The 139,981-nt window shown below is 40.9% G+C and overlaps 5 protein-coding genes across 11 annotated transcripts; 4 read left to right on the top strand and 1 right to left on the bottom strand.

Annotated features, from left to right (window-relative positions):
- The first annotated feature begins 19,922 nt into the window (after positions 1 to 19,922).
- kcnn1a (potassium intermediate/small conductance calcium-activated channel, subfamily N, member 1a) lies at positions 19,923 to 86,019 on the top strand. 5 transcript variants are annotated; one of them, XM_026148662.1, is made up of 10 exons: positions 19,923 to 21,463; positions 53,361 to 53,834; positions 57,559 to 57,654; positions 60,504 to 60,922; positions 73,699 to 73,840; positions 74,181 to 74,291; positions 75,801 to 75,928; positions 76,581 to 76,589; positions 78,783 to 78,852; positions 81,314 to 86,019. In XM_026148662.1, the coding sequence occupies exons 1-10, from the start codon at positions 20,159 to 20,161 to the stop codon at positions 81,617 to 81,619; spliced, it is 3,060 nt and encodes a 1,019-aa protein (XP_026004447.1). In that variant the 5' UTR covers positions 19,923 to 20,158; the 3' UTR covers positions 81,620 to 86,019. The 5 variants fall into 5 exon arrangements, with proteins under 5 accessions (XP_026004447.1, XP_026004448.1, XP_026004449.1 ...); XM_026148664.1 differs by lacking the exon at positions 19,923 to 21,463 and adding an exon at positions 29,392 to 29,584; XM_026148666.1 differs by lacking the exon at positions 19,923 to 21,463 and adding an exon at positions 47,490 to 47,863.
- A 3,327-nt stretch (positions 86,020 to 89,346) lies between these two features.
- LOC113010518 (MARVEL domain-containing protein 2-like) lies at positions 89,347 to 94,185 on the top strand. Its single transcript, XM_026149612.1, has 6 exons — positions 89,347 to 89,569; positions 90,210 to 91,370; positions 92,888 to 93,075; positions 93,160 to 93,331; positions 93,404 to 93,454; positions 93,754 to 94,185. The coding sequence occupies exons 2-6, from the start codon at positions 90,279 to 90,281 to the stop codon at positions 93,868 to 93,870; spliced, it is 1,620 nt and encodes a 539-aa protein (XP_026005397.1). The 5' UTR covers positions 89,347 to 89,569; positions 90,210 to 90,278; the 3' UTR covers positions 93,871 to 94,185.
- Positions 94,186 to 95,518: 1,333 nt separating this feature from the next.
- Positions 95,519 to 105,781, top strand: LOC113010529 (occludin-like). The gene is made up of 9 exons (XM_026149626.1): positions 95,519 to 95,795; positions 96,691 to 97,267; positions 97,883 to 98,086; positions 98,240 to 98,401; positions 102,321 to 102,475; positions 102,705 to 102,962; positions 103,623 to 103,794; positions 103,936 to 103,977; positions 105,324 to 105,781. Exons 2-9 carry the CDS (start codon positions 96,719 to 96,721, stop codon positions 105,423 to 105,425), a joined length of 1,644 nt encoding a protein of 547 aa, XP_026005411.1. The 5' UTR covers positions 95,519 to 95,795; positions 96,691 to 96,718; the 3' UTR covers positions 105,426 to 105,781.
- Positions 105,782 to 105,922: 141 nt separating this feature from the next.
- nr2f6a (nuclear receptor subfamily 2, group F, member 6a) lies at positions 105,923 to 114,357 on the bottom strand. 2 transcript variants are annotated; one of them, XM_026149628.1, is made up of 6 exons: positions 113,458 to 114,357; positions 112,358 to 113,141; positions 110,971 to 111,065; positions 109,304 to 109,632; positions 108,885 to 109,131; positions 105,923 to 108,245 (listed from the first exon to the last, which is right to left on the bottom strand). In XM_026149628.1, exons 2-6 carry the CDS (start codon positions 112,624 to 112,626, stop codon positions 107,971 to 107,973), a joined length of 1,215 nt encoding a protein of 404 aa, XP_026005413.1. In that variant the 5' UTR covers positions 112,627 to 113,141; positions 113,458 to 114,357; the 3' UTR covers positions 105,923 to 107,970. The 2 variants fall into 2 exon arrangements, with proteins under 2 accessions (XP_026005413.1, XP_026005412.1); XM_026149627.1 differs by having other exon boundaries at positions 109,304 to 109,635.
- Positions 114,358 to 125,917: 11,560 nt separating this feature from the next.
- plvapa (plasmalemma vesicle associated protein a) lies at positions 125,918 to 131,989 on the top strand. 2 transcript variants are annotated; one of them, XM_026150521.1, is made up of 7 exons: positions 125,918 to 126,082; positions 126,169 to 126,571; positions 127,822 to 127,888; positions 127,996 to 128,705; positions 129,546 to 130,173; positions 130,313 to 130,370; positions 131,670 to 131,989. In XM_026150521.1, exons 2-7 carry the CDS (start codon positions 126,176 to 126,178, stop codon positions 131,701 to 131,703), a joined length of 1,893 nt encoding a protein of 630 aa, XP_026006306.1. In that variant the 5' UTR covers positions 125,918 to 126,082; positions 126,169 to 126,175; the 3' UTR covers positions 131,704 to 131,989. The 2 variants fall into 2 exon arrangements, with proteins under 2 accessions (XP_026006306.1, XP_026006305.1); XM_026150520.1 differs by having other exon boundaries at positions 125,918 to 126,571.
- The last annotated feature ends 7,992 nt before the right edge of the window (positions 131,990 to 139,981 follow it).

The following is a 139,981-nucleotide window of genomic DNA, read 5'->3' on the forward strand; positions in this document are numbered from 1 at the left end:
ATAGTTTTGGTACAGACCAAAAATCAAGCATCAGCTCATCATTCAGGGATGAAACTTTTCCTGGAGTTGAGGTAAGTATTCATGACTATAACATGTATCTAGTAGTGATGAGCATGCAGAGAGGCAGTTCCTGTGTCAGACATTTCCATCACACTAACTTGAGCCAAGCCTTGAATATAATCCAAGGCCATCTGTTGGGTAGATCCTTCGATATGCTAATTAGCTGGTGCCAATCTTTCCTATTTAACTGACGGCATCTTTGAATGGGAGAGTTCTACTGTGTCACAGATGGATTTAAATATCAAGGTAGTTTATATCAGTAAAGATCAGTTTAGGTCTTACCTTTTGCACACGCGTAATGGCAATGAAGGAACGCACATGTAAAATTGCTGTAGTCATCATAATTTTTGGCATCACTTTACAAAAAAGAAAAAAAGAATCCCTAAGAGACTTTTACCACATTGTGATTCAGGCAGTTTGAGAAGGAATTAGACTCCTTCATGTGCTCTAGGATCTGTTTTCAGGGTTGAGGAAAACTAGCCTGTCATTGGGAGACTTTGGCCAATAACAGGTTTTTCCACCAAATCAAGTATGTAGGAAAGAAGTTGAAGAAGTAATAGTTTGACTCCCATGAGAACAAAAAAGTCAGCACTGACTCAGTTTGATCACATATATAGCAATTGTAAACACTAGCTATTTTTCTGATGGAGCGGTTAGAAGCACAAGGAGAGAGCTGCAGGAGAAGGGCAGGCTATTTTTAAGCTCTTGTGTTTTTTGTTATATTTTATTATTATTTTTTTATTGGCTACTAAAATACTGTGAAGTTCATTGACTCTTTTTCAGCTACAGTCGCGGGATGCTGAGCTGTTTACTCTGTACAGAGCAAATACGGTTGTTTGACATTCAGTTAAACAAAGCTGTTTTACACAGCAGATGACAGGGACTAACGTTGCAACTCAATTTTGGCTACAGGAGCCATCAGGTAAACATATACAAACCCAGATCCAAAAATGTGGGGTGCTGTGTAAAAACAGAAGAAAATCATTTGAAAATCTCAGAAACACATATTTTATTTACAATATAACACAGAAAATATATAAAAAGTTTAAACTGAGAAACATTTTACTTTTTCACGAAAATATTAGCTCATTTTTAAATTTTAAAGGCAGCAACACGTCACCAAAAAGTTGTAATGGGGGCAACAAAAGGCTGGAAAATTATGTGGTGCTAAAAAGATGAGATTAATTGGCAACAGGTCAGAAATATGACCGGGTCACCTTATTGATGTTGCAAGTGTAATATTCACAATTTTCATCCCCACGTTTATCTTTCTGCTGCATGGGAAAGGTTGGGCATATATTGTGTTTATCAGTGCATTTTCAATGCAAATAAAGGTGTTGCTGTATGAGAAGCTTTTCTGACCTAGAGTCTTAAACAAAAATGCACCTTTTTTATTTTAGAGAAATGAAAAGAAACTAAGACCATAAAATATGTAGGTGAATAAATGGAGTAAACAGACCAAAACAAAACATCACCACAAGGATTTTCTTGTGCCAGGGTGTCTTGGGGAATAACTTGCTGATGTCACACTCTTGTTTTTTTAATTAGGCAAAAATATCACGAATAGTGCCTAGACTTCTACACGCCATGTTGGGGCTCAATTTTTCCATTTTTAAGCCTTAAACCTACCAGAGTATAATTAGTTATTGAAGAGGCATCAGAATTTAGATTGTTTTTCCAGTTTTCATGAGCCCACTGAGGTGTAAGGACCCCTAACCCCAAAGCTATCCTGATAATCACGATACAACATTATGAAAATTTTTTTTGTCATAGATAAAAATGATATAGACCTCAAAAGATTAAAAGAATCAGCAAGGGGCACACAAAATATCTAAATGAATTAAATGAGGGGAGGACTATAGCACAAACAGGTAGGAACAGAAAAAGAATGCAGACTTAGTCAAATAAAAAGCAAGTCAATAAAGTGATCTTTAAGAAGTGATTTAAAAGACCCTGCAGAGTTGGCGAGCCGAGTTGCTCGGGCAGAGTTCCAAAGCTGAGGGCTGAAAAGGTCCAGTCACCTTGGAAAACAAACCAATGGTTATAACATTTGGAAGCAACCAGAGGTTTTAAGAAACTAACGTGGATTACAAAGAACAAACATCAAAAAAAGAATCTGATTCAGAGACACAAGACTTCTAGCAAAATGGTAAAATCTGTTTTAAAACTCAAGGGGAACCGTGTAAAAATGCAGAGTCATCTGCTGATGTGGTATTGTTTTCATCTTTTAAGTCTTTCTATCTGCCTGTGTGTGTGTGTGTGTGTGTGTGTGTGTGTGTGTGTGTGTGTGTGTGTGTGTGTGTGTGTGTGTGTGTGTGTGTGTGTGTTTCACAACAACACATGATCTTGAGCTGCCTATTGCAGCAAGAAATAACGAAAAGACCCTTACAACATTTTGCAGCTGTTTAAATGTCTGATTTAGTCAAAGCAATATATATTAAAATATAAAACTACATATACTTCTCATTTATTCTCAAGTCTTCTGCAGAATGTCTATTCAGCTGAAATCAGGGCAGGTTTAATTCACAGCTCCAACAGAACAGTTAGAGCACACAAGACACCAATTGTACATGACGATTCATGCATAGATAGAAGCCCAGCCAATACCGTAAACAACAAAGTTCTTGCATTACAACATGTCAAGATTCAGCTACATAACATACGTCCCACTTTGCTGTGTACTAAGCATGCCAGTCATGCGCAGTGAACTGTCCTTTAATGTGTTTGCATCAATTATATGAGTCCAATTCTGTCTGATCCTTGTGGAAATTAAAGCAAAGATGTCAACAAATCAAAATGTAACCTCGCCGTGTTTAATAAATCATACCGTCTCTGTGAATTCTGTTTCAATCCATGTTTTCTCTCAGTTTAACCACTCTGCTTATTCAAATCTCCAGCAAGAGCTTTAGTCAGTGTCTAAAAAAAGGACTGACTTGACGTAATGGGAACATTGTCAAAACAACCCCAATCCTTAACTCATCTCATGAAGTCCCATTCAGTCATTTTTGGACTTTGGATAGAGGATTTTCACAATCATGTGATCATTTCTTTTTCTTTTTTTAAATTGTGTATGCAATAATAATTTAGAATTATTTATTTTTTAAATAAACTGTGTTTCTGTAAAAATAATTGTGGCTAGAACATTTTACCTTTTACTTGTGCTGTGACTGGCTACCATTTGTTTACATTTGCGGCACCAGTAAAGAGGTCCCTGTGATAATCGTTATGTGCTGAGTAATGTCACAAACAGTTATTAATACTTATATGTGGATCTGCATGTGGGGTTGGTAATCCAAAACCATGCATATGTATGCAAAATCTCTGACTCACTGCTTTTCCCCTTCCTTGTCATTCTCACACATACACTAACTTAAAAAACTTAAGCCATGAGGGGCTCCTCTTACAGCTACGGCTTTGGAATATAGTCCGTTGCAGTTTATGATGAAGAGGCCTGCTGCTAAATCCAGTTGGAGGTTTGCAGAGATAGATGGAGATGAATACCTCTTTCCATCATCCCTCTCGCTTTCTCTCTGCTGACACGTGCTCACTCGCACATGGACACACTTCCTCTAGCTCTCCGAGTTACATGAAATCCACCCACAATTATACAGCACGCAACTGCAAGGGAATCTTTCAGCAGCCGGGGTTTGGTCTCAGTGGGCAGCGCTTCACTGCTGAGTGCGCAGCCTCTCTTGCCTTGGTGGGGGGAGGCCTCCTCTGTCGAGGTATTATCTGCTCCCATCTAAAATTCATCAGCTACTGGGAGATTCGTGACGACAAGTCAATTTGATCGGCTAACAATGCACCGTGGTGGTCGGTGTTCTGTGCACAGGCAGGTATGTGAGTCTGCGTTAAAGAAGGCATAAACAACACAACACATGGGTAGGCATGTGCAAGGAGGCAGAGGGGTGCCACCTGCATCAATACAGAGTATCTAGTGGTTATTTCTAATCAAATGATTGATTAATATGATTAATAAACACAATAAACACAAGAAAATAATATTTAAGTACTTAAAGTAATATTTAAGTATTTAAGTATATTTAAGTCTAAATGTAAAATTATTCATTTAAAACATAAATATGAACACATTTGTGTTAATTGCAAGCGTTTTGCACATAAAAGAAATCACAGTGTGTGGGTGTGTGTGGGTTTGGGAGAGCCTGAGATGTGATGATGGGTCATGTAGCAGCAGCACACGTGCACAGTGTGTGTTTCAAGCATGCATATGGGTCTCATGTGTTCTCATATATAGTGCACACATGACAATTCCCACAGAAGGCCTTTACTTTAATCACTTGACTATTTCTAAGTAGCACAAACTCAGTCCCAGCACAGAGGGCGAGGTGATGTGTTGAATGTTCTCTCATAATATTAGATGATAGCAAAAGCATTTTACCACATGCACACTCTACAAGAGACTGGCCTGCCATCGGGTCAAGGGCACTTGGGCTCGATGTCTGCAAGAACACTTAGACGTGTGCTAGAGGCTGGAGATCAAACCAGCAACCATGCAATAGCAAAGATAACAACCCACTCTACCACATGAGCACTGGCTCCCCAATTAGACATAGTAATTCACTAAAGAAGTTACCAATCAGGGCTTTCCCTGAATCAAAATTGAGACAATCCAATCAGATTCAGCAGTTAAATACAGCTACTTGGATACGTCTCTTTGGTTGAATATAAGTTTACCAGAATATTCGGCAAGGCAGCCTAATATTGGTTGGTATCAGCAGGATCACTCAACCTCAGATTTTAGCTTCTGTCATCAGTCAACCATAAACTTAGTGCATGTTATTGGATAAACAAATACTCAACACTCATGAATTTTAGCTGAAACCGGGCTATCAGACTGAAGATTTAACCACAAATACATGCGTCTATCATGTGCTAAAAATGTAAGATTAGCCTTACTATTAATTTATTTGAACCTCTGTGTGAATAGATGACTGCACACCTGCGCTCACTTTTCTTAGTCTATGCAGATTTGTATATATATGTATATAAAGTGTACAGCAGCAAAAGGTATGACAGAGATTCTCAGTGATTCCTTCGGTTTATCTCAGCACATGCACACAACACATTCACACCCCAGCGCCTGATGTCCTCTCTCTCCTCTTCCCCTTTTCCCTCTCTTTCTTTTTGGCATCCATCACTGTCTGTGGCAATGGACTGCGAAACAAATTTCTATCACGATACATTACAGGTTAAGAAAGGGAGCTGGGAATGTGTTATATATGCCGGGTTCGATTTTTATGTAGGGTCTACAGGCTCGTCCATCATTGCTCTGCTAGGCACCCTTGTGCACTGGGCCCCTGACGAGATGTTGTCTTGGCACCGCTATCAATCATCCTACACTTGCCTCGTGCCCGATGCGAAGGAGGGGGCATGTGTTGTAGCTGCAGGACTTCCTCCCTCCTTCTGACAATGCATTCCCTTCCTCCGCCCCTCACAATTGTTCCTCGTTTGAATTGTGCGTTCAAAGCATGTGCTTTGTATATAGGGCTTTCGTCCCTGCGTGACCTCTGTGGGTCTTCCCTTTTTGGCAGAGTCCTATGATTTTAATGACAGGAGATGATTAGCTACTAATTGCGCCAGCCATGGGTGAAACAAGGTTAGCCTGGATCCACCTGGCGCCACTCAATGATACCTGGGTCAGTGCTATTAAAATAATATGAGGTCATGCCTTCATATGAAATGTAGCCTATATAAACCCTAATATAGCTTAGGGAGGAAGCATCATTATCAAGTGATAACAGAAGATTGCATTCCACAGCATTTAAGGTGAAAGTGTCTGGATGCAGTGCTGTGCTATCTGTGGCTTCATAGCCTGGTATAATTTCAGTCCACAAAGACTAGGTTGCATTAAAGTTTAACCTTAGTTGCTCTGATGTCTTAATATATTTTCATTTACCCTTTCTTCATCTTTGTACTTGACATGTGGGTTACACAGACACAGGATACTGAATCAGGCTACTGCTAGACTAATCCTTTTTCTCCCAAAGTCAGGCGGATTACGATTTAAGAAGTACTCCTTCGTCCTTCACACTCCACGGTGAAAGTCACCAAGCTATCAGAGAGCACGGGGGGTAGGCACAGGGAGTAGGGACTGCTGGGTGGGAGTAAAGGTGGAGGAGGAAGGGGGGTAGGAGGGAAATGGGGAGAGGGCTTAATTAGGCCAGATCACCGATGCTCTACGCCATTGCCACCGCCATTCCCACCGCCATTCCCATCCCCGGTCCCTACTCTATTCCCCTAGATCCCATCCACTTAATGTTCTGTGAAATCATATTCCACTCCCAGGAGAAGAAAGAGAAATCAGAACAATAAAGTGACACATTTTAAAGAGAGGCAGCACCACGGGGAAATAGACTGTTAGTGACACATGGAAGATGTGGCCTGATGGATAGCAACCACATCTGTCTGGCCCATTAAGAACAAACAGCATCAGATCCAAAACACAGCAGTCTGGAAGAAGCTCCAGCACCATCCAAAAACAAGGATTCGCTACTGTTTTACGTCCAGTCTAAGTAAGTATTTTGCTGTGTGCAGCACGCCCTCATTAAAGCCAAGGCATTAAATCAAACACCTGCTGACTCTGTCTTACCATTTAACAAATTGCTGTAAAACTAAAATAAATTTTCTTCAGTTACGTGGCATTATTTGTAAAAATCATCTGGATATAATTGATGCTCTGGATGTACACCGTTTTTATCTTTGTGCACAAACTGACAGGAATGTAAACATTTTAATTTAAATCTATATTTGGAAAAGCTGTGACGACTCTTTCAGCTCAAATTTGGTGTTTAGAGTTTGATAGACGTGCATGCGTTATGTAGTTTCCTGTGTTTGTGCACCTGAGAATAGACACCTGTGGTGATTAATCACATCAACACAGCAGCATTCCTGTAACCATCCATCGCAACGAGCAGGGGAATATAGACAAAACTGATACCTTGTCATAATTTTAAGAAAGATGTGAAACTGAATTCTGGGTGCAGGTGTGAGGTTTTGTAGCTCCATGTTACATATTAAAGTAATGAACTGTTTAATGGAAATAACATTAGGAACACTAAGTAGTATCTTTATACATATGGCACACTGAGCCAAAGACGTTTTACAGTAAGAAACTGTTGCTATTAATTACACTAGATAGACTGTAAAATAGCATTTTAATGCAGACTTGGTCTTTTACTGTAATCTGACTTTAAAAGTAAGCAGAGGGCAGAAACTACACGGCAGTGATGTTGACCAGATAGAGGTTAATGGCAGAAAACTAAAACTTATGACATTTCTTTTGCCAGATGTTGTCTGTTTTTTAACAGTCGTCACTTCTATTAAAAGCAGCATCATAACTTACGTAACAGTTATAAATATCTGCTTTACTAGCTGTCACGACTACGTTTTGATGGGTTGTTTTCTCCACGGTGATTTGATTGAGCTACAACGCTTGCAAATTTAGTTTCAAATCACTAACTGAAATCCTCCAAAATGCCCCTTTATCAAAATGGATATTTTTCTTTTTATAAGCAGCAAAAATCAATGAATAAATTTAGTTTCACAAAAGCTAGATGTGGCTGTCTCACCAGTTTAGCAATTGCGTGCAAAAATACTCTGTAGCCTCAAGGAATCGGTGAAAAAATACAGCTGAAGGTCCCTTGAAGGTTAAAAACAATGCTGTTAATGGCTGATATTTCACCATGCATAAAGACCATGAACATGAGGTCAGTTTCAAACTGCACCCTGAACAGCAAATTCAAGGTGCACGGTTAAACTCTCAGATGAATGGACCTTGTCACGTAATAAACCTAAGCTGCTTTAATTCCTTAATTAGGACTGTGTCTGTGTCATTGTTCTGCATTTCCCTCAGCTCCATTTTAAATTAGCCACAGTTACTCAAATATACACATACAGAGCTGTTAAGCTGTAAATTCACAAATTAAAGGTTAGATCGTGACCAACAAAGTAGGCCTAATGTTGTTTTTGGGTGTGGCAGCAGCTTCGTCTTTTTTCCTGAAGCCGAGGGGAGGCAACGAGGCGTTGAAGCAGACAGGCCGCCTGGCATGCAGCAGGCAGTGAGCAGCGAAGACGTCCAGCAAAATGGAGGTATTCAAATAGACAGAGGCACCTAGCGTCAACATGCAGACAGACGTGAGAGGGAGGGAGTCTGTCAGAGAGGAAACGGAGAAAAGCTGGACCACGGAGATACACGTGGAATACAAATAATACACAGAATGGACAAACAGCTGGCCAGACAGTGACAGACAGACGCATGGAGACTGACGGATAAGAAGACATTCAGGCAGGCTGGGTGGCAGAAATCCAGACATCCATGCAGAATAGATGGAGGGCAGACAGTGCAACAGGCAGCAAGCACAGGCCTGCAACCACTCCATGCCTTGGGGACAACTTTGGTAGTGAAGAGATGCTATATCTAAAGTGGCTTTACTCTCTTCCTAGGAAGGGGGGGCAGCTTTTTCCAGCATCCAGATAGCATCAGGATTTTTTCATTACGACACAAGGCAGAATTATCATCCAGAACATCTGAATGTACCCCATCCACTCCTCTCTCTGTATCGCTCCTCTCCAATCATTCCTAATGCACTCTATCTGTCTCGCTCCCCTGTCCCTCCACCGTCCTCCCCCTCAATCAGGCAACCCTGTTTTCATTCCTCACTACCTCCATTGTTCTCTCTCTTTGTCTTTTTGCTTTATATAATTCATTTTATTGTTCACTGCATGCATTCGTCCTCTTTGCTTCCCAGTTTAGGTGGATGCGTTCAACCTTAAATGCACTTTTCTCATAAATGTTTGTCCAGTTTCTCCTTTGTAGAAACTCCATCGATTCCTTTTACACTAAGTTCACCAGCCCACATCTATTCAGGTGGTTCCACAGCACGCAAAAGATGCAAAAAAAATGGCATAAAAATAGGGAAAGAAAACTGAAAATTGTCATTAATGCATCATACTTGAATTCTACCTCACATGCCAAAAAACTTGCCTGCAGCTTATTGTTCTGCCATATAAAAGCAATATTAGTGACTATTTACTGAGTATTGTTTTTGAAGGCCATTTTGGAAATAATAACATTAAATAAAAGAAGAGCTTTACTGTATTTAAAAAGCTGTTTTGCCCAAGAGTCTACTTGATTTACTCTTTCTTCCTTGACGCATTCCTACCCCGGTGAAGGTGCCTGCTTTTGTTTCTGTCAGTATTTGCACGCCTGCGATGAAACTGGCAGGCTGAGCAGGAGTCCTCTCTGTGACGTTTGCATGTTTTTTTTAATCCCCCCTTCATTGCAGTATGGCATGTATGGATCTCCCCACCGTGTGACCTACGGGTGACGGGGAAGCCTGCCAACAACGTGCCCGGAAACACCGCGACGCCAACACAGCGCAGCGCGAGCTAAAAATAGTCCTCTGGTGATAAATAATAAAACCTCTCTCCATATGCCAAGCGTCCCTCTCCTCTCCTCGTGATTTCAGTCTGTGCGGCTAATTGTATGACTTAATTTGCTGGGTTCGTGCTGTATAGAAACGCAAGAGCTGAAGCTATTAATGGTGTGTATTAATGCCCCCCCCCCCTTTTTTTTTGTTACTGAAGGAAAATTGCACATAATTTTCCCGTCAAAGCCAAATACTGAGTTCAGCTGCAATTACAGGAGTGAAATAAATCGAAGAATTAAATAGAAATCTTTAGTGGTGTGACCAAGTTTAAATGTTGGGATAAAACACAATCAGATGCAAAGGTTTGCTCAGTTTAAATTCCCCTTTTTAAAGCAGAACACCTGCCTCTGATACAACATCACACAGCTGAGACTTTAATCTCATCCAGTAATTTTAGATTGAATTAAAATGACAATAATAATAAGTATTAAAGTATTTATTTCTGTATATTTTTTAAATATTGCATTTATTACCGTGCACTGTAGCTGATCATTCTCACATCACTCTCATGTAATGTCATGCACCTCTGCGCGGTTTCTCTTCCTCCATCTTTCTCAAAGACCTAATTTAAGGCTGGTGTTTGAAAAAAAAAAAAAGCAAAACTAAAATATAAATGAAAAATAATTACAATCAAAGAGAAATCTCTCTCTCTCTCTCTGTGTGTGTGTCCGTGTGTGTGTGTTTGGGGGGGGGGGGGGGGGGGGGGGGGACACGGCGCTCCCTTTTCTGTTTTTTCCTGGCTGTCTGGTCACGATTCAGAGCCCTCACAGCGTGGAGCTTTGTGTGTGGATGCTGCTGCAGTTGAAGTCCGCATGGGAACCCCCCCCCCCCCCCCCTCCATGCAAATACCCCCCTCTCACCTCTTTCTCCTCTCTTCTCCTTCTTCCATCTCTCCCTCTTTCTCATCCACCCGCTGCTCCTCTTCCTCTTCCCGCTGCCTCTTCTCTCCCTCTCGCTCTCTCTCCTCCCACGCACGGCTCTCCACGACCGAGAGGCTAAAAATAGCACCAGGAATCCCCGCATCAATTCAGAAGAAGGAGGAGGAGGAGGAGGTGTGGGGCGGGTGGGGGAGTCAGCTCACACAAGGTCACCCCCCCCCCCCCCCCCCCCCACACACACACACACACATCAGTCCCCATCCAGCACATTTCATGATTTGCCCCGGCTCACATCTCTGTTTTTATCCACGAGACCCACACCGTGTCAGATTTTATTTCATCGCCTTGAATTGATAAAAAAAAAAGTCCAAATGGTATCGATCCCTCTCTAAATCCTATTAAAACGTCCCTCCTTATAATTAATTTCGTGACTCGGAGAATGGGAATGAGCTTTCACTGAGCACTCAAGGCAAAAAAAAAAAAAGTAAAATAAATCAGTTTTTTTTTCTTCAAAAAAAAAGAAGAAGAGGGGGACACTTTCCGTAGCAGAAGCCGCGTTTTGTGAGCGCACAAACAGTTGGAAGAGGGGAAAATACCAAGGCGCAAAGAAACGAGAGCAGCCAGCAGCTGTAACAATAAGCTGCTTGCAAAATTTCACAACGTGTTTCCTCCGTTTCCATTCCATGCTACACGCGACAGGAGACGGCAATGACTGGGGGAGCCCCTATTCTTAGCAGGAGACTATTGATTTTCTTTCTGTCATTTATAATCATCGTTGATGTGTCTTCCAAGGAGAGCTCCTGTGCAATCTCTATCAAATAAAAGGTACGTCCTCCCCTTCTTTCCTGGTATTCCTTATTTCTTTGCCTTCCTGCTCATTCTCTTTCCCATCAGCATCAGTTCAAAAGGACGGGGTTTGAAAAGATTGCAGGATGAAATTCCAATTGCAGGGTCTCCCTTTATTTGCATTTTCACACCTTGCAGCAGTAGTGCATGACCCCCCCCCTTTCTTTTTTTTATTTGCAGAGCTGAAGCTTTCTATCTGCCACACACCTATACTGAGTAACTAGGAATGGACAGTTTCTTTCTCACTGGTGTGCAGAGTGGGATTTAACGGTATATCCTCTTGCATTAGATAATGCAATGCTGCACGTGTGCGCTATTATTTACAATTTTCTGTCCTTACATTAGGTGGCATTAAGTGTGTGTTCTAAAGGTAGGTTTCATAAGATGAGCCTTTCACAGAGTAGTGCACAGTCCATCTCCTCCTGCTGTGGATAATATGGAGTGGTGGTGGGGGGGTCAGTTGGTCATCTCCTTTGTGTTTGTTGCGGCTCTGATGATGAGACAGGGACCAAGTCTTTGAACCTTTGCATTAGTGATGAGCTTTCGCCTCTCTATCTCTCATCACCATATTTTACAACTGGACAAAGTGAGCCTCTCTAGTCAGACGCTGGTCCCATCCGCCCACACTGTGGTGCACCAGTGTGCACATCTGTTCACAAGAACACACTGATGCACAAACACACGTCCAGTCGCACATGTTTGGAACGTGTGCGCGCACACACACACAATTAAATATCATGCCTTAACTAGCTTTACACCTATGCAGGAGCACACACACACACACACACACACACACACACACACACACACACACACACACACACACACACACACACACACACACACACACACACACACACACACACACACCGGGCTGCATTATAAATGGACCTTGCCCTGTGTTTTTCTATCTTTCTCTTTGTTCTCTTTCACTTCCCCTCATCGTCAACTGCTCTATTTAGTGCGGTGGCAATGCTGTGCTCTGTGAAAAGAGGGTGATGGCCCAGTGCTCCTGCAAAGGCCAGACCAGAAAATGCGGGGCAGGTGTTTGGTTTTTGTGAGCCGAGAAGACGTCACGCGGACCCGGCGTCAGGCAAAGTCCAGTGACACTTCTGTCATTACTGCATTAACACGGCCACACCTTGATCAGATGTAAAAGTTGTATGACGTACAGCACTTTAAAGCAAATGTGATAACGTCTCAGGCGGAGATAAACAAGCTAAAGGGCAGTAGGTGTCACATTCATGCGAGGATTTTGCTGTGTCTAGTTGTCATCTTACTAAAATAAAAAGGTTTTTTGCTACTCATAATGTCAACATTACACACTATAGCAAATATAATACTACACTAAATCAATAGAAACGGTTATATCAACATGTTACTCACTGAACGTATATGTGTGTGTGTTTTGTTTTGTTTGTTTTTTTGTGGCTCAAGGGGACTAATTGGCTTCTGGGTTATATTCTGGAGGTGGATGAGAACCCTCATTCTTCTGTCTCTCCACCCTGGATGTGGTATTCCTTTATTCAATTCCTTAAATGGGATCCCATCTCATCTCGGATGGTACCTGGCATGTCTGTTCATTCCAGCTGCTGCCTGCATGGGCCACTCCATCATTCCTTGTGCCTTGGCCCTTTCCGTGGCAGTAATAGAAAACACTTCATCACAGTTGTCCGCCTTGCAGGACTCTCCGCTCATTTATGGGACAGTGGGATGCAAACATGTCAGCTGATATTTAACAATGACTCTTCCGGTACCTGCCTCCTCCTGAATGATAGCAAAGCTGCTTAGTCATTTGAGTGGTGGAGCAAATCTGACTAATGATCTTAGTTGTCAGAGATAAATTCCACCATTGGGCACGGGGCCCTTCCACCGCCACTGCCGCGGCTGGCAGCCTGTATCTCCCAGACGCGCTGTGTCGAGCCTGCCCCTTGGTATCATTTCACACTAACTGCACCACGAGCGTGTTAATGCTGCAGCTGAACTGAGTCACGACTCTTTCTTTTTTTTATCTCTGGGATCGCAGGTAGTTCATCATGTGTGGAGCATATCAGCATTAGCACAGGCAAGCTGCACTGGTCCCGCAGAATATGTGTCACATTATTCACTGGTCACTGTATAAAGGCCTACTTTTGCTTCCACTGCACCAAAGTCTGGCTTTGAGGCATTGTCCCAGTAAGTAGTTTTAGAGTGAGATGACAGCCATAGAAATAACATGCAGTGAATATCAAGATGGCTCCCATACACTCAGCCATTATAATGGAAAAAAGTAACAATGTGGAGAAGTTGATGTGGAAAGAAGTGATTTGGAAACCTTTGTTTAACTTAATGACATTGTTTACATATGATATTTACTATAAGCTTTGTCTTTATAACAGCCTTCCGATGTGCTTGTGCAGTGATAAAGTCATTTACGACTGCTATTTGAAATATAAAAGGAAAAAAAGGGTTTTCTCACTAAGCCATACCCTAAAAGCAATGAATTAAAGTGTAACTTTATTTTAGATCTTTGGTGGAGACCTTTACCTTTATATTTCGTGCACTCGTTTTACTTCAAAGTTGGTGTTCTCTTAAATTGCCTAATCTGTGTTGATAGAGAGGTGTGCGTGTGTGTGTTTCCCTAATTGTCACAGTAACATGAAAATTCTGCAGTGCAATTTTTGTTTTTACTGTTGGCGACTTTGATGAGTTTTTGGTCATTTAGGATGCAGAATCACTTTTTATTCTCAAAATTACACCACTGACGAAGCTTGCTGCAATATTATTGATTTGCAATTACTTGAGTGACTAATTTGGATTTCAATTGGTGGTAAGGCCTCTGTGCAGAACAAGAGAGCAATGACAAGAATCAGACTACACTGTTAAATAACAACTAATCCACATTTTTCCCAGATTTATGACAATCTGTCAGAATTTCACGAGTGGCAAAAGGTTGCAAGAAAAATTATTCAATGCATGTAAGGTATAAGAGGAAGATAAATAAAGTCTCATTGTTACAGTATTGCCGTCCACTGTAAGGTGTGCACGCTGAAATGAGATTTTGGCTTTTTTCTCTTTGTTTTTATTTTTAAGTCTTGAACAATCAGGCCTCATCTTATCTTTTAAAGACCTCATAGTATCACTCTGATTGGGTCCTCTACCACAGCGTGTCTCTTGCATGGTCTTCCTCGTCTCACCTCCAACCAGGTGTGGCAGATGGCTGCTCCTCCCTGAGGCTACGTCCACACTAATGCGTTTTCGTTTGAAAACGCATCGTTTTCTCTCCGTTTTGGCCTCTATGAAATGTCCATAACTCTGGACAGTTTAAAATCTCCTCCATTTCAGCCCTGATTTCACAGCGTGCAGAATGTGTAGTCTGTATCATATATTTTTGCTCATTATCTGCTACACGGTTTTGTTTTGGTGCTAAGACACAACAGTGGTGACACCTGATCATTAAGGCACACCGCACTAATTTTAAATAATGTAATTATATTCATGATAACTGATGAAAGTTTAGGTAAGTCTCAAAACATTTTTTTTTATGAAGGTCTAACATTAAAGTTAAATTAGCCTAATAGAAATAAGTTAACATTCATCAGATTAAATCAGCTTTATGAGATGTGAATTGGTCTAACATCCGTTTTCTATTACTGTTTTTAATATTATGGAACACAAAAGTTAAACGGGCCACATACAGCACGTCTGGTGCTGCTGTGAATATTCTGGATGATTTAGTAATGCATGAAAGCTTTTGTGAGAGTGCACACAGGTATCCATTGCCATCAACCTACACCCATTTATCTAAAGTTAAGGAAGCATTGTCATTGTACTGTTTTAATATGCTATCTCATTACCCTAAAATGTACCTCAAAATGCCTCGTTTACCTCTTTGTACACCAGTTGAGAACCACTAGTCCAACACAGGCCTACTTCTTTCTTCTTCTCTGGTTCTCTGAACCACTGGTCCAACATACAGTTAAGCTTAATGCTATTTGATGTTAGTATTGCTAAGCTTTATATAGCAAACCTTAGCCTAAACTGCTCTTAGCTAAACTATTCGTAACCTGTTAGTTGTACCTTTATTTTGAAAGAACTCCATTAACAGCTGACTTCCTTCAGTGTGATTTCTCTCCTTTTTTCTTTGCTTTTTTTTTTCAATAGGGTGCACATCAAGTGTCCTCACTCAGACCATACCTCCACATTTACGCTGGTATAGGAGCGAAGAATTTTTGTTTTTTTCAAGGCTTTTTCCATAAAATCTTTTCAAACAGTTGCTGCATCTCCCTCTGTTTATGACAGTTTATGACAGAGGATGTGATGTCCATTTGTCTTCAGCTTTGTTGTACAAACCATTTTGGTGTGCATAATCAGCCCCTCGTAGATGTACTTTATGCTAAAGCAGTTAAAACCACCTTTAGGTTAGTTCACGTTACAGTAAACGTCACCAGGAGCAGAGTGCTGTTTTGCAGTGATGACACAAGTACACATATACACACACAAACACCAAACACAGACACACAAGCTGAAAACAATACCTGCTATAGTGTCGCAGCTGGTAACAAGGAGCTGGACTCTGGTTTGAAACCCCACATGTGCTCAATTAAAGTGTCTCTGAGCAAGTCGTGCCAAACACTTCAGTCAAAGTCACATCAGTTTACCTAATACTGTAAATGTAAAGCTTGTCACATTAATATTAAATAAATGCTATTGGATATATTACACCAAACATAGTGAGATGCAAAGAACATTAGAAACAGGTCTTTCAGTGTGGATGTTTTCTGTGTTTTGCTAATGGCTAATCTCTGTACCTGTGTATAATCATTTTTTGGTTTATGTCACAGTACAGCGCATTTTTTGTTTTCCTCTTCTTTTCAATTGAACTCTTTTGATCTGTTCTGTGTTGGTGCACCTGCTCTTTTAGATATCTCTCTCTCTCTCTCTCTCTCTCTCTCTGTCCAGTTCCTCTCACAGATGCACACACTATCAGTTTCTTCCTCTCTCTCACGCACACACAAATTCTTACACATCTCTCCGCTTCACCCTGGTTGGTTTTCTCTTTCTCTGTAATTACAGGTTTCTTATCTACTTCCTGTGTTACATGCTGCAGCCACTGGCCTCTTCCATGTTTCCTCCTCTACCATTTTAGTGTCACAGTGTCTCCCTACAGCACCCGACAGAGACGAGGACACACAATATGCTGTTTTGCAGGTCTGGACCAGGAGGAAGGGAGAAAAAAAAGGAAAACTGAGATATAAAGTGTGGGTTTTGGCATGTGTGGCTGGTTGGTGGATGGGTGTTTGTGTGTGTCCAGCAGTTGTAAAGTTTGGTTTAATTATTCACGTGGAAGCAGTAACATTGCTTCCCAAACTAGCAAATGAAACTCCATCTTGCTTAGGAACTCACACAGGTCACAGCGACCAATTACTTAATGAAAATGCTCAGGTTTCTAATGCAGCCTTGGCCAGAGCTCTACTCCAAATTCCTGCAGTACATAGACATAGCTATAAAACAGAGTGTACCACAGCTTTCTTCCAGTTGTTAGGCAAAGTGTGCCACCTCTGCAGTCTTCGGACCCATCAAACCTTCAAATGGCTGAGCCAGCTTTAAGGGAAGGATTATTACTTATTAAGAATGGTTAATGTATGATGTAAAAGTTGGCTGCGTCTTCATCTCCATCCTCTATCCTCTCCTGTCTCTTTGGCTCAGTCTCCGCTTCTCTCTCTTGGCTAAAATGCTGTGTTTGAGTTGTTTGTGCCTACACTTTTACATACTAGCCATCAGACCATGAAACTACAAAAGCATGCAGAAGTCTTTTTCAATACAACAGTCACATGTCCACACAGTGAAAAGGTTCACTCACCCTCTTTGCATACTGACTGTGAAGTGGACAAAGCCCACAGGCCTGATTCAATTCAACAATTCCCTGTGAAGACCATTTTCAATGTACACATACATTCACTGGTCACTTTATTAGGTACACCTTGCTAGTGTACCTAATAAATGCATTAAGACTTGTCTATATTCTCCATGACATAGATTCAATAAGATGCTGGAAGCATCCTCATTTTGCTCCACAGATTGGCATCACACAGTTGCTGCAGATTTGTCAGCTGCACATCCAAGATTAAAATTTCCTGTTCCACCACATCCCAAATGTGCTCTGTTGGATTGAGATCTAGTGACTGTGGAGGCCATTTGAATACAGTGAACTCAATGTCATGTTCAAGAAACCAATTTAAAATTATCTGAGCTTTGTGACATGGAGATTTATCCTGCTGGAAGCAGCCATCAGAGGAGATGTGGTCAGAAGGGATTGATATATTCAGTAACAATACTCAGGTAGGTTGTGGTGTTTAAATGATGTTGACTTGGTACTAAGGAGCCCAATGTTCCAAGAAAATATCCCTCACACCATTTCACCATCACTGCCAGCCTGAACCATTAGGACAGGGCGGATCCAGGCTTTCAATTTGATTAATCCAAATTCCGACCCTGCCATCCAAACTGTACAGGACAAACTGAGGCTGGCAACAGTGTTTTCAGTCTTTTGTTATGCAATTTCAGCAAGCCCTTATGAACTGTAGCCTCAGTTCCTGATTCTAAGCATCTCATTAGATGTGGTCTTCAGGTGTTGTAGCTGATCTGCTTGGAGGTTCAATGTGTTATTCAGAGATACTCTTCTGGATAATTTCGATTGTCTGCTCTCAACAAGTCATTTCACCCAGAGAACTGCCGCTCATTGCAGTCTGTTTTTTTATTTTTTATTTTTTTTAGCATTGGCTGTAAACCCTAGAGATGTTTGTGTGGGGAAATCCCACACAGATCAGCACTTCAGAGTCACTTACATCACTTTTCTCTTCCATTCTGATGCTCGCTTTAAATTTCAGCAGGTCGTCTACATGCCTAAATGTTACTGCTATGTGATTGGCTTGTTAGATATTCATGTTAACAAGCACTTAAATGGGTGTCCACAACAAATTGGCTGGTAAATTTATACAGTACTATACAGTAGAACACCCTTTAACTCTTCAGGGGAGTATTTTTAATAGACAGACTTAAAAAATCTATGAGAACTTTTTTTTTTTTTAGCAAGTTTTCTATTATTGGATGAATAATTCTCAAAGCTGCCAAAAAAGTTGCTGCTGCCTCTACAAAGAAAATAGGGGTCACAGAGGGGCATAACAAGCAAAAGAGAAAAGAAAGAAAGGAAAACATCCCTCCACCCTTGTAGAATCCCAGATTTACAACACAAATCAGTTGAACAGACACAACTCTAAAGCAATCTGTTTACCTGGGACAATAGGAAACAAATTTAATAGACAGATTTCCACACAGCATATAGGATCAAAGTCCTGTAAAAGGCATATCTTACTCCTAGAACAGTTTCAGTCTTTGATCTATTATTTCTTATCACTATTCTGCACCAAGACTTCTAATGTCTGACCATCAAATGTCGAGAAGTTTCACAATCAGGGGTTCAAGACAAACAGTGATTCTGCTTTTAAAAGCACAACACCTGTGCAAGTGGCCTTCATTAAAGCACGTTGGCCCGATGGGTTTGTTTTCTCTGAAATCATTTATTTCTACTGATTAATCCCCAATGCATTCCCATGCTGCAATTTATTGCTACTCTATTTTTATGTGCTCCTCTGAAGGAGAAGCTTTAAACGTGCTGCAGAAGAAAATCCATGTACTTACTTAATAGACCTCAGTTCTATAATAAATTCCAACCAAAGCAACAAAATGTAATGGTCCTACTAAATCAAAGGGGTATTTTCCAACAATTAAATTTTTTTTAAATGAAATCTCTCTTTGTATTACTATCCCTCCTTTACAGCACAGCTGGCCAACAGGGTTTTACAAGTATTGACGTGTAGAATACTTTTTTTTTCTCTACATATGGCTATTTTAAATAGGCAGACTTTAAAAATATACATATATCTGAACTTATGTACTTCAAGTTGTCTATTATTGGATGAGTAATCCTCACAGCTGCATGGCACTAACAGATATTTGACGGACAGTCCTCTGGCCACTTGACACCCCGGCAAGTATAGGCTATTTTAGAAATGCGTGTCCTAACTCCTCCAGCACCAACGCCGTCTGCGCCCAGCCCCTCTCTCTGTCTCCATCTAACCGATCCCCTCACAGCTGTGACAGTGAAGCCTGTACAATGTCTTAGTGAGAGCATGCAACAGCTGCGAGCTGCGCGTCACACACGGCAGCCTGCGAGAGGTGACTGCGGGCTCTGAATGCAGCACCCATTCTTAATATTTCTGCCTGGTAATACAAAAACTATGCACATGAATTATTAAATTCCATACTGCAAGGCTTGTGCTGTATAGCATGAGGTAATCGGCTACACGCCTGTTGATTTTATGTGCTTTCCATGGACCAACAAGTGGAAATGTGATGTGCAAACAGACACAAATTGTTGCCGTCGTGTTTTTCCCTTAAACATGCGGATACTTTACGAACAAGGCAATCATGCAGAGTTGGTCATAAATTTTAGTGACGCTCGGGATGTATGTGGGCATGTTGGATATGGGTGACGTAGCAGTAAAAAAGTGATTTCTGATTATACAAGGCGGTTATGGCAACACTGACAAACTCGATGCATTAGGTCCGCAGTGGCTTAACATGATCGACCCGTCAGTGTGCGGGATTTAAACACCTTTCTTGCATAGTCCCGCTCCTGTAATAGGCCAATCTTTAACACTCGGGAGTGATCGATCTGCTGCAACCTGTGCGCATGGCAGGGAATGGACCGATATTGAGTCGAAGGCGGTGTTTTGGCTGTATAGTGACGTTTTAAGGCAGGTCTTGGTCAAACCTACCAATGATACAAGTCGGTCCTATTCTGCTGGGATTGATCGCAATGAACGGGTGTCGGAGCTCTGCACGGCAAAGGAGCAACCACAGCGAGACGAGGCGATCAAGGGGATGCGGCATCGGTACGCGGGAGCTGTCCATCAGCACCAAATCCCCGACGAAAACCGAGGAAACAGCAAGCAGAGCCGAGACCAAGTCGCGCCTGTTTTCAGCCTGCCGCCCCCGCCCTCTTCTCACCACCGAGATCGCACTTCTACCACCGCCGCTCATCGCCAGAGCCTCCAGGAGCTCCCCTGTCTGAGCCAGCCCTCTCGGAGACCTGTTCACAGCGGCGACCCTCTACCTCTGGCGAGCTACGACACCGCCCAGCGACCTTCACACCGAGTCAGTGAACCTAACACCGGGCAGCCGGCACACCTGCACCAGGATCCCTGGGCCCCGGCCGGCTCTCAGCTGCAGCAGCAGCAGCCTCCGCCGCCGCAGTCAGAGAAGCAGCCCGTTTTTCCGAGCTGCCACTGCAGTTTTTCAGAGCAGGAGGCGAGCTTGTCTCAAAACCAGTCCCATCCTTTCCAGCCTCTCCCACCTCATCCCTCCCCGCCTATTCCGCCGCCTATTCCGCCGCCACCAACGTCGTCCTCTTCCTCTCTGCTCTTTTCCCGGGAATCTAAGAGGGGGGATCGTCTCCGAAGGAGTGCCAGTAATTACCAACAGGCAAGCATCGTGGAACGCTGCAGGGGAGGAGGAGGAGGAGCAGGAGGGCACCGAGACCACAGGCAGTTGTTGCAGCAACAGCAGCAGCAGCAACAGCATCAGCAGCAGCAACAGCAGCAGCAGCAGCACTGTTATTTAAGACTCCAGCAGAAAGACCCCTCCCCTGAAGAAATCCGTGCAAACTCACAGAAAGGGCGCTCTTTAAATGTATGCGAGTCAACCGAGGCTAGGAGAGCATTCGAGTTTCAGACTCAGGACCTGCAGCAGCAGCAGCAGCAGCAGCAACAGATCCCACAATTACGAGCGCAGCAACAGCTACTGGTGGGGAGCAGCTTGCCTATCAACTACTGCGCCAGCGACTCAGGAGAGCTATGTAGGACTCATCGGGCTCCACTGCTGCAACAGCAAGAGCAGCAGCAGCGGCAGCAGCGGCAGCAAGACGCACTGGGGCTCTGTCCCCAGCGTCCGCAGCACTGTGAACAAGACCGCAATAAGTCTGGGAGGATCACCGCGCAGAGCGACCAGCCAAACAACCGCGACTCCCGCGTAACCCCCCCGGTAACACAACAGGCATACGCGGGGAACTCGTCCGCGACTACCGGCAGCAACAGCAGCAAAGACAGCCCCAACTACGGCTCGAGCTATCACCTGTGGCCCGAGAGTCCACATAAAGGAGAGGAAAGGATACGCATAGACCTCCACAAGGTAGATTTTTCTCCCCTACTCCCTTCCCCTCCTCTCCACATTTTATCATGCGGTTTCGGAGACAGCTCCAGATGACAAAATAAACTGCTCCTAAGATTTTCAGTGAATGACCACGCCTGCGATATGATTTTTGATAGAACACATTAACCTACGCGTTCGGTGCGCGCACTCGTGTGCGAATCGTCATTCAGTAATCTATTAGGTGGCTTTAACAGAATGCGCGAAACTACCGCACATATAACCAACTCTGTGTTTCCTTTCTTTACCTGGAAGCTTGTTTATTTCGCGTGGTCACACACAAGCGTCCGCATGCAAGTCCAAAAACACACACACCAAACGCACACTCGCGCGCGCACACACCTGTTCCATGTTGCGGTGTTGTTTTAGGCAGTACATTAGAAATATTCAAATGGCGCTGATTAGAAACAGGGAGGTTTGTGTTTTCCACAGAACATGAGGACATTTTTATATTTTGGCTCTGAGACAGTAGAGTCAGTGCTCAGCTTAATGTTATTAGGCCCTGATACCTGGCTCTGTGAGCACACTCACTTCATACATTACTGCATGTTCCTGCTCGCAGAGATCTCTCTCCCAACAGCCACAGTGCATTCCACACTGTATTAAGACGACTAAATATCGACTGGGTACAAAAAATAAAAAATGGGAATAACTGAGGGTAGGAGTGAGTTATAACAACTCAACAGACATCAGAAGTGAAAGTGGTAACAACAAGTGGAATGTGCGTATGTCTGTCAAAATCCCCAAAAAATTGGGGAAAAAGAAGGAGGGGGTGGGAAATTTAAAGAACTATGAATGCTTCTTGATCCAGTTAGCCATTTGTTCCAAAGTCGCTGATAAAACAGTGACTTGATGTTCTTTAGGCTACTCAAAGTTGGAGGGTAAGGAGTTTTATTGTAGTTTGGACAGAAGGAAAAGATAAGGCAGACAAAGATAAATTGGAAAGTGTTAAACCGGATTGTTGATGATAATGATTGCTGATGATGTTCCCCCGCAGCACACCGAGTACTCTTTTAAAAGTGACACTGAGAAATCTAGTTCTTGAATCATGACTGAGTGTACTGATGGACCTAGGAGGTTTTTGTTTCATTTTAAAATGATTATTAAGTTAGTTGCCACCTTTGTTATTTCCTCCCCCCCTTCAGCATTTCCTCCCACTGCTGTCAAGGTGAAGTTTTTACAGGACAGGGAAAAAAAGGAACAGGAAGGCGTTGATGAGGGCTCAGCAGCATCTAAATCTCACCAAGAGGCTCCTTTTTAAAATGCCACAGCTGTTTTCTGAGGCTGAGCTGGCACCAGTTGCAAAAGGTGTTATATCGAACCACCTTGACACGACTGTTCTGAACTTGGCTCGATTTTGGAGCGTCAGCAAAACGTCCAAAAATGACCAAGTGGCTTCAGGAAAAGTACACTTTTTTCCTTGAAGTTAACAACTTCACAGGCTCTGTGAAGGAAAAATCAAGAGTAGCGTCTCTACCTTTTCTAGTTGCATAATATTACAGTTGTGTCCATACTACAGAGTCTGCTTTGATCTCCAGATCCCTAAAAAATAATGTTATAAGTTATTACCAGAAGTATGACGGTCGGCTCTGGTGCTGCTGCTGGCGTCACTGCATCATAGATGAAGGCACAGGTGATATGTTGTTCACCAGGTATCAGTTGTCTTTGGTTAGTTAGTTAAACATTAATGTGAATCACAAACAAGTGAACAAGAATGGAAAACACAATGTTTGGGAAGAACATAAGAATGCTGCGAAACTATTATCTCTATATAATAGCAAATGAGCCAATATTGCACTAATTATAGTGTAAAAACTCATTATAAAGATTAAATGAACAATAGTCCAAGTGCATGCTCATTACTGTGTAAAGAATCTGGGATTTTTAATAAGCTTAAAATCCTTTGCCAACGTGATATTGAGTGATTTCAAGAGCCACAGAGGCATTGAAAGCTGTGAAATGGTCTGAGGTGTCCGCACATAGTGGGACACCAGTCAGGGCTACAAAAAAGCCTCCGAACGAGAAGCAAGATGAATACGATGAACTTTGTGCACTCTCAAAAATAATCAAAATGCCGTTATGTATTGTAATTATCCCCATTTGTATGCAGCTTTCCAGCATGTAATTGGCACTGTGAACAAGACATTTATTATCACACAACTATTACACAATCCCGTTTCAATCATGAAAATGGAAATGAGGACGAAAGAACGAAGGAAAAAGAAAAACAATCGAGGAACTGCTGCTATGAAACTCTGTTAAGTAACAGCCCTTTTCCACTCGCTCAGGTTGACCATGCCAAGTATTTTGGTACGGCGAGAAATGCTTATTTATCCGCAGACGTTTGTGGGATCGTGGTTACATCTTATTGACTCACCCTTAATGAGACAGCCCATACCCCCTCACCCATCTGAAATCCCTTAAACAAAACACTTGTGACAGAACAAGCCCGATAAAGTGTATACGGTTACAGTATCAGCACACCCTGAAACTCAATAGCTAGCCCACTGAACTGATGGCAGGTAGTACGATATTGTGTCCTGCCTCAGTAACATTGTGCTTTGAAAGCTGCGTTGCTGCTTCTATTGTGCCGGGCTGTGTAAGTACTCTAATGCCTGCCACTTACTGCTATGGTGATATTCCCTGCAGGGACATTGTAGCACATAAACACCAGTGGATTTGCTTTCCTTTAATAAGTTGTTTTTTTTTTGAGTATATACCAACACTGTGTGTAGCAGACACCTGTGATTAATCGGGATACAGTTTGTCTGATTCAATGCCAGGAATTAAAGGAGGTTTGTCTGAAATTTAAAATGTGATAAAATAAATACAAGGCTTTGTATGCAGAGTCATGGAAATCGAGGTGGGTTTCCTTTTTTTGCACTCTTTTTTGTTATATTAACGTGGCTTCTGTCTCTTGTTGGAACACCAAAGATGACATGTGGGAGCACAAGCCGGGGGAATCCATCCTGGCACTTTCATAGAGCATTGTAGGGCAACATCTCAGATTTTTAGATTTTCTACAACATTTTCTACAAGCTTTTCCTTATCATCACTTTTTCAATGCCATAAATGACAAATTATGGCATTAAGCTAATTTATGTAGTTTAAAAAATAATATTAATTATAAAAACACAAGATAAAATCAAACAATTGCATCAGGAGACATCTTCAGAATTTTGTTTTGTTAAAACAACAGGTCAGATCACCCAAATGATCCACTTTCAGCGATACTGATTAGAGAAAAGTAGCAAATCCATGTAAGAGGCTGGAACCAGAAAATATTCTGAAATGACACACCTTTATAGACACACTTTAATATCTCCACCGAGTAGGTTGTCTGATTGTTTTAGTTTGAATATTAGTTTCTTTGAGTGTTTGAAAATTTTACAGGAATTGGAACTTAAAAGAGATGAAACTAATGAGAACTTTTAAATTAGTGAAAGATTTCAGTCTTATTATTTTTTTGATCTGATAAAATCGGACATTCCGATATATCGGCAGATTTTTTTTTTCTTTCGCAAACACAAAACATAAACATGTTTTCTTAACACTTGTTATGTGTAGTTATTTATTTACTCATTTACACTGGTTGCTGTGTTTGTGTCACTCCAAACACGTGTTGCTAACAGGAAGTTGCTGAGTGTGCTTTGGTGGACAAACCACGTGATGTCAACGCTCATACGATGTTAAAGGGTGTTTCTTCTTTACTTTTAAAATTTCCATGTATTGTTTGTTTTAAAGGCCGGTACTGATGAATTAGCAAATAGCTAAACTCACCCAACGATATTGGCCTGCCAGTGTCAGCTTATATTTTCTGAGGAGCTATGTGTTACAGCTGATCAGCAGTCAAAATCCAAGCACAAGAGAAAGGTCTTCACAAATAAAACGATATAGCTTAAAATGTTTTTAAGAAAGATATAAGTTATAATTCTGCTAGAAAAATGGCACCGATGATCAATTATTAAGTAGTTTCTTGTTTATTTTCTGTCACCAAACTAACCTGTCAATGTGCTAATCATTTCACTTCTTCTCAGTTTACCCAATGTGGCATTAGAGGCTGCGCAGCAAATCAGTCAGTTTTACACTGGATAAAACTGCCCTTAAGGGAAAACCAATATAAAAAGTCGATCTAGAAAGAAGAGAAGAAAAAAAGAAAAAGAAGAAAAAAATATATTTATAACCTGGTGTCACCTTTCTCTCTTTGACCTGTCGCATCACACATTTGTTGGATGCAACAGGCCTGCTTTACTGTACTGTAGCGGTATGTATGCGTGTGTGTGTGTGCCGGGCGATTGCCAGCCCACCTTTCAGGAGAACATAAGGTTGTATGTGTCACTGCAGAATGGATGGCTTGAAAGAGGAGGAAAGCTATTACAGTAAAACCTTTTGTGCAGCTCCTGCCAAATGGCGGTCCAACATGGTTATAATCACTCTATATGATCTAGGTCAACACAGTATATATCAAAGTGCCACTTGCAACCAACTTTGTGTCTCGTTGACGCTGTCTGGAGGATTTAGCGTGGTTGTGTTTGCAAGAGGTCTGAACAGTAGCAGGGGAATGATTATTTCCTTAAAAGAGGGCGAGGAAACATTTGATTCGCCAGATGTTGCTCTTCTCCATTTAAAGCTTCTTGTTTAGCATGTAATTTTTTCTCCTTTCCGGGCATTCAATTTTTCTTGTAACCGAGATCGTTTATTTCTAATTGAATCCTACCTGGACGCTTGTGCACTTGAGCTGTCTAAATTAAGGAAATGTTGAGGTAATTCAGCTTCTGGCTCTCTTTAAAAAACTAGTTTATCTTATCATTGTGTGTGTGTGTGTGTGTGTGTGTTTGGGTTGGCTCCGTAATAACGCTGAGGTAACGCTGTCTGCTGGAACTCGAAACAATTGATGTAGACAGATCTGCTTACAGCATTATGATTTACTGGCAGGCTTATGCCAGGAGAAACATTATGTTCATTTAAACTTTCTCTATCGGTCATCTCCCTGCTGTTGTTGTTGTAGGGCCTCTGTTTGTTTTGCTCTCATTAGATGCCCATGTTTCCACTGGCCTATGCATTGGAGGGCTAGCCAACACCTTCAAAGTAAACACACCCGACAGAACAATTAAATGTCAGAGACAGGGCAGCTCACATTCTAGCTCGCATTAGAAGGAGTGGCACCGCTGTATATCTCTGATAAAGCTGAATGAAGTGAGGTAGGTGTTGAGCAGTGGGGGCCTCTTAGTTTTTGGCTGCAGCTGGCAAAATACGCAGGCAGTAAGTATGAACATGAAGCTCATTTAATAATTGATTGCTGTTTTCCCTAGTTTTGTGTGTGTGTGCGTGTGTTACGGTCTGTTTAAGTGCTACACTGCACTCCAGCTCTGAAATAGATTTGTGTTACCATGTGTGTTGCTATGGAGAGATCAGCCTTGTATTGTGTAGCAGATTCTCTCTGGGTTACTGAGTTTGGTCAAGGAATCATGTGCAGAGCAAGACTATCCATTAGATTTACAAGTCATTTCAAGCCTGTCTTTGCCACATGCAAGACACACTTAACAGCACTGTTTGCACTTGACACACACACACACACACACACACACACACACACACACACACACACACACACACACACACACACACACACACACACACACACACACACACACACACACACACACACAAACACTGGCATTGCTGTAAGAGGTGTTCAAATAGTTCTCCACTTATTCTAGTTCATTTGCATTTCATTTGAATGATCCTGCACAAGGAGAGTTGTTGAATTACTTGCGGTCTAGTTGAATACAAAGAGTGGAAAGAAAGCGTGCTGGGGGGGTGTCCTCGGTCACGTCGTGGCTTCCCACGAGTGGAGCCAAGGCCTGTTTTCACTCTGTTAGCCGTCAGTGGAGTTTGTAGCTTGAGTGCTGGACCTTTCATGGTGTTTTCCTTTTCTAATATGTGTTGCTGCTTACAAATTAATTTAAAAAAAACGTTGTTGGGTGCCGACGGAGGCCAATCCATGACTGGTAGTGTTGCATGTGTGTTTTTTCTGTTTAGATATGCTTTTACTGCACTGACAGCATTTTTTTAGAACAACCATGCTGAAAAATGAAGCAGTTGCCAGTGAGACACCTTCTAGATTGTTTTTCATGGTGGACTGAAAAGACAGTACTTTTCGAAGTTCAAAACACCGCTGGCTGAAATTCAGCCCCAAACCATGACAGAGCCTCCACCGTGTTTCACAGATAGCTGTAGACACTTACTGTTCTCTCCTGATCTCCTCCTCAGATATTGACAATGATTTGAAAACAGACAATATTTAAAGGAAATCTGTGAAAGACCTTCAGAAAGACTGAATAACTAATGTTCAAGACCACTGTGACAGAAAATCTTTCTCCATGGAAGAAAATCTAAAGAAATGAGAGGTGGCTCAAGACTTTTGCACAGTGCAGCATGTGAATGTTGCTTTTATTTCTCAGATTTAGTTTTAAGATTTCAACTTCAGTCTGGCTGATGTAAATCTGACCATTATTGCTTTATCATGGATGCAACCTTACATATATACAGTAGTTACATATATTGCTCAAGCCCAGTTCTACATTCAGTGTCATAGATTTATAACATGAGATTGATTAGATGTATTTTATAAAGTGTAGGCTAAAGTGTAGCTATCTAGATTTGTAGGTACAGTGTCTGCATTTAACTATTCAGTATTGTAATCAGATTCTAACTATTTGTACAAAGAGTAAACTGTTGCATCCAACACTGTTTACAATTAGGACTATGCCATACCATGCTGTCCTGGTATAAAGTTTTACGTGATTAAAAAAAAGTGCCATACCTTGATATGAAGGATGTAGCAACATCGTGCATCAACTTCCCTATTGTGTACAGCGATGACACAAGCCCAGACATGTCTGAGAGAAAGAGCCATGTGTCGGTCTCCGATCACCTAAGTAATTTAATACCTAAAAGGGGGGCTACCTTAGCAACCTCCAGCAAAGGAGAGCAAAATATACAAGAATTTCTTTTCTGATAAAGGTAGAAACAACTACTTGAGGCAAAAACACACTTTTGAGTACAACCAGTTTACAGAAAAGAGGCAAAACTAGCAGCTGGTGATGTGTAACCCAAAGTTAAAATGTGACTCAACCGAGCATCACTTGAGCACTCACTACATTCCCTCCATATGACAGGATGAGCAAACAGCGGATGGAAATGACAGATATGGTATTATTGTGCAGCTCGAGGAGAGTTACGAGGTTAAATTATATAGTTGTTGTTAAACTGTTTTCCCTAGTTTTGTGTGTGTGTGTGTCTGTGTGTGTGTGTGTGTGCTACGCTGTGTTCAAATTCTATGCTGCTCGTCTGCTCTGAAATGTTACCATGTGTGCTGATAGAGAGAGATCAGCCTTGTATTGTGTAGCAGATTCTCTTTGGGTTACTGAGTTTGGTTAAGAAATCATGTGCAGAGCAAGACTGTCTATTAGATTTACAAGTCATTTCACTCTTGTCTTTACCAAAAGCAAGACACACTTAACAGCACTGTTTGCACATCACACACACACACACACACACACACACACACACACACACACACACACACACACACACACACACACACACACACACACACACACACACACACTGGCATTTCTGTAAGAGGTGTTCAAATAGTTCTCCACTTGTTCTAGTTCATTTGCATTTCATTTGAATGATCCTGCACAATAAGAGTTGTATTGAATTACTTGCGGTCTAGTTGAATACAAAGAGTGGAAAGAAAGCGTGCTTGGGGGGGTTTCCTCGGTCACGTCGCTCCTTCCCACGAGTAGAGCCAAGGTATGTTTTCACTCTGTTAGCCGTCAGTGGAGTTTGCAGCTTGACTGTTGGACCTTTTGTAACTGGCAGTTGTCTGCCTGTTTATTGCACTAAGGAGTGCTGTCTAGTGCTGCACGCCCTCCCCCTTGTGCAGAAAGATGCCAGCCAGGATTGGGTGGCTCTTTAAATGTCTCAGTCGCATACAGCTGTGCATAACGTTTAGGCTGTCAGATGTGGCAACGCGGCAGAGCTGTGGCTTGGTTCTGTAGAGACCAAGCAGATTCTGTTTATTTGCTACCGGTAAGGGATTCTGCAACTTTACATAGTTGATTATCATGCTCGTGGTTATAGCTGTGTGTGTGGAAATGTGCTGCAAGGCTGGTGGTGAGGATGCTGTGCGCGGGTGATCTGCTTGTTGGTGAGCACTTTCCGTGAGACACATCAGGTAATCATATACGGAATAATTGATGACGAGGAAAAGAAAACAGCAGCTTAATAACAACTAGTATGTTTTTTGGCGGATAAAGAGGAGTCTGGCTGGGGAGGTTTGGACAAACCAGCAAGCAGCCTGTAGGGCCACCCTTTCTAATTAATTTTCTTTTTCTTGTGATTGATTATAGTGACTGTATTTAAGATTTATTAATATTAAAAGAAATATTTTGAAAATTGTTAAATAAATTATAAATAATTTTTGGGGAAAGCTTTGTTTGTCTCAGCTCATTTTCTTTGACCAAGCGTGTTCCTTAGAATTTAGATAATTAAATGTGAGGGCGGGGCCAGATTCTGGCGGTGTCGACAGGTTCACACTGGTCAGTTGATTTGAGACAAAGTGTTAGTTCTTTATTTTTTCATGTTTGAACAAAAACAGCAGTGTGCATTTCAAGGGACCTTTCGACGTTGGCTGTGGAATCTCTGCAGGCCAATTTGTGGTCATACTGAACTAATCTCTTCTGTCTCCCATAATGTGGAATGAGGTTCAAGAGCTGTGGGACTTGGTTCAGCAGCTACAGGTGGAAAAAGAACATTTGCTACAGGAAAAGGCAACTAATCCCCTGCCGGCAGCATTTGGCTCAAGCACTGGCTCTCCGGCTGGTGACTCTCACCCTGCTCTTACTGTACCTATTGAACGTTTACTGTACATTTCTAGAGAAAGATAATGTCCAGTTTTTAGGGCCTCTTCTGGGATTGCAGTGAAGAAAATTAAAGCTACATTGAGAACCAGAAACTTAAAACCTGTTGATCAAGCTTATTTTATATGTGAACATTTGGAAGGGGAAGCTAACAATGAGATCAGGGTTAGTAATATGTGTACGGACCAAGAGCAGAGAGGGAATATCCAGATAAGATTTTCACTTTTCTTGAAGAGTTGTATGGTTGCCCTAAATCCTATTTGCAATAAAGCTTTTTCTCGAGGAAGCAGCGAGAGGAAGAGTCATTACAGGAATTTTCACATGCTCTGTGCTGTCTTATGAAAAAAGGTTGAATGGTGTGTCCCTAGGGGAGCATGTTTTGGTATTTTCAGAGACCAGTTCAATGAGCATGTGTATGACCCAAATTTTAGAACGGTTGGTGCATCAGTCACCAGGTTATACTTTGGATGTGCGAGCTGAAGCTATCCGTTGGGAGTGGGAAGGGCAACCCAATGAGCCTAGGGGCATGGGGACATCTTGTCCCGTCCCTTAGTGCTTTACAGTGCTCTAGAGGTGTCGCACCTACTAACACGGGTTGGACAGAAATTGCTGAGTTAAAAGAATTGTTAAAAAAACAGCAGGAACAGCTTAACCAGCTGACCCAGGGTCTCATGGTATTGCAAACCGCTCCCCACACTATTGCTAGGTTTAAATGCCCTGATAGCGTTTTGCATAGACACTGTCAAAAGCCAGGCCACTATGTTAGGGAATGTTACACACGTGGATTCAGAGGAACAGGCACTTAGGGACCCTGCGCCAGCTGCTGTATGTACTATAGCTCAGGATGTGGGAAACTATTTCCCCTTGATCTGAAGAACAGAGCGTCAGGAGGGTCTAATAAAGGCTTACCTGCATCAGATCCCATTTCTCACATTCCTGCCCCTAGTTTAGTGGCATTGTGCCCTTTCGTGACAGTTAAAGTGGATGGGGTGCCGCTAAAGTGCCTGTTAGACAATTACCAAGAGCTTCTTTAGGGAACATTTCCAGGACGCCCCAAGGTCTCACCAGTCGTTGCAATTGCAGGCTTCCAACGGGTTAGAGATTATGTAGAGCTGGATGTAGAAGTGCTGGAAAAAATGTGCCTCATAAAGGTGAGTGTAAAGTACCACCCTGGTCAAAAGCCCTCTCCTGATGTCCCAAGAGTACTGGGTAAGATGTCCTGCGTTCACACCTAGTGGTGTGGTCAAGTGAGTGGCTGCTATGTGTTTGCAGCAACTCTTTGAGTCAGATGCGGTGTTGTTTAAGCCCCTTGTTGATAATTAGTCCCTCTCAGAGCGTGTGCTTGTCTCTCCAGGAATGGTTACTGTCAGGGAAGGCACAGTATATGTGCCAGTAGTCAACATAGGTGGTACCATGGTTTACTTGCACCCCCATTGTCCACTTGGTGTGTTAAGCCAGGCACAGATTGTAAGCTTGCCCAAGGGGATTTCTACTGTGATTCAGGAGCCCAGTCCTGTCACAGCTAGGCTTTCGTCCCATGATGCTTTGGGTAGTTCAGTAAGAGAACAGATAAGGTCTTTGTACCTCTCTTCTCTCCCTTTGTTAGAGCAAGACAAAGTTGGGGTAATGTTGTTTTCAGATGGTGACCTGGATCACACAAGCTTAGTTACCCATGACCTCCTCTTGCTTGATGATGTCCCAATGAGACAGAGGTATAGGCGTATGCCTCCCTCCAACTATGATGATGTGAGAGCCCGCATTTGCCAATTGCTAGAGAGTACTGTTATAAGAGAGTGGCAGCCTGTATGCCTCTCCCATCGTCCTAGTTCGTAAAAGAAGGACAGTAGCCTACAACTCTGTGTGGACTGCAGACTACGAAATAGTGAAACCAGGAAGGCTCAAAGTAAAACTTGAGAAGTGCCAGTTTTTCCATTGCCAAGTACAGTATCTTGGTTATGTGGTGTCAGCTGCTGCAGTAGCGACTGATCCCAAGAAGGTGGCTGCAGTAGTGGAGTGGCCAACGCCAAGGACAGTATCAGAATTAAGATAATTTCTTGGGTTTTCAAGCTGGTAGTGCGGTTTGTCAAGGTGGCTGCCCCACTCCACCAGCTGGTGGCTGACCTCACTAGGAAGAAAAATTGTTGCGGGAGTGTGGCCCTGTATGATGCCTGGACAGCTCAGAGAGAAGTTTTCAGGACCTCAAACCCCTGATGTCCTCACTTGTCTTGGCGTATGCTGATTTTAGCCTTCCCTTTATTCTGAAGATGGACCCCAACCACAAAGGACTTGAAGCAGTCCTGTCCCAGGAACAAGAGGGTAAAGTGAGACCCATCAACTATGCCAGCTGAAGTCTTCATCCAGCTGAAAAGAACTACAGCTCAATGAAACTGGAGTCCCTGGCAATGAAATTCACCAAAAGAATATCTCCTGGGCCACAGGTATCTGGTGTGGACGGCTCAAACAACCCCCTCAGTCATCTAAAACACAGCCAAGCTTGCAGCTACAAAGCAACGCTGGGTGTCAGAGTTTGCAGTGTATGATTATAAAGTGTGGACAAAGCAACCAGATGCTTATGCACTGTCCAGACAACACCTCTCTCCAACAGCGGTAGGGGTGGAACCTATCTGTTCAGGAACCACTGTGCCACACGTGGTTCAAAAGGCTGATAAAACAAACAAGGCAGTCCAGGTCACTATTTATGCTGTACCAGAATATTCAACAGATGATTTGTTGGCCTTGCAGAAGGCCAATCCTGTTATAAGTGCTGTTCTATCTTTTTGTCTGCAAGAGCGATTTCCTAGCCGTTCTGATAGGCAGAACCTTCCCCCTGATGCATTAGGATTACTGGGTCGGCTGGTGAAAGAGGGAGTGCTGCATCAGAGGTACTAGCGGCCTGATGGGGGTGAGTGTGTGCTCCAATTGGTCTTACCTGACTGTTTACAAGGGGAAGTTTTTCAACAGTTGCATACCTACCATGGTCACCAGGGAGCTGAAAGGACAACAGAGTTAATCCTGCAGCGGTGTTACTGGCCTGCTCTGGGGATGATGATTAAAGACTTGTGTCAGAGATGCAGCAGGTGTAGTGTGGCTAAAAATATCCAGCCGCAGGTTTGGGAAACTAAGGGGCACCTGCTACTGTCAAGGCCGAATGGAATTCTAGCACTGGACTTTTCTCTGCTGGAACCTGCACAAGTTGGCAGGGAGTATGCGCTTGTAATGACTCTCGTTTTCTCTAAGTTCATCCAGGTCATTCCCACTTGGGACCAGCAGGCTTCGACACAGAGGTCTTGGTCAAGGAATGGTTCTATAAGTTTGGAGTCCCACTTCGGTCACACTCTAACCAGGATTGAAGTTTTGAGAAATAGTTTTCCTCTCCTCCCCAACTAACCCAGGAGCTGTGGGAGCTAGTCCAGATAGTGAAGCTGAGAACTGTGGTTGAGTAACGGTTCGCTTGGTAGGGTAACTTGCAGCAACCTCACCTGTACCTGTCAGGGCTACAGGTAATGCTGAGGCAAGCTCAAGTCACACACCACCTCCAGGAGGAATCAGGAAGTCCACCTGAAAGACAGCTGGAAAACCAATTTACATCATCTACCATCAGCAGCGAGTGGTGGGGTACTTTCTTAAATAGCTGGCTCTAGTAAGTTGGTATACTGTTTTAATAAATTGTCAGGATGCCAATTTTCAACACCCAGGCAGAATGTAACTGGCAGTTGCCTGCATGGTTATTGCACTAAGGGGCCACACTTTCATGGTGTTTTTCTTTTTTAATACGTGTTGCAGCTTACAAATTAATTTTTTTAAAACTTTGTTGCGTGCCAACTCCCCACCATGGCTCTTTGCTTAATAAATGACCACAGTTAATTTATATGGTAATTCCTGTGAGATGTTAGCCAAGTGATGCCAGGCATATAATGTATCACTGCAATGCATATGCTTTATGGCTAATTAGGTTATTGATCTGAGGCTGGTCCTGCGTTAGGGCATGATCACAACACACAAGAGTATGAAAGTATGAGTAATGTGGCTTTAAGCAGTCATTTGTCATTCCTTACAATGTCCTAAAGATGCAGATGTACAGTGATGCTCCACAGTGTGTGCGTGCACGGCTGCAGGTGTGTTCGCGCATGCGTCCTTCTACGTATCTTTGAATATTGTCGAGATGTAAGCTCACTGAGTCATTTCAATATTGCCTGCTGGCTGTTTTCAAATGTTTGTTAAACACAGTGTTTGGAAGGAGTGCAGAGTGCAATAATGGGATGTGAAAGATGTGTGATTTCATCATACTTTTGCTCACACAATCCACTAACGCTTTGCTCGCAACCTGCCCTTGAAAATTCAAGTTTGGAAAGCTCGCCATTGTGAGAATCTGTACGATGTTTGCTTTGTGTGTCGGTGTGTGCGCTCTATTGGTGCATGTGAATGCTGCTCCACTGCTCTCACTAAATGTGCTTTTCCCCCCGTTCTTCTCTTCAGGTCTTTATGCCTCCAGGTCAAAGTCTGACTGCTGATCCCTTGAGCTACCGTAGTGCTTAATTTACAGAACATGATACACAAACTATTTCCCTGCACTATTCATTCACAGCCTCCTCTGGCCACTGATAAATATGCAGTGAACGCAAAAAACCTGATCCGCATCTAGTCAGATGCACCCTGCAGTTAGCGGTTTGTAGACAATGTGAATACTATTTGTTACCCTTATACAAACAAGGGTGTTTCTTTGGAAATAATAAAAAAAAGAGTAATGCAAGCACCTAATCAGGAAGACTGTGTATTTGTGTGTATTCTACTGTGTGTGTATGTGTGTAATACATTCAAATTACTGAGGCGTGTGTGCGCACCTGTGTTTTACTATTTCCAGCTATAGTGGCTCTTCTCTAACATATGAGCTTTGCAAATTGAAAGAGAATATGAGTTGAGTGAAGCTGCTTTCCTTTGTTACCTCAAATCACCTAGCTGGAGAATATGAAATAGCTGTCATGGATAACACAAGCTGCAGAGAAACAGCTACTCCACTGGGCATTTCTCCGGTGTGTGTGTGTGTGTGTGTGTGTGTGTGTGCTCGGCTGCATGTTCTGTGTTTGCACTTGGTTTAAGTATTAAGCGGAAGAGAGTGAGCGAGTGAGTGGGAGGATTGCTTTAGTTTATCATTATCATGTGCGTACCACAGTCAGCGCTTTAACTGGAAAAGGTGACATTAATTCTTTTCCAGCTTCTCATGTAGAAGAGCATATTATCCTCCACTGTATCACTGCACTGTATTCTTTGCCAGGAATGCTTCCTTGTTTGAGTCATAGCTTGCTTAATTATGCATCTGCAGTAGTCTTTAGAATGGGGATGTATTAATGGGTTTTGGATTTGGGTTACATTTCTTTTGCGGTTGAATAAATAAAAGCATTAGCAAATACAGTACTGTGCAAAAGTCTTAAGGTGCCTCTCATTTCTTTATTTTTTGATAGGAAAATGGGAAACAGGTGCAGCAATTTATTAAAATGTACGAACAGTAGTCTTCAGGAATAGTTCTCCAGGCTTCTTTTGTTCTGTTCTCTGTCCAGATTATCTCACATTGCTTCAACAATGCTGAGGTCTGGGCTCTCGGGAGAGCAATCCATGACTGATAGTGTTGCATGTGTGCTTTTCTTTTTAGATATGCTTTTACTGCACTGACAGTATTTTTTAAAATCAATCTCATTCTGAAAAATGAAGCCGTTGCCGCACTTCCTAGATTGTATTTCATTGTGGACTGAAAAGACAGTACTTTTCTGAGTTCATAATTCCATCAGTTTTGACAAGCTCTTCAAAACCTGCCTGAAATTCAGCCCCAAACCATGACAGAGCCTCCACCATGTTTCACAGATGGCTGTAGAAACTTACTGTTCTCTCCTGATCTCCTCCTCAGATATCGACAATGATTTAAAAGCGGACAATATTTAAAGGAAATCTGTGAAAGACCTTCAGAAAGACTGAATAACTAATGCTCAAGACCACTTTGACAATGACTGAAAATCTTACTCCATGGAAGAAAATCTAAAGACATGAGAGGTGGCTCAAGACTTTTGCACAGTGCAGCATGTGAATGTTGCTTTTATTTCTCAGATTTAGTTTTGAGATTTCAACTTCAGTCTGGCTGATGTAAATCTGACCATTATTGCTTTATCATGGATGTAACCTTAGTTACATATATTGCTCAAGCCCAGTTCTACATTTAGAGTGTCATAGATTTATAACGTGAGATGGATCACATGTATTGTATGAAGTGTAGGCTAGCTGTATAGTTTCAATCCACAAGTATGACTTGAAATCAAGTCATACTTGTGGTTTGTAGTGTTTTCCTCCCTGATTTCCCGTCGTCTATGATAGTGGTCTTATATAGCTGCTCCAGCCTAAAATAATCAGCTTCCTTCTAACTTTAACTCTTAGTGGTCCAGTGGTCTTTGTCTCCACTTTTTCCTCTTTAACCCTTTCATGAACAAAGCTGCTGTCTCCCGTCTCTTTCTTTGAGAGTTCGTTTTCAATCATTTGTTTCTGCTCCCCAGCCACCTCTTATTCTCTGTCACAAAGGAAAAAAAGTCTTTTAAATAGAATCAATTTACACTAAGGAGCCCAGGGGGTATTAGAAACTGCAGCACTTAATTTCATAACTTCAAAAAAAGAAAAAAAAAAACCACAGAGGGAAGCTGTAGCTTAAGGCCGTTAGCACCATTCCCAGAACTTTTATCTTGCTGTAGTATAGTAGGGTGTGGGGTCTGGTTATGGTTCATCACCTGAAAACAAGATTATGCAGAGAAGAAAGTACAGCAGTGTGTTAAATTTCCTCTGGATGTGTCTCTGGGTGAATTCACATGCATGCTTTTCCAACTGGCCTCTGTTTCACTTCACCAGAGAAAAAGGGGGTAGTTCATTGCCAGATAAGGATATTCAATTAGTTTGAGTCTATGGAAGGCTGCTGCAACAGTCAGAGCACGCTGGAGCCGGGTGACATATGGTAAGGGCTCTCTGTTAGAATAGAATAGAAACTCGATATCTTCTCATTTCATCTTGTCACTGTTTCAGTAATTTTCCCAGTGGAATGTCAGGCATATACTGTCTGCTTGAGTAGATATCATTTTTCCTCCTTTTTTCAACAGGAAGACCACATGGAAGATGGCTAGAAGAGGGGAAATGTAGCTGAAAGATTCATTTGGATTTTTTCTCCATTGGTGTTTATTCTCCATAGAAAAATGTGCATAGTGTTTAGGGACAATTTATTTATTTCATGAACTGGTGTGTTTACAATTGTCAGGAAGATATTTGGCTCTGAGATCCTAAAAAATATGAGAATTTGTCTGAATCCCCATAAGTGTGTCTTTCTCTCCCTCTCTTGTCCTCTAGCTTCTCCTCTTGGCTTGTGTCTTCCTCCCATCATAAATCTCAAGCTGGATGTTTCCAGGCAACTCTCCAGTCAATCTTTACTGAGTTTGTTGCGCTATCGATCTGTCCTGTGCTATAGGTTGTCCTGGCTTCTCTCTCCGCTATTGATGTTTGTGCCTCGGGGAAAGAAAGAAACTGCCTCAGCCTGAATTTACTGGGGGCCAGTTTTCAAATGACTTACAATCACCTCGCAATGAAAATAGAAATTGTCAGGCGGTGCCGTTTATACATTGATGCTGTTGTAAAGTCTCACAGTAGCGAATGAAGCTTTGTAAGAGTCCAAGATTGTTGGATTGTAATGTGGATTATGGGCACTTAAGGGTGATAATGCCACTGTGGAATATAGGGCCACTGTGGTGCTATTGGGATGTCAAATAGCCACCCAGGGAGTAGTCGCCTAATGAGGTTGGTTTAGTCCACTGGGAACACATAAGCCAGCCATATTTCAAGCTTTTGTGGTTTGGTGTGTTTGTGAGTCTTGTGTCCCTGACCACATGCATTACTGAGCACGCTGATTAATGGGACAAAAGGTCAATGGCATGAGAAACTATTTAGGGCATAAATCATACAAAACATAATGCCCCATACGATCCTACATACATTCTTAGACATGTAATTTTAAACTACTGCTACTCCTTGCACTATTGATCATTAGCAACAAGCTATTCAATGAAGTTGAATTCAATTTATTTTATAAGGCCAGATCACATCACATCTCTGAGCACTTTACATTGTAAGGAAAACCTTACAATCTCACAGAGACACCCACTGATTGTCTATAGGCTAGAGTTGGATGTCTCGAGACCGGTCTTGGTCTCGAGACCACTTTTACGTGGTCTTGGTCTTGTCTTGGTCTCGCTGTCTCGGTCTTGCTGTCTCAGATCAACATAGTGGTCAGGAGATTTGGAGTCAACAGTATCCATGACACACAGCGTAACGTTCGATAATGTATCATGCGCAAAAGCTTTAGCTCTAAGAGCCGTGCTTAGAGAGTGCTTTGTAGTGAATCAGAATAGTCGACTCCCATTGAGCGAGAGCCGGCTCCTCCATTAATTTCCTTTCGCTGCTCAGCTGTCACACAGTGACACACAGTGGCTCAGCCATGCTCAAATCCCTCCAAATTGTAGATTATAATCTTCAGTTTGATATTACAATTTTATCTATATATAAAGTATAACTGAAACCAGTTACATATTTCCCATTCTTTAGACAGTTGTTGGAGGTGATCGCTGTTTTGTCAGATGACTTTGGGGCCAGTCAGTACCATCATGTCAGCCCTCAAAAGCACACAAAAGTTAGTCTTTTTTGTCCCGGTCTTGGTCTCGGTCTTGGTCTCGTCTAGACTTGGTCTTGGTCTTGTCTTGGTCTCGATACCCTCTGGTCTTGGTTTTGTCTTGGTCTCTGATTAGGCGGTCTTGACTACAAGTCTACTATAGGCATTGCTCGGCAGATGTATACACGGATCGGTACCTACTATAACTGAGCCCCACTTTTTTTATAGGCTCCAGCTCCAGGAAGTAAAATTCCCATTCATTTGTTTCCATTAGCGTTTCAGAAATGCTTAGATAAAGAGTTCTAAGCTGTGACCCAAGCCAAAACTACAAGCTTGGCTTGGATCACAAGAAAAATGTAAAAAGACAAGGCAAAAGGTCCACGACTGTGTAAATAATTACAAACTCATTCCATAATGCACTGCAAGCCCCAGATTCCACCAACCTTGTTATATTTAAACCTTCTCATTATCCTAGTACTCTGTGACGTAATAGATTGTAATATATTTTGCGGTGTGTGAAGAAAAGCATAGCTTAGTTATCGATACAGTTCAGTGCTGTGTTCTTGACCGCAATCACCGTTCTTGTGGTTTCTGGCGTTTTGTACTCACTGAGCTGACGTTTGCAGGTTGAAACATTTGCATTAACAGTGAATTAACAGTGGTATAACATCAAGATGTCGCTGTTTCTATTTAGGATTGAAAGTTGTTTTTAAAACAAGTGAGCAACTGTGGTTCCGATAGGAGGACATACCATCACGTTGCAGTGTTGTCCCATATGGAAAAGAAATAGTAAAAACTTATATGATTTACTCATGAAAGTGGCCACTTTCTCATTACTTTCATATATTGTTTTAGTAAGTATCCAAAACATACAAGTTTCAATATATAATTTTTCAAGGGATCTTATATCTGTTTTCACTCTTGTATGCTTTTCATACAAGTTTCACACAAGACAGATACAAACTTTATAAGATTTATATATATCTTTTCCATATGGGGTGTCTTATTTCAACATCATGGGTCACCGTCAAATCTCTATGGATTCTAAATTCCATCTAAAATCTATAGTCGCATTCACATACATATATTTACATTCTTGTTTGGCGCTTTCTTTTTCATGCTCTGTTGCATCCACCTTGAAAGTCAGATGTCGCTCCTGAGTTCAGTAGTAAAGTCAGAAAAAGAAGGAAAAGCACGATTTGTTTAGCTCCTTAGCAAGTTACAGCCATTCATGCATTACTAGCAATACAGCGCAGTGCTTGTTTTGTTGCACTTAAAAACACTACAGCACGTTCACAGGTAGACTCTTTTCACAAATACACAACACTTAAGGATTAGATATCTGCAGCGCAGATGTTGAGTTCGACAGATGTGTGCGGCTGCCGTAGTGTAGTAGTTGACACATTTGAAAAATTCCTGGTTTAACACAAATCCCCTTTGGTTTACACCAGAAAGGACGTCTACTGCCAATTCAAACATGCAGCACTACCTGCTGTTGCCGCTGAAGGCAGCTTTTTCTTAGTTTTGCTAATATTTAAGCAGTGGATTGTTAAGCCGGGGTCTTTGGAATTGCTCTAACCTTGTGTCAGTTAAAATTTCCAACTGGGAATTTGGAAATTGGGAATTTCAACATCTAATTTTAAGTCGCACACACCATCAGCACCATTGTACTCACTGCTTGTAGTTTGCTCTACACCTGTAACAAAAGTTAAGAAATAAATGACTGGTTTATGTCATCGTGTCGCAAAAAATGGGGCTAAAAGCCCCACTAAAAACACCAGTAAACTGAAAGCCAGGCCGCGACTGCTGAAAACCTTCCAAAAGTGCCACCCCACCTTGCAGCTGGTGAGAAATGAGCATTGTGTTTCCTTTGGGAGGCAGTTAATGCTGCTGTTTGCCTCTCTAGAATATTAATACCGCCTCCGTTCATTATGGCCAAATATTTGATCATACTTACTATACTAAAAACATTGACTCTTTATTTTGTGGATATATTCACATTTCCTTTCCCTTTGTGTTCACTGTGAGCATGTCCCAGAAACGGATGGCACAGGTCCCCTTTTTGAAAGTTTTTGATGTTGACGTACTGAATTCAGTTTCAGTTCAGTTTCATTTTATCGTGCCAAAGTTTTTATTGAGGTAATTTAATAGAACAAAAGGAAAGGATGACTGTAGTGCTGTGTGAGAGAAGGTATGATTTCTGGCCAGAAATGTCTCTCACAGAGTTCGTCAAACACCTGTTCTGTCCTTCTAAATGGGTTATTGGCACAAATCTGGAATCAATCAAGCAATCAGGCATAATGGGAGTCTCTGAGGGTGAACTGGGCAATACTGTTGATTAGCTGAAAGAAAGAAGATGCTTTCCTGTTTCTACATGCAGTACTTGATTACAGTAGTTCTAATATATTTACTCTCCAACCATGCAACATTTAAGGATCCACACACGGCCAGATTTAATGTACATTTTATTTTACTGTATATTATCAATCTCAGTTCACACGTTATGGTCTGTTCTGCAGATGAGTTTGTAACAGCCCTCTCCTTTAATTTGCTGAAAATTAAAATTGTCCCTAATGAGGCAATGGGTGTCCCACAGGAAAAATACCCCTCCTCCCATTAGTTCTAACGCCAATCTCCCCAGGACCTAGATTATAAAGCACACACTCACACATGAAGTAACCTTGTTGGGTCCTAATTATAACAGCTTTGTGTCTCAGTTGAACACAGTGCATTATTAGTCCTAACAATATCACGTTCCCACAGGCGTGTACCTGTGTCCTTCCTTCCGTGAAGGCTTTGTCTTGTTTTTGGCTACTTTTTCTTTCATCTCTAAATGCAGCAAAAAGAGGGCAAGAGGGAGGGTGAGCTTAACAAGACGCCAATAATTGTCTCTGTTATCAAACAGGCCATCAATCTTAATTACAGGATGCGTAGAGAGTGAATTTCCAGACAGTGATTCTACCACTGAGTTTAAAATCTCATGGACAATAACTAAACTCAGTACAAAGAAATACAAATCAGACCCCATGCTGTTACTGCAGATGGTTTGGACCATTTGATGGGCGTCTGTATTTGAACCAGCTCCAACCTCAGCAATTTGTATGATAGGATCTAATCCTTAAGTGACATTCTGGGCCACACTCCATACCAGTTGGTGGCGGTAATGCACCTAGAAGTTTTTTGCACACTGCCATAAAAACAGAAGAAGGATAAGGAGTGGAACAGGAGACAGGTAACTCAAAATGCAGAGAAAACACAATTAATGTGGCATTTACAAAGCAGTGAGCGAACAATATAAATCTAATGTGTGCACCATTAGACATGTCTTTGTCTATGATTGGCTTATAATTGAAAATTTACTTATACAGTAATAATGTCAGTCTGTTGTAAGTACAGAAACCTAAATAGCATTGTTTTTCTATTTTGTTATAGAACATGAGGTTGTTACAAAATCCAAGCAAAATTTTAATTATTTGTATATGCACATAATTATTTGGGCAACGGCAGCTTCTGACCTATTTATGCTGGCAAGCCCAGCTGGCCAGGATTCGTTTTGCAAAGTGAAGAACAAAAACCTATCACACTGAGAGAAACAGGGCATGCAGTGGGTCTGAAAAACAGAAGCAGCAATGCTTCTAGGGTACCAGGTTCTAAAACACACAAAGAAGACCTTCAATGCTCTAAAATGACAGAGTTACACAAATTAACTGTGATTTTTTCAGCAGCACTTTCATGATGTGAATCTCTCGTTCCACCACATCCCAAAGGTGCTCTCTTATACTGATTTCTGGTCACTCTGGAGACCATACAGTACAGTGTGAATACAGTGAACTCATTGTTATGTTCAAGAAACCGATTTGAGATGATTTAATCTTTGTGACATGGTGTGTTATTTCTCTGGAAGAAACCATTAGACAACCATCATGGACATGGTCAGCGACAATATTTGAGCAACCAAAAGAAAATATCTCCCACACCCTTACAGCTCAACCACCAACCTGAACCATCGATATTTCATATTTTCACATTTTCATAAAATTCTGACACTGTCATCAAAATTCTGCAGAAGAAATTGAGACTCGCCAGACCAGGCAGCATTTTTCCAATTTTGTTGTCCACTTTTGGTGAGTCCATGTAAATTGCAGTTTTCTCAGTTCGTAGCTGATAAGAGTGTCACTCAGTCTCTTGTGCTGCTTTAACTCTTCTGCTTTAAGGTTTGATGCGTTGAGCATTTAGAGACAGACTACTACATAACTTTGAGCTGAAAGTACGGGAAAAGTAACTCAAACACACATTTCAACCAAGCACTCTGGCTATTCTCTGACCTCTGACAAAGCATTTTCACCCAGAGCATTACCATTCACTGGATATTCTCTTTTTTTCCCTTTTGGATGGGTGGGAATTCTTTGTAAACCCTAGAGATGTGTGGTGACGTCAAAAAATCCCACTAGATCAGCAGTTCTCAAAAACTCAGACCAGCCCATCTGGCACCACCAACCACGCCACGTTCAAAGTCACTTATATCACCTCTCTTCCCCATTCTGATGCTCTGTTTTAACATCAGCAGCACATCTTGACCATATCTACATTGTCTTAATAAGCAGTGCAAGAGGTGTACCCATTAACTTGTTACAAACCTGCTCTAGCCTCGCTCCAGGCACACGACCAGCTCACCTCAGCGCACTTCAAGTTGTTCAAACATTACAGATTGTATCAGACATGTGAACTCAGTCCGACTTTACATTTCTGTGTATCCTGTGAGAACTTTGAACGTCTGCTTTCTCCTTACTCCCTAGAACTGCTGTGTCTTCACAAAACACTCAGAATAGCTGTAGCTTATCCCGGAGGTAGACACCCCTACAGAGATATGAGGGCATGAAGTATAAGGTGATAAGGCTGAGCACAAAGAGTCTCACCTTTTCCACTACTGCAAGATAACAGGTTTAAAATCATGGTGTTATTCCTCAGACCTGATGTGTCTAAAGAATATGCTGTTCACCTTTAAACATTTAATGTTCCAGCATGATTCATTAAATATATAATTATTTCAATCAGCTCAGCACACAGATAGCTCTGACAGAGTAATTTCCTTTATGAGTGTGGGGCTGCAGCTACTGGTTATCCCCTGTCTTTGCTAGTGCTGAGTAATGATCCACATGCTGGCTAGGGATGGATGGAGGAGCCCTGTTTCCTGCTGGCCTGTCAGAGAAATGTGACAGCGTCTAGTGTGCAGGGACAAACTGGAGAGTGTAGCCTGCAGCTCTCAATCACTCCAGGGGCTGGCAGAGACACCCATAGGGAGCTGTCTGTCTTCTCTTTCATTTATCTCTTTCTGTTTTCACCCTTTTATGTTTCCTCGATTTCTAGATCCCTACCTTACTTTGTCGCTTTTCCCGCGTCTCCCTCATTTGTGACCTTCCTTTCATATCGGACTTGTCAGCATCTGTCGTCTGCTCGCAGATTTTACACAAACACATGGATCTTCTCAAACAATTTCTCCTCGAGCTCGTTTTCGTTGCTTTACGCTGTCTGCATCAATATCCAACCTAATCCAGAGCGTGGCAGAGACTCAGCATGTACTTCTATCACACATATGCAACCCCCCGACCACCCCCACTCCTCCTGCCACACACACACAATTAAACAGACTGGCACCCACGTGCTCAAACTTACAAACACTCACCCAATTAATATTAATAATACACTATTCCATTTTAGAGTATATAAGCCTTCAAGACTACAACACAGGAGTGAGGATTTTCTATTTGATTTGAGCTGGATGGAGAATGAAGCAGAGAGGGAGAAATGCAAGACGAAGAGTTGCCATCATCTAAACTGTTCTGCACTGAGGCTTTTCAATTTCATTATAAGTCTCAATTTCAAAAAGCCTGAATGCTACGTGCTGTTCAGCCTAAAATTGAGCTGTTGGTTGGCTGGACAGGCAGCCCCCACCCATGGCTCCTCTGTGGGGTCATCAGGGGATGACAATGGTCCGGCTTGCCTTTCTGCTGTTTAGTCTGGGTGAAGGGAAACATATGAAAAGCAAAGGGGCTCGGGTAGCTGGCTAACTGGGTGAGAGTATTTTGGAATTGGTTGGGTGCTCTGAGATTTTGGAAAGCAATGTGAGGACTCTTGGTGTAAAATCTGTGAAGGACTCTTGAGTTATACAAAGAGGAATCCAGAGTTAGATTTTAGTATGTTTAAGTTGTCTGCTATTTTTATTGTGCATATTTTCAGTTTTATTATCACACTCTGGTTTATTTTTTTTAGCACTAAAAAATCCTTCTCTGATACACACCAGCTCATAGTTTACTCTGAAAATGATTTTTTAACCCATATGAACAAAACATGTAGGCCATGTCTTTAAAAAAAAAACAAAATTCTTTTTCTTGCTTCTGTTTTTGAACTTGAGCACTTTTTCCTTAAATGAGTTTACAACAGCAAGTGGATCATACATTGACTTAAAATAGCTAGCCTGTCCCTGGTTGGTCCTTGACCATAATGAGATTTTTAAACAAACAAATCTTCAAAACACTTTTATGGCATGAACAAGTTCCTGCTTCCGTATGGAGGAAGTCTTTCATGGAGTGCCAAGCAAACTCCAACCAGTGACTCTGGAGTTTTTACCCAGTTGATCCCCTCTGATTTAGGCCGAAGTAGTAGTTTGCTTTAGGTCGATGTCTTGGAAGAAACTATGATTCTGGCCATAAGGTTCTCTGATACTAGCTGCAGCAACTTGCTTCAAAATTGTCTGTTCAGAATACAGTCTGTCTGTGATTCCCTTACAGTGACCACAGGACCTGCACCGGGTCTGAAACCATCAGACATGGAGCTTGATTTGGCAACAAAGTGGTTTTTCCATCGGAAATGAGACCGTGCATAGGGTCACAGTGGTTTCTTTAGTGAAGATAGTAGATTAGTGCCATATTTCCCCTGATTCTATCCACTAAAGAGCCTTTTGAAGCTTTGCCTCCTTATTGTGGTTCTCTATCAATGGAAAGAATTGGGGCTTTCTATACTTACAGCCAAGCTTTCTTCAGGCACGACAAATACCACTTGTACAGTCAACTCTTGTTGGTCAATCTATCAGCCAGGACATCACTGTGGAAGTCCAAAAAAACAAAACATTATCAACACAGCAATAAACAGGCTGGTTATGTAATGTGTCATAGAACTGATAATGTATGTGTACCGAATATAGTAATTTACTTTGTTGCTTATTTTTGCAGTTTCCTTAGTTTCAGTGGTCGGCGTTGTCTTTCCATCTTGTGCTGATGTACAGTTTACAGTGACAGTTTAATTCCCAGGCTTGCAAAATGCCTTTAAATCTCTGGCGCCAGTTCTCCTCTTGCCCTCATGAGCTGAATCTGTCGGGAGTTCTTCTTGCTGATGCTCATCATCTCTGCTCCAATGTGTCAACACACAGGTGTTTAGCCTGACTGTGTGTATTTATAGTCTGAGTATGCCAATGGACAATCGCAAACAAATGTTTGTTGCTGGCTAATTGTTCCTACAGGTAGTCTGACCAATGAGCAGTGCTCACACCTAGTGAGAACTGCAAATTAACAGATAACTAGAGAGGGGGAATCTGTACAACTTCTTTTTCTTTTTTGCATTTTTTTCCTGCTAAATCATTGCAAGATTTTAGAAGCCAAGGCCAAAACATCCAGCATCAAAGGTAAGCAGATGCTCAGCCATAACTTGTGAGTTATATAAAGTATTTATATAAAGTATGATGTAGGCTAAAAATGTTGTGGCTTAAATTGTTGACATCACTAAACACTAGTAAGTTCAAGGTCTCATGTCTCATGAAACAGCTACAAAATGATGGTCATTTTGTTCTGTTCAGAACATGAGATGAGCAGGATATACAGTTGGGTGTGCCTAATTTTGTATCTGCCAAGAAGAGCTTTTATAATGTTTTTTTATTTTAATTTTTTTTGCTTTTAATTCAGTTTCAGTTCATTCACTGAGTGCGTTTTTTCTTCTTCTTTCAGTTTAGTTTTGTGTTTGAAAATGTTTAGACTTAGTTTATTTTTTCTCTTATTAATTCCAGCCTCAGTTTTAACCTCTCTAATTATAATTGCATGGAGGTTATATGTCGAAGACAAGATATATGAACACCAGTAAAGATAAAACAAGAAAAGCACAGAAGTTTTTGAAAGCAGCTGACTCGGTCTTGCACACATACAAAGTCTCAAACATGTAAATAAATACATCATCAGACAAGTTTCGATTTTTTCTTTTCTCTTTTGTACCTGATCAACAAACTTAAAAACTAAGTATATTACATAATAACTAACTGAAACTTTACACCGATTTATTTTATTTTTTTCTTACGTTTTTTTTTTTTTTTTGGTATTCTTAGTTTTAAGGTTAGTTTTAATGAACTATAATAACCTTTCTATGAATTTCCTAATGTGGGAGTATGGCATTCCAAAGCGCAGCATTAATTTGTACTGCATGATAGGGCTGATCATTTAATTTGTTTTCACTGGAGGTGAACACTTGCTTCTTAAGAAGTCACACCCGCGTGCAGGTTGGGACAAAACACTGGTGCAAATCAGGTTGGACGATGGGCAACAGAAGCAGGAAGTCGGGGAGTAGATGGGCGTTCACAGCGCTTTTAGACTGGAAAGTGTGCCCGTCACATGCGGTCAGCAGGGTCCATATTAATGCTAATGACCCGTTTTAAGCCAGCAGTTTCGTAGAAGATCTGCAACGAGAGGCTGCGTTCACTGAGCGTCCGACACGTGAATGACAATGGTAAGCGAGAGAGAGCGGCTGGATTGCGCAGCGCTGCTCTGCGCTGCTGCATTTCTTACTTTTTAAACGTACTGTTTAAAAAAATATTTAATTTGACTGAAATGAATGGAAATGTTTGCATGGAGCGGTATGGTTGATTTGCAGTGGAAATTGTGGAAAAGCTCAGAGTGACTAATTTAGATTTTTCAAAACTTGCTCAACAGTGACTGTAGTGACTGTAATTAATCTGTTGGAAATATTTCAAAATTTTCAGCCATGAAACTGAGTGAAAGGGACGTGTTTATGGTGGAAAGTAGATACCACCAGGAGAAAGGAGAGAGGACTACACTGGCCGGGCGGCACTCTATCAGGCTGGTTTATTAGTTTAGTCCAGGGCTCGGCAACCCTAGGCACGCATGCCAACTGATGGCACGACCATAGCTGGACTGGCCATCGGGCATACCGGGCATTTGCTCAGTGGCCCGATGATTTTTTTTTTTTTTTTTTTGTAACGGTATAAACAATGAAAGGTGGTGGATTGGCCAGATGCTGGCGTAAAATAACTCAGTTGTTTGGTGGTGGCTGTGGCGGAGCTTCCACAGATTCAGTAACATTAACAAGTGGTGGAGGCCAGCAGGTGGATAAGGGAGAGGGAAGGCAGGAGGAGGAGAGGCAGCCGCTGGTCCGAGTGTCAGGTGAACTGAACTTCAGGTAAGAAGTTATAACCTGCAGTCTATCTGGGTCGGCAGGTGCAGTTTATTTTCGTTGTGCTGACTTTTTACAGTCAGTTACAATAACTCATACTGCGTACTAGCTAGCATGACAGAGTTTCTATACAGCTGGGTGGGTGCTATGATGTTACTGATAGTGAACTTTATTTTATTCATAAGGTTAGTTAGTAGAGTTGCCAACCATCTTAAAAAGACGGAATCGTCCCGCATTCACAGAAATTATTACCCTTTTGGTGTTGTCTAGGATGGAAAAAGACACAAAGGTGGATTTATTCTGTCGTTAGCCGCACAGCTGCCTCTTCTTCTCCTCTCATTCTCTCCCCTCCCTCTCCTGTTGCTACTTTAATCATGAAACTGATCAATAATCAGCTGATCGGCTTTTCTCTCTTGTTTGTTTATCGCCCACTTTGCGCCAGAACGGGGCAATCACGGAGGTCGCGCTAAACAACAGCACGTTTAAGCTTGATCAGCTGTTGTTAGAATTTATTTAATATTAATTTCTAGTATCAGCTGAGGTTTGCTGGAGCCACAGCTGTAAAAGCTGCTGGTCATGATATCGGTTTGGTTATGTGATGAGAGGGAAACATGAAGATGAAACCAGGAGATGTCCTTACTGAATCATCAGAGCTGAACAGGTGATGGAGAAACAGGTTTACCTTTTAGGTGACATGAATGAGTTGAAGAGAAGTTATGAACTGTTTCTGAGAGACAAATAACACCAGGATCCTTTTTTAAGTAGCTGACAGCTGGTAACTGTGCAGGGGCGGGTCTAGCAAAGTGTTGCCAGGGGGCCAGGTAGAGCATTAACAGCGAAAGGTGGGCACAAAGAAATACTTTCTTATTCTCATTTAAAATGTCTGGCTGTTATTAAATAATTATCTGAATCTTACAACCAAAGTTTTTATCTGATGTAAAATGTATAGAAATCATGCATATACCGACAAGACTGTACATCACTGTCACAGCAGCGTCTGTTTTCATTCAAAGGCTTTATGGCTTTAATACCTGGTGGTCTGGTCTCTAGTCAAAATTTCCCGGGCTGTTTTTTTTTGTCCCAGTCCAGCCCTGGGCACGACACGCAGTGAATTAATCTGAGAGGGTGCATCAAAAAATAAATGGCCCCGCCAGCGGTGCACATCGCAAATTGGGACTTTCAGGTGTATGGACCAATGTTTTATTTTCTGATCAAACCAGAAATCTTTAATGAGCAGCTGGATTTGTCTCGCATTAACTGGCTGAGTTAATGTCAGTTAATGCAACATCGAAGCAGCTGGAATCCATAGCTTGCATTTTCACCTGCTGGACATCACTACCTGACAAGTTTAACTGTCTTCAGAACATTGCAGAGGCCTTATTGACAGTATTTGGCTCTACATATCTGTGTGAGCAGATTTTCTCTCACATGAGTGTCCTCAGGTAGCCGTCTGAATGCTGGACACTCGGAGACCTGTGTCTCTGAGTGGGAGACCAGAGATCATACATGTGTGTCTCTGTATTAACAGACATGCCATATTGGCTTAGTTTATTTTTCTTATCATTGTTGTGAGGAGACCACAAATAGCATTTGCATTTTCTGTTGTACAGTTCATTTGCTGTTATGGATAAAAAGTCTTTTTTTGTTTCAAAACAGCTGATAACTATTCGCTGATAGCTGCCAACATCTGCAAACAAATATAATTCTATAAAGTGGTCCTATATATTGTGTAACTGTTCATATAGAGCGTTATTAAATTTATTGCTAAAGCAATCATATGGCACACTGACTTCTGAGGAAATTTTAAATGGCACTCACCATCAGAAAGGTTGCCTACCCCTGGTTTAGTCTATTGAAGTAAGCATACTAACACACACTGATTTACAGACTCACTCAAAACACAAGGATGACTGTCAGGAAAAAAGCCATCTTATACATGCGAAACGCTTGAGTCAGAATACCTCTGTGTTGGACGACCTTTTTACTGTACATTCTCACAGAAATCCACAAGCGATGCTTGAAGTAGTGGTCTTCAGTAAGTCTCTGTGATATAATTTTTTTGTCAGCTTTTATAGTTTGCCATCCATATTTGCATATCAAGCATCTCAGGAAGTTTGACTGAGACTAAAAATAACACGGGATCAGCAAGAAGTGAAACTTCAGTGTTATTTACCTCCCACACAAAAGTTGGAAATTATCTCTTGAGAATGAGTGACATCATGTTAATAACATTTAAAACCAAAGGAATAAGGATATTTTGCAGTTGCTCACCAGTTACTATGACAATCCCAAGCATTTAAAGGAAAGACAGGCTTTTCTGCTTTGGATCTTAATGCTAGTAAAAGGACTTTATTGATGCATTGGTAATGACTTTTGAAATATTTATTAGAATTTAATAAAATGGCTTTCTAAATACAGACTGCTTATGGTTGAGATCGATCCAGCTGTATTTTGCGGGATGATTCAGCTCTGCTGTTTCTCTTCTGACGCAGTCTGTACATATCTTTGATTCACGACCGGTGATATTTTTTGACATTTGTGTCTCAAGAATTTAGAGTATTGTGGAAAAAGTCCCTTTCTGCTTCTCCATGAAACTTGTCTTTGGATGGAAGCATGACATGCTCTAAAACCTCCTGGTTGAGCGGCTGTGTTGACTTTGGCCTGGATAAAACACAGTGGACCAACTGCCAGCAGACAACATGGCCTTCAACATCATCAGACTGCAGAAACTTTACACTGGGTTTTAAAATACCCTGGATATTTACTTTAATCTTCCACTAAACTCCAGGACCTTGATTTCCAGATAAAGTGCAACATAGCATAGCATTGAATCCACTGGCTGTCTGGCTTGGGATGTTCTGTGTGTACTAATAATAATTTGAGATACTGGATTTCTGATGGGCTATAATGAGTAATCATTTGAAATTTATATTTAAAAAATTACTGTTTTGAGATGCCTTTTGTATTGGGTTATGTTGACTGCTTCAAGGGTTTCCTGAAGCAGAGGAAGCCAGAGGAAGGCATAATTTGTGTGAAATCTTTTCAAACTTTACTTGACACTGAAATAAATCCATATTTGGGGATTCTAATCCTCGATGTCAATAAGATGCAAACTGTTAGAATTAATTTAAATTCATTCACAAGACCCTTTTATCCAAGAAGCTTCTGCGGGAAAAGTTAGATTAGGAAAATTCAGCTCCTCCTGTTCTTATTATATCCTCTTCCATCATCTTTGGTAGGACTGCCATATCAGCATCTAATTCTGCAGTCTTTCCTGTCATTCAAACGTAAAGTTCACTCACTTCAGTCTTCACAAGTGTACAGAGGTCCTAATGGCACAGATTAAAAAGCAATTTAATACAGGAAAGGGGATTAGAAACACTATGGGCTGCACTTATCCTTAACCTTTAGTCCTGTTCTCATGGAGCCACAATATGTGCAAGATGATAGCATCACAGGCCCAGAGTTAGTAAATTTCCATTAGGGCTGCCCTTCTGTATTCCCACCAGCACATTTAAAGGCATTAGGCATGCTTTGTCAGGGCTGATAAAAAAGGGCCAGCAGTGCTATCGCACACCCCTGACTTGTTTCGGAAAAAGCACTGTTCCATGTGAAGTTTTCATAACCCATTATGATAATCGGCCCAAGTCTCTGAAGGGCAAGGGATAGACCGGCAGATAGATGCTTCTGGGGTGACTGCTCTATAGTCTCTGCATGGATTGAACATTTTCTGTCTGCGTTGCCGGGGCAGAAACTCATTCCTATCTACCAAGAACAGCAGAAGTGATATAGGACTCAGTAAAAGAGGAGGCACATCTCATTGGAGGCACATCTCATAGCATCGGGTTAGAAGGTGATTTTAAAACGAAAGAGAAAAAAATGAGTCCCCATCCCCCTTATAATGAAGAATATACTGTTTTCAGTGGTGAAAACTTAATATTTTCACAAGGATGCTTGTGTCATCCTTTGTTCTTCAGCTTTCCTGTAAGCTTGCTGTGCCTTCAACAGACATGAAAAGCAATAAACACTTTATACTGTTTTGTTAAATTAGTGAGAAGCTGGGACACCTGAATCAAGGAGATCCGTGTTATTTTTTTCTTCTTCTTCTTCTTCTTCTCCTCTTTTGGGCAGCTAGCTGCTCATCTCTGCAGGGGAAAAATGTTTGTCTGACAGGAAAAAGGGCCATGCTGTGCATTAATCATTTATATCTAAATTTGTGCTGCGCAAAGATTCAATTTTCTGCACTTTGTAGGGTCCAATATTGGTTATATGGTTTTATTTATACATCAAAACCCCTTTCATCCATTATTAATTTATTTTTGAGCCATGCAGTTTGGATGGCATTTCTTGAAGGGGAGCTCTTTTTGTGGGAAAACCTCCACAAAAACAGGGCACCAAATGTTTAACAGGAAAAATCCTGCTTTTACTACTCACAAAAACAGGCTGTTCTTAATGAAGAGCTGTAACTTGGTTAGAAGCTATCAGTTTGTTACTCAAGGAAAAACCCTCCATATGTGGGGCTTTGAAACCAGAACTATTGCTATTTTGATTCATGCTGTACGCTTGGACACATGTCCTGCTAAGCACTAAATTTGTCTCCTTTTATAACCAATATTGTTTTGCAAGATCCTCTCGTCTCCGTGCCCTCTCCAGAGCTGCAGTGATGTAACTCCCACATCAATGCTCTATTTAAAGTCTAAACCTGTGCGTCTCTTCAACCTGCTGTCGGTTTTTACACCTTTAATTATTATTATTATTATTTTTTATAAAGTTGTGGTAGTATTGTGCTAATTCCTTTGCTTCCTGTTCACAGGCCAATACTGAGCAGAAGAAGCTGAGCCATGCTGGATCCAAGCCCTCCCTCTCTGAGAGCTGTGGCCGACTCCCTCAGATAGCCATGAACACCTGCAAGTACAATGGCGGAGTGGTGAGACCACTAGTGGGCAGCCTGGCGTCCTCGTCGCGCCGCAACCTCGCGGAGCTCGACTCGGAGACGCAACCCTTGCAGACGCTGCACAGCTCTGGCCTGGAGGTGGTGGTGTCCAAGGGCAACGGCGGCGAAGACCCCAGCAAGGCATCCAACGAGAGCTTGGTCAGGGAGGGCAGTGGGCGGGGCAGTGGGCGGGCACCCCAGAAGAAGAACAGGGACATTGGCTACAAGCTCGGCCACCGGAGGGCGTTGTTTGAGAAGCGGAAACGGTTAAGCGATTACGCTCTAATCTTTGGGATGTTTGGGATTGTTGTCATGGTGACAGAGACGGAACTGTCATGGGGGGTTTACACTAAGGTAGGTTGTGCGTGCGTGCGTCTGTGTGTGTGTGTGTGTGATGCATGAGTGGGAGCCCTGTGTGTTGTCACTTCTATTGTTATGTTTGAGTTGTGTGGGGTTGGCAGCTGTCAGTTTCATGAAGAGTGATTATTAGCACAGACACTGACGTACAGTATGCAACAAAGCAACTGGGAGTATTGCTCCAATAGAAGTAAAAAGAAGTGTCATGTGATCTGCACAATGACTAATAGACTATTTATTCTATTAAAAGATATTGTCTTTTTGGAACTTGTTTTGTCTTTTTGGGGGTTTTTTTTGCTGGTAGGTCTATTTTTGTCACTACTTAAAAGTTTTAGTTATTGGCATTATATTGGCACGTACCCAAAGGACTGATTCCATTGCTATTGCTATTATTGGCAGAAGGAAACTGGGATAGTGGAGCAAAGCGGACATCAAGAGCCATAAAGATTCATACAAAGAGAGATAAAGACACATAGAAATGAAGAGGTCGGCAAGTGAGAATAAAAGGTGGGAATGAAGTTCCAGCTTTTTCAAACTGCATCAGTTTGTAGGAGTGGCAATGACGCAGCACACTCTAGAGACAAGAGGGACTCTTGAACGAGGACACTGGCGAGGCAGTGGGTTTTCAGGGTCACTGTTGTGACCAAGCTACCACCCCTTGGCCTGTCATTGTCCATCAGTGTCAAACAGTCAACCCTAGTGTGTCATATATGGGGGAAGAATATCCTTCACTTAGTGCGGCACAAGTCCCACCACATTATTTTTTACTGTGAAGCTGACACTGCAGCGATATGATAGGTCACAGAGCTGTTTTCTTTCTTCTCTGGAGTCAGTAAAAACAAAGTAGAATAGAAGAGCTAGTGTTTGAAAAGTGCACGGTCTGTTGACTGTTCTCAAGCCTTGAGTTTTGAGCTGTCACAAGCGAGGAATTAATCTGACTGAAAACCTGATGAATGGATGCCATAATACTAGTTTCATACTACCATGCACCTAAACACAAAGCACTCTTCCTGACACAACCCCAAGGGGACAAAAAGCCCCCAGGTTTCTCCGACTGGCAGTGAGCTACTGACCTTTAGTATGCCAAGCAAATCTGTACACCACTACAGAGCCATCCCACTTATTTAAACTTCTTTATTTAAAAAAAACACAAAAAAAACCACTTGAACATTACAACAATGACATTTCTGTTAATAAAAGCAACAAAAGTACAGAGCAGAAAATCTTAACATTATGTTGCTGACAGGCACAGACTGAGATGTTAGGATGATTGCTGAGTGGCCTGCTAAAGTTTACTATGAGGTATAACGTTTGTTACATTACATTAGCTTGAACATTCACATAACATTAGCAACTGCAAACGTGTGTCACAACTGATCTCCAGGATAACATAAAGAGAATGACCTTTTGGAGGTTGTTAATATGATCTAATACTTAACTGACTTGAATTCTTTGAAAAAATGTGGATGTGAGTCTTTTAAGAGCTTCACTAAAGTGGAAAAGGCTCGTTTGCATGTTGCTTTTGTAAATCACTTAACCTATCACCTCTCGGTCATTCTCCTCAAATGCAAAGTACTTCCAAACCCGACTCATACTCTCTGTGAGACAAGGACATTGGAAGGCCCCCTGTCAGTTCTATAAGAATTGCAGCTTTGGCATATATGTTGCCTACATTACTAAAACAAAACGAGCACTTTTGCAGTTTGCAGAATGTTGGTATTATCTGGTCACATAATCTGAGGATGCTGCATGCTCATATGATCGCACATCCTGCTTTATTGTCCTTTTTTTTAATCCTCGTGTACAAAATGTTGATTTAAACTCTTAAGAAAGTGCTCAACAAAGTTCTAGTTCAAAAAATATTTTTCTTGTACTTTTTTTTTTAGGTCAATTTGACTTCTTTCTACAAACAGTGGACTTGTCCCTTACTGGCCTTAGAAGTAATTCTGGTTTAAGGGGCTACTGCTTTTTCTTTGTTGATCTTTTACAGTCAGTCATAAATGAGCTTATAGTAAATAAACCACTTTCTGAACAAGACTTTTTTTCACTGTCAGCAGAAAGAGAGGAATGCAGCATGCATTTGTGAAAATTTTAAAGCTGAAAATGCATAATGAATCATTAATTATTCATATGATGTGCTTGTCTTAATGGGTATTTTTACTTTATGTGTGCAGGATTGGAGTGTGCTAACTGTCATGGTAATCATTATGGGCAATTAGAAGTTTTTCAATATTTTGTGAATGACATACTGAAATTATTTAAAAAGCATCAATTTTTCCCTTTAAAAAAGGGATCGATTTTGTTTTTGCCTGTTTGTGTCTGTGTGTGCATTTTAATTGTGTTCTTTCTTTCATATGTGTGTGAGGAAGGGTTTGTGGCTCTAAAATATAGTAAGTTGGTGGGGTAATCTATAGGATGATTTATGGGGTTTTAAGAAAGTCAATAGATTTGTCTGTGACTGTTACTGAGTTTTGTTCAGTCCATTCATCATACTGACCTCAGCTGAAATGGAAATGACCTAATGTCTCTGAGCAGCACCGCAGCCTTCCCACATCAGACAGGTAGCATGTGCTGTGGCTGGTCCATTTTTCCATCTCACGTCCCGTCATGGAGCAGACGCTCGCGGCTCAGCAAAGGTTTTCTGAGCCCTGAAGGAGGGAACATGTAAAGAGGCAGTGAGCACTGGGACTTAAAAATCCTTGAACCTCTGGCACGTGGATTAATTGGTTTACTCTGTATTATTTCATCAGGGACTTTCAAAACAATTTCAGACATTAGAATGTCTTGAGAACATGTCGCCAACCTGAGGGGCAAAGCAATCTAGTTGATGGCTAAAAATAATTCTGTAATATGGACCACCAAAGGACAACATATATTGAGAAGCAAGGACTGTCATCTCACTGGCAATTATGAATGATATTTCCACTTGGTTTTTTTAATCGTTTGTCGTCAGTGTTGTTATTGTAATAACAACACTATGATCATTAGCCTGCTGCAGAGCAGCATTTTTACACCATGGTTGTTAAATTGATTTATCAGTTGGCATTTTACCAACATAGAGGGTTGGGGGAGGATTTGAGTAGCACAGGTTCTCATTTTCTAGATCTACGGCCCCCATGTACAAACGCGTACACACATACAAAGAGCTTTCCTGCGTGAGCATCCAGCCGGCCTATTTATCATCAGCAGTGCTCATTGTGCTGGCCCCCTGCTAATACCATCCTTGCCTTTTCTGCACCTACCATTAAGTGGAAAGTCCCCCTGTTAGTGCTGGGCTTTGATTAATTGGTAGTTTAGATGGTGGGAAATGGTGTCCATAGATAATATCAGGCTACACCTCCACCTGCAGCTGTATTGTTTAGCAACATCCTGACTGCGCTGTTCGTGAAACCCCATTATGTGGGCTCTTGTTGAGCTTCAGCTAATAAGTAGCGTGTGTGTGTATATGTGTTAGTGTGTGTTTGAGGGTGCTATGTATAGATGCAGTTGTGTAGTGTTATCTGTATACATATAGCTATACCATAGAGGTTAAAATGACATGTATATATCTTATTATTAAACCTAGAAAATATGAGTTGTGTAATGGTGAACACTCTTTGACTGTAATGTTGTACTCCTATATATGATACTCTATGATGTTTGCACATATTAAGAGAATGGTTTTAATTTTGGTGGCTATTTCTAATTTTGTCTCTCATGTCCTTTTTGTTTCTCACCCTAGGAATCTTCATACTCATTTGCACTGAAATGCCTTATCAGCCTTTCCACTGTTATATTGCTTGGTCTTATAATAATGTACCATGCCCGGGAAATCCAGGTGAGTGCACTGCAGAAAAAGTAACCTTTGTTTATTCATTTACCTTTTGAGATCAGTGTGGCAGAAGTTAAATATTATAAAACCTGATTTTAAAAAGTCCGTTGGGAATTCAATTTCTACTGGCAAAACTACGCTAAATACAAATCACTTAGTCTTTTTTTCTCTTTAACTGAAATTGAAGCAGACAGCTCAGTGTAACCTTAAAGCACCCACCCAAAGATAAACTTTTGAAGCTTAAAAAAATGTTGAACTGTAAAAAGTGCTTGATTGTAACCACTTTACCCCCCCAACCCGTGTAATTTTGCTTCTAAGGAGCTGGACTTTCTTGTAATTTTTTGTCTTTGTAGCTGACCTGAAGTTTTTTTTTATTTCTTTTGTAAGCCTGTCCCAAAGATACAGTTTGACAGTGTATTTTGGCACCAACTAAGCGATTCCCAGTGAGATGTTAACTTTCAACATGTTGTGCATACATTAAAAGTACCTGAAAACTATGACCTTAAGAAAAAAGAAAAAGCCAAATCTGAACTGGTTAAATTTCCATCATTATGTATGTGGGATATCAGGAGAGAGGTATAATGTGAGTGTCTACAGCTAACTGTAAAACAAGGTGGAGGCTCTGTCATGGTTTGTACAATGTACAGTCAGACTTTGAGTCACCAGTCCATCTGGAAGCATTTGATTGACAACAGCTAATTTTTCAGCATGACAGTGACCTCAAACACTGCCAGTGCTGTAAAAAATAAACCTGAATAGAAAAGCACACAGTTTAACACTATCAGTCATGGATTGGCCTCCCCTGAGCCCGGGCCTTAACATTATTGAAGCAGTGTGGGATCATTTTCACAGGGAACGGAACAAAAGGCAGAAACCTCCAAAGATGGGCTTTGAATGTCTTTCAAGAAGCGTAGAGAACTATTCCTGGAGACTACTTCAAGAAATTAAAAGAAAGCTGCCTGAGAGAGTTTAGGCTGTGATGAAGAATAAAGGTGTTGATACCAAATATTGACTTTAAAGCTTGTTGGAAGTGTACAAACTGTGTGCTGTATTTCCATGTACATTTGCACACATTTTAATAAATCGCTGCACCTATGTTTGTAGCAAAATGTAAAGTAATGAGTACTGTACATGTGGTGTATAACTGATAAGAGACAATACTTATTTCATACTGTTTATGAAATATCTTATATTAGTTAGTGACTGCAAAGAGTCATTGTGATTTTGTGATAAAGTTTTTCATTTAATTTTTATTATTACCTTTCACTGAGCCTCAGTCTCAGGGTGTGAAATATTGCTGTTGTCAGAGCCTCTGATGGCTCAGATTCATACAGGATGTCACGTAGTGTTGGTCCTGTGATACGCATGTAGAAATCGTGAGAGGTCTCACTCCAAAATCATTCACAGAAAATGTAGACAAGTGGAAACAAAACTAAACAGGAGAGAAACAGGACCACAGCAATCTCCAATTTAAGCTTTAAACTACAGCCAGTTAAGTAAGTATTGTAAACATTTGATAAAATGACATTTTTATAGATGTTTATAGGTGGAATAGTCAGTATTAAGTGTTTGCAATTGTCTGTTTTGATTCAAATCAATAAAATTCCATAAATAAAATGATTAGTTTTTGCTCTATTAATGATTGTGATTATAAATTGTTACTAAATAGTTTACACAAACAAAACTGACATCACTAAATATTGACATTTCCTACAAACCCCGCTGTCTGTACAAAGGCAGTGTAGGAAAACTATGTCACTGTAAACTCTGATGCATCATTAATGCTATCCTGAGTGCGACAATTAGTATTTTATATTGCTAAGAGGATGGTGGAGAAAAAAGGGCAACAGGTAACAATGGGAGATGGACTACTTTGTCTTTCTAAAGAAAGAAAATGACCCAAAACAGTAAGGACCTGGCCAGAAGCAAAGAAGAGTAACCTACATGTGCAGCATATTCACAGGAACCTCTGCAGCAGTATTAGGCTGCATGTTTTGTTGCCACTGTAGAGAAAAACCTATCTTAAATTAAAGCCGTTAACCCTTTAAACCTCAAACCACAAAACAATTGACCGATTTCAATTGTTTTTTTTTCTTGAAAATGTTGTGTTTATTAAACTTTCTCACAACTTTTGTAAAAATTATGCTTAAAGGTTTATTGCACAATTTAGGTTTTCCAGTGGGGTGGAAAAAAATCACTCTTAAATGACTCTTAAGTTGTTGTCCAGAAACACTGTATTATTTATTTGCAAACAGTAGTCTTGATGAATCTATACAGTTGTTTTCTGTTTTATTGTATTTGAGTTTCTGTAAAGTTTTCCTGGGATAACTAGAACTACTGCCATACATCTCATGCTCCGTATATTTATTATGTATTTGCCCTTAGCTTATTTGAGTCTTAGAGGTGTGTTGTTTATAAATCAAAACATAAGACACCTATGCTACTCTTGTCTGCTAGCTTGATTTACAAAGATCAGCCAAATTAAAAAAAAGAAGAAAGAAAGAAGAATAACAATGATGATCTTCTGCTTGAGAAATGTTGGATTTCTCATAGACAAGCCCAGAGGAACTCACCATCACCATCTCCCACCATCCCAGTATACTGACATTTTTGATCTACACAAGTTTTGGCAGGTGTTTTTAATGCTATGGCTGATATTTGTAGATCAAGTATTGGCCATCATGAGCAGCATCCATGTCTTATGGATCATCTACAAACACACCAATACTATGAGGCCTCATTCAAAGGTCCATGTGGTTGAAAATGTATTAAAGATGTGTAGAAGGAAAAGAAGTTGAGTGTGGAAGGAAATTCTAACTTTATCCAAACTGACCTCAGTCTGTCTTTTCCTTCAGCTGTTTATGGTCGACAATGGTGCGGATGATTGGAGGATAGCCATGACGTATGAGCGAATCTTCTTCATCGTGCTGGAACTACTGGTGTGTGCCATTCACCCCATCCCGGGCCAGTATGTCTTCACATGGACAGCGCGGCTGGCTTTTACCTACACGCCGTCGGTGGCCGACGCGGATGTGGACATCATCCTCTCCATCCCCATGTTCCTGAGACTCTACCTGATTGGCAGAGTCATGTTACTCCACAGCAAGCTGTTCACGGACGCTTCGTCCCGCAGCATTGGCGCCCTCAACAAGATTAACTTCAACACACGCTTTGTCATGAAGACCCTCATGACCATCTGTCCAGGAACTGTTCTGCTGGTGTTCAGTATATCCTCCTGGATCATTGCTGCATGGACTGTGCGTGTCTGTGAGAGGTAAATACAGGGCTGTGAATAATGGATGTTGTTGCTGGGCACAAACCAAAATGGCTGATGCACAATTGCACTTTGTGGATTATTAGACGTCTTCTCTTCCTTCACTTATCGCTTTTGTTCCCACGCGTTTCCGTGCTCTCTGTCCTTTCCCTGAAATATGTGGAATCATCAGAATAGGTTACATATCGATGTCGTACACGTGTGCAGGAAGGCATACGCTAATACGCCCACATACTACACCACTGCCCGGCCGTTTAAAAACACCCTTGCACACGTTTCATTAGCTCAGCACTTGCTCCACGACTTCCCACTCCTTGTTTTTATTGCTATTTTAGATGGCTTGTCCATAATTCATGAGTGTTTAATTGTTTGTTTGCTGAATGGTTTGTTTTGATAATGCAGAGCAGCCCCCAGGATCCCCTAACCCGTTTTTCTCACCAAAACTGCGCAACGGGCTTCGTCTCAAGGGGGCACCAATGATTCTCGCTGAAAATGAAAGAGGCAGGGAGAAATGAGAGGCTCTCTTTTTCTTTCTCGTTTGTGCATTTGCATAGGGAAATGAGACATTAATGCCAGCTTTGATGTTTTTAAATTCATTTTTGCATAGATGGTGTGGAAGGGGGACTCGAGTTGCATGGCTGGAGAGTGGGAAAATCTATAGCAGCAGTTCTTGTCAAACCCAATATTTTAGTCTACACGTGCTACACCACAAAAGCTAAACATCCCGTCAGAGGAAGGTCTTTCTTTTATTGCTGCAGCTCATCTTGCCTGCTTTTATTAAGTACCTCCCCTCCCCCTCCCGTACCCCTGCCCCCTAACTACCCACATGTTAACCTGTCACTAACCACCCCCCTTTACACGCCCTTACCTTGGGATCTTCATGGCTGGTGGATTTAAAACTCAAAAACTTTCACACCAGCTCCTCTGGAGCACAGAGGGAGGCCAGTGAGGTGTCACAGGCATGAGATAACCTCAACCCAATGATAAATAGACTGGTTCCTACATAGCGCTTTTCTACTCTACCTGAGCACTGAAAGCGCTTCATGCATTGGTTGAAAAAACACAACATTAAATTTGCACATGATGACGTCTCCATAAAGTTAAGTTGCACAAAGTCTCTCTATTATAATTGGCTATATGTCACATTTTTGCCATCATTCAGTCTTTAGCACCTCATAAAAGGAAGGAGTCATTTCATTCAAGTCAAATGCTAGTAGAGGAAAAAAAACAAACTACATGGGTTTAGTTTGGATTTCTGAACTTAAATGAATAAGGAGTTGAGAGGCACAGAATCTCTAGAGTGTGGTTTGGTTTAAAAATGCACAAACACATGAGCAGGGCATGCTATTAATCATTTAGCCTCAGAATAATGTGTCCAGATGGGTAGATTTGTGTCTGTATGTCTACGTCTGTTACTATGGATGGGTGCACTTTAGCATGCACATGAAGGTTGTGTGTGTGTGTGTGTGCGTGTGCATGCGTGTGCGTGTGTTTGTATAATGTTTTGTTGTACTTTCTATTTCCCCACTATGCTGCTCCATAGGGATACCATGTGAGTCCTCGTTCTCTAGCCGTGGAAAACCCAACTTATCATTTTTTTCATCGAGCTGGCGCCACTGCTGCCCTGAGTGGGGTTGGAGGGTGGTGGGGAGCGGGGTGGTGGTAGCGGGGAGAAGGGGCAGCTCCTCTGAAACAAAATTGACCGATGTTCCTTTCCAAACCCAGTAGGTCAAACGGAGAATTAGGAAGGGCCCTCTAGTTGGCATGAAAGTGGCACAATTCCTTTTAGTGGCTGTAGGAGGACAGCAGAGACCTACAGTGTGAGCAGCACTTTGAAGCAAGCGTCTCTTTGCTAACTGTTGTGCATTAGGCCGGTAGGAGCTGGAGGAGGAAGTTTGTATAAAAATGGAGCAACTCCTTCAAGTCACCTTCACCAGTCTGCCAGAGGGCAATTTGTCTTATCTCATTTTTTCTCTCTCTCTCTCCTTATGCAATTGTTATAGATCCATACTGCAAAAAGATGTCTTTTTAGCAGCAACTCCAAAGATTTTCGAAGACCAAAGGCCTTTCTGTTCTTTGTGTTCACACATTACCATCTCATTATGTGTCTCCCCTCACAAAACTAATTGAACAGTGTTATAGTTTTCCACAGACTTTTGTTGCTTCTACCCAAAAGATTGTTCTGCAGAGATGAAGACACTTTGTCCTCTGTTATCAAAATAAGGCCCGAGTGTGCAAGAAGAGAACGAATGTCAAGTCATTTCGTGTATTTAGCTGAGGGCACTTTTGTCTGGGCTGCGTGTTACTTTTAGCACAGCAAGATTCTGAGTGAGAGATACGTGAGTGGCATAACGCAGTTAGAGGGTAAATGAGAGCATTGCTTTCCATTGCTACATGTGTTAACGGAGACATCTTTTAAAAACAAGAGTTTGGTTTCTGCGGCGTCTCTAGTTTTTGTTTGCCCACGTGAGCCGAATGTCATTCCCCTTCCTCCTTTCTTTTAGTAAACATTGAAACAGCATGCGAGTTTTCATGTTTACTTATCAATCCCATCATTTCAAGTGAAACCAAAGTTGAAAAAAAGAAGAGGCGCTTGTTTCCCAAAGTGCTGTATGTGACTTGTATCTGTTAAATGCGCCGTAACACTGTCACATTGACCACGCTGCGAAGTAAATCAAAGGGCAGTACGGTGTGAGATTGGACGAACACGGAGTCTACCTGGAAAATGCCTAGATGGGGGGAATGAAAGACACACAACCAGAGGGACTGAGAGAGGGTGGAGATGGGAGAAATGCTAATGTTACAGTAGATGGATTTAACACTGGCCCCCTTTCCCATCTTTCTTGTTACAGCCCATCCTCAGAGCTAACCTACCTCAACTAAGCTCCTTAACTAAGCTCTTTTGGCTTCTCCCTCACTACCAAAGACACCTCCCTCCCTCTCTCTCTTACTGCTGACTGATCCTTTGCAGATCTCCTACTGTACCCATCTAACGTGGCATGCTTTGCAGTTTCTCCTCATCTCTCCCCACTACTGATTCCTTGTCCCTTTGCCTTTCCTTATCCATAACAAGCAGGCCTAATCCAGCCCGAACTCAGTTACACACTTGCATGCATGCCTTGCCTGTCTCCCTGGTTTCTCACTCCTTTTTCTCTTTAGCTGTTATCTAATTCTCTTCCACTCCTGTTCTAACTTTGTTATCTGAAACAAAACGCTCTATTTCGGGGCAATGCGAGGCTGCTATTTCTCACCTCGCATACTCCATTCAGGGCCTGTAGGCTACGTAAAAGGCAAGAAAGTTTAGCTGACTTTCCCTTACAGCACAGCACCAGATTATCAGGCTCAAGATACAAACAGCGCCAGCCAAGACAGGTTGTCCGAATGTTTAACTGGAGAAATGCATACCAGAGCAACTTGAACTTTCTCACACCAACCACATGTTTACATGAAATATTCAAGCAGGCTTTGTAACTTTACAGTTTCCAGGCTGTGAGCTCAACCAAACTTATACAAAACCGAAATGTTGCCGTTCCTTTGAGTTTCTTACAGTAGGTTTACATTTATAGTCTGATGCTGCAATGTGGGCAATGTAAGGGAGCCTCTTTGATTCGACGTGGCATGTACTACTATATTCACCAGGGACAGTTAGATTCTTCATTGTTTCACTTGATGTGACAGCGTGCTCGCTCTGCAGGCCTAGTATTGATTGTAGCCTATCAGCGCATGTAAGCCCACAAGGTAAATTTGCATAATATGTGATAAGCACTGGGACAGGTAAAAGACTGACATGCAGTAACATAAAATTAAGTTAGTTCTCTGTTTTTCATCAGTTACTGTCTCTCTCTGCAGTCTTGATGCGATCATATGCATTCAGAAATGATTTTCCGAAAGACAAAGCAGCGGTGGATTTGCTTCTACCAGTTTACACATGGAGTTGTTATCCTGTCTAGGAGATCCTCCTGCTTGTTTCAGTCTACTCTTAGAAAGGGAAAAGTCTGATTTGGGGGAACGTCAGCTCCACTGACTCCTCCTATTAATGCCTCACTGGAAGAACAGACTCACTGCTGAGGCTTCTGCTCTGTGGTTCTCACGTGTGGTAAAACAAGTAGTTTAATAAGCAAAACTGAAAGGTTTCTTTACAGCTGCAAAAAAAGGGACAAAAATAAAATAATGACCTGATGATTAGGATTTGAAAACTTGAAAACTTCACAATCATTTGGTAGGTCTGTTTTTTTGTGTGCACCTAAAAGAGTTAAAAGTGTAATGTTAAAGACAGTCTCTGTGTTGTGTGCAGAAGTAAACCACACATTGTGGAAGGCTGAGTGTACTGAGAAGATTTGAAACATGAAAGAAAATGTTTAGATGTACTGAGTTGGCAGTGGAGGTGGAGTGGTAGTGTTTCGGTGTTTCTGCGTGTCCCATGATGGTTTAATACCCAGAGTGTGCATCAGAGGATGAATGAGTTACTTCTTGGAAAAAAATTTTAACATTTACATGGAAATAGAGCTGGGCGATAGAACGATAACGATATGTATCGCGATATAACTTTTACTCGATAGAGAAATTAAGCTATCGCGATAGACCTCGCCGCTCTTGTCCTCTTAAAAAAAAAAAAAAAAAAAAAAAAGGTCAGCCAATCCAAACTAAGTAGCGCGGAGCCGAACCAATCACAGCCGCAGCGTCACGTCGCGTGACTTGTTACGTACAGCACAAGTGCCAAGCCGCACGTGTGTTTGTTTGGGAAGCAGCCAGCTGGTAATGGAGGAAATGAGTGTGCCGACTAGAAAAATCAACCGAGCGTGACCGAAGAGAAAACAGATGATGGTTCCAACGCCGGAGAGATTGTCGAACGGAAGAGCCATAGAAGTTCCGTAGTTTGAAGGTATTTCGGCTATTTCAAGTCTGACAAAAAACAGAGTAGCGTGCACTGTAAATTGTGCCGAAAGCAAGTCTGGAAATACAATAAACTGGTGCATGCGTCACACTGTGCGCCACGTTATTGTTTCGGTGAAATGAATTTCTACAATACTGTTACTGTTAATTCTACTCTCTGCAGTGTTTAAATGCTTACATATACACACAGTTACTGTCCCTCCACTAGAGCTGGGCGATAGAACAATAACGATATGTATCGCGATATAACTTTTACTCGATAGAGAAATTAAGCTATCGCGATAGACCTCGCCGCTCTTGTCCTCAAAAAAAAAAAAAAAAAAAAGTCAGCCAATCCAAATTAAGTAGCGCGGAGCCGAACCAATCACAGCCGCAGCGTCACGTCGCGTGACTTGTTACCGTATAGCACAAGTGCCAAGCCGCACGTGTGTTTGTTTGGGAAGCAGCCAGCGGGTAATGGAGGAAATGAGTGTGCCGACTAGAAAAATCAACCGAGCGTGACCGAAGAGAAAACAGATGATGGTTCCAATGCCGGAGAGATTGTCGAACGGAAGAGCTAAAGAAGTTCCGTAGTGTGAAGGTATTTCGGCTATTTCAAGTCTGACAAAAAATAGAGTAGCGTGCACTGTAAATTGTGCCGAAAGCAAGTCTGGAAATACAATAAACTGGTGCATGCGTCACACTGTGCGCCACGTTATTGTTTCGGTGAAATGAATTTCTACAATACTGTTAATTCTACTCTCTGCAGTGTTTAAATGCTTACATATACACACAGTTACTGTCCGTCCACACATACGACTCGGTTCTGCTTCTGTGCCCCAGCTTTGTTTACTTTTTCCCACCGAGGCTTCTAGACTTCTGATTGGCCAGCATTTCGGCACGGCTAGGAATCTAGCGCCACCTGCTGCTTTGGCATGTTCATAGCAGCGTTTTCCTTCATTTCTGCCTTTATGTGTGGACGGGATTATTTTTTAAAACGAAAACAGAAAATCTCAGTTTTCAAAAATACCCGTGTACGTGTGGACGTAGCCTCAGTCTCTGACTGGAAGCGCTAATTCGTCATTCGGCTTTTGTCAGACTAAAGTAACTGTTAAAACTGTTTGAAAAGCTCAGCTATACAACAAGGAGAGATTGAGAATTTCCTTTTAGTTCTCAGTTTATTTGATATTGACAAAAGTTAGTCAGTTTTGTCTGTTCTTCTGTAAAACAAACTAAGATTTATTTTTAGAATTAATATTTTGTTTCTAAGTGGAATTGACAATTTAGTAGTCTGTTTTGTTTGTTCTATTTTGAAACTTAAACGCTTTAGCGGCTGCCTTTTGTGTAGTTTGCAATATTTGCCTTTATCTATCTGAAAAAGTCTCATGTTCCTTAAGTACATCTACCCTGTTGAACTTATTATGGGGAATAAATATTTAAATAAAAACAAGCTGCTGATTATTTCACATTTTACTTGTGAGCAACGGCACATTTAAATCTTACAAATATAGTTATTTGGCTTATATCGTGATAGATATCGTTATCGCCTGAAATGAAAAAAACATATCGTGATATGAAAAAATCTCATATCGCCCAGCTCTACATGGAAACTGTTTTGAAGAAGTGCTTCTTAGCTTGAGCAAAACAACTATTGTTGGAGTTGAGAATGTAAAGTGTGTTACTGGGCTTGGAAGCTTACTGAGGAGCTTTTCTAGAGGTGTCTCTATCCTAATTCAGTGAAACATCTGTGATGGATTACTGTCAATCTGATAACCTTTGATGTAAGCACACACTCCAGCTCTGAAACATTAAGATTAAGGGTGTCACGAATGGAGTTTCTTGTCTGTAGATTAGGGAGGACAGTCCCAGCATAGCACAGAGAGACCTGACTTCATGAAAGGAAAGACTGACTGTAGTTCTCAGGTTAATTACGAAAGTTTGCAAGGGCGCACACACAACACTGTAAAGGGCTTAGGCCAGCTGACATTATTTACTTCATTATTCATAATTGAGTGACTTGCAGAAAATCTCTGCAGTTACAGCATACTGTTTGAAAGTTTTCTCACTGACCCTGTAAAAATAAATTTAAAAATGCAGATGTGCTAACACACTCTGAGCATTTCTGGAAGCAGAGGCCCAGAGAAAGCCTCGTTGAGGGGGGGATAAAACCTTGAGTCAGCAAATCCAAAGAGCTTTCAGTTAAAAATAAAACATTTTAGTTGGTTGACAGTAGTGCAGTAGATTTAGGTTAATTCTTCTTTAAAGTGTGTGCATTTTTGCACTGGCACTTTAAAATTCATTTTCTTCCCTGCAATATATATATAGAGGAAATCTAACAGGTACTTAATTTAAAGCTAATATCCAGTTTCTGCAACATGGCGAACCTCCATGTGGTTTATATTTCGTGCTAATTGACCGAAGCACAATTACATCAGATCTTGTGAGACCGCCACTCCTCTGTGTTTGATTTCCTGATGACAGGTCGCTGTGACATTGAGCCCCTTGACTGCTCAAGTGTGTTTAAGAATTCATTTGACAGAGTTGGATTTGGGCACAAAGCCAAGAGGTGAAGATTGCTGCAGATTCGTCTGCATAATTTCATTTCATGTTTGAATTGCATGACATATACTTTCATATAAAAGCTTTCTTCATTGTACACATTACACAGAAAGCAGTTAGAGAACTTGGAAATCTATTTTGTTCCTAAGCTGTTTAAACATGGATATTATAAAATACATGTACACAGCCACCCCAGTGTAAGAGGTGATATGCATGAAGGAGCCCTACAAGGGTACAACACTGTTGCCGTCCAGGTAATCACCTGCCTCTCCACAACATGGAAGCTCCTCTCAGATACTGCAGCAGGCAAAATGTATAGTCAATACATGAGCACACTTCATAGTAGCTTTGGAAATAACACCAATGGGTCAAAGCATCACCAGGATTCCAAGACCAGGCAGAGCAACCTGAGAACCACCTGGATGCCCCACATATGGACACAGATTCCAAGCACACCAGATGTCTCTGTTCAGAAGAGTACCGACCTAGTAACAGCTAAGATACTGCATAGGACCCTCAAACTCCCAGACCTGAGGACCCAAGCTTGAGGACCGCAAACATCACCCACCAGGTGGTGAGAGGGAGATGTATATAATGTGTGTATATGACCACAGGCCATAAAAACAAGAAAACACAAATAAAGATTTAGAAACTTTCAAAAAATTGTTTCACATTGAAAAATATTATTATTCATTAGGCAAATAACAAACTTTAATGAATTAATATTTCTATAAATTTGAGCTGTTACACTGAAATTCTTTAAGAAGGAATTAATCAAATCAAATAAAAATTTCTGTTCAGGAATCCAAGTAGATCACTGTAATTTGGCATCTTAACAACTATTTTTTATTTTTATTTTTTTAACCAGTACATTTGAAAATCTAGGTTAACAACAATAACACCAACATTAAAATATTTCAGTTAAAGAGCTTGTGCATACTGGTGGATTAACCATTACTGAAACATAAAAACAATTTTGGTAATTACCAATACAGTTAATTTAGGGCATAAACTTTACAGTGGGTTGAGTCTAAACTGCATAATAATAAAACCTTCAGAATTTTTAAGTTTTACATATTTTTAACTAAAACGTGTTCCATGTTCATCACATTAGATTGATAGCATGCTAACATTTGTTAATTAACCATAATTAATTCTTTCACACATTTAATCCATAACTAAATTTTACCTAATCGTGCCATTAGAGAAAACTGAAAATCTGGTCTTGTAAAGTTTCAAAAATCACAAATCAATCTCACGTTGGTGCCACAGGAAGAATCTGGGATTTTAAAAACTCTGTACTGTATTGCTTTGAACTGTGAAAACTCGCACCATATTTAAAGTGGACTTATTATTCCGATATTATCATACCCAACTCCATATTTTAATTCTTGGACTCTGCTTGAGTAGCTTTGCATAAATCAGTTCAAAATAATCCATATATAGCTTACACTGGGACTCGGTTCAGCCCTCTGTCTGAAAGAAGCAGTTTTAGCTCCTCTCCTTCAGAAGAACATTATCCAAAGGCCATCCTCCCTTCTGGTTGAGTGTTTGAACACCAAGTGGGTGGGAATACTGTGCTCACAGCCAGAGCTGCTCAACTGAGATGACCATACACCTCCTTTCTCTCTCTCTGACTTGTACTTTTAGTTCATAAAGAACTAAGAGCAGAAGAGCTCTTGGTAAACTGAGCCTAAAGGTACAAGAAATCCCAACGATTCAAAAGCCTGAGCTTTTGTCTCGTACATGGCAATTTAAAAAAAAATTCAGCCATGTTAAATTTGTAATGTGATCCATTTTTCTAACACTATAAATATGATAAAGCATGTAAAAATACAATATGTCCCCTTTCAATTTCAGCAATTAGCAAATGTACAGATTTTTTTTAGTTTGCTGTGCTGCTTTGCTTGCTTACTTTTGTGTATTGCTGTGCTGTAAAAACACTGCTAGGTTTGCAGTTTTTCAAAGAAGCTGTCATTACTTTGAGTTTAATCTGCTCATGTTTATTGCAACTAAAACCCCTCCCCCCGCGGAGCATCCCGATGTATTTGTTTAAAAGTCATCACAGCAGTGTTCAGATTAAATTTTTGGCATTCTGACTTTTTTTTTTTTCCATTTATTTTGCCTCGATTGAACATCTGGACAAAAGTGGTGATGTGGTGTTACTATATGAAGGTGATGACTTCAGAATGTAAAGCACGAGCTTTTCAGTGTGAACAAAGTGCTTGGCTCTTTGCTTCGCTGTGCCGGCTGACTAAAGAAGGCAAGAAACAGAGGCAAGGTTGATGTCCTTCCTCTAGCATGTTTGAAATCTAAATATTGTTGTACTATCGGGTTTTGCAAGTGTTTTTTAATTCATTTGTGCATTTTAGGCGCACGAAGCACAGTAGTAACTTTTATGTGTGTGATACCTTAAAAAGCGCCCTTGTTCTGAAGGAAACATCTGTTAAAATATTTCGCGTATGTGAAGGAATCCAGTTCGAAAGGAAAACCTGAGTGTATGTGTGTGTGTGCATGTTGGCAAGGTTAAGTGCGCCTCATTCACATGTGATCCATTCTTGCTACTTTATTTATAGAGAGGCTGTGTTGTCAGCCTCTGTCAAACATCTACAGACAACAGCAGCTGAAAAATGAAGTGATTCCATTCGTGCACATAAACAGAGAGCATAGCCATGTTGGGAGGGAAAAGGCTGATTAGACTACACCGATGGTGATTTGAACAGGCCGATATAGTCATTCACAAGCAATTGTTTATCTCGTTGCTGGTCAGCTTAGTTAAAACACTGCGACTTGAGACGTTGCCTTATCGGTCTTGTGTTGTGGTCATCACACTGTCTCGCAGAACGAAGGCCTCGGTGCTCTTTTGGATGTAAATGGATGTTGTTGCATTTGATGCTGGATAAATAATGTAATCTGTAAAACGTTTGGGTAATTGATCCAAGAATAATGCATTTGCTGTTAGTGTCTGTCAGGGAGAATTTAACCAGGGGGGATTACAACTATCTGCTCTGGACATTATATATGTCCTGTCCTGGAATAAGTTGAAAGTGGTGCCAGCTCTTCTCCATGCTATTCCAAAACTTGACACAGTATATTGAGAGCCTTAAAACGCTATTGATTTGCTCCCATTTCAGCCTCTGTCTCTGCTCCAGTACTGCTGTCTTCTGCTCTTTTTCAGAGAGCTGAAATATGTGCAATGAAATGTCCACCAACAGAAAAACAGGCGATAAAAGAGAAAGCAACAATGCCTCTTTGCATTGTTGCCAAGCATATTTATAGGTCATATTTACAACAGAGGCGACCATATTGTACTGCAATAAACTGTTCACTGTGCTGAAAGGTGCAGCACATTCCTGCCTGCCTTGGAGACGTGACTCATTCTCTGCATGCCTTGATGACAAAATGAATGAAATTAACATACTAGTCACTAACATTGTAGTCACTTGCAATTACAATATTTAGCCAGCTGATCAAGTTTATCCCCATGGCAGTTATCAAAGGGCAGCTGGTGAAGTGTTGGGATGCAGGTAAAAGAGACAGGGGTGTCAAATTCAATGAGCTTCTTCCTTTGTTACTCAACCAGTCCTCACCCCACTGTTTACAAATGAACAGTACCAAGAAGACGTAACGGTCCCCTTTCACATGGTAATACTTCAGGATTTGTCATAGGTGGTGTTAATCTCTAAATGGACCCTAGGTTTTTCTGTTGCTCCCCTGCTCTCAATATACTGGCTTTGAAGCATGCAGATGCAGACATGTTTTTTATTCCTGCATGGTATTGTACAGACTGCTTCTCTGCATGTTATTGAAAAAGCTTGAATCCCATAGACCACACACTTTTTTGACATTCTGTGGGACAAAAACGCTCAGCTATTTTTCCCCCGGACTTTGAGCATGAATAGAAAAACTTGAGAGTGGGAGTTTTAAGAAATGTGGAAGGCATGATTAGTTCATTTATGGTGTTTGGTAACAATGAACTGTCTTGGAGGAGAAAGAGGAAACGGTTTTTCTATGAAACTGTGAATCTTTTTTTTTCCCTCCTGGTGTAGAGAAAAACTTCATAGACTGAACCCCAGCTGTTCTGATATGTACTTGTGCGCTAATTAGAGATGATTGTGCTGGTCATTCTGAGTTCATAGGCTTGGACGCTGCTGGATATTTCAAACTCATCGGAAATTCATGATTGGCCCAGTTAGAACTCCCTTTACAAAATCCTTAACCAAATCCCAAGAAATTAGACTCAGAGTCTAGATTGCCTTGTCATAAGGATGTTAGCGTGATGTTGTCTGAAAGTGCTTAATGAATATTTGATTTTGACTTCAAAATTAAATCTTATCTGATCTCCTCCTAGACAGCCCATTGGGAATAATCAGGCGAGTTGAATGAGGGTGGGTGAATGAGGCAGATTTGCCTCCGTGATTGACTTTTGCTTTGCTGTGGAAGGTATGGCAATGTCATCCTCAATCCAGCTTTGTGTGCGTTGTGTTTTTTGTTACACAAGTGTCTTTACGTATGCACTATGGGCCTTTTGGTCCGACATTTTCAAGCATGGCTGTCAGTTTGAACTGATGATTTGCATTACCAAAACTTCTGTCGGGGCAACTCTGAGAAGGAAGGAAGATTTTTATTAAACGTTGACCAATAATCCGACTATTAGTTTGATTTAAAGAAGAAGCGTATGCATTTTTGGATGCACTGATGTACCTTCTGGTGCAATACTGAAAATAACTTAAAGCCATGGCACTATATCCAGTCACGCTGAGCAACATGGCCTCTCTCTTTGTCATTTAAAACTTGCTTACTATACTTAGTATAATTTCTTTCCATTTTAAATCAAGATGATGTCATTTGGCCTCAGACTCTTTTTTTCTTTTTAAATTTCCCATCATTCATCTCATCAAGTGCCTCATTTTCAAACTGACAGATGGTGAACATCATGGTTTCAGTTTCAAATCAGTTATTTCTATTAGAAAGTGATTTTTTTCCCCTGCCTTCGCATTATTCTGAGCGTCCTTCCCATTAAAAATATGGCTCTGCATTAAAAACTGTCTTAAAGATGAAGGAAAACAGAAAGGAATTCTACTGTTTTTTGCACATGTACTGAGTAGACCTTTTCTTTGTTGTTTCTCACTAAAATCTGCTGCATTTTTTTTTAGAACTGGCTTTATAAAACAGGTGTCTCACCTTCCAACATGATTTCTTCCTACTCCTCGATCCTCACCACCTCCACCACCTCCGCTCACAACCCGTTTGGTTCACACAGCACCATGTCATTCTTCAGCATGCTCACATTCACGAAACTGAGTTCCAGCTTTCCTGACTTCTGCATATCTCCATTGCCTTAGGTATCATGACAAACAGGAAGTGACCAGTAACTTCCTGGGAGCCATGTGGCTCATCTCGATTACCTTCCTCTCCATTGGCTACGGAGACATGGTACCACACACCTACTGTGGGAAAGGCGTGTGTCTGCTTACAGGGATCATGGTAGGTTCATCATGTCTTCAGTTACATAAATGTATAACAGAACACACAAGACAACTATGATCAGATAGAACGAAACCTCAAGCTCAAAGTATTATCATGCAACCTGATCGTCAGATTTCAACTTGATTCCTCAACATATATTTGTTTCTCGCTTCCTCTGTTTGTTTGTTTTTAACCTACCAGAACATGTATTTAATTCTTCTTCTGTAGAGCTCACACACTGGTCATTTATTTGAAAGAACCTGAAATGTACTATGTATATATGGAGATCTATGTAACACCAGCCAAACACAATGTAGTGTCCATATAAGAAAGAACAGTTGCTGTTTTTGTGCAACAGGGAGCTGGTTGCACTGCGTTGGTAGTTGCAGTGGTAGCCAGGAAGCTGGAGCTAACCAAGGCTGAGAAGCATGTCCACAACTTCATGATGGACACACAACTCTGCAAACGAGTGAGTCACAGTAAACTGTAATAGTAAACTCTTATAATATGCATTTTGTGTTTGTAACAGTGATGAGAATGTTTTGGTTTATAACTCTTTCGAGCATTCTCAGCTCAAAAAATGTGTGACAATTTGCTTCTTCCAGTCTGTTAATTTGACTGGGATTGTAGAATAAACAATACACTTACCAGCCACTTTATTGGGTACACCTCTTCAACTGCTTGTTAATGCAAACGTCTAACCAGCCAGTCACATGACAGGAAATCAGTGCATTTAAATATGCAGACATGGGCAAAACAACATGCTGAAGAAACCTATGTGTGTTTTCTGCCGACTATTGGTTTTAATCGTTTGTAACTATTAAACCCTGACTCTCTCTCCCTTCGTCCTCTTTCTGCTCTTTTCTCTTTCCCCTCACCCCCCACAAGTTGTGGCAGATGGCTGCCACTCCCTGAGCCTGATTCTGTCAGAGGTTTTTTCCTGTTAAAAGGGAGTTTTTCCTTCCAACTGTTGACAGGGGGTTGTTTGGGATAGCTTTCTAATATTTTAAGGTCTTTCCCTTACATTATAAGAAACTTTGAGGCAATTTTTGTCGGGAATTGGCTTTATATAAATAAAATTAAACTGAAATGTATGCAGAAGAGCTCCTCTGAATGCACAATATGCCATACCTTGAAGCGGATGGGCTATAGCAGCAGAGAATCCGGCCGGGTGCGACAATGGACTAACCAAAACTTGACAACAGAAGATTGGAAAAACATTGCCTGGTCTGATGAGTCTCAGTTTCTGCTGCAACATTCAGATGGTAGGGTCAGAATATGGCATAAACACCATGAACGCACGGATCCATTCAAGCAGACTGAACACTCTCACGTAGTTTGCAGTGATGCATTTTGGTTCTCTTGGACTTTACTCTGTGTAAACAAACCAAACCACGGGGAAAGCTACAAGCTTACAAATTCATAAACTGATTTGGACCAGAGTAAATGAACTATAGGTGCTTAAACGCACTTAGTACCAGCTGAACGCCCTTTAAACACCACCTGTCCAACCCTTAACACCACAGTGTACCCAGCTTCCAATGGCAGCTTCCAACAGGATAAAGCCCCATGTCGCAAAGCTCAGATCGTTTCTTGAAATGACAAGAAGTTTCAGTCCAACAGGGCAACTTTGTGATGTGGTTGAATGGGAGATTTATGTCATGGATGTGCAGCTGATAAATCTACAGTAACTGTGTGATGTCATGAGGAATTGGCTCTCACAAATCCAAAACCAGTATTAGCTAGGTGCAACTAATGAAATGGCTGGTGAGTGTGTGTATGGAGTCAAATACAATGAGTTTTTGGCACATGTAATTCTAACTTAACCTTTTTTATTGTTTTATTTTTCTGTGTGTAACCACTTTTTGAAATTATTGTTAATCATAATAATACACACAGATGGGTGCTTCAGTCTGTAATCTGTCAGAGCAGTTCAAACTACTCTATGTTATATAAGTTTCTCGCCCTTGTTTCATAGGTAAAGAACACAGCTGCCAATGTACTCAGGGAAACATGGCTCATTTACAAACACACAAAATTGGTCAAGAAGATAGATCACGCCAAGGTGCGGAAACACCAGCGCAAGTTTCTCCAAGCCATTCACCAGTAAGTTCACTGCACCTTGTGTGTTTTGCATAATCTAATCTAAATATGACAGAGACGTTCACCACAAACTACCAAGGAGACTTTCAGCATGGCCTAAAACCAGAACTAATGATGCTCAATCTTTAATGCTACTTGTGGTTAACATATTTAGGCTGTATTATCATTTGAACTGTTAATCTGAGATAATGTAATTCTTACTGATTAGCTGTAAAAGAAAATAGTCCCTTTGGGTTCATTCCTTAATGTTATTTGTTGTTAGGCAGCGTTATCAGCTATAATACCACATAGTTGTGTATATCTGATAGTATCAACAATGCTGTTTTCCCACAATGTCCTCTCCTTGAAGACCATTTCCTTTGATTGTCATACACATATGTAAGCTCTCACAGATGGACACATACAGAGCGTGCGCGCGCACACACGTACACTCACGCACACACACACACACACACACACACACACATACGCACAAACACTCTGCAATCTAGTGTAATGGTCCTTCCTGTTCCCCTCCCTTGCCCCCCTCTCCCCGCGACCCTCTTTTTACCCTGTGCTTACAGTGAGAAGTGTAATGGTTTTCGCTCGTTTCGTGAATGTTGTGGGGTTAAAAATCTGTACTGTGTTCTGTCTTTGTTTTGCTCTATCACCGCAGAGCTCAGAAGTAAGTTGAGTCTTCTATGTATCCTCTTCCTACTGTTTCTTCAACATCCTGCTCCTCCTCTCTCCATGTCTGCGTTCGACATGCATGTAAAAAAAAAAAAAAAGTTTACTTGTTGCTAAAAAAAAAAAGAAGAAGAAGAAGAAAAAAAGGATGGATGCTGAATTGCTGTTTTCGGTTGTGTGTTTTTTTTTTTCTTTACTTCAGTGTTCCATTTACTTCCCTCTCCCTCCCATTTCCCCCCTGACTTGAATGAACGAAAAGCATCCACATTGTCGATAGTGGAGGGCTGTCTGGAGAGAACGTGTGAAAGAAAAAGCATCTTGCGCAGAATGAGCTTGGAGCTTTGTTGGCTTGGCCAGCAGTTCATAATCATTGATGATGTAGTGTATATTGTTGCCCATGATTAATATAGCTGCTCTGGGGCTATATTAACCTGCATCAACAGAACTCATCCTACACTCCTGAAGGTTTTGTGATGACATAAATAAGCACAGTGTTCTATCCTGTAGTTCTAATGTGGATCAAATGCTTGCTGTTGATTTAGTCTTGATTTATGCTGTTTTTTCCCTTTCTAATATGAGATCAAACAACAAGGCCTTGTACATGACATCAATAGGATGGCACAAAAAGCACAACGCAACATGTACATTGGGGTTTTGTAGAACAAAATTGTACTCAAAATGTGTTACGCTAATAAGTAGAGCTTTTACCTCAAATAGTCCCAATTCTTCGACAGCCATAAGGGATGACAAAGCCGGGCAAACAGACACATACGAGCTGGAGCAGTTTCCCACAGAGATAGAGCCGTAAGCGAGCAGTCTCACTCTGCTCTGATATACTGATTTGCACATGAATAAATGCCCTTGAATGTCATCCTGTCTCATAATTTGCCGAACAGGGAAATTCTTCCCCTCGCACATTCAGATGATGGCTGTGTGATGCCACTGCTAACAATGGCATATTATGCACATCAGCGTTAACAGTTCTTACAGAGCCATAATGTATTTGATTAGAGATAAGGAGGCGCTTTGTTGAAGGCATCACAAAACATGTCCAATGTATCATCGTGCAGCATTTCATTTAAAATGTTTGAAATGTCGATGTTGCCGTATGTTCAGCAGTGTCATTAGGCAGTTTATTTCTGGCAAGTTTCATCCTTTATCTGTGGCATCCACACATACACACATCAGCTCATGCACATATGCACTCTCTCTCTCTCACACACACACACACACACACACACACACACACACACACACACACACACACACACACACACACACACACACTCACAATATCCAGCACTGAAAACACCCAACTCGTTTCATTGTGCACAAAGTCAGTCATAGTCACTGCACGCTTACTGAATGACCAGTGTGTATATCTGAAGTCCTACCACTGAGCTGTGTGTAGCACTGACAAAGGGCATGCCATCTTTTTCCTTTTTTCAATGTCTTAGTTTTGGAAAGAGATGGGAATGTTTTGATTTCAAACAGGTTTTGGGATTTTCTTGTATGGAAGCATATTGCATTCTTGCTCACAGGGGCATTTTTAACTCCTAATAATACGTTTCTTTCACGTATTGAGCTCCTTTTCCCACTTTTTCAAAAACTGATTCTTTTTTTGGCTTGTAACAAGATCATCTCTCACTATTAGCATCATTTCTCATTACAACAAAAATACTTGCTGCCACCTGCTGCTTAAAGGACTGTAACGTTGTGAAAAAAAGATCTTGTTATAACAAAAAAGAGCTAGCTTAAACATGACAAACAGTCTATTTTTTTTTAAATGAGTGTAGTATGCTTCTGTAATTTTGCATGTTTTGGTTGGTATTGTATTGACCAAGACCAGGAATGCCTTTAATATATATTTATATGCATACACTTCCATATATGTGTATAAATATAAATACATAAAGAAAATATTTACAATGCATGTCTTACTTTCTTTTCAATGTCATCAGTGAAAGAAGTGTCCTGATAAAACATTTGTTGTTCCTCCTCCTCCTCCTTTCTTTTCTATTGGCCCTCTCTGCCCCTCAAAAACCTGTCTCTCTGTGCTCTACTCCTTCAAACTACCCTCCTTCCCCTTCTTCACTCTGCTCTCCTCTCTTCCTTGCTGTCATCTCTTTCCTTTTGTCCACATTCTCCTTCCCTGTTTTTCATGTTCACACCTCCTTGTGCGCCCACTCAGACTGCGCAGTGTTAAGATGGAGCAAAGGAAACTCAATGATCAGGCTAACACCTTGGTGGACCTGGCAAAGGTAAGTTTTCCAAGTTAAAAATCTAACTTAATCTTTTGAAGGTTTTGATATAATTTGTGCTGTGATGATTTTAACTTGCCGTTGCTATTCTGTCTTTATTTAAACTGACTGAATGTATATTCTTCTATTATATGGAGATATTCTTCTCAGGAAGGGCCTAAGCAGGCTCTTTCCAAGGACATAAACTACAGGGAACCCCAAGGTTTTGTCCTAGGATATTTTCAGTGTTCTCCCCGTGCACTTAAAAATTGTAGCGTCTTTAGCTTACCGCATAAAGCTGATAGGTGAGCCAATCCTGGGACTGCATCAAGTTGTACATTCTTTTTTTTTTCTTTTTTTTGAATAGTCAGCAAAAAAACCCTAGGAAAATAGGGTTGTGCCATATCATATCATCCGCAAATACATAATAAAAAAGTACCATATCATTATTACTATATCCAAGGCCTGTGTTTACATTCCCCAGCACACAGAATAACGAGACAAGCCTGGCATGTCTGAGAGCAAGAGCGTGTATCATCCTCTGATGATGATTTGGTAACAAAAAGGAAGCTACTTCAACAACTAGCAGCAAAGCTCACTACTTTGCAAAATATGCAAGAAAACCTTTCAGACTAAAGGTGGAAACAACTAACTTTTTATATTACTTCAGGCAAAAACACATTGAGTACAACCAGGCTTCAGAGGAGGAGATAATAGCAACTTTTTATATGAGACCCAAATGTAAACAAATAACTTGAGCAAACATTGCTGGACTACTTGCTAATTCTACTGCATATGAAAGGAAGAGCAAATGGTGGATAGAAATTACTGATGTGATTATGTGGTTGAAAAGCAGGGTTTTAGGCAACTGGTTAAAATGCTTGGCCCAAGATGCAACATCCCAGGTAGACAATATGTGCAGCTCTTGAAGCGTTAGAAGGTTAAGATTGCTTTAGTTGTTCAGGCTTCAACATTTGAGAGGAGTGCTCTTTTTAATCTAATACTTAATAGTTTTTGAGGGCTAATACAAATGTCAAACATTACGTCATTCAGTACAGGTCATCAGTTTCATTCTTAAATATAACTTTTAAAACTTTTACTGTTATGTTATCTATAGTTTGCGGGAGAAGATGAAAATACAATCAGTCAGAATCAATTCTAACTTTATTTCATGGACTATTTTCTCTGTTTTTTGGCAAATTAAGCTCCTATAGAAATCATTACAGTGGTAAAGTTATTGTACACAATAAATAATATAATTGATATTTATTTCTTTTATTTATTAGGTCTCCATTGTTAACTCCTTTTCAAATTTCATGTTTGACATTATCATACCATTTTAAATTCTACATCTACGCATCACATCAAATCAAACGGCACCTGCACTGCCTTAAAAAGTGATCTTGGCCAAGCTAACTCTTTGGAGAATGAACCCTAATGCGAGACTACTCAGTTTGAAGAACCTGAACCTGATGACACACTGTAAACAGCATCTGTCCATAAGAGGCTGAATACAGAAATGCTTCAGTAGCTTCTGTCTGGCTGTACAGATGTCAGCTGAGGCACCAGAGCTGAGAGGGGGTTCAAAGGGAGGTGCATGGCTGCATTGACTTCATTTGATGTGGATGGCATTTGCACTCCAGTGTGTATTTTAAAAGGTTCCAAGGCCAATCGCTTTAATGTGTGTTTACTTGCGCCTTACTGTGCTCAATGGTCAGATCAATCTGCATACACCCTACAGTGGCTCAGCTTTATTTTTAAACCCCATAGAGATATAAACCTTTCACATCTGGATTTTAGATTTGATTTCTGAGGGGCACACATGCCTGGAGACCCTACATGAGTATTTTGTAATCTCTGCAGATGACTGTTAAATTGCAAATCTTATAAAATGCTCTGTGATGTTGAAGAATGCAATATGTTGTATATAATGTGTGATTAATTTTGCAATATCGAAAACTGCTTAGTTGAGATGCAATAATTACTTGCAGATGCCTCATGCTGAGCTGGCCAGAACTGCATGAACTGTTAAGCAATAAGTACCTAAATACTAGAGATGCTTTTCATTATATAAATGAGTTGTGTCAAGCAAACACATAAAGGATTAAAGACCTTCAGGAGCTATAAATGGATTGGAGAAGTTGGTTGTAAAATCTATGGGAAGATAAAATCTATGCTGACTTGCTGAAACTTTACAGCTCCCCTTCCTACTGCTTCCTTTAAATTATTTCCTCCTCTGCTGTAATATATTTACTGTAGTTGTCTACTCATGGAATTTATTATTACTGTTACATTAAGGTTTTTTTTTCCTTAATCACTATATGTGTCCTACTGTATATCATCTCTTAATTTTAGTTGTTGCAACAAGTTGTGAAACAGCTTCTTAATGTTTCTATCTTGCCTCTTCCTCCCTTGTCCCTCCTGTCTCTGTCCTCCTGTTCCTTCTTGTCCCAAAACACATTTACTTTCTCTCCTTCATTAGACCCAGAATGTGATGTATGACCTGGTGTCGGAGCTGCAGGAACGCAGTGAGGAGCTGGATAAGCGCATCGGCACATTGGAGGACAAGCTGGACTCAGTGACGGGCAGCCTGCAGGCACTGCCCTGCCTCATCTCGCAAGCCATAACCCAGCAGCAGCAGGACTTCCTGGACGGCTTTGTTCACCGCTTTCGACCCGCTTCGCTAGCCTCTGAGCGTTCCGAACGCTCCGAGCGATCCTGGACTTCCACCGCCCGTAGGCGGCGCTCTCCCTCCACAGCACCACACACCTCCTCTGATAGCGGATAACCTTGACAAATCTTCTGTAATCACCTTTGAGCCCTACCTTTCCCAAACCAACGTGTCGCCTCATTCTGTCCCATCCAATTCTGTCTCATATCTGCTGGCAAGTCCATGTCTGGACTAATAATGAACCCACATCTTGGTCCGTGACCTGATCCTTGTCCTTTCCCTCCCACTCATTCCTTCCTCTCCACCTAATGAAAAAAAAAAAAATCCAGAAAACCAGTTTCTCTGTGACTGAGCCTCTCAGCACAGGCCTGATTAGAGCTACTCGAAAAGAACAAAGAAAAGCAAGCAAAGACTTAAATCAAGAAAAAACAAATGCATCCAAAAAAGAAAAATAGAAAAAAAATTACAAACTGAGATAAAGTAGAGATATGGTTTATGTTTTAGCCATTGTATGGCTGTCCAAGTTAGCTTTTTTTGTAAAAGCCCTTGTATAGTTAAAAAGAAAAAGAAAAAGAAAAAGACTGAGTTCAGGGTTGCTGAGGTGAGAGCTGGCTATCACACCGGAGAGTCCTTAACAACAAGGGGGGAAGTTGGTCTGTGGAGCTGAGGGCCTTGGCTCACCTGCTGGCCCTCTGAGGCCATGGAGGACATCTGTCCACCCATCTGTCCGTCTACCTGTTTGTCCGGTGAGGAGAACAAGACAAACCATTGGACTTCCCTTTCAAATGACTAGTGTCATGGATTCTTTCCCATAGTTTAGGGTGAAAGCTTTAGGAGAGGCTACAAAAGCTCTGACTTCAGGTCAGTGATTGAAAATGCACTTAAAGGGGAGGAGAAACTGTTACACAAATAAATAGCAATGGGGATGCATATGGCGTTACTACTGGGTAGGAAAAATGATCACTATTGCCAACTTCAAGGTATCAGCTTCCTTGTTCTTACCAAGGAAAAAAATGAGAGCGACTATCTTTTTTAGTTACATATTGACATGTGATTTTTCAGTGCCTGAATGTATAAATAGTAGAGGGTTATTTAATTACTAATTTCAGAGCTTTTTTACGATGTTAACAGTCTAAATACAACATTGCATTCCTTTTTCAGATACATTCCTCTCCAAAACTTTAAAGAAAATGTCTAACATGCATAACATTGCCTCCATTACACCGCAACTCTAAATGTTTTGAAAACCGGTTTTTCTATTTCTAACACAGCGACAAATGGAGAAGTACAGCGAGAAACCCGTGGCGAGACAGATTGAGAGCATATTTGTGTGTTTCAGAGAACAAGTTCACTTTAAGCTCAATGCTGCACACTCATACACAACAAATATGAAATATGTAGTAGTCTACCTTTCTCACTACCACTAATTAGAACTTCCTGTGGTCTTCAGAAAATTGCATGGCTTGAGGTCTGCTGGGATACAGGCACAAACACATCACTGGTCAAACTGAGTAACTAACCCAGCTCTTTTGCATGGTTCTGTCCAGAAGTAGTTATGGATCACACCCAGATGGCTCTGGTTATTTATACGCTTGGTTTCATTAGATTACCTTTGGTTTGTTGGTTGCTTTTCTTTTGTATTATATTTTTTAATTTTGTTTTCCCCCAATTTTTTATTTTGCGAGGATACCTGTGTTTTTTTAGAGTTTCAGAACCTAGAGAATTGCAGCAAGTTGATCCTGTTTAAAATATGAAGAGAGATTTAAAAAAAAAAAAATCAGTATTTCCAAAAAAAATCCTCAAAAATACAAAAAATGCTGAAGAAACTTTTCGGGTTACAAAACAGTGAACTGATCTCAAAGTAAATAAACCATAGTTTTACAGTTAAAAAAAAAAGAAAAAACGATTAAACTTATATGCTGTCTTGTAGTCTAGTATGTTATCACTGCCCCTCATGTCTGTACTTTAAATATAAAATTAGCTTTAGATTGGCTTAACTGGTGGGAGACTGCAAGATTAATTTTTGAGTATGTTGTCATATACATGCGGAGGAATTTAAGTAATAAACACAAATTCACATTAACTACTTACATTCCTGAGTCCAGCCAGAATCAAAACAACCCGAGATATAAGCTAGCTCTAGCTCCTCTTAAGCTATCGCTACCATATTGTGTCACTATTTCCATTATGTAGATTATACTGGATGCACTGGGGGCTTTTTTGTGAGGGGGTTTTTTTCTCAGAGAGCTGCAGTGACTCATGGTTTGTAATGCTAGCACTGACTGGGAAAGTTTAGAAAAAGATGCATCAGGAGTTCTCTGTTATATTGAGCACAACACAAACTTTGACTAGTGAAAAACAGACTTAAAATGTACTTATCAAAGAAACTGAACAGCCAGTTTCTTAAAATATCTTTTAGTATGACAAGAGCAAGACAAAATACTCAGATAGACCCTTAATTATAGTTCAAGCTTTATTACAAATAAAGTCTAATTAAGTCAAAATTATTCTGAACAGTTGTTATAAACTGGGAAATTGGCTATAGGTACCAAATCCATTGTAAAGATTTTGCTTCTACTGTAAAATTGGGCATGTCTGTCAGAGCTTCTGAGTTTTGTCACTTTCAGTCTGTGGCTTCAATTGACTCATCAGGAGCATAAGCTAACTGGTTTCTAATACTAGCTTTATATTTACTGTACAGACCTGTAGCCTAAGTGGACAGCTCTCAGTAGTAAAGTATAACATTGAACTGTTCTTTGAGGCCTTTGCTTTGGTTATCTGAGTGGTACAGTGATGGATAAGAAGTGAGGGGGAAACATCTATGAAAGCATGCACTGGCATATTCTAGTGCTGTGATGACTTGCAAAGTTTAATTTGAAGACAAATATTTAGGATTTTCCCAGAGCACATTAGAACAGAACAGGAGGTCATCAGGTTAGCAGGCTAGGATGATTTAAACAGTAGATTGAGTCCCAAAAGAACGCTAGTGCTAAATCTCATATTTGTGGTCCCTTAAGCAAATGGACAGGTGTAGGATCATTATAATTTCCATGGTCTTAATTATTTCCAAGCTGCTTTAGGCTTAACTGAGTCTAGGTCCAACCCTGTGAGAGAACAAACAGGTTCGCTATCTCACAGGCTCTGGATTGACCAGAGAGCACTTCTTTTAAGAATGTATTCAGTTTGCTACAAGTGCAACTTAATCGAGCATGAATATTAGCTTTTTCCCTTTCAACTTGAGTTGATGAAGCATGACTCTTTACTGCCCCCACCTTTAGCCTTTCCTATCTCAGAGTGCTACACTTCTCCCTAATAGTAGCCTATAAAGAGATCTATCATGCTTTTGCAGTCTCTGTTTCAATCAGTATCATCCAATTAGTCAGGATGGCTAAGCCTATCTGCTTGATTACAGCCTTACCTGCCTGTTTCTATCTAAGGTTTCCACCTTGTCATTACATCTGGTACGCCCTCACGTTTTTCATCTGTCATTATTAAGAATATCAGTCCCTCATACAAAAGTAGGCTTGACAGATGGCCTGCAGAAAAGACATTGAAGTGGTTCCAAAAAAAAAGAAAACCCCAAACAAAAAAAACTGCAAGGGAGGAAGAAGCAATGGAAACCCAGGTCATGTCCCATTTTGTACTTGGTGTGTAGTTACAACAGAAAGGATCACAGATGCTGGAGTCTCTTCCCCAGAGAGACATAACAATGCTGGTGTTAAGGACTTCATCGGGTGGCACGAAAAAAAGAAAAGACTTTGCTCATTCACTGACAGGAAGGTTATGAACAGCAAGATTGGGTGTCCTGTTAATATGACCTCATTGTAGATGTCACCATTTAAACAGGACAAAGCTGAAAAGGTAAAGGTAGGTGGCTGCCAGCATGTCATAGGTATGTAGAAAAAAAAATGCCTAGAAATTACACGAGGGGATTGAAATTCTGGCAGTTACAAAAGAAACCCCCAAAAGACCTTTTATTGTTTTACATTTGCAGATAGGAAATTTAATCCAGGATCTGCTGTTCCTTACTCTGTTGTAATTGGTTTTCTTTGTATCCCATCACAAAGACCAGCCTAAACACCATTCTAATATTTACTGAACTGATCCTTTTCTAGAAGATGAAACACATACACAGTATTTCATAGTGAAGTGAGGGACATTCATGATGTTGCTCTGATAATGGTAGATAAGACAAAATGATTAACACATCCCGGACTTTTATTATAAGTAGGCTTTCGTCATAGAGCAGGCATCAGAACACACTTCTGCTGAGTACAGAGTGAACCCCCCACTCCCCAAAAAACTGAAAAAATGTAACCAAATCATTGTTCTGTGTACACTGCCACATGATGCATAATGTACGTAGTAGCACTGGAATAAATCAACTTTTAATGGATGGCAAATGGGTTTAACATGTTCTCTGTATACTGTTCATTGTTCCTTCATTTTGCAGGTGAACCTTTGTCCTAACAAGGAAAGACACCAAGGTCAACATTAAAGACTATCTTCATCTATGACCGTTATTCTTTCTTTTTCTTCCGCTGGGATTTGAAAATTCCGTTTTGAATAATCTTCCTAATGCTTTACTTCCCGTTTCATTTGCGTACTCCAATCTGAAACTTTCCCATGCCAAGAGGGAAGGAAAATGGCAGAAGCCCAAAGTAAAATGTGACACTTGAAAGGTGGGTTGGCAAATGTGTTGACAGACGCAAACATCACACGTTTCGTCCTGTGAAACTGAGGCATGGGCCATCCTAAAACATGATTACAGGAGGAAGTATTGATATAAACAGCACTCCAGAGGACACGCAGCTGCTGGGGCGCTGTTCCAAGGTGAACTGTGAGCTGTGCACAACACACACACTCGTACACAGCCATTAATGTTCAAATAACAAGCTACTATTCATGTCCACATGCACAAACAAGGCTCTGGCTGGTTAATTACAGTAAAATCTGCAGGGACTTGGCAGCAGACCGATATCCCGCAAAAGTGGCAGAGTCAGTCACCCTGTTGTTGTTGCTACACAACCCCAAAGACATGCAACCGTGGAAACACAGGGAACAGCTCCTCAACAATCCAATTAGTACAAAGTAATTAAAATATTGTTTTTATCCTCTAAAGTGATAACAATCATACGTGACATTGAATGCGCTCTCATAGAACTAAATCTCGCTTTACGGTGGAAACCCAAGTAGGAAAGAGAGGCAGAAATTGTGAAAGGTGCACACAAATTATGCCGCATGGCCATCCTTTCCTTCTCTAACAATCTGTCTTAATAAACACATTTAATTCACTCAGCTTATCCTTGTGCTGAAGTGTGAAAAGCAAGAATAGTGGCATTAAATTACCAGCAATCTCCCCTAGAGGGTACTGAAGCTCAGCCAAACAGTGAGGAAATAGGAGATGGAGTCATGTTGCAGAGGACTGAAGATCACCCTTGGAGTTTGGAATTACAGGGGGAAGAAGAATCAGCATATAGGATCCTGAAGAGCACAGTTTGAAAAGATCCTATGGGGAAAACTTGCAGAAGACATGGGGAAGTGTTTTTATTAAGTTATTAAATTTATTACAAGGCTGACTTTTCTCAGGAACGAGCAGCTAGGAGCTGCATTATGCTTAATGCCCTGCATATAGCTTTCAACTAATGTGGTTTGGCATACACTCGGGGAAATCAGAGAGAGTATTGATTTTGGTTTTGGTGTAGTGGTGGAGAGTGGGTGTGAAGGGCCTTTTCATTCCACCAAATGTTTTTTTGAGTGTCACTTATTTCAGCATCCATCATTTCTCTTTCTGTCTTTTTAGCTCTATCTGTATCTCCTCATCTGCTGAGATCCGAACAGAATGAACGGCTGCAAATGAGGCTGCTTGCTGGAAGCTGCCATTGCTTCTCTGCTTCATTTAGCAGTGAAAGAAGGCGGCAGCTCTTTTCAAAACTCTCAAACCATATGCTAGGACTTCAACTGTGAAAGTGTACATGCACTATATATTGCGTATGTGTATGTTCACACTCACACATGCTTGGCTAGCTGGATGTTTTCCACTTGAAAGGATCATTTCAGCCAAGGCTAAAAACTCAGATTGGTACACATACAGTATTGTTCTTGTTTCTGTGTAGGCCTAGTTTCCCTATCAACTTAACACAGAGTCAGCTAACATGATTCATTGATGCCTCATCTGTAAATTTTTGCTCATGTACATAAGTGGCTCTCAAATTGGGGGGCTAGCTCCATCAGTGGGTAAATACAGTTATATATATATATATATATATATATGATGGGGTAATGGCCCACAACCGAGATGGGCACAATAAATGTTGTTTATGAAACCATGATGATCGACACTGTTATTTCCAATCTAAGCTGACACACTGACACTACATCACACCTCACAAGGACTCACTCTTCACTATATTTCCTTTATTTACATCAGTAAATAATCAGCAAAGCCAGTGGTAATGGTGTGGCCGGTAATGACAGGTTATTCATATCAAACAGCTGACTCATTAAACCTTTGCTACCTGCTCTCTTGACAGCAAAGACCAAGCAGGTATTTAGGTTGTCATAGAATTAAGCACTTAGTTTAAAAAAAAATCATAAAGTGGAAGTTGAAAAATATTCAATTTTGTACCATTTGATGATGGTGATGCCATTATGCTTATATTTAGATCAGTAAAATTCTGCCTGAGTGTGAGGCATGTACCTTTTTCAGTTTCCAAACCGAGAGGCACTGTACTAAGCTAGCAGTATTACCTCATATAATAATATATTTAAACATGCTTTTGCATTGTCCTCCATATTATATGCAGTTGAGTAGGTGCCTGTGTTGCAACAGTGGACAACTATGGTAATCCCAAATGAGGTTTAGCCCAACGCCCAGGGCTACCGGAGGTCCACCAACTCCCTATGCACTTGATAGAGTTGTTCAAATTATAAGATCATTGTACTGTATAGGATATGAGTACTGCTTTGTGTGTGCGTGCGTGTTTTCTGTAGGTGGGGAGGGGTGGTGGACTACAGATGTCCTTGCCCCGAGCTTTCTCTACATGAAAATCTGTTTTGGAACAATCGCTGGCACCGAGTGATGCCACGCTATACAGCAGGAATGATTCCTGGAATCAGCTGTGGAGGGTTAAATGATACATAAAAAGACATGTATCACAATGTCATCGCTTATGGGAAGTGTTCCAGTAACACTTTAGAGACGTCATCATCAAAGCCTGCAGTTTCATCTACAACTAAATGTATTTTATGAATTTAGCTCAGAGGACATGACTAATCTTAAAACGCAGATTGTAGCCATTATTCACAGGGCCACGTCTGAATACACTCAGTGCAACACTGAAAAGGTAACTGGGAAAGATAGCCACATTAAATGGGATAAAGAGACAAACCAAACTCAGAGCAGGAGAAGCATGGGAGCCTGCTGCCCTCTAGTGCCAAATACCCAGCTCCCAGTCTAACACAAAGTCACAGCTGAGATGAGAATGAATAATTCATAAATGATGGGATGATAAAGCAGTATTATACCAATGCAAGATACGAGATGTAATTGATAATATGGGTCGCTTATCAAACACTTTCTCAACTCTAAAAAGAAAAGTGAAATCTCATGGACAAACTCCTGTTGCTGATAGTCTTAAGTGATATGCGTAATGCTTTAAGAACTGCTGACGAGATGAACTTTTGTGTGTACCCAGGAGTCCCTGATCCAGTATTAATTACTAGATTGTGTACTTTTTTCCCCACTCTTTTAACCTATTTTTATCAGCAAAGCGCCAACATCATGCACTCCATGAATGTCAACAGTTTCAGCCACTCTCTCTCCCACAGATTAACCTAGCAGTGCCAGTCAGCACCAGCGCAGGGGCGGTTCAGGTTTAATGTTTAAGCTTTTAGTACCACCTCTTTTGTCCACACACATTAGCCAATCTCCCTGTGTGTGCTAAACCAGGAGTGAGTCACCCGAGAGATTGAAGAGAGTGAACTGTGTGGGCCTGCTGGACAGTTGCGGCTCAAAAATCCTATGAGATAGTGCCATCTCTACGTTACCAGAGAGTTGGGGTCAAGGTAAGCTGTTGGATTTGACATTTGAAAAACAAATGTAGAATCAGGTGTCCCGTTTTTTAAAATTCAGCGATAGTATCACGACAGTAGTGAAGTACACGGAGCCGCGGCATTGTGTGAGTCACAACTCACACAAGTCCTCTGTAATTAGCAAAGCCCAAGCAGTACTGGAGTCATGTTGGGGTCTTTTTTGGAGTTGCTGTATTCCAGCAGTTTGTGGTGTATGTGTCATGCTGTTTGACATGGTGTGACTAATGGCTTTCCACTAACACAACTGTCTTTTAGAAATCTTGAATTGAGGTTTTCCTTCATTTTCCATTCAATATAGAGATATTGTGTCACCATATATTTGCAACTGGTTGAGGAGGTCTATGCACAAGATACCTCACTGTATAAGAATCTGACATTTGTGTTTATCGGGAAGGTTTTTATTTTTAACTATATCCTGTAAATTTTAATTCAGTAGTAGAAACCCACAAATGATTATATATCTATCTATAGATAGATATATACATACACATATATGTGTATAGATATATGTGTATGTATACACATATATAGCTTCATTTTTACCCTAATAAACTGATATACAGATGTTTGAATGTTATTTGTAGAATGCTACTATTCTTTCTCTTTCCCACAGCTTCTCTTTGTCTTGCCGTGGTAAAGATTCTGCGATTTTTCCAATGAATTCCCAAAATCAGCCCACAGCATGAAATCATTCAAGAAACAAGACCAGGAGGGTGTGGTCGGGTCCTCCACCATTAAAGATCCACCAGTTGCTGTATGGGTTACTCACACACCGGATAATATCACCGATGATGGTGAGGATGATGCGACCTCCACAGGTCGCACATCCAGTTCTCCACCTTATGCTGAGCAAGAGAAGGAAAAAAAAGGAAGCCTGAAAGACAGATTGAAATCCCTCATCCCTCAGTCATGGGGCAAAAAATGGACAAAAGAAAGCGACTCTGAAGCCAGCACAACTGGTATCCAGATCCTACCCAATGGGACCAGAGTGAGCCCCCCTGTAAGTCCCTTGGTGGAGCGTCGGAACTGGAATGAATCTCTGGGAAGCTCCAGTCACAGCTCACATAAGCCTTTGATAAGAGAGAGTCCCACTGACGGTCTCTTTGGTCACGTCCCAGTAGAGGAGTCACTACTGTCCAGCATCCACCCTGCAGAGTATTACGCTGAGAAGGTGGAGGTCTACAAGCAGAAGTACTCTTATTTGAAATCATGGCCGGGATTGCTCAGGCTTCTAGCTGGACTTCAGCTCCTATTTGGAGGAATGGTTTTTGCGTGTGTCATTGCTTACATTCAGAAAGACAGTGAATGGTCCAACAGCTACGGACTCTATAATGGTGTATACAACAATGGGATGGGCCTGTCTGGGTACAGCTACAGAGGTCCTATGACTCCTTTCATTCTAGCTGTAGCTGGAATCTCATGGATCCTTACTCTGTGTCTCCTGGTGGTGGGAATGACAATGTACTATCGCACTATACTTCTCGACTCCTCGTGGTGGCCCCTGACAGAGGCCTTCATCAACGTGGCTCTTTTCCTGTTCTACATGGCAGCAGGGATAGTTTACTTGAACGACTTGAATCGCGGGGGGCTATGCTACACAACAATAGGTATTAACCCCATCGTCGCAAATCTGTGTCGGGTTGATGGTGGCCAGATGGCAGGAACAGCTTTCATCTTCATCAACATGGCCCTGTATCTAGGAAGCTTCCTGGTATGTCTGAAGATGTGGAGGCATGAAGCTGCACGTAGAGAGAGGCAGTATTTTGAGAACCAGGTACAGATTTTTACTCCTCTGTAAACAAATATGAAATACAAGGTCAGGTCTTCTAAATCTGAAGACTGACTGAAATACATTTCAAAGCTGCATATATGAAGGTATCCTCATGAATACAGTACAGTTAAATTCTCTGTGAAAGGCTAATATAGTGGAAACCCACCTTTAAATTGCTCATCATTACAGTTTTTTCTGTTAAAGTTGGTTAATATTTAGCTCATTTCTTGTGTGGCAGTATTTTAGAATTTTAAAGAACAGAGTTGCACCTGCAAATGTAGCTATCACCTGCATCTTTGGCACAAGGGCAACTACTGTCACAGTCTGGCAGAGGCAGACGGTGTGGACTGACAAAAAGGACCCAAAACTTGAATATTAACAAAAAGCAAGTCGTTTAATATGGCTGATTTAAAAATTAAAAAAAAAGTACAAAAACAAAAGGCAGAGGCACACAGGGAAAAAAAACTAGAACTAAACTGGGAAAATTAACTGCTGAACAAAAAACAAAGACCAAAACCTTGAACATGGAAAAATCCTGGAAACATGATGTGGAACAACAGACGACCTGACAATAAATGAACAGAACACACAAACTAAACAGACACAAGGGTGATTAGGGGAAGTGGAAACACATGGGGAAACAGCTGACACTAATCTGACATAACCAGGAAGCAAAGCTGACTATACTGACATAGACCTTCAAAATAAAACAGGAAACATGAGACGCAGACATGACAATACAAACTTGACAACAAAAGACACGCAGCATGAAACACATGAAGTTAGAGGGAAACTTAAATACAAGGGTACAAAACACAAAGGGAATCTAATAAACAAATGAACTTCGCCAACCTAATGAACTTTAAACATACACTATAAACATTAAAATAAACTAAAACTCAAAACGCTGGGTCAAAAGACCCAGGATCGTGACAGCTACTTTGTTCCAGTAACAATACTGATAATGATAAAATAACATCAGCACTGCTCCCATGACCGTATCATTTCCCCACTGGCAAATAAACAGGTCTAAGAGGGCTGCCTGCTCTGTGACGTTGCAGGTTTGATAGAGCTAAATAGAAATATCAGATACACAGATGATTGGAGGTTTAGCAAAATATATCCCATGAGTAACCCACAGCAAATATTTGAAGCATAAAACAAGAATGAAGCAAATTAGTTTTCAATGTATGGCCTTTCCAGCTGTTGACAACAACATCTGGGCCACTGTAGGCTAACAAAACAACCATATTACTGTGAGTGCAGATCGCCACATAACCTGTGCAGTAAACATGTCTCTATAGTTTTCTGTAATGGTGTGTTGGGATAATATGTATAGTAATGTAAAATAAGAAAGGATGAGAAGCCAGATGTGAACATAATAGTTCCATTAAAGAAATGCAGCTGTATTTTTCAAAATAAAAGCCTTCATGTAATGATGGCACATGCCAGTATAGTGTTGTGAACATCTTGTTCATTTGTTTTGTATTTGCCAAATGATGTTTTTCTTTTACCTTCAGCCTCAGGAGGAGTTTCAACAGTCCATCCCACTCAAACCGGTAACAACAAAACGCATATCATTCAGGGATGATGAAGCTGACAAAGCGCTGAGTAAAGATTATAACAATCGGGATAATCTTCTACATGACGTCCAAAAGAATCCAGTCAATCTGAACCCCAAAGTGCACATCATTGCAGACTACATCATGTAAGTTAACATTTATAAGTTGAATCACACCATTAGTTCGAAACATACAGAGAATCAGTTTTACTGTGTGTCTCCTTTCTGTAGCAAGTATCCAGAGATCAGCTGTGTGGAGGAAAGGGAAAAGTACAAAGCAGTTTTCAATGATCAGTATCAGGAATACAAAGACCTTCACAGAGACATCAGTGCTACTCTGAGTAAGTTCAGAGAGCTGGATCTCATGATGGAGCGACTCCCCCGAGAGACAAGTAGCAAAGAGGTGAGATTCATACCGACCTCCCATCGGTTTTCCTTTTTTATATGGGAATTAATTACTTTGTTATTCATATAGGACCAACGCAGGATTCAAAGTATTGTAAAGAAGTATCACCAGAAAAGGAATGTAAGTGACAATTTTTTTTAACCTTTTTTTCTGTTTTTTTAATGACAGTATAAACCGCGATTTCTACAGCTGCTCACTCTGAAATCAATCGTAGCAATTTTCAAATTTAACCATAGAGGTATTAGAGTTCTGTGTTCTGCCCAGGTAATAGTAGCTTTTATTCGGTAATTGTCTACTGATGCAAATAATTCTGAAAAATCATGTTTAACACAGATCAATTACAGAATGAATCAGTAAGAAAGGTTGGAAATAGAGCTTTCAGGCATTAATCAGCAGACTGTTGTGTGCATGTTTCGCAGGACCCTACTTTCCTAGAGAAAAAGGAACGCTGTGACTACTTGAAAGCCAAATTGAGCCACATTAAAAACAGAATCCGTGATTATGACCAGGAGACCATGGCAGATGGTCAGACATGAAGAAGATCAGAAACAAGTGTCCACAGCAACTGATGAACTGATGAAATAAAAACGCTTTTTAAAATGTCTGCTTCTTTGTGTGACAGACAACATTCTTCCTTCTGGAAAAGTCTGATTGTTGCGCATCATTGTATTTTCATGTACAATTAGATCAATGTTTACACAAATTCTGGTTTGTGACATGATTATATTCCTTGGGCTACAACATTATAAGAGATGCTTCTTCTGTAGAGCTTTGACTTGACGGTTTTGTGTTTCTAAATACTTTCTTGTCATTTCTGTGAAGGCCGAGCAACGTTCACATGCTTGATGTAGAAATAAAATAAAGTTAAAGGATTGTTATATATCTTTCTGTAATATTTTTTTACAACTATATTAATTTTATGCTGTTATTTCTTTACTTTTCACTTTTCTTCTTTGGGCATCACAGCGAAAGCAAGTTCTCAGTTAAAAAACTGCAGGTGCCAAATTAACAGAACTTGGAAACTGGCAATAATTTTTAATCTAATGATTTTAATATATTTTGGAGATTTCATAGTTTCTCTGATTTAAAATGTTAAATAGGAAAATGCAGCATAATTTCTCCAAATTGTATTGTAAAGTAACTCGGCTCAGAAATATTATTCTTGTTCTCAGTAGACTCTGCCACAGGCACTCATAGAATACACAATGTAGAGATATTATCTATGAAATCCGCCGCTGTGGTATTTCTATTAAGACAACAACAACAACAAGAACAACAAACCAAACAACAAATAAAACCACCTGTTGATCCTTTCTCTTGTCATATACACCCATTAGAACAGATTTATAGTCACTGGCCATGTTATTAGTTACACAAGTTATTAGTTGTACCAGACTCAACTACTTTGGACTTAAGGCCTGCCTTAATAGTTAATTAGCATAGATTCAACAAGGTGCTTGAAACATTCCTCTGACATTTTGGTCCATATTGACATCACCATCACATATTTGCTGCAGATTTGGAAGCTGCACATCTGTGATGTTACTCTACACATCCCAAAGCTGCTCTGCTGGATTGAGATCTGGTGACTGTAGAGGCCATTTGAGTATAGCCAACTTAATGCTATGTTCAAGAAATCGGTTTGAGATGATTTGAGTTTTGTGTTATGCTGCTGGAAGCAGCCATCAGAAGATGGGTACACTGTGGTCATAAACGGATGGAGATGGTCAGCAACAATACTCAGGTAGGCAGTAAGGTAGTAAATCAAGACTCATCAAACCAGGCAGTATTTTTCCAGTCTTCTTTTGTCCAGTATTGGTGAGCTTGTGTGAATTGTAGCATCAGTTTCCTGTTTTTAGCTGACAGCAATGGCACCCGGTGTGGTCTTCTGCTGCTGTAACCAATCACCTTCAAGGTTTTGAAGGTCTGAAATACTTAGACCAGCCTGTCTGGGAAAAGCAGTTATGCACTTATTGTTATGATTTTGTAGTTAAGTATCACTCTGCATTGTATAAAGTATGAATCATAGATCACATGAATTGTACTTTTACAATTATATTAGAATTTATCAAAAGATTTGTCAAAAAGGTTTCGGTCTAATGCGTGGACTGGGCTGAATATCAGTAGGTTGTACTTAGGTTGGAGGTTGTAAACTGCAATTTGAATGTAGCAGGAGCCTGGGTATAAACTGTCACGAGCACGTGGGTGAAGCAGGTCGTTAGCGGGTGAACGGTGCCCCTGCTGAGACGCTCGGTAGCTCCGGAGAGTGTGGGTGAAGCTTTCGAAACTTTCATTGTTTTGTTAGGAGAAACTATCCATCCAGTAAAATAAAGGCGAAGTTAACGATCGTTGATGGGATATAAAGCGGACGGTGTGGTGGTGGCCAGGAGTCATGAACGACGCGGTTTAAGCAGCTGAACCTGGATCGGTGTAAAGTTTATGAGTTTTTCACGGCGCTTGGGTAAGTTGCGTAACTCATATGTCCTTGTTGATTCCTCTCTGAAGTTTTTTACATTTAAAGAGAATTTTCTTAATTATTATTGACCGTCTAACCTCGCTGATGATGCTGATTGATTAAAAGAAAACCTCCGAGCATTAACAAATGAGTTTAAAATATTTTACGACCAAGTAAAATGCTCATATTTTAAACACGTTATGACAGTGGACAGAAGTGTTTTTTTCTGGGCTGAAGTGGAATGAGCCTCTTTTAATGTAGAGATGTTCAGTTATGTACAATTAGCACACAGTTGCAGTAACAGAGGAGTACACGAGTTCGTTATTTCACGGGTTTAAATCAAACAGAAAAGGTTAAATTTGGGGGGTTTAAGTTGTATCTTCACCCCTCCCTAAGTGGTGCTGACAATCAGCAGGTGCTCACAGGTAACATGCAGAACAGGGGCTATGTCTGTGGCTCTCCACTGCTGAAAACACCACGCATGGCTGCTCACCTCTTATCTGCTGTGTGTCTGAATAATTGAAGCGTGCTGGGTTTGAGCTCATTGGAGTGATGAAGTGTGGGTCAGCTACACTAGAAAGGGTTCAGGGACGGGCTGAGGTGAGAGTGCTGCATGCTGGTGAGCTGAAAAAGGTGCTTATAACTAAAACGTAGCTACACTTAATTAGGGCTTAAAGGGACAGGGAAAATGCGTTGGAAGTGAATTCATCTTTTAGATTTTGAAAGTCATTTTGCTCATCAAAACATCCCACTGAAGAATTTACACTATAAAAAATTGAATTAAAATACTTAGCGTAATAAAATCTCCTATTAAATGCATTATGTTATAGTGCTGATATCTATATAGGCTCAAGTCATTTACCCTTGCATTAATTCTGTCTCATTTTCACCCCTCTTCCAGGCGAAATTGGAGCATTATCCAGTAAACCATGTATGAGCCTCGGTACTATGATAGCCCCCCTGTGTACAGCCCACCCTACAGCACTACCTCCCACAGCTTGTATCCCCCAAGGAGTGTCCAATCCCCTCGAAGCCAGAATGCCCCCTATACCTACGATGTCCCACCAGAGTCTTACTACATGGAGGGGAAGCCTCAACACTTCTACCGCTGGTTCTCACCTCCTGGTTTTGTCAAGACCTTCCAAGGAGCCACGGTGCTCATGTGTTTCCTCATCTTCGCCTTAGTAGCGTCAACTTTGGTGTGGGACATGAACAGATTTGGGTATGGGGGATATGGTGTTGTTGATGCTGGAAGTGTTGGAGGGTTGGGGTCAGGATATTATGGAGGTAGCTACGGCTATGGCGGCTCCTACATGACGCCTCAGTCTGCCAAGGCAGCGATGATTTCCATGGGTGCCATCAACTTCCTGGTGTCACTGGGGTTCTTGGTGGCGAGTTTCTCACGGTCACGGAGCATACGGACATGCAGGTTTTACCTCACTGTGTTCATCTGTGATATCATCTTAGCTGTCCTTCAGGTGAGTCTGTCTCACCCAACAAACAAAGCAAGTCACAAATATATTCAGTTGTTCATTTTCATCAAATCCCTTCGATCAGCACTCATCACCCATCCATTCATCCATCCATCCATTCATTCTTCTTCTGCTTTTCAAAAGCAGTTGTCCTAACAGGATACACCCTGGACAGGTCACCAGTCTATCGCAGGGACAGCATATGAGAAACAGACAACCATTTAATTGACTTGCACACCTTCGGCTAGATTAAAATCACCAGCTAACCTAACATGCTGCATATCTTTAAATAGTAGGAAGAAGCCAGAGTAGCCAAAGAGAACCCGCACAGATACAGGATAACATGCTGACTCCATGCAGAAGGACCCCACTCAGAGGAGGAACACAGTACAGTGGTTCTGTGTTCTCTGTGGGCTGATCAGTGGGATCCTCTTCTGATCAGTCAATTTTGACCTGAAACTGAATTGCAGCCTTTTGTGTTCAGAAATGATGCTAAATTAAACGTTTGAGCCAACTTTTTAGTGTAAGTAGAAACTACATGAGACTTCTGTGTTTTTAATCTGTGGCATTGGCAAATCACTTATTTATTATGATTAAATTTGCTTTCGGTTTGTCGTCTAGGGCATCATTGACATCATCTTTGTTATTGGTGTGAACCCGATGTCTCAGAGCTCGCAGAGCATGCTGTACAACCCCATGCTCATGATGTGTCAGAACATCCAGGGCAGCCCTAGCCTCAGTGGCAGCGTGGGGGCCGGTTTTCCTGGGGGGTTTCCTCTGTTCAATCAATACCTGCAACACTACTGCTACATGGACCCCGAGGAGGTTAGCAGGAAGTATCTATCTATCTATCTATCTATCTATCTATCTATCTATCTATCTATCTATCTATCTATCTATCTATCTATCTATCTATCTATCCATCCATCCATCCATCCATCCATCCATCCATCCATCCAAAGTTCACTCTTTCCTCAGGCAGTGGCGTTTGTGTTGGGTCTTCTGGTGGTGGTGGCTTTATCGTTTTCTGCTTACTTCGCCTACAAAACCCGCAGCAAGATTTGGCGCCATGGAAAAGCTAACATCCATTGGGATGAGGCCGTGGCCAGGCCATCGGAGGGGCAGGATATACAGGACTGGGTGAGTAAAGTCTCATTATAATTTTTGAAACAGCATATAAATGGGGAACTGATGTTTATCAGCTGAGGATAAAAAAAAGTGAATTAACAAAAAGATGTTGACTTATTTTTGTATAACTTCATTTTTTACAGTGACATCACTTCCTAAACAGTCACAATTGCTTTTTTTCAGATACCAGCACCAATGAATTCCCAGCATTTATATAAACAATCTGTTGAGGTTTTCATGCATTGACAGTGAAAAATGAGTGTCACAAAGTCACAATACCTGTCGATGTTGAATCAAAGAATACTGGTGTTTATCCTTGACACTCCCAGGTTTCACTCTGACTGATGATTAACCAGACTAGTGATAACAGGCACATAGAAACCATTTAACAATGACAGTCAGACAGCATTACAAGGTCCAGGTTTTAGCTTTTAGTGACATGAAACTGATCAGGAAGCTCATAAAGTAACTCACTTTATGGTTAAGAGCCAGGTTTTAAGTTTCACTTTGCACACAGTCTCAGACCGATTCATTTAGAACCAGAAGAATTTGTGGTAAACATATTTTTTTAACTAGTTGTCCCTAAATAAAATTAAGTTGTTTTGTTCCAAACCTCACAGATTTACAACATATGACATAATATATTACACCATACAGCAACAAAGACGGCAATAAATGAACCTCACGTAGCAAAGGTGTCGGCACCTCGTTCAGTAATTTTTTAATTGATATTATTCTCCACATAATCAGCCAAAACCCACAGAAACCAGTACAATATCCATCTAAAGAAATGACGCTGAACAGCAGGTTGACTTCTTAGATTTTATCAATGGGATAAGATATGTGCTTTGCTGTGAATATGATGCAGATTACAAACATTATTTCTATGTTGTTTCTGTCACATTTATTTTTGTTTAAATTTACATTACATAAATTATGACTTAGAAACCAAAAAATCTACTTAAAGCTGAGACAGATAAAAGAGACAGACAGAAATAGAAGCTCTTGACTAACATGCAGCACCACTTTGTTCCATCGGTCAAGATTTTACCCACAGAAAAAACATGTGCTTGAACTATAGTACCAATTTGTACACATTTAATGGTTTTTCATTATTTTCATACATGACAGTATAGTAGAACAGTCCTGAAGACATCAAAAAATTTAAATAACACAATTACAGTTTACAGTCGTGGTAATTTGGGGCTTTTAATTGACACTCTCACAAACATTTGATTAAATGTCCCTCAGCAAGTTGCCCATCAGCCTGTATGGGAATTAGAGAAAATCCAAAATAAATTCAAACTCGTGCACCCACTTCTTGTTGTTTCTTTTTAGAGCCATTAAAGATGAATGCTGTATAATTATTTCACCATGCAAAAAGGACAGTTCAAAAAAATAGCCCCAAATTACCATAACGTTCAAGCCCGTGATGAGAGCATGTAAACTTCTGACCTTTACTGAATGTGCGGAGCAAAAAATGTGAACAAAGCATTCCTCAAATAACCTCCTTTGCTTTGATAACAGGTTTGAGCGCTGTTCATTCTGACAAGCGACTTCCTTAAGTTATCATAAAAATTGTTTCCAGCAGTCTTGCAGGAGCTGCCAGCTGCGATAAGCATTTCTTGACTGATTTCCTCCCTCTGCATCCCAACCATGATGGGTTTAGGTCAGGCTGTTGGAATGACCATGCCATCTGATGCACAACTCCATCACTTTGCCACTTGGTCTGCTACAAAGCTCACAGAACGTTGAGGTGCAATTTGGCTCATTGTCATGTCACTAATAAACATCCTCCACAGCACGTTTATTAATGGGAACATACTGCACATACTGTCCAATCTGCCTTCTTTGCATTTCTCAGAGATGCAGGTATGCTTCATCTCAGATTATGACCTCAGCAAGGATGTGGGGTTTGAGGAATTTAAAGAATTAGTTCTTTTGTGGTTTTATTGACGCATGTGTCAATGAGAAGAAAAGAAAAATTGGTTTGAGAGCTTTTCTCAGAGAGCATCAGCGGTCCAGCATTTACCAGCTATTCCTGCTGCTTTGACGCTATGTGCTCTTTTTATTTCGCAGTAGCCTGATGCGATGTTTAGCAGCAATTAATCCATTAAAGTAGCCATGTGACATGAACGTATCAGGCCCACCGTGACTCATTAGGGCAAGGGAAGCAACGTATTCAGTAAGTTCAGTGAAGTCTTGGCCTACATTCTTCCTATCAGCGCAAAGCATGTACCAAGTTGCTTCATCAAGAGGCAGGCCCTATTCTGGGGCACTCTTGTTTCGCACTGAAGATGCTTGCCTTGCAGGGAGGCATATATAATGTATGTGGCATGTATAATGAATAAAAAGGGTTGAGTTGCCTCTGTGTTGCTGTGTGAATCCCTACAGAGTGTGGTGGCACTAAATGATTCAGTCTGTGAAGGGGCTGCTACACACTGCTGCAGATTAGACTCCTGGCTAAGACGTAATTTCCCCCGGTTTTGTGCTACATGACTGGAAAAGGGAGATAATTGAGGGAATATAGGAAAAGTAGATTAAAAGAAAATGCGTTATGATATCTGAAAACTGTGCGTTGCTTATGTTGAATTAAAAAAAAAACGTAATTAATGGGGCTTTTTTTTATCAGCATCAGGAGTTACCCCAGAGTCGAACAGATGACAAGACCTCCTCCAAAGGAAAAATATCTCAAGGTTACAGAGAGATTTTATTGTGATGAGCGTTTACATAATGTCGCAGATTCTATGGCTTACAAATTACCATAATAGTGAGTCAAAGCAATCATTAAAAACAGCTTTCCTGGGTAAATTTCTAAATTCTAATAGTTGGCAGCCCTTTATAGACAGCACAATCATTTAATTAGAAATATCTGCAGATTTAGGTAGTAATCAGAACCATTACTAATAATAATCCCGATGTCTGGATTTAACAATAACAGCTGAATGTGCACCTGTCTGCCGCAGTGGATCAAATTCCTTGTAGCTTTCCTCTAGGTGCTCCCCACCCACACACCCACACACCCTCACATGGGGGATTGACTTGCAACCCTGACATTCATAAGATCTATTTCACTGACTGCATTTTTCAAACATCAGCTCGCTAGACCTTTATCCTGTGTGACTGCACCCTGTTACAGAAATAGGTCAGACAAGCCTTCATTAATGATGCATATGACAGTGGATCAAATGAGGCGTAATGCAGTTCCAGTGTCTGATATTCTCCGTACCCTATAAGGATGTTTTCTTTTGACAGTGGTTGCAGCATCTGTTACACTGTAGGTGTTAAAATATCTGTCTGATAAACACATGCGACTCTTCGCCGCAGTCTCAGCCTTTTCAGCGCGCTGCTGATGATATTGATGTTCACACGCTCTCACACTGTTAACGCTCTGGTGGAATGCATCTCACATCAGATGGAACCGGGAAATTGTATTGTGCGCGTGTGTCCTTCGAATGAATCGCCTCTGTTAGCTGCTGAAAGAAATGAAGAGATTATTTTAGGTGAGGGGGAGCTCATCCTGAAAACCTGGAGGAGTGCTTCTCTCTCTTTAATGGCTGAATGGATATGAGAGCTGTCACACAGTCATGCTGAGGCCAAGGCTAGCGTTTGTGTCTGCCCTTGTATCAGTCTGGCTACATGTGAACGCGTCTGGCAGGGACATGCCGACTTTCAGCCAAGTGTTTCTGAGCAGTTTGGAGAACCCTCCAGTTCTGCACTTCTCCACTTAGGCGACAGAGTCAGTCGAAGGATTTCTTTCCGGCTTAAAAAAATACATCTCACAACTCTGGAGGATTATATTATTTATATCATCGTGTTAAATATGGCGTTATCTCAGAAAACACCAAGATAAAGACTTCAGGTTATTCAAACCAGAGGTCCTGGAAGTAAATAAGGAGATTATGATTTGACGGTCCGGATGTTGTCTTAGGTGAATCATGTTGGAGAAGTGCGCAGCACCCAGCAGGCACCGACTGTTGTTGTGTCAGAGAGAGCAGCGCCAGACCTGAGGGCGGAGAACAGCGCGGTCTCCTACGGCAATGGAGCAGTCAGCATCCACAGTGAGGGAAATTACAAAACCAACAGGTGGGTGATGTTTGCAGCAAATGAGTCTGTGACGCACAGATTCTCCAGTGTGGCCTGTGTTCAAATAATAGGTCACATTACAAAAACACACACACACACACGTTTGGCTTCAAATCCAAACAAGTATGAAGTACAAAAAGCAAAAAGAGACACATTTTCGTCACAGTGTCAAACACATAAGTTATGTTTCCCTGTTCCTGATCTTCAGTTAAGTCTTGATTTTCCACAGTTTCTCTGCAAACAAGAGCAAGACACATGGTGCTGAGCCTTTGTACCAAAACTGCAGGGCCAAAGTCTGTCCCAGCAGCTCTTCAGATGAGAGTGACAGCATCAGGTCTCCACCTTATTACGTGAAGAAGGAACGGAAAAAGGACAGAGAGCCAATGCCTGCTGCTCAGGTGATGATCGAGTCACAGTATGAAACTGGTTACACCACAGGAGACACCGGCAACGGGCTGGACCGGGACCACACAGATTACCTCTACAGGTATGTCCTGAGGTTGCTGCAACCTCAGAGAGTTCAGTGTGTGAGAAAGTATTTACTCAAAGCAAAAGAAGCTTCAGTGGTGTTCAGAGTAGTTTAAATAATAAATACAAAATATAGTCTTGAACCTGAAATCATAAAAACTACACGTCTCTTTATTTAACAAGAAAAATGTGTTTTTACTCATATAATGTTAAAAATATGCATTACATCTAAATGAAGAGTCTACGTGCTGGTTTAGATGCATTTCCTTCCTTTTAACAGTCTCTTAATTTTTTTTTATGAAGGAATAGAATTAAATAAAAAAAATGCTGAATATCACTGCAGATGTCGACTAAGCAAGAAAAATTAGCACTGGTATCAGTTTTTAAAAATCCCCTTTGGTTATACCCACGATTAAGTAAAGATCATACCCTGAGGAGGAACAATTATCTAATCAGTCACATCTTTAATAAAGAAATGACACAGTATTTATAATATTTTAGAGTAAAATACAGCAATATCAGAAAGAAGTGGTCAGGATCACAGTTGCCTCTAAGGGAGTTCAGCTAATTTAATACTGGTGGAGATACAAAGGGGAGCTTTTCATTAGTATCTGCCATTGCCCCAATAACAGTTTTAATGTAACAATGATTTCATGTCTTGGTATTAACGCTGTTCCAGGCTGTACCCAGAGATAACTTCAGATGAGCAGCGCAGAAGATACAAGAAGGATTTTGACTCAGATCTGTCGCGCTATAAGATCCTCTGCAGCGAGCTGGATGACATCAGCGACAAGATGCACAAGCTGAGCCGAGAGTTGGACGCACTGGAAGAAGACTCCATGAAGTACCAGGTAGAGAAAAACAGGAATAAGGTGCACAGAGTGGAAAAGCCAGGAGAATATATCAGCCAGTCATGGTTGTGGCTTTTGTATTTAAGTATTTGACATTTCCCAGCATAAAGTCAGCAAAACCTTTCTTTTTTCTTTTTTTAGGGTGTGGCAGATGAGTATAACCAACTGAAATGCCTTAAAAGTGTGAGTATAAGAAGATCTGTGATGTCATAATGTAAAGTTTGCAGTTTCTTCACTTTAGAGAGAAACTGAGTAAATTAAACATACACTAACCTAAAATCATAGATTGAATATAAAAGATGGATATGCCTGCTGCGTCATCACTCATTGGTTAAATTAAAGATCAGTTGTGAAGCGTCAAACCGAACATTTCTTCCAACGTCATCTTAGCGTTTTGAAATCAACGCAGCTGGTGAAAAAGTGGGACACTGCATGCTAGTCGGCTAATGACTTGTTTATCATAAGTTGTTGCTCCTTCTTTCTAACTCTGCTGAGGACCATTTCTTTAAAATGACCTTTGTTTTATAATCAGTAGGGCTTGAAGCTGGTGATTAAGCCCATAAACTTTTCTGATGTCTTGCAGTAAGGGAGCTGAGGGGTATTTTCTAAATTTTTTTCAGTGGTCACGCAAACAGAAAAAATGCAGGATTAGAGTCACCAGGGAAATCAATAAAAACAAAATTGGCAAGACTTTTTCACCATCTTTGCTTGTCTGAAATCTTCCCACATGCCATTTCATCGTTCTCTGATTTAACAGCCCAATTTGGGGGCTTTGGGGGGACCATGTTACATCCCCAAATAGGCCTAGATGTAAGGGGAATTACATAATACTAGATGGGGAAACATGAGGAGGCTTTTTGGGTCGGTTTGAAAAGATTTATTGTCAGGTTGTGAATAAAAGGAAGCAGAAGTTCATTTTAGGAAGAGACAAAACCAACACAGCAACCAAAATGAAATAAAAACCCATTGACTGATGAAGCTACTCAACAGAAAAGCAGACCTACTGCTCGACTCCCTAGCAACCAAAGATAAACAAGAGAAAAAGGGGAATATGAGAAGAATATGGCAACTCTCCCCTACAAGCTCCCTGTGGTCACAATAAATCAGTCGGGTTTAACAAGCAAAAACCAGCTAGGCACATAAGAAACCTACAAAAAAGTAAAAATGAAAACTAGCTAAGCTAAGGAAAGGCAACTTTAGTCAACTTCTATAGTCCCTGGAGAGCATGCAGTGGCTGCAGGACTCATACCAGCACCAGTGACATGAAAAGCAGGAACATCAGGAACTAGCAGTAGGGGAGGGTGGAACCCAGAGAAGGACCTGAAAGCAGAATGTGGCCAGCTATATACTTTTTAATCTCTTTAAGGGGAGCTATGACATGTTTTCATATATTAGACAAATGCAGTTAGCTTTTTTACAGTCCAGATTATAAGATAAACTAGCTATCTCATTCCTGCACTGTAACACTACTACAATTGACAATATTGAGTTTGTTAAATATACACTTGTTTAAATTTTGTTTTTTCTAGACGCCTGAGTATCAAGCAAAGAAGAAGCAGAGTAAGGAACTTCGGCAAAAACTTTTCCACATCAAACGTCTGGTGAAAATCTACGACCAAGGTTTCTGCTAGTGTACATTATTCATCTGTCCAGAAAGGTGTGCTGACAAGAATTCATCCAGCATTTACTGACTTTTCCTTCACTGGCTGCACAGAACTTCCCAGCTAGTGTCACTAATACTGGTCCTACAGCCAGTGAACCTCATTTCTGTTTTTGACATCAATGTTCATGAAGCTGTAAGCATACAGCAACTCTGTGTGTGGTTTTAAACTGCATAGGAACACGGCGCTGTCATACGTCTGTCACGATGTCTGTCATATTTAAGCATGAGATTTCAATTTCAGTTGTAATTTAATTTAAATATATGACAAACTATGTAAGAATACGCTGGAAGACGAGCGTAATGTAAATAAAGAAGCAAGTGAAACTCCTGTTTTTGTCATACAAAACTACTTTCAACAGCAAACTTGCAGTACATGTTGCAGTGTTTATTTGGCATTTTTCATACAGATGAAATTACAACACATTATTCAAGAAGTAAAAAAAAAACATAACAAAAGACACATCGTCATCGTTTGATTCTTTTAATAGCGTTGCCATACACATGAAATTTTAAATCTTAAGAACTCAGTAACACAAAGATAAGAAAACATTAACAATATTGTTCCCCTGCCTCTACGGCGTGGTTGTGTGAATTGTAGACTGAGGGAAGAATATGCAAAGAACTTCCAAAATGGCCCAGCAGCAAATCAAGAAGCAGGAGTTGCACCCTTCCTCTCTGGTTTCTTAAATTGCTAACTGCTGAATCGTGCTGAGTTTGGAGTGCGTTTTTCATCATTTCCTTAAAAATACCTAAAATAGTCCTGATTTTGTAAACCCGCCTCTTGAAATACCCATGTGAGGTAAATTCATGTGGACCGGGGAATCCCATCTTCTTCTAACCCGACAGACCGTATAATCTTTTGGCATTGAATATCCTGCAAGCGCAGTCTTTTCACCAGATCCTCATCAATTACAACATCATTCACAAACAGCAGAGACACACTCAAGATGCTAAGAGATGAGAGCATGAACAGCTCTACGTCGTATTAGTTGTAATGGCATTCAGCTTCTTTCTTGACATCTCAACAGATGACAGAGGTATTTTCATGTAAATACAGGTAGGAAAAAAAAAGAAGAAACATTTAGGAGCTACCATTGAAGGCAAATACTTTAATGTTTAAATGAAACTTTAATTACATAAAATAAAACAGTATCAACTTAGCAGAGATCCAAAATAACAGTTGAACATGCAGAAAAGACAAAAGCCGGGCTCAATATATATATGTACATATTTCAATACAGTTTTCGGGAGATCGTGATCTCCAGAAGCGTAAACTGGAATTTAACTGGTAGTGTCGATTATTTACTCTTAGAGCTGTTTTTGTCAAGCTAATTCTTGTTGTTTTAGAATCGTTTCAAACAGCTAAACTCAAGTAGGATTTAGACGTCAGCCTGCCGTTTCTCAGTGCATATGTGAAAAAAGAAAACAAATATATATTTATATATATGTATATATAATAACAATGATGTTTGATCAAAATAACGCTGAACATTCAGCGAGTCAAAACGACTGAAAATCAATTTGGGGGATCTAAGACTCGTGTTACACAGGTGTCTCAAATTTGTACTGAAAAACAAGGCAGTTGTCAAAAAGAAGGCGGTTTCTGGTGAACAAAATTTACAGAGGTTTGTGTTTAGGAAATATCAGACTAAAGCATTCTGATGTCTAGTGAGGTATTAGTCCGCTCTCATCTTACTATGCCTTTTTTTTAAATCTTCTTCAACTACACCACCAGTGAGCCCTGTGGATGAATTTAAATGCGCTGTTTACTCGATGGTCAGGCAGTCACAAGTCGGTTCATCTCATTTTCTGGGTGTGAGGACCATCTCGTAGGATGATATGATAGACTTTGGTGAATTTTCCTTGGTTTTATCTCCTTTCTGCTCCTTTTCAGGAGCTCCTTAGTGTCTTCCTCGTTGTTGAGGTAAGAGTTTCCCTTCAACAGTGAGGCGCACAGATCGATCCATAATAGTGATACTTCATCATCCTGTTGTCAGTTATTTGGTTAAAAAGGTCATTGTATCACAAATGGCGAGCCATGGAAAATGAGCCTGGTGTGGGAAACACTGCTCCTCCGATGTTTGTTGGCAGGACAGTTTTGTTCTCTAAATGTATTTCTAGTGGGGTGCTGCTGCCCTCTACATGAAACTGCAGAGTCTTTAGTCACTATGACATGTGGGTGGTGACATGACTGGCTGTGGTGGCCATATCGGAGCCCAGCGTGAGGAGCTGGTCTCCGGCCTGGGACCTGGCACCAGAACGACAGCACTGGCAACAAGACAGCTCCAGCTTGGCACTGGCTATGCTATTCTTCTACTCTCTTCTTCTGGAGGCCCATGTGGAGTCTGAGGGCTCGTTCATGAGGGGGAATTGAGCGGTTACAGTACAGTGCATATGATGGCCAGCTGGCGCTGCAGTTTGATAACCACACAGATGGATAGTGATGAGTCAGGAGGTTTCCTGTGGGTCCTTGTCGTCACTATTACCAGACGGAGACCTCGTCTGTCAGGGAGCTACTGTCCTGGGACATACGGCCAGCTGATTGAGTTTCCGGAGAGCTGCATGTCCCGGATCAGCGTCTCAATGGGTGTCTTTCCTATCAGGCGCATGAAAAAGAGCTGGGAGATGAGGCTGGCAGGAACGGCACGCAGGGCGGGCAGGCGCAGGAGGAGGCGGCCGAAGCGCTGAGGCTGACTCGGGTACTGCATCCTCTCGTACTCTGTCAGAGCCACCTGAGCCTTCTCCTGCAGAGACTCCACGTGTACTGGGTCTGTTAGACCACAGGCATCTAAGAGGGAGGAGGGAGGAGGCAGTTACTTAATAGTGTGGGCAGGTTACATAAAGAGTCGTGATGAGCCTAGAGGAAGGATGAAATCCCAGCAAATAATGTAATAAAACCTCCCAGAGGGAAACACGTGAAACCAGAGTGCTTCATCTATGGATGCTCTCAGACCAAAAAATGATTTATAAGCCTCACTTAAAAAAAGTTTTACTTTAAATAATGATCGCTTTTAGAGGTGACAGTCGCTATAAACTATGTCTTTAAGGCAGACACTTATGTAAGACTTAAGTCAGGAAAAGCTCAGGGCTCATGCTGATCAATGGTGCTGCTAATTACAAAGCACTTAAAACATTACTGCATTTTCAATGACAAGCCAGGAGATGGTGCCATAGGAGGTAAATTGTTCGATGAATGCCTTGGACTAAGTGGCTTGTTAGTCTTCCAGCAGTTCTTTGTGTTTTTTCTCCATGAAAGAAGAAGAAGGGTCTTTTTTACAAGATAAAGCTGTTGGATGTTTGCCAGGCACCATCTAACTGTGAGGATTTGTACCATTCTTTTGTTGATCTAGCTGTGCTAAATGACAGCAGGTGAAGTCAACAAGCAAGACGTTTTCTGCTCTTACTAGCCACTCGAATCACTAATCACCTGGCGAGAACAGCGCGATGGCCTTGAGACAGCTGTACTCAGCAGAGTCCACCTGTAGCCTGGTCAGCTTGTCCACCTGGTCCTGGAACACCCTCACCTGATCCATGAAGGACACCACGCGCTCCGCAGACATGGGCGAGGAGTGGAAACCAGCTGCAGCCAACAGGGGCGCCATGTGGAGCGGCAGGGCAGACTGCGCCGCGCTGAGGATGAACAGCTCGCTCCAGCTCAGTCTCAGCAGGGCCACCTGAGGATTTAGTAGTGTCTCAATCAGTGACACCCCCCCTCAACACTTTAATGTCTACTCAGTTCATTCTGCTTATCTTTTACAGTTCCTGCAATATAATCTGATAAAGAGGGAAGAGTCTTTCAAAGTCAAAACTGTATATGTGGCGTTTAATTAGAAATAATCCTCTAACCTGGTCGGACACAGGCAGCTCAGGGAAATAAGGGATGTTCCTCGCCCACTCCACTGTGCTGAAGAGTAACCGCGCAGCCAGTTCACAGATATTATCTATTCCCATAGCGTTATCAGGACCGGCCTGCTGGTTGTACTGGTGTCCGTAGCGACTGTTGGGGTAAGGCTCGGCTCTCAGGAGCTGGGAAATAAGTTCAGACACTGGCTGACCACCACCACTACCTCCATTGTTGTTGTTATAGAACTCGCCGCCTCCAAGGCCACTGGCGCCACCTATGGGTGTGATGGAGGGGCTGAGGCTCGGCTGAGGTGGGATGCGACCGCGTTGAACTGCTGTATTTTGGTTGGGGGACAAAGGGGAGGAGAGGAGAGGAAAGGAAAGGAAAGGGTTTGGAGAAGAAAAGGGCAGAATAGAAAATTGCAAAAGACAAGGGGAGGTGATGGAGGGGATTTGGTTGAGAAGACCAAAGAGAAAAAAAGTTAAAACTGAATTCAGCCAGCAGTACATTTCTGATTACCAGGCCTGACTCAATTAGGAAGCTATTCTCTAGCATTGAAAGCATGCACAATCAAGCTCAGCTCAAAGCAGGGCAGAAACCAGTAGAGATCTCTCCATTTGGGGATATTAATTCCCGGTATGAGCATCTGCCCTTTTCAAGCGTCCTTGATCAATATGCCCAATTCACACATACAGTAGGAATGCGGCTCACTAGCTGACTCTGACCTCTGACCTCTCAGTCAAGGTAGTGGAGCAAAGGGAATCTCTCTCGTTTTCTATAGGGACTCATAATGTGTGTAGTTAGCGTACTTTGTGATCTGTGATTGCAAGGAATAAACCAACTGAAGGGACACTGAGGGAGGATGTCTGTGCTTAGAATCTCCTAAATGTTGATGTCAGTTTTAAAAAGCCTAACAAATGTGTTTGTATACAACTATTTATTTATTTGTTTGTTGTTGTGTATCTGTCAGAGGGACATTTACTGATGGCCTCGCCTGATCCTCCACTTAGGGTGAAGTTCCCATATTGGATTCTTCTTGATTGAGCCAACAAGTCAGAGGATTTCTGTAGCTTCAACCAGAGGTTTAAGCCTCTGGGACGCAGGTGTCTTAGCCCTGTATCCCTCTCACTCACTGTTACGCAGGCACTAGATTAAGCCACTTAGTACATGCCATTGAGCTGACACGCATGGCTTGCTAAGCCATGATAGGACCTAGAGAACCATGTGTGGCATTCTCTGCACTACAGAGCACAGAAAAGGCAAGATCACACTAGCAGATAATTACTACTATACTTTAATGGGTTTTTATTCTTTATTTTAAAAAAGTATCTGACGGAAATAACGAGAAGACTCTGATGCTTAGTGCTGAATGTCACTTATTCCCCCTTTTTTATAGTGTAGTGGTTTACACATTTGCCTAACAAGCAGAAGATCCCCGGTTCTTTGGGGTTTACGTAGGGAAGGGTATCCAACATATAAATCAAATAAGCAGAGCTACCCACTGTGGCGACCCATTGTAAATACAAGAGCAGCTGAAAGTAGCCTCTTTTATTCATTCAGCTGAACTATTTCCACTATTGTGCAATTACAATCACAGCATTTGCCACAGTGTTTCTTATTCTTATAAAGTGAATGGATGGTAAAATAATTTGGGGAACAGGATAGTTACCTTCTTTGCGCATGCCAACACGGAAGCACTTCTTCAGGCGACAGTACTGGCACTGGTTCCTGTGGTGCTGGTCGATCTGACACTCTCTATTTGATCTGAGAATAAACCCGCCAAAAAAAGTCAATTAATGAATAATAAGTCATTAAATATTTGATTGTCTGGAAAAATGAAGTTGGCCTCATGTCATCGCAAACAATTCTGCAGCACATGCAGCAGAGCAGCATTACAGATGTGTAAAGTTAATAAACATTTGCCTCACATCACACCTCTTACACACTGTATTTACATGTATTAAAATACATCGACCACACTGTCCTGTAATACAGTTAATAACGGTCAGCTCTACTGCGGGCGTCAGTTTGTGTGACGTGTGATCAAAAGCGGCCAAACATGATGACAAATATAAGAACAAAGCCCATACAGCGAGTGGAAAAGCTGCTCTGCTCTGATGTGCAGCCATTATCTTCCTCTCAAAAAGAACAAACAAAAAATCTGATGAGCATAAAAGCTGTTTGCAGATTAGTGTCAACAGCCTGATGCCAGCACTTCCTTTTAACAGAGCTACTCAACATTAATATTGCATTATGAAACTAGATTTTCCACGAGGCTGCGCACAACAGGATGGCGCCCAGAGAGCTGATGGCTACATGGTTCAGTCATGTAGCTTAACTGTATGTAGCTGTGTGCTGTGCACAACAGACGCTTTCATTATTATTCAAGTAAAATTGGCTAAAATGTTATCATGGGCTAAATAAGTCAAATGAACAGCAAATAAATAAATAAATAATTGTAATTAATTAATGGATTCAGACAGTTTTTTGATCAGAAGTGAACAGAAATAATCTGAAGTGAGAATAGCTTGGCATGGCAAAGCATGCAAGCTGAAGAGCACGGAGAGTTTTTTAGATCGATTTAAAAAAAATGAAAATAATCACTAGTTTCAAAATTGTAATGGCGATCTAGTGAACACATATAATAAATATTAGCTACAAATAATAGCTGATTTGATTAGTAACGTTTCTGTTATTTTTGGGGAATAATTTAGTCAGAAAAAAAACAGATAATAGAGAAAATGTTCTTCCCACATGAAAGCAGTTTGTTTTGTGGCACTTAAAGTAGTACACCCAGTACAACAAGACAAAGAAATGCAGCGAGTCCTTACATTTAGGAAGTTTATATTTGTCAATAACAACTATTTTTTCAATATTTCATTTAGGCTACAATTTTTTTTTTTAAAGAAAAAAGAACCACATGGGCGTATTTTTAACGATAACTAATCTCATTTCCTCTTTCACCTTCCAGATCCTGTATTAAGCGGGTTTCTCAACGCTGTGCGAGCTCAGCCCATCAATAAATCAAAAAATAACAATTACCCACAATGCCTCACCTGCAGGTGTAGCTGAGGTTGCGCCTGACGCTCCTCTTGAAGAAGCTCTTGCAGCCCTCGCAGGTGAACACTCCGTAGTGTTTCCCGCTGGATTTATCCCCGCACACCACGCAGTCCACCACGCAGGCCTTGTCATCTTCTCCGGCTTCCATGTCGCTGCCTCCCGCCTGGGGAGAACCGTCTTCCTCCTCCCCCCTCAGGTAGCCCTTGTCCCCCAGCCCGTTAGTGCCCCCATTGGGATCTCCCCAGCCCCCACTCACCATGGCCATCGCTTGGTTACCGAACCACCGCAGAGGAAAATGGGACAGGCAGCCAAGATTTCTGGTTGCTGTCAAGGTAACATAAATATCAAAAAGTCCAGACTGTGTGTGCGTGTGTTTTCCCCCACCTCTCCCTCTCTCAGTTGTTTATGAAGTCTCTGGGTTATTATACAAAAGAACAGAAAGAAAAACAATCCTTGGGGTTGATGGCAGATGTCAATGAGAGGGGGTTAAAAAAAAAGGAGGGGGCTTTAAGCCTTTGAGTAGAAGTGTGTTTGGCAGGAGAACGAAATAAAAACAAGAGCGATCAGTCTCCTCCCACTCCACTATGACCTGGAAACAGTCTCAGTGTGGCAACTTTTAGTTTTGCATGCATGTAGATTTCAGTGTCTTGTGTCTCTTGCGCTCTCTCTTTATCCAGCTCGTAGCCCTTGCCTGGTGTTTTCGTCCTCTTCTTCAGACCAGTTCCTGAGATGGTTAAGGGCAACGAGCACTGCCCAGGAAAATAGTCTCAGCCGAGGAACCTTACACAGGAAACACACATTAAGCGCACACCCTCCAAAATTAGAGCAAAACACAAAATCATTTGCAAGCAAACGGCACGAGGTGCAGAATCCCGTCTCGCGCTGCTCTGCATGCTCTTGTCCTCTCACACACGTACAGCCCTGTCTCTGTAGCAACAGTAATGGCTGAAAAAGGACCTCAGCATAGCTCGCCTCAGCACATGCCTGGAGACCATTTCACCGCCCCTCTTAAAGTACCCCTAACACTGAATTTGCCCTTGCTAGTAGCAGCTATTCTGTGTATGTAGAGTCCTTTGAGAGAAAATGTCAAGCTTACCTTAGAGCAAACAGTAATGTGGTGTCTGTGGCTCCCCTCGCTGAAAAAGAAATCCTCTCGTCGCTCTAGAGATCTTCCTGAGAAGGCAGGCAACTCTTCTCTCCCTGCTGTAATCCTCTCAGCAGCAGCAGTAGCATTGTGACCCGTGATGGAGACATTCCACACTGAGCAAACCAAGTTAATGTCCACGCAGCAGCTGCAACATTTTCAGGTGGTCACGGCGGTCCTCAGAGCGATGTTGGGGGCAGCTGCAAAAGCAGCAGCGGTGGCAGCAGACCTGGCGACGTGGACTGCCTGCACTCACTTCCAAAATACACACCAGCAGATCCCCGGCACAAGGAAGTGATCTCTCTTCCTTGCTTGTTGTAGCTTGTTGTAGCTTCAGTTGTGACACAAGCCTCTGTGCTTCCTGCTTCCACAGAGAAAACCCAGAAAAACAAGAGAGCGTACAAGAGGGTGTCCGTGTGCTCAGCCCTCCATAGTTCCTGCGGTCGCTCTCCAGGCGCCTGTGCAGCCTCCCTCCAGCCTTTTGTCAGTGCTTGTCCACCAAGAACTAATGACTTGCGGCCTAGCCCCTGTGTGCTGCTTTTCGCCTCTGTGTGTGTGTGAGAAGCTTTTCCCTATGGCTCAGGCGATCAGAAGGAGGGGGTTGCAGAGATGGGTGCTCCTCTCACCCCTCTGTCTCTCCCTCTCCGGCTTCACAGTCCACAAATCAGATTATGATTCAAGGAAATGGCTGAGCTCGACACACAGACTGAAATTCTCAGCATTTGCTTTTTTCCCCCCACCTTCTGTCTCTCTCTCTCTCCTCGACCCTCTTTCCTGTTGTCTGTTTTCCTCCAACGTATTTGTAAGTGTCTGTGTGTGTGTCTGTGTGTGTGTCTGTGTGTGTGTTTGAGAAAGAGAGATCAAGCAAAGCCGGAGAGAGAGAGAGAGAAGGAGGGAGGGGAGCAGGAGTGTATGCAGAGGGGGAGGGGGCTGTGTGTGTGTGTGTGCGCTCCCAGGGATTTGACACTGCTATTCAAGCCCTGTGGTTACCATGGTGCTGGCTGCCTTATATGGCCATTGGAGTCAAAGAGCAAAGAGAGTGGGCTGTGTAGGGCAGCGTGCGCACACAAACACACACACAGGAAGAATGTGGAGGATGTCTGTCTTCAGAGATGCAGAGAGCATGACCCCGAGGCCTCAAAAACCATCCCGACAAAACCAGATTACCCAGAAGCCCCACAACAAACACATGCAAGCCAATCTCCTGCTTCGCCTTTGTCTTTAAGAGCACCCTCAGATTCATGCTTTCATATCACAGTAAACTTTATTTTTTAAGAAGCCAAGCGAGGTAGCATCGAGGTGAACTTTAGTTCCCAGCGCAAAAGCGCACTGCGCCGTGAACGGTGCTCTTTGATCCCACGTACATGCGAGCAGTTCTCCCGAGAACACTTTTATTGTGCTAGAAAATAGAGGTTACCATTTAATGGTCACTGCTCATTTCTCAGAGGTCCTCTGTTTTCAGCGCTTTGTTGCTGCACACGGTGTTTTGTGTCGGAGGTTACCCCGAGAGGTCAAGCTGACTTTCACGCCCCTTGCCACGCTAAAAGCCCGGGGTCAGATTCCGATAAAAGGGTTGGAGAGGAGGGACGACAACCTCGGATAAGAGCTTCAAGAGATAAGTGATGAATCTGCTTGTAAACTGCGCAGCTTCATGGGGGTCGCAGTCGAAGATATGGATAGATGAAAGTGCCCTGAGAGATCCCATTATATGCAACTTGTCTTATCTAGAGATTGTGAAGGTATCTCCCCCCCAACCCCACCCTACTGACAAGCAGCTGGTTAGCCCCACCCCCATCTGCACTTTTATTGCATTCCTAAATCTAAATCCAGCTTTACCGCTCTCCCCCTGCAGAACACTGTGTGTATTTGTGTGTGTGTGTGATAGAGAAGCATTGTCCTAACCATTGTGCAGCTAATGGGTCATCAGAGGTTTGTGTGGGAGAGAGTGTGTGTTAATTTGAATGAAAGTCCCTTTAATTAGGCCTCTGTGCCTGCTTATTGTCACTTCTTGTGTTGAGAAAGATTAGGCTTGTCAAATAAAAGGCTGCTTATAAAAGGAGTGTGTGTGGAGGGAGATGAGATACCCAGCAGGGCCGATAATCAATACTTTTTGTATCTGAAAAACAGTAAATTTAAAGAGTTCCCATTAATTGCCCTGTCGTTAGATGTCAGAAGATTTTCAATTTGGCATTGCAGGTCAGAGGATGTATTACAGGTTGATTTACGCAATCAAAAGAATGTTAAAACCATTTTTTTCTGAGTGTTTTGTGTAGCTTTATCGCATTATAAATAATGCTGTCAGTAATATTTTAGAGCTCTTGTGGATTCAAACCCCTGGATTCTGAACTTTTTAGTTTTTTTCCCTTTTTTTGGCCTTTATTTTGAGAGGTTAGTACAGGGAACAGGCAGGAAACAGGGAGAGAGTGAGAGGGGGATCTGACACACAGGAAGTGGTCTGACCTGCACGCAAACTGAGGCTCCGGCAGTAGCCTTTGGCATTTGTGTCACCTCCTCAACCGGCGGAGCTTTAACAGCACCCAACTGCCCTTCTTGTATGCCATTATCCATACAGGTTCAGCATTAGCGCACCAGATTGCTGCCACTGACATGTTCTGTCTTCAAAACATGTCAATGGCATCTTCCTAAACTCTCAGTTTTAAAAATGTCAATAATAAAATTGTCATTTACAGAACCCGAATAGCATTTCGCACACAACAGGTGTGACATTTAAGATCACTTTTTGCAGAAAACAATGAGAATATTTTACATTCTCGTCACTTCAACGCCAGCGTGTCTGTCCGATTTAATGCTGCTACTGGGGGCAGCAGAGGTGTGACCTTTGGACTTGCAGGATGTGATCGCTCCCAGCGAGAAATCCAGAAATGCAAGACTGTGAAAAATATCTGTCAAGCAGCCAGAACAACAGACACAAACGTGCATACACATAAAATAGTGAAGTCTGACTATCTAATAGCAGTTTAAACATTTTGGAGATTCTCTTTAGGTCAACAGGGTCACGCTACTCAAAGTGCAAAATGCTCCCACTTATCAACAGTTTTAAGATAACAAAAATAGAGAAGTTTAAAAAAAAAATGCTTTTTTTATGTTCATTGCAAGAACGGCTCCCCTGCTACACTAGTTTAGTTGGAGAGCTGAGCTGTTTTTCTGTGATGTGTTCTTTTGCTGTTGAACAACTGATGGGTTAGCTCAGTTTCAAAGACTGCTAAAATAAAAGTAAAATGCAAATTGGCATGTTAACATATTGAACATAAATAAATGAAATAGAATATTGTTTTATTTGTTCAACCTTTTGAGCACTGCTTCTGTGTACAGTGGTCCGTTGCTATGATGCGGTTCACTTTTCGCGGCCTCGCTGTTTTGCGTATTTTATTTTTGCATGCTTTTTGTTTTGTTTTTGTTTACAGCACGTCCTGATCGGCTGTAGACCATTGTCAATCAATCTCCTACATGCCATGTCTCCAGCTTGTCAAATTTACATAAATCTTCGATCGCTAGCAGTGTAACTCTGAAGTGCTGTACTTTATGTTTGTAAATGTTTTGCACCTTCAAAGGCACCTACAGTAGCACCCAAAAGGCAGAGGAGGATGCTAACCATCGCCGAAAAGATTGGACTTCTGGACATGCTAAAGGAAGGTAGAAGTTACCGTAAGCGAAACAAAACAGTCAGATAAGTCCAACTTTACTCAACTCATTCTTCTTGCTTCCTCTGCTCCCGTACCATTGATTCATTAATGTTGAATTCTGTGGCAGCTGCTCTATTCCCATCTTCTGGACCTGAAAACAAGGTTTGATCTTTGGTTTTATTCTATGATACTGGAAATATTTTTCTACTAAGATTTGAACTTTGAGGGTGTTTAAACAAGAGAGAAAAGTGTGAAAATGTTCATGCCTGTCTGAGAAAAGTGTACAAAGTGTGTAGTGAGGGGTTTTACAGCCTTAAAACATCTATAATAATTGTAAAAAATAAAGTTGGCTACTTCGCAGATTTCACCTATCGCAGGTTATTTTTAGAACATAAACGAGGGACCTCTGTACACCTGTTACTTGTATTACACTTTTGATTGGTGTAAGAAAGTCAGTGAAAGTTTTTTTGAAGAAACAGGAAAAAAATCTAAATTGGCATCCATGAATAAAGTTATTATCTCTAAATTTTGACTTAATATCTCAAAATTAGAGTAAGGGGCTTGAAAATGTGTCCTACGGATGGCAAATTTTTATCAATTTTTTTCCAGTCCCATGAAAATCAAAACATTCCCACAGGCAGAAAAAGCTTCCATAGACAGTCACATCAAGTGAAAGAGTCAAATGTTTCTGATGTTTGCCGAAAATTATGAATGTAGAGGTGATGCAAACAGTGAAAATCAGAGCATTTCAACTACACTACTTTTTTGATGAGTTCATACTCCGATATGACTGACAGCTGCCAGCAGGTAGATCCAGTCTTGCAACAAGCAAGCAAAGGTTGGTCACCTGTAATAAACAGCACTTGTGATTTTTAGCCCAGTCTGTTCTTTAAAAAATAATGTGTGTGTGACCGAAATATCTATGAACGTCACCTCTCTGAGATGAGATACACAGATTAAAGGAAAAAAAGAGCTTAAACTAATTTAACCCCTTTAAAATTTTAAGCACAGTCTAGATCAGCAAACCATTTCCCAGGGTCCCTCAATGTTGAGTTTTCACGCACCAACATCAGTAATTATAAATAATTAAACAATCGCACACCACAGCAGGCAAGCATGCATTAGTATGCACCACCATGATGATCTTATGTTTTCCATTTCCTCTGATATTGCCTTGATGACGCTCTTTTATATATATATATATATATATGTAAAAATAAAATTGAAAACAAAATAAAATCTATCATAAGAAGAAAAATGTAAGTGTGCTTTATTTAACAAAAAGTAATAGATTGTAACAGCACCAGCAGTCTGTAACATACTGAAGAATCTGAAGTACTCGGAGCATTGCAGTGCCTCGTACACGAACACTGTGTCTTTGTATAGCTGGCTGTGGCTTCTTTTACTGAGGTAAGAAATGTCCAAGTTTGTTACGGATCCGAGGAACCAAGTGAACAAGACACAGCTGAATCCTTTCTTCAAGGTTAAGCAGCCTGATTGGGGTCAGAGTTGGTGAATACATCAAATGCTGACAAGCAGCTGGTTAATAGAGGACATGGCTAGCTAAAAAGGCCTGTTAGTTGACTTTACAACCCCATCACTAGACGGAGGCTTTGTTTGCTTTAAAATCACATCTAAATATACACAGTTTTACATCTCTACGTTTACACATGCATGTAAATCTGGCAGGTCTTGATGCATGCACAATCATCCAGCTCCGTAAATCCCAAAAGGTTGATTCAGTTCATGTGGACGTAACGTTTTCACGTATCCAGTGACTACAGTCCGAGACAGATTAAGTCACACTTGAACGAGTACCGAAACCTTTCTCCCACTGAAAACGCTACGGCCACATGAACTCAATCAACCTTTTGGGAAAAATCTGGCATGTTTTTATGTGGGCTCAAATATTTCATTTAAACTGTGCAAAAGTTTGACTTTTTCCTATACGTCTATCTACCTAAATGTCTCATTTCTATGGGATTATTGTCCATCTCTCAGGTTAGAGATGACTCTAGGTTATTCTCAGTAAATCATCTTATGCAATTCTAACATGAAACTAGTTTTCCAAGTCTTTAAACTCTGCTCAGAAAACCTATTTGTCAAATTTAAAATGATTGTTACTTTTTTGGCTTTAAGCTGCCAACTTTCCTTTAAATTTAAGTTTACGGGGCAGTTAATTGAACCGTTTGCTTGTGTAGACAAGTTGAAACATGAATCACTACTGTTCGTTAACATTTTACCTATTTAAGTTAACCTTTAAATGTCTCATGTTAGGCCATCCCTCTCCCCGAGGCATCCCCACCAAACTCTAAACTGATCTAAACTGTGTGCTTTCAACTGCATCAACATATGGAAAGTAGGTCTTTACTTAAAAGCAGTCGTGAGGCTGTGTAGCCTTTTTTTTTTTTTTTTTTTTTTTTTGCAGGGATGCTGTTTTCATCACGCTCTGATGGCCGTCAAATGTTTAGACTTGCAGTGACAGCTTCGCCCTGAGACCAGCGTGACCTCTGACCTTTGAGGAATGGACAAGCCTGGTAACAAAAACAGAAGCCTTTTGTGTGGGTCAAAGGGAAAACATCTGCTGTGCTGAAGACACAGAGAGAAGGAGGGGAGGGGGATTAACTCCCAGGTATTCATCATTTGGTCTTTTCAGTCACCTCAGATGAGAGGTGCTTGGTGGGAACGTGCAGAAAGCCACTGTACATTCCATCATTACAAGCGAAACCCCCCCCCCCCCCCCCCTTCCTCCCGATAATTTCCCGTCTGCCTCATGGCTCAGCAGGAAAAAAGTGATTAAAAAACATAGATAAATACAATATATATGAGGGGGAAATTTCTTTGATATGAATGCTCCAGTCTTTCTTATCACATAACCGCAGGAGGTGCTGGCCACAGCTATTCTTTCATTTTTTATTTTTTTTTCTAAATTAAATTTGAGCCAGAATAAATGATCTGAGAGGATGGCACATCACAGGGCCTGTTGAGAAAATTCATTTCAGCAATTCTGTCTTTGATATCATCGCGCATTGTCGTGATAAATGAACGTCTGAATTTTTTAACCCCGCCGACGCGGTGCAGTGCCATTTAAATTCAGCTCAAGCTGGAGCGCAGACAACAAGAGCAGGTATTTCCACTTTCTTTGTGCACAAACTCTGCACATGCCGTTATTTAGCACCACCTTGTTTATTTGCCTTTCCGCGGTCTGATGATTGATGAAGGCATGTACCACCTCTTTCCTTAAGTAAGCCACCCAATACTGCACATGTTCAACATAACTGCGCAATGTGCACATGAAACATCTCAAATCCTATGGTGTGATTCTGGGTGTCATCCAGGAGTTTTTATTAGGAAATAAGTTTGGGGTTTTTTTGGGGTTTTTTTGTTGGGGCAGATAAAACAGTATGCCAGGTAGGTGGTCCAGGAAGCACTGGAGTAAAAAAGAAACATGTAAATTAGATGCCTTTCCAAATATTTGGTATTAAAGTGAAAGCTGGACATTTTAGGGAATTATCGAGCAGTTGCCAGGCAACCAGCGGAGCCTCCAGGAAGTTAGTGCTCCCAGCTGACACATAACACAAACCCCCTCCTGGTAAAACTGCAAATTGTTTATACACTTTGGTGTGTATGCATTAGAAAAATGAGATGTAACAATTTAATTTGTGACTGTTGAGAGCTGAGATGAGAACAGCCGTCGAAGTTTCATATCTGTCACATGAAGGCACAGACAGGGCAATGTTAGCCTAGCTTAGCATGAAAGCTGAAATCAGATCTGGATGTTCACAGGGACCAGCACGAAGACAGGAAGCTACTTCAGAAGTAGCTTTGTTTACATTTTTACATTTTATCTTTACCACATCTCTTCACTGGGCAGAAGAAAATCCATCAACACAATTAAAAAGAAAATTAACCGCTCGTACACTGAACCCACTTTATTTCTGTGGCATTTAAGTAGAAAGTAGATTATGTTAAAAGTGAGCCTTTTTTGCTATTGGCTGGATTATGTTACCTGTGGTCATAAGCAAGCCAACTTGTATCAAGACTATATGCTACACAAGAAAGCAAATCAGATTATTTTTCAGATTTTGCCTTGAACTTAAGAAAGTGTGAGGGAACAAGCATTTGCAACATTAAAACTATCTGCCTAAAGTTGTGCACATTTTTCCTGTGCTACAAGATGGTTCTGACACACGTGAACATGGACACGGGACCTCTTGGGGTGTTCTGTGGTGTGTGGATCCTCTGTGTTTGCGCTGGGAATTCCAGTCTGCTCTCAAGTGAAACTGGAGATGGAAATTTTGATTTGGGTGGGATATGGAGAATGTGGAGGCCAGCTCATCATCACAGACAGAATAAAAGATGACATAGCTTCTAGGTTTGAAAAAAAAGTCAGTGTGCCTTAAAAGCCTTAAACCTGCATTCTCTCCAATGGCCAGCAGGAGGCGATTCCTTTGGATGCAAGTCAAATTCCGCTTGTATAAGAGTCTTTGGCCCTCACCTTTTTTTGGTCTATGACATTATTAAACATTTCCTTGATGGGTTATGAGCTGAATATTCTATTCAACATGATGTCAAACTAACAGTTAAGTCAATTTTGTGAATTTGGATCATTCTACGAGTCAGAATGAATGATAATCAGAGCACTTTGAATCATAAGCATAGAGTGTCCTCAGTCTGTATTTCAAATCACATTCAGTTTCAAAACACTGACAACAAAAATCCCCAGCTTGAGGCTTAATAACAGTACTTCACACATCAGCTGGTAACATCAGGACAGCAGTCATAAAATCATTTTTAGACAGGTGCTATGAAACTAAGTAACATCTCCATCAGTGATACACACAGCTGCTACACATTCAGATGTTCACATTTTTTTGGAGCACATTTTAAAAATTCAGCAGCACGTGCTGTATGAAAGAGTCAGTCCATCAAATATTAACTAAAAATCTGATCTAAATAACAAAAGCTGTTAATTAGTAAAACACAAATTTGTCCACAGCATTACAAAGAATTTATAATTCTGTGTTCAGCTCTTTAAATTGTCCTCATGTGTTGCAGTATTTTCACTGCTTTACTGTTCACGTCTGTTTTCTTCTCATCCACCTCTGATTTTGTGGCTAAATTTTGGACATATGTTTTGCTGTGAAATTGCAGCTTTTCAAATACTTTTTTTTTGTATATATGGAATGCTTTTTAAGAAATATCCATCCATTCGCTTCCGCTTATCCTTCTCAAGGTCACGGGGGGTGCTGGAGCCGATCCCAGCTGTCATAGGGCGAGATGCACCCTGGACAGGTCGCCAGTCTGTTGCAGGGCTAACACTGCAATCAATTAACCTATCCTTGCATGTCTTTGGATGGTGGGAGAAAGCCGGAGTACCCCACGCAAACACAGGGAGAACATGCAAACTCCACACAGAAAGACCCCATGCCTGATGGTGGAATTGAACACAGGACCTTCTTGCTGTGCGGCAACAGTGCTAACCACCGTGCCACCGTGCTGCCCTTTATAAGAAATATATCTTTTTATAAGCAGCCAGTCTGCCCACTTTCAGAATTATTTTTTTTTGCACGTTAAAATCTGCAGCAATATTTGAACATGAATATCTCAAAACCTATTAAAGATAAAAGACTGAAATTTTTATTGTCCGTTCGTACCATAAAAATGACTCAGGACCTGTAATCTGGAATAGACAAAAGAATATCTGTGTTTGGGCAAAGTAAATATAAAATAAATAAATAAATAAATCAAGCCATCCTGTAAAATCCCATATTTGAGCACACATTGATTTAAAAAAAAAAATCACTAGTGTCAACTTCAGGACGTTATATTGTTGTATGTCACAAAAATACTGAAGGAAACATGCAGAATACTTTTAAACATGTTAGTCAAAAAATGAAAAAACATGCAATTTTTATCAAAATGTTAGGCTATATTGAGCAAATATGACAAGTTGTGACAAGATAGTCCTGCCTGGACAGAACAACATTCTCAAAGTTTTCTATTGGCACTCCAATTACAGCCAAGAAAATAATTTTGTTAAATAGGTGCATATTTTTCATTCATGCACATTGCCTTAGAGGAGTATAATAATCCAGGCAAAGCTTAAAAAGACTTTCCTGACGCTTGGAGCTGCTACACACACATGCATTCAGCCACTACATTTCCAAGTAGATCTGTGGCTGTAGTAGTGTTTATGTTCCTCTAAGTGGCAGTGTGTCCCATGACGATTACTGTATGTGACTGTCTTCTTGCTGCGCCATCAGGACAAACGTTACCTAAATGATTATCTCTTAAGATATGTCATTACTGATTACCAGCCTGCTGCAGGTAAATGTATTAGAAATCTGTCAGTTTTGGTACATTGTACACTGTAGAGGCCTGTGCTTAATGTTACTGTTTAATACATGAGCTGATTTCTTGACTTGACAAATTTGATATGTTTTAAAAATATGTAGGAAACTATAAAAGAATCCCATAATGGTAAACTGTGTGTAATATTTCACTCACACTAAAACGAAACTTTCACATTCATAAGATCTAAAGAATGTTTTCTTTATATATGTGTAAGAATTATTTATATGTGCTCATATTGTAGCACCAAGGTTTACTTTAACCACTTCCAAATGTTTTGTTGCTCATTTGCAGAAGCAGTAATTCTGCATTTTAAGCGAACATGCAAGCAGCCCTCAGTGGATTTTGTGTGGGTGTATGCCCTCTCCAGTTTCAAGAAACACGAGCATAATGGAGGTCTTCGAGTTTCAAGGAAAATAAAAAGCACAATGCAATACCTTCTCTTTGGTCTCTCCAAACACCCCCTCCTGCCACATCAATTTGAAAGAAAAAACCGCTGGTGAATGACAGCGTGCAGCTTTTTTATAGTGTCTGGCTGAATTCTGATATTTTTATTTTTCAATAAAATAACTAAAAAATCCTGTTGAAGGGAAATATTTTCTTCCCGCCACAAGCCTGAAGTGTAATCTGGCACAAACATTTCAAGCTCTGTGTTTCTGTTAAAGGTGCTTAACCTCAGCTGCAGGAGCAGATGCTGCACACCTACATTAGCTGCTGCTGTGTGGGAGGGGTACACATTTGGCTTGTTCTCACATGAGGTGCTAGAAATTGCGGCTGTTTCACACTCACATGGGCAGCTGTTGATGACAGTTTTGAGGCTGAGAAATAAACAGAATTTGGTTTAAATAAACTGTTTTTGCAGTAACGTCTGCATTTTCTAACAAAAAGACCTTAAGCGGCCTCTTAAAATCATCGTTAATCATGACTTTAAACTTTTTTTTTTAAATCATGCAGTCAAGTGAAATATAATTGTTATGCTTAGATGGCAGGTCTCTCTTGGAAAATGAGGAAATGAGAATTTTTAATCTCAATGAGATTTTTTACCTGTATAAACAAAAGACTAATAATAATTTTAAAAAAAGATTGCTCAGTTATGTCAAAAAGGTTTTTCTTGGTTGTTATTATTTTTACAACTGCATGAAGATCCAAATGTCTACCATGTTCTGAGACAATTCAATTAAAATACTTCTTTTTTAAATTACCAATATTAATGGCATAAAATCTCTCAGATAGATAAGGACTTTATTAAGTGCACACTGCAGATAAAATGGTCTTTATTATAAATATAACATTATCTACAAGAAATATTTTCTTGATTGTTAACGGTCAACTCAAACACTTAATATTTGATTTATAGTCTTTGTGATGGGAGTCCTGCTGGGAAAGACGCACCCAAAGCAAAGAAATCACACAAAACTGGACCCTATGAGCCCTTCCTGTTATTTATGTCACAAAGGAACCTGAAATTCACATGCAAGGAGATTTGCTCATGTTCAGTGGCAAAAAATGGTGTTGAACCACATTTTAGTGGCTCATCACCATCACCACTGGAGTCCGACTTCACTCCGGGCTTCACGTGTTTAGCGTACGCTGGAAGTAAAACATAGCTCTCTGTCCTGCTCGACCAGGTCGGCATCACCATGATTCCAAAAATAAAAATAAAATGGAAACCGGACCCACCATCTAGATATTAAAAAAAAACAAGCAAACCACTTCAACCTCAATTAAAACACCCTTATTATTTGTGTAATCTGTATCCTGTGTTTGTTGAGTCTTTTCTGTAGATTCTTGGCAGCTTTGGACATCAGCAATTCCTCTGCAGTGTGCCACTTCCTGTCAACCATGTCAACAATAGCGTTCAGGACAAAAGTTGGGATTCTCACTCTTACATTTCATTTTAAATCGCGCGTGTGTGTGTGCCTTAGTGCATGTTTGTGTTATGACAGAGGGAAGTGTGCTGACGTCATTGTGTTGGACTGAGACTCGAAGCATCAAAGAGCCACAGAATAAGACTCTTAGAGGAGCATCAGGAGCCATTGTCCTCCTTGTCAGCTGCGTGATGGAAATCACTGTTTATGATCCCATGAAAGATGGATTTGGCAGATTTACAGGGAAGCTCCACACATTCAGTCCAGTGAGGTCCTCGGAGCCCATTGGTATTTGGGGTTTTTCAGCAGGCCTTAAATTCTGACTCAACCAATTGCAATGAGGTGCAGTTCGCAAATTACAGTAAGAGAATTTATTTAGTTTTTCCCAAGAAAACATCTGGCTCATAAAGCATGCAGAGAGGTCATCGTGTGTTTGATAAACTCTGCATAGGTGTGGGCGGCCAACGGAGGGAGGAGACTGGGAACAGGACCATTCCCATTATAGGAAATGTGTGGCCAAAGGTGTTTATAAACCCTTGCCCAAGTTTACAACCAGCACACAATCGTTTCTATTCTCTTGTAGCACAACTGCAAAGAGGAATCTGGTCAGGATCTGCAGCATATTGGGCTTCACTGGAAGACTTTACAAGAAATGGGGTGTGAAATCAGCCGGACAGTCTGAAATAATTCAGCATTATCATCTGTCTCCTGGTAACTCTCAGATCTTGGACTTGCTTTAAGCCCTTCGTTTTGTTTTGTTTTTGGTTTTTGTTTTGATTTTTTTTACTCTGTTTTAGAGCACCCATGTACAGCAGCGGCTATTCCCAGGTCTCCAAGCACAGCCCACAGGCTAAAAAAAAGATGCAGTACCGCTCCAGCAGCAAGAGTTGCGGCTACTACATGCGCATCGTCTTCTTCTTCTCCTCGCTCATTCAGTCTCTTATCATAGTTAGCCTCGTGCTCTTTCTTGTCTATGGTAAGACGCAGGACTCTACATGCCAAGAACGCACGCAGGACCTTGAGGAGCGCTTCAGTCAGCTATCCTTGGAGAATGTGGCTCTCAAGAAGCAGAGGACAAACTTGACCAATTTCCTCAATGTCACCCTGACTGCGAAGGCTCGGCTCGACTCTGACCTGACAATACTGCGTCAGTACACCAATATGTCAATTCTGTATTTCCACGAATGCGATCAGAAGCAGGTGAGGAACTGAGCTTTTTACAATACCGATATCTTTCTTCTATGTCTACCTTCTTATGTGTTATCTAATTTAATTTATGAAGCTTTCATCTTTTTAATAAGTAAAATTACAGATGACAGGAAAAGATGATCAATACACCTGCAATACTTTAGCCAAGTTGATGCAAAATAATAATATACTTAATAATATTTCATTTGTGCTTCACAGCTTGATGAACTGCACATTAACAATAAATCCACAGGTTCAAACATACAAACTGTCAAATATACGGTCTTACATTCACTCCTGCATGCATGCTTACGCACACACATCAGAAAAACAAGAATAAAAAAAGCTATAAAAATGAGCTTTCATCATTCATTCAAAGCAAACCACATATTCAGCCAGGCTGAGGATGGCTGTTCCAGAGTCTAGGAGCCACAACTTCGAATGGCTTTGTACCAGCTGAGCATTGTTTAAATGCAACAGCTTACCTAAGTATTGCTGACCATTTCCATCTCTTTATGGCCAAGCTGTACCTATCTTCTGATGGTCAAATCAGAGCTCTACATTGATATTAATGAAATTTGAAAATTAATTCTGAATTTCTCAGTGAATGGCAGCAAGATTAAATGTAATATTTGAGTGCTGGCGAGTTTTTTGTTTGCACCAGTTGGAGACAGGCTAAGGAGGACACAGAGGTGTACATTCAGTGATTTACGATAATCTGGACAGGGGGCGGCACGACAGAATGACTGACCTCCTCAGAGAAGCTGTCAGGTCCAAACACCAGAACCTCAATTTTGCTGGCATTAGGATGCAAGAAATCGAAAGATATCAAATTAGTAATGGCAGTGAGGTATTTACCCAAGGTGGTTATACACGTTAAAAGGTGAAAGTCTATGATAGTTGTACCTGTATTTGAGTTTATGGGCCATGCTGAGGGTTAGGTAAATGTTTGTAGATAAATTATATGAACCCCAGTGGTTAGGGTGAAGATGGTCCTGGTAAAAAAAAGCTCCAAGAAGTTACGCATAAATTTGTCCACAAAGGGAATGTGTCCATTCCTGCTGTATAAAAGTTGGCAGAGACCGCTGAACTTCACACCACCAAAACTGGAGATGAATCAAAATGATCATAGATCCATAGAACTTTAGCTCAAATATTTCTTGCGACTGGCAAACCTGAAGTTTTAAAAATGTGTTTTTTCACTCTGTTTTAGAACAAACCCCTAACACTCTGTTTTGTTTTGTTTGTATTAATGTCAACAGCTACAGCTCAATACTGAGCTGCTCTCATGCAGACTCTTACGATCCTCCCCATGCCCCATGTCAAGAGGTAAATATGATACGTCTTCAGTGCAAGCCCCAAAATAAATACATTAATGCATTTCATGCAGCTGTGACTTACTTTGTATGTTGTTTTTCTTTTCTATTTTTTTAAAGCTACAGATTTTAATACTTGTAACTGTGGGGTGATGGTCGAAGAACTGAAAGCTAGGTTTCAGCTTGTGAGTTCCAACTTCACCCAGTCAGTGCAAGCCATGAAGATGGAAATGGAGGAGATTGCCAAAGAAAGGGACAACCTCAACTTGGAGACCATCAAGCTGAGGAGGGATATCGCCACAAAAGAAAAGCAGCTGCAGATCTACGAGAAAACATCCAAAGATGAGTTTTCCCAGTCCTTGGGTTCGGTCTACAATGTTTCCAGGGCTTTTCTGCACAAGATCGATTCGCTCTTCCCTGCACACATTGCCTTCCAGATCACCTGTCCGAAACAGAGGGAACACCTGGAACAGATCCGCTCCAACTGCACCAACCTGTCCAGAGAGGTGGAAGACAAGCTCCAGCGTTACATGAACACCGTGGGAAATCATGTGGCAGGCATCCAGCATGAGAACATCCGCTTGAAGGCTGAAAACTGGCGATTCTCTGAAGACTACCGCTCGTGCAGCAAGGAGCGCGCAGGCATGGTTGAGCAATACAAACAGAACCTAGACAAACTTCAGCAGAAGCATGATCAGGACCAGGAGAGACTCCTGAGGGAAAAGAAGAGGCTAAGCGGAGAGAAAGAGGTCTTAGAAAGCACCGTCAATTATAAAACTAAAGCGATTGAGAGCCTTATGCAGCAAATCGAAATTCTCAACAAGTCCAAGGTAAGAAAAAACACTCAAGACTGATCGATATGCTACACAAGCCCCGCTTTTTGAGCTTTTTTGTGTTCTTAAATATCCAAGTTATGTAAAAACTTGGATATTTCAGGAAAAAAAAAACCCATTTAGTCATCAAAAACCTAATTTAATTTTCAACTGAGTCCTTCATCCTTCCAAAGCTTTTCTCAGGGGTACTCAATGACAACTGCAGACAGAGATCCATGCTATTATGAAAAGTGATCCCATGCAATTTGTCTTTGTCTGTATATTTTGTTGTAGATTTTCCTATAAAACTATTGATAAGTGCAATGATCTGCATTTATTGATACAGCAACTAGCTGATTTTGTGCAAAAACGTTAGCACTGCTGTTAATGACAGCCTCTGCGGTACAGAGCAAGTGCAGGAATGCTAACATAGAAAAAAGCCCATGCCTCACCTCTTTGAGATAATGAGGTGTTATATAAGGTGGATGAGATCAAAGCAGCATGACTGGTTGTTGGAAATGATCCAGCCTCAACTCCAGCAAGTGCAGAAGATGAGGGGGGAGCAGGGTATTGTCCGCCAGTAAAAAACTAGAGGGCAAAGAGGTGAAAGCAGGCAAATGTTTCTGCCTTTCGTGTTAAGTGTCTGCTATGGTCTGAGGAGAAAATTTGAACCTAGATGTGAAGCTTAGTGCAGTTTTGTGATTACTGAGGAAAAATTGAGTTTTTTCTTAAAGCAGAACTTGATTTCATTGTTTTGATATTTTCTCTTGATTCACGTGTTTTGTTGTGTTATACATGAATGAAAATTGAAGGCTCTATTTTCTCTCATGTTTAAACGGACCATTTTTTATTTTTCAGACAGGGTTTGCTGGAGCCCTGGCCCATCAACCAGTACAGAATCGCTTGGGTGTCGGCTCTAATTCTCCAAGCTCTACCAGTTTCGGTCAGCAGGGTAAGACAGGGTCAACTGGACTGTTAGGCCAAGGTTATAGCTCACTTGGATCATTCAATAAACCTGCATCAACTCTACTGGGTGCAACTGGAGCAAGCTCCTCAAATACACCCTTGTCCACTGGGTCAAGAGTCAGCTCTCCTGGGTCAGGACTTAACAATCCAAATCTTAGCTCAGGTGGAATAGGCTCAAATAACCCATTATTGAGTGGGAGAGGCTCTTCTTCCATCGGGTCTTCCTCTGGGTCATCAGTGTCTACTCCTAACCTCAGCTCAAATTCGTTTTCCTTGAATAAGCAAACTTCAAATACAAGAAGCTCTGGCTTAGGATTAGGTTCATCATCCTCCTCTTCCTCCTCCTCCTCCTCCTCATCATCATCATCAACAAGTAAAACTACCTTTGGGCTTCCTTGGTTTGGGAGCAGTAACTCAGGTCAAAGTAAAACACCAAGTATACCAGGGAAAGGAACATCAAGTGGTACCAGTACTGGAGCTGGATCGCCATTTGGTGCAGGAAAACCCAATGGAATGACAGGTACACCCCTTGAGCATAAATAAATACATTTGTTTTACTCTTATTTATTATTCTCACTGTCAAACATCTAAATTTATATGATTAATAACTCATGGCGAGGTCATGATAAATCACTATTTTCTTATCTTTTAACAAATAGGCAACATCGCTCAGCACATACAAAATCTACAACGCCTGATCAACCCGCCTGGCCCACAGTAAGTATTGTATTTATTCTCTGAGGATTATGAGTTATTGCAAGTGTTGTAAGTTGCTGATTGCTGAGTCCTCCTACATGACCAGGAGGTGAGCAACCAAGATGGCGCACGGGTTCATCTTGAGCCCCTGAAGGTTCTTACCGATGTTGCTAAGTGAACGCCTAGCAACAGGCTAAAATGACCTCATTTAAGCATTTCTCCACCTATCTATCTGCGTCTGCATCCACAAAAGCTGAATGGCACATGATATATTATTGCATCATCGTGTTACCTAGCAACCACGTAGAAATAGGTTAAAATGACCCTTTTTATGCATTTATAAACATTATAAAAGCATTGCATCATTTTCCTTTCACGGTCAGCAGGCCAAATAATACTGTAGAATAGGCATGTACTGGTATTGTTATTATACTAATGTTCAAAAAAAAGAAAAGTGCAGGTTCTTAAAGAAAGGCGCAGGGCAATAAAATATGACACTAAATGATGTAAATGACCATTATTAATGCAGGATTATTTAAAAAAATAGTTAAAATCAACATCAGCCATCACTTATGTTTTACTTAATGCTGAAAAGTGTGCTGATTAAAGAAGCAATGACTTTGACTAGTTGAATGTCAGCCTTTTGGGTTTGATTATAGAATCATAAAGACATACAACAGGGTATAATACTCTGTTCACAAACCTGTCTAGCTCTTACTAAATTAAGTTGCCAGCTGAAGACCTGCAAGTCACTCAAACTAGAAACACTAGTGGGTTATTTGTGCACCAAATAAAATTGAAGAAGCAATGCAATTGCTTACGTGCGTGAATGAGGCAACAACCTGTGTGGGTTTAAGTCTGCTAAAATAGCCAAGGTAGAGCATTTTTTTAAGCAAATGTGCTGCTTCTTTAATCAGCATGACAGATTTCAGCCTCTGCTAATGTGATTAATTGGCCTTTTTAGACAAACCAGTTTTTTTTAGGTAACACAATGTTCGATGGAACACCTTACCAAAAAAATTGGGATTTTGGTAAGCGGTGGGGTAAATACATAAATGTTTTAAAATAGCTTTATAGGTTATTTCTAAATAGTTTATATCAAAATTTTCTAGAAGACCCTTGTGTATTACACAGATTATCACCAAAGTTATCCTTTAACAAAATGTTGCAGGTTTGATGCACTTCCACTTTATATACAATTACCAAATTTTTGTCTTTCTTTCTTTCTTTCTTTCTTTCTTTCTTTCTTTCTTTCTTTCTTTCTTTCTTTCTTTCTTTCTTTCTTTCTTTCTTTCTTTCTTTCTTTCTTTCTTTCAACAGAGAGAAACAAGAAGTCTCCAGAATGCTGGGTTAACCATATCATTTTTATAATCTGTTGTTATCTGTTACACATGGCTTCTCATATTGAGTTCTCACATTGTCTATACATAAAAGTACTGTATAATACGCTCTGCTTACGACAGGTAATGTTTCAGTATGCATGTATGAAATACATTCCAATAACTTGCACTTTTACATTTAAAATGTGAAGCTTTGTCATGCGTGTATGAATAATGGCATCTAGTATTTAGTATATAGTATTTTTACACTGTAAATACAAAGATAAAAATAAAGGTTTTGTTTAAGCCTAAGCATGTAAACTGTGCCTCTAGTCTCCATTTCTCTGTCTCCTTGTCTTGTTCTTTATAAACAAAGCTATTTAAAATATTATCCCATTCAGATCCGGAAAGAACTGTTTGTTTCTGTGTGCGTCACCTATTGTGTAACTAATTGTCTGCAGCTGACTCCCAAGCCCCTCCTGTGACAGCTTATTGGCAACACGGTTTAATCCTTCCAACATGTTTATGTTTACCTGCCAACTTGTTAGTATGGAGGCAGAGAAAAATGGTAGGAATCTTTTGACAAGCACTTAAAAACAGTGCGTAACCTCCTTACGGCAGAGAACACGGATATCCATAATCTAAATAAGATCTTAAAATACCTCTCATTGAAAAAGAAAAAAAACAGGTGGGAAAAGACGGAGCAATCGCTACATGATGAGTGGTCTGACCACACCTTAAACAACCTTAGACATAGCAATCAGATTTTATCTTCTTTCTCCGATCACAGCCTGAATATTAATACAACAGCTTTAATACAGACAAAAAGATAAACAAAGCTACTGGTCTTGGATTCGTTTCATACAAAGGTTCATTTTATTTGGACCCCAACAGTGTGGAGCCAACATGGTCCAGTGGGGAAAAAACATCTTGAGAACAGACAAACATCCTGTTCAAAGAACTGTGAAAGGATGGGGACATGCTGTTAATTCAAGAATCAAAAGGGTATTTGTATTGGTGCCAATTAAATACAGCACTTAGGCTTGGGCGAGAGGGATAGGATATCCTTTGTTTAACAGTAGTGTTTTCCACATTTAGGATGTGAAATGCAGGAGCGCCAATCAGGGTATTAAAGGTCAGATGGTTGGATGCTACTGGGAGTCTCTTTATTGGATGCGATGGGACACAGGATGTGTTAAAACTACTTACTGGAAAATTATCTTGATGATGCTGGTCTGAGCAAGTCTGTTTCCTGTCATGTCATCTCATTTTCCTGCCCCGTACATCATTTGTGTATTCTATGTGCACAGTTCACCACTGAGCATTGTCTGACTGACACAGTGGTCAATAACAACAATTGTTATGCACTTTCTATAATTTCTCATCCAGTTCAGGCTTGTCATAGGGCAAGATGTGGGGCAGACTCTGAACAGACTACGAGGCTACAGGCATAGTTTGAACTTTCCCACCTTACATTCTTTAAATTTAATTTATGCTTGAACAACTCCCTGAAGGTTATTGTATTTATATCATTCCTTTTAACAGAGCTCAAAACAAAGTATTATAAATATGTTAACATGTCATAAAGTGAACAGACCAATAGGACATACGAGATATACTTACATTCGAGCAATGCATGTCACTTTTTTTTCAAGTTTTCTGTCACTTTGCCAAAACTGGACACAGTTTGAAATAAAGTGTAAGCAGCCTATCCATACATGTCCTGTTTTTTTTGTTTGTTCTTTTCAGTTGTTTAGGTTTTTAAAAATCTTTTAAAGCCTGAAACATGACATAGTTGCCAGGAAAGTTTTAGTGAACCATCTGACCATTTGTTTAAAAAAAGAATTACATTTAATGCTACATGAATGCTACATCTGGCAATTTTTTAATTGCTTGTCTCAAAAAGTCACAAAAGACATGTATCAAATACGATACACTGGGTGTTTAAGCAGGTCATTATTAAGGCCAGATGTACGTCTGGGTAAAAGCTAATCCAGCACATGGTCAGGTTAAGACTAGACAACATTCACACACTCAGTGCTGGCTGTTGACTGAGGATCTTGACCCTAAGAACTCTGGTCATTACTTACAAAAATATGAGGCATTTGTGGCACAGTCTGAAGGACCACCTCCCTCTACTTCCTAAAAGGCAGGAAATTGTAAGGGTGGTTATGATTACGACCTCCTTCCTCACCTGGGGCTTCAGGACTGTGACTCTTTTGTCTGTGCATGCTAATGTCCCCTTTTTTACTGTGACTTCTAATTGCATTTCCTGTCTGTTGGGCTGTAGCTGCCGTCACACGGCTGCCCAGGATGGAAAAGACATCATGAAGCAAAACCCCTTTTTTTGTCCATCAACACTGCAGAGACTAGAGGGGATTATGAGGCTTTTTCTTTTTTTTTTACATCCTTCAGAGCAACCCTGACCTTCACCTTGACTTCTTTCAGCAGAAATGTTATTGGAAGAAAGGCGAAGATTGTTTTGTTGTTAAAGACAACAGTTTGCTTTCATATAATCTTTGTTTTAACAGCTAGACCTTTATGTTTTTTGAAGAAACATGAAGTTCAAATGGTAACGTCAATATAATAAAATGTTCCACCTACAACTTTCCTTTAATTTACTGCCCCAACACAAAGAGCACAATAATACCTTACATTAAACTTTATATAGTAAATTATGTACAGACGTGTCTGTGTGTGTCTCTTAATTTAATGAAAGTACTAAGGCTGTCAGATTGTAAGTTCTGTATTTTTGTTTAATGTTATAGGCCTGTCATAAATCTGTAGTCTTCTACTAATTGGCAGGTTGATGGTTTGATCCCTTGTTTCTTCAGTCTGCATCCAAAACTATCCTTGGGCAAGATACTAAACCCCGAGTTTCTCTGTGATGTTAGATACAAAGCACTAAGGCATAGAAAGAAGAGTTTGTATCAACAGATGAATATTTTTTTTTATTTACTGGCTTTTGTTATCCAGTTGAAAAGCTCATGGTCAGGTTCAGCTTGAATTGCTGGACAGATGGAATTTCATCATGACTGATATCACTGAACTCACTGCTGAATCAATCGTTACCAAATGTTTGAAGCAAAACCGTAGCAGTTTCACTACTCTACATCCCAGAGATTGATTTCTCTGTCGAGTGCATATCAATTTAAACACATGTACAGTAGTTTTGCTCTAATGTTCTTTACGAACACCCTGGAAGTCAAATTTGTGCAGTTATTCACAGGCAGACTTCGACACTTTGTACTTTAAGAACAACACTTACCTCAAGATCCTGTGATGACATCTCCTTTTTTCCATCAAACAGTCTTATAATAACTGTTAGTTTCCAAAATCTATTTGGGTTAATGAATTGCACTGAAACTAAAATTAAAACGTTGCAAGTTGCAGTCTGAATTGTCCTAAAAGTGAATGGCAGCAAATCACATATGGCCCAAGGTAAAAGCTAACATCAATTTGCAAAAATGCTCAACATGGAAAAGCTAAAGATTTTGTAGCTGAGATTAATGAAAAAAACATTTATCCTGCATTTGATTGGCTAATGAATCAAAGTGAAACGTAGACTTGATGATAATAAAATAACAATATATCAATGTGTAGTGAAAACGTGAAGCAGTTTGTTGACTGTCTTGTTGAGAGGCAAAATAACTCAACAGAAAGTGCTGCATAGCAGAAACATTTAATGTTGTCGGCTAGTGCATCTGCAATATGTAACAAAGGGAAGCCGTACAAACAAGAAACAAAAAGCAGGCCCACTCAAACCTGTTTACAAGAGGGTGCTGTTGATCTAATCAATTATCCCTCACATCCTGAGAACTCTATTCTACAGCAGGGAATATAGAGAAGGTTATTGATCATCCAGTCTGCTAAGGGTAACAGTAGGTGCTGTATACATTACACACCTTAGAGAGGACATCACTCATCACACAAAGCTCTTGAAGTTATCATATCTGTTTAGTTTGAGCAAAGCAGAAAATAATTAAGAAAAATTGGTGAACGCTGGGAAAAATACCCTCTTTCAGATGTCACCGATAATATCTTAAATTCATATAGGTACTTTTCAAAGGTCATGTGACTCCTGGAGTTCCCCATTTAAATCATAAAAAGTTATGACAGAGGTCTAGTGCTACAACCCGGTGCAACACGCTGATAACAAAATTGGTCTGATAAGAAACTCTGCCTCTCAGTCTGTGACAATGACAGCCCCTTCCTTACTTTTGCTTAATAAGTAAGGAAGTGCTTTTGTTTATCTCAGTGTGTCATAGACCTGTAGTGTCTTTCTTTCAATGCGATAAAAGGGTTACAGGTTCACATATTAACTTTGCAGCAGAGCCATCCTTCATGACGCTAACCTGTGTACTGCTTCCATCTAGTGTCTATGCCAGTGTATTGCTATACTACAGGGTGGGCCATTTATATGGATACACCGTATAACATGGGAATGGTTGGTGATATTAAAGTCCTGTTTGTGGCACATTAGTATATGTGAGGGGGAAACTCCTCAAGATGGGTGGTGACCATGGTGGCTATTTAGAAGTCGGCCATCTTGGATACAACTTTTGTTTTTTCAATAGGAAGAGGGCCATGTGACACATCAAACTTATTGGTAATGTCACAAGAAAAACAATGGTGTGCTTGGTTTCAATGTAACTTTATTCTTTCATGAGTTATTTACAAGTTTCTCTTTGTTCACAGCCATTGACATGTCGAAGAGGTTAACACGTGAGGAGCGAATCGAAATCGCAGTAACCGGGTCATTGCAGCAGATTTCAATGCAAGACACCCTACGAAACCACCCATCTCCCATGCTACAGTTAGCAAACTGCTTGCTAAGTTTCGTGAAACTGGTTCAGTGTTGGATTTGCCAAAATTTGGACACAAGAAAACTGTCACTGATGAAGAAACATCAGTTTCAACAAATAACTCATGAAAGAATAAAGTTACGTTGAAACCAAGCACACCATTGTTTTTCTTGTGACATTACCAATAAGTTTGATGTGTCACATGGCCCTCTTCCTGTTGGAAAAACAAAAGTTGTATCCAAGATGGCCGACTTCTAAATGGCCACCATGGTCACCACCCATCTTGAGGAGTTTGCCCCCTCACATATACTAATGTGCCACAAACAGGACTTTAATATCACCAACCATTCCCATGTTATTACGGTGTATCCATATAAATGGTCCACCCTGTAGAACACAAGGGTGTCATGAATGCCCGTTTATCTTTCTTTTGATTGTTTCATTTTTACCTGCCTGGAGGGTACACCAATTTACAAAGCAGGAAGTTAATGCAATTTATAAAACCTGAGGTTTGGTTTATTTTTTACCAAGTAGTAGCCTATACTGGCATACAAAGTCAAGAACAGAAAAATAATCAACAGTACTCCATTTTTATCTCTAACTTCAACTTACTTTGTCAGCGCTCAGCCGTGCTTACCTTTCGCTGCTGCTCACGTTGCACAGCCTGCTGAAAGGCAGACACAAGATCTCTTTCTGAGCTGAGGGACAATTTGTCAGGTCCATGTGCTGACATGACAGTGAAAACTGTGGTAGGCAAACAGCTGTGCCTTTGTGTGACAACAAAAGCAGAAGGTGTAAATGAATAATAGATTCAAATAGCTCTAATTATTGTATCGCTATCCGGCTGAATGCTTTCTTTTATACTGCTCGTGAAAAACGATGCACACATATTTAAATACAACGCCATATGCTATTATTAAAACCTTAATTATGACATTATTAATGCTTCATATTGTTTTTCTTCATAAAAAAAATAAGAACATTTACTGGGCTTGTTGATTGACTCACCATAAACCTTATAAGTTACGCCTTTATTCTATGCTATTATTGCCTTAATTCTTTGTGGTTTGGGTTCAACAAGGAGCTGGAAACTTTTCTCAGAGGATTTTGCTCCATATTGACATGATAGTGTTACACAGTTGCTGCAGATTCATCGGCTGCACATCCATGATGCAAATCTCTTCTTCCAACCACATTCCAAAGACACTCTGTTAGACTGAGATCAGGTGACAGTGGGACGGTTTGAGTTTAGATAACTCGTTGTCATGTTCGAGATGATCTCAGCTTTGTGACACTGTGCGTTATCATACTGAATGCAACCATCAGGAGAGGGCTACACTGCCGTCATAAAGGCCTGAACATGGTCAGCGATAGTACTCGGGCAAACTGTGGTGCTTAACTGATCCTCAAAACAGGCTCAAAGCGTGCCAGGAAAATATCCCCATGCATTTACACCCAGAGTTGTTACACCACCATCATCCTGAACTGCTGACACAAGGCAGGTAGATCCATGCTTTTGTACTGTTTATGTTAAATTCTGACCAAACCTTCAGGGGCACATATGCATGACTCTTTGTGGGCCCTCTTCCATTCTTGATCCATATCTTACATGATTTTATTTCATTTTATTTCAACAAATAATTTAGTTCATAACTGTACACAATAATCTGTAGTGTAGCCATTCATGAGCTGCCTTTAAAAACACATAAGACCAAAAGTCTGTTTAGTTTGAAATATCCCCACATTTCTACAATTATATTAGGTTTCAATGAGTTTAGCTTGGAGTATCCAACTTAGGGGTGTATTATTTTCTTCATTTATATTTCAGTATTTATTATTTTCTTGGCATAAAAAAGCTTAAAGTGCGATCTTAGCTTTCTAACATGCTCTGTCCTCTCCGCGTCCTTCCCATCACCCCAGGGTAACCTTCATTTTGCTCTCTCTTTTCACTTCCATCATCTTTTATCGCATTCAGGACTGATTGCAGCCCCTTAACCTTACAGCATCATGCTGCTTTCAACCTGTTTGGCACAAAGGCACATCAGAGGTCAAACCAGATCATCACGGCAAACCAGAATAACTATAAATGTACTTGTCTTGATCATTGTGTGTAAAAAGTGTAAATAAGTATCCATATTTACTTGTTTCCATGAAAGTCTAATGACAGTATTGTACAGGTCTAACAGCAGTGTGTTTACGATATGTGCGATGATGTAACAGCCGCCATCTGTTAGTGTTCCTTTGATGCTATCAAACATAAAAGTTATACAGCAGTTTTTTGGTCTTGACTGGATGATTTAGCAGAACATGAAACTGTGAGCGTCTACGTGGATATGTTGGTGCTTCATAAGAACTAACCAAAGGTAAATAAATGCGTCCATCGCCATATAAGTGACTACTTACATACTTTTTTTTAATATTAATTAAGGAGCATTGTATTATTTTAAAGTACTATTTCATCAGCCTTAAAAAACACTTGCTTAAAAATGCCTTGTTTACATCACGGCCTCACTGGTCCAACATAAGCTGAAGCTGAAGCTGCTATTGATAGAAAAGACTAGAATAACTTTAAACTGCTGCTACATGTGCTCACCTAGTATCACATAATCTAGAGAGGGACCTGCTGCTGCTTCAGTCTCTGGCTGTTTCTGAAATGAATATTCATGTGTTAATGAGTTAAGTCGTGCTGGCTAACTCTGATAGAACCACTGGCTCACTGTCTTTAGCAAACGCTCTTAGCTAAACCATTCTTAACCTGTTAGTTGTGCTCTGCTCACCTTTATTTTGAAAGAAGTCTGTTAATGGCTCATTTGCCTCACTTTGCTTTCTTTCCCTTTCCTTTCTTTTGATTCCTTGGTTAGAGAGATGACTTCAGGTATGCATTATCAGTCAACTGTAAAGTCGAGTCCAAGTGTGGGGTGAATGAAATGATTTCGTGTCAGGAGATTTATTCAAGTACTGCAAACAAAAACAAACTTGTCATTCCTGTAGTTGGGGCTCTGGGGAATCTGTCCAACTTCTTACTCTGCTACAACATCCATGCTACCATCCGAATGTCACAGACTCATCAGCCTTGCCAACGTTTGTCCAATTCTCTAGTTTTGGTGAATGTGTGTCAACTGTAGCTTCAGTTTCCTGTTGTTAACTGACAGGAATGACACATGGTGTGGTCTTTTGCTGCTGTAGCCCATCTGCTGCAATGTTCAATTTGCTGTGCTTTGAGAGATTCAAAGTCTCTTAAATCACATTTTTTCCTGATTCTAATACTCAGAAATGTGTCACCAGAGGGTGGTCAGAAAATACCAGCATGCACATTTATTTATGTTGATCTGAGCAGCAGAAAGTTCACAGAAGCAGTGGACCTGTGAGCTCATGAGAAATAAACGTGAATTTTGTTTTCTTCCTTCTTTAGTTTTATTAAAATTGTATTTGAGAATTGACTTTGTGCTTACTTAAATGTATGCAATGATGTCTTGGGAAATATTCATGTGCACTTCTATCGAACAGG

Source organism: Astatotilapia calliptera, chromosome 18 (assembly GCF_900246225.1).
Source record: "Astatotilapia calliptera chromosome 18, fAstCal1.2, whole genome shotgun sequence".
Classification (NCBI taxonomy): Eukaryota; Metazoa; Chordata; class Actinopteri; order Cichliformes; family Cichlidae; genus Astatotilapia; species Astatotilapia calliptera.

Coding starts and splice junctions, on each gene's coding strand:
- kcnn1a (XM_026148662.1), top strand. CDS start 20,159: ATGCGGCATCGGTACGCGGGAGCTGTCCATCAGCACCAAATCCCCGAC. Junction 21,464..53,360: donor TACGCATAGACCTCCACAAG/GTAGATTTTTCT, acceptor TCCTGTTCACAG/GCCAATACTGAGCAGAAGAA. Junction 60,923..73,698: donor ACTGTGCGTGTCTGTGAGAG/GTAAATACAGGG, acceptor CCATTGCCTTAG/GTATCATGACAAACAGGAAG.
- LOC113010518 (XM_026149612.1), top strand. CDS start 90,279: ATGAAATCATTCAAGAAACAAGACCAGGAGGGTGTGGTCGGGTCCTCC. Junction 91,371..92,887: donor GGCAGTATTTTGAGAACCAG/GTACAGATTTTT, acceptor TTTTACCTTCAG/CCTCAGGAGGAGTTTCAACA. Junction 93,076..93,159: donor ATCATTGCAGACTACATCAT/GTAAGTTAACAT, acceptor TCCTTTCTGTAG/CAAGTATCCAGAGATCAGCT.
- LOC113010529 (XM_026149626.1), top strand. CDS start 96,719: ATGTATGAGCCTCGGTACTATGATAGCCCCCCTGTGTACAGCCCACCC. Junction 97,268..97,882: donor TCATCTTAGCTGTCCTTCAG/GTGAGTCTGTCT, acceptor TTTGTCGTCTAG/GGCATCATTGACATCATCTT. Junction 103,795..103,935: donor AAGACTCCATGAAGTACCAG/GTAGAGAAAAAC, acceptor TTCTTTTTTTAG/GGTGTGGCAGATGAGTATAA.
- nr2f6a (XM_026149627.1), bottom strand. CDS start 112,626: ATGGCCATGGTGAGTGGGGGCTGGGGAGATCCCAATGGGGGCACTAAC. Junction 111,066..112,357: donor AACCTCAGCTACACCTGCAG/GTGAGGCATTGT, acceptor GTTTATTCTCAG/ATCAAATAGAGAGTGTCAGA. Junction 109,636..110,970: donor TGTTGGCATGCGCAAAGAAG/GTAACTATCCTG, acceptor ACCAAAATACAG/CAGTTCAACGCGGTCGCATC.
- plvapa (XM_026150520.1), top strand. CDS start 126,176: ATGTACAGCAGCGGCTATTCCCAGGTCTCCAAGCACAGCCCACAGGCT. Junction 126,572..127,821: donor ACGAATGCGATCAGAAGCAG/GTGAGGAACTGA, acceptor TAATGTCAACAG/CTACAGCTCAATACTGAGCT. Junction 130,174..130,312: donor AAAACCCAATGGAATGACAG/GTACACCCCTTG, acceptor TTTAACAAATAG/GCAACATCGCTCAGCACATA.